This window comes from Bradysia coprophila, unplaced genomic scaffold, assembly GCF_014529535.1.
Source record: "Bradysia coprophila strain Holo2 unplaced genomic scaffold, BU_Bcop_v1 contig_232, whole genome shotgun sequence".
NCBI classification, from domain to species: domain Eukaryota; kingdom Metazoa; phylum Arthropoda; class Insecta; order Diptera; family Sciaridae; genus Bradysia; species Bradysia coprophila.
This window is the reverse complement of record NW_023503493.1, coordinates 16,120,742-16,235,329: the sequence shown is the minus strand read 5'-3', so window position 1 is coordinate 16,235,329 and position 114,588 is coordinate 16,120,742. Positions and strand designations below refer to the sequence as shown.

Below are 114,588 nucleotides of genomic sequence, written 5' to 3'. Positions count from 1 at the left end.
AGTATCTCGTGGCGTCTGCAAATTTTTGAAATTTGCTAAAAATTCGTGCTGAGACTCACTACATTTCAGTGTCCCATCACCAAAATCTCACCCATCTCACCAAAACTTCAATACTTAAATATTTGCTTGAGTTTTGCTATATTGTATTAACGTGGCACAATATGTTTTACATGCTACATGCGTCGAAAACCGTACTTTTCATGTTTCAAGCACTACTTTCGACGTCCTCAGCATGTAAAATCCATTATATAACTAGGGATAAAAATGAAAAGTGTTGTTTTCGTGTGTTTCTCACGAAAATTCTACTTTTCACCTTTTTATCCCTAGTCGTGTAAAATACTGTTACCATCTTTTCAACCATGTACAAAACACAATTAATTTCGAAAGTTTACAAAATTTATTTTCTTAGAGCGGACAAACGAACGGGAATTTCATTTCTAACATATTTACAGCTCAAAGTCCGAACTCAAACGAAAGCTTAACGACTTACAGGCTAATGTTCTTAAATTTACAACTGCAACTGCTTGAGTTTTTGAAAATGCAGGAATGCAAACCAGTCTTGTGCGTTGACCATTTGCACCTTTTAAATGCAAAATAAAACAAAAAATTTGATTTCGATTCGGAAAAGTTTTCTTTCGAAATATTACCTTGGTACAGATCCGTTTTGAATTCGTTCATATTACCAGCAAAATAAACGTGCGGACACTCATCAATTATGAACGGATCTTTCTGGTAGTAGGGATAGCATGGCAACGTATCCGGACTGGTCGGTGCCAAGTGACTCCACACCAATGACACTTTTAGCGCTTCCAAACCATCCTCAATTTTAGAATAGCGTTGAATATCCAAAACATTCTGGCCAGATGTTCCAACGATGGATCGATCAGCAATGTTACAACTGTACGGATTCGTAACACAACGTAAATTCTTACTGCGAAAACTCTTCGGAAACATACAATGGTGCATCGGTTGTTGCGGCAACATAAAATTTGCCGGATCAAATTCACCCGACATTAGATCCACTGGCGATGATTTTACCCAATGCGACAGAATTTCGTCAACGGAATTAACGGCACGTAGGGTTATTTCTGATTCGGGCTGGCGAGTCAAATTCGAACGCTGTTTCACCTCAAACGATGAGCGCACAGAATTACCGGCTACGATGATACGCACAATACTAGCAGCTTCTAAATCATCTGTTTTGTTAAAGCTGTCGATGTTGCCGAACATCCACTGCTGAAACAGTTCTAATGACATGGAGAAATCGTTCGGTGATGACTGGAATGATGACATAATGTCTTAGCATTGCATAACAAGTTGATAGAAGCAATAAGTATTTTACCTGATCCAGTCCAGAAATCAAAACCAATAACGGATCATTAGTTAGATCCGTTAGTGGTTTCTGTGGACCACCTTCGTAGAATAAATACTCTTCTACTGTAAATTTTCCTGCACCGTCTTCATAGCCTAAGGAAATAAATAAAATTAAATTTTATGCCAAAAATTGGATGATGCTACGGTTAGATCAATAGTAAAATGTGTTAAATGAAGTGTTTGTGTGGACGACCTCGCATAATTGTATATGTGTAATTATCCACAAGATAAAGTTCTTCTATGTTTGTTGGTTTGTTTTTCTCTCTATAGGAGCCTAGACCCACAGGCTTGAAACGATTAATTTTTTTTTCATGCGTTACACCCGAAAATTTTAGCTTAGAAACTTTTAATCCCTTTACTTACATACCAAATGGTGAAAAATATTGAAGTGAACGTTCAAAATTTTACAATTCGGCGATTTCTGTAGATAAAGTTTGCGGGCTGGGCATTCTACTTGCGGGCATTGGGCTTTTTTACTCAAATGATGGGCATAGTGGGCATGTGGGCACAAAAATTTGCTATACCCACTCATCTCTATACCATGTACGTACTTCCTATATGTTAATGTTCCGCACATTCGTACTACTGATACTGCTATCTCGCGCGCATAGGTAAATGTGTAATCGATCTATGTTTCAACGTGATTTCGTATGGATTGTATTTGTGGATTGAATAACGTTGAAAACAGAAAAAAAAAATTTTAAGCTAAGCTAAGCTCGAGCCGAAGGCGAGGGATGCAACCACACAATGTAAAAAACATCCACCGGTTCATCATATTAAGAAACAAAGTGTATCATTCAATAATGCTTCATTGTCAGAAGATGAGGTATTTTATCTGCCTAGAACGATAATCTCGATGAACGGTGAACCTTATGCAGACCTCTGCTCGATGTTATCCCTCTAGGGCAAATTTGTTTATCTCTATATATCTGTTCTCGGCAGATAAAAAAGCGTATGCACCTCTGTCATAAATGTTACTTTTGACGAATTGGATTATGTACCACGTCTTCGGCTCGGTGCCAAACTTCCAAATCGTCAAAATAAACATTCTCGACAGAGATGCATAGTCTACCCTTATTACTAAAGTCCGTTTGCTGGAAATTTTATTGAAATAATTTGTCCAAATCGAAAAAATTTACATTTGCCTAACGTGTGACTAAACGGCAGATTTTACTCAATTTATGTAAAGATTGCTAATCTGAGCAGAAGTAGAGGAACAAAATTTCATGTATTTCAATCCTCGAATCCAGTGTTCAAGAGGAAATAAGAAATGGAAGTTGCTTCCATACAAAGAGCTTTTGTCAGGAAATCAGCTGATTATTACAGAGCAAAGACACTACTACTAAAATGGATTTTCGTTTTAATGTCCTGCTAAAACGATACGACAAAATTACTTCGTCACGATATTAACACGCGTTTTAAAGTTCGTTAGCTACCTAGTGCATACACAAGCAATTTCTATTTCATCCAAATATCTGAAAATCTGCTTACGTAAAATAAATATTTACGTTCAGTAATGCGTCAAAGTAAGATCTGATTTCAGCGAAAAACGAATGAGCGCAAGAAATGATTCAGTTGTTCAACGCCCATGTTTTATAACTGCGTAATGAATTGCTACAGAAACACACTACGCCAAAAACAAAAATATTTTGCGCATGATGAAAAATTGTCAACGGAAATAAATAAATAAATATTTCAGCCAGTTTAATCATTAGCCACGTCGAATCGAACTCCGTCAGCAAGCCACATTTTCATAATTTATACATCGTTTCGATTGTTTTTACAGGTGTTGTTTCTACTAGACATGGATGGATTAACGAATTGGTAAAAAAAATTATTTGCGTATGCAGGGTAAATCTGCCGTGTCTCGGACATTCAATTAATTCAAGTCTGACTGACTGTAAAACGATATTAGATGGACAGATGGATCAGATAAACGGATTTTATTTTCTGAATTTCTGAAATTACTCGTTTAAAGCATTGTTCGGCGAAAGAATTTGCTACGAATGAATTTCTGCAAATTAATGGACTCTATGAATTAATTAACTGTACTTATGTATGATCTTCAACCGCTTTGCACATTTGTGTGACCGATCAGTGTCTAGGAACGCATTTCGTAATCCTCCAGGTACCTGAGATTTGTTCATTTGGTTCTACGCTTTTGATTTCTATGGCCTAGTACATATACTCCTTTAGGAGTGTAAATGTGAAATGGAATGGAAGGTAGAGCTGGACATCTAATTTGAAATTAATATATGGCGTGCCACGTGAACCAAAGATAGGCATCTTAAGAGTCAATTCGCCAAAACTTCGAACAACTTAAAAACAAGCCATCAGCGATTTTCGGCGGGTACACAGTAATCGATTCAGGTGATCCTCCTGAGTCATTTGCAACAAAAAAAATCCTCGAAATAATTATGTTTTCACGCCAGAAATCATGAAAAAATGTACTGCGCGAGGGTGACCAAAATAGTTTTTGTTGCATATCACCAAGAATTAGCATTTATAATGCCGAATATGTCGAATTTTTCGTATTCGTATATTTGTGAAAATTTTCCAAATCCTTCCGGTAAGTGACTAAAGTACAAAATATGATTCTAATATGCTAGTAAACACTTGATACAATGCCACACTGGCCATACTAGGAAGTCTGGAGATACCCGAGGAACATATGACACAATTGAATCAGTTGGTTTTGTTTCAAATTTTATAGGCCCTAAACGAAATTTCCCGAAGCGTAAGGTGCCAGTAACTGAAGCCCTGATTTAAAATTGTCACATACGTCAGAAAAATTGAAATAGACGCGAAGAAAAGTGGAATTATAGAGAATTTTTGTGTTAGTATACTTCAATCAAAATTGAAGCTCAACGAAAGTCGTGCCGCGGTAGGTTCATGGTGTCATGGATAGTAGAGGTCACTACCTACCCAACGACACCCATATCTTCGAAGTCTATCGTTGTAACTTTTTGAAAACACTCTGCAAAAGTTGGAATTTTTTTCCCCTAAAATAGCTACTGCACCACATACACGAAAAATTTCGAAATGTTTTATAGGCCAGCTTATGCGGCGTCAACACCTCTACCAATGACCATAATTTCAGATAAATGCGTTACGTATTCTTGGTGATATGCAACAAAAACTATTTTGGTCACCCTCGCGCAGTACATTTTTTCATGATTTCTGGCGTGAAAACATAATTATTTCGAGGATTTTTTGTTGTTGCAAATGACTCAGGAGGATCACCTGAATCGATTACTGTGTACCCGCCGAAAATCGCTGATGGCTTGTTTTCATGTTTCATACAACTTGGTTGAAGTTTTGGCGAATTGACTCTTAAGGAATTAATTACCTAAATTCCTCAATTTTTTAGTCATTCCTTTTACTTATTTACTTCAACATATTGAAAAACTTCTGGATTATTTAGCTGCTTTCGACCATGTGTAAAAGCCAGTCAAACAATTTTAAATAATCATTCTAAAGGAGCATCGGTGCTTAGCTAAAATTGTAGCCTACATTTGTGTGTCTCGTATTTCATTTTTGATGATATCTTTTCATCAGAATCCAGTTCGAAAAATGTAAGTCCTCCAATAACAAGCACGAATGTGTTAGCTTTGAACTAAAAATTAGTTTCGGTTTTAGTCGTTTGACCGGCTCTGAGAAACGTGAGGAGTTTAAAGAAATAACACATCCGTGGTTGTTATAGCAGTCTTACATTTTTGAAAATGATTTCTGCTGTGAAAGTAAATCAGTATTTAGAAAAAGCCCAAATATATGTTTTTCAACAAAGCACCGATGCCTCTAAGATTCACGAACACATAAAATTTGTGAATTTTCGGAAATTTTGAAGAACTTTAAGGAATTTAGGGAGCTTTAATTCCTTAAAATAGGCTCTGAGTGAACCCCTAATGTTAAGAGCGTGGTGGAGGTAATTAGATTAAAAATGCATGACTGTAGTTACTTCTCCTGCTATTCCATGAATAGCCTTGAGTTTTTTTTTACCTTAAATGACAAATTTTTACTGAGGTTAGTTTGCAGTCATTCACATATACATTACTTTTTCCGCCCACTTGCTTCACTGTCAAACAAACTTAGTCCGCATGAATAGAAGTTGGGACGACGGTTAATAGAATTGTCTCAGGGATCGACTCACTAGATGTTGCTTTTATGTTAAAGTCGTTTTTGATTCAGTTCTTTTTGCCCAGTTGTATTTGTAATGTGGCCATGACGTCGTTAATTTAACTATAAAGATTTTTTGAGGGACGCAGTACTATTGGCGTTGAAAATGCCAAGATGACCATGTTCTGTCTAAAAGTTGTACTGAATCTGTTGTCATGTAGACGTTAACATGTAGACGTTAATTTATAGTGAATTTTAAGTGAAATGTGTGAAAATGTTGTGTTGTCATATATTGGTGTGTAATGTGAGCAAGTATTTTACAATTTGTTACAAAAGCCAGTGTTTTGAGTGGTGAGTAAAGTGCACGATTGTATAATTAACACAAAACTCAAATTTCTATATTCACTTACTATCCCGGCCTTTCATAAATCCAGAGAATAAATATTCAGTTCAGGCATCATTAGACAAATTTGGATTTAAAAGAAATATTTAATTCAACAAAATGAGACGGTGTGGTGGAGTGAAACCAATTTACTCACCAAGTACTGCACACACTACACCAGTGACCATGTGATGAACGTCCAATTTACCAACTAAACGAATTCTCTGTAACTCGTCTTCTAAAATCAACATATCTTCCTCATCAACGAAATTGAAACGGGGTGGTTGCGGAGCTAGTTGTGTTTCTTCGGAAATATCTCGGAGAATACTCGGCTTTAATTGCTAAAATATGTAAACAGCAGCTGGTTAGATTGTTGTAGGCATCTCACAGTCTGTGAATCACAGATCAGACGATCTTACCTGATGTTTGAACAGAGTTCCCACTAAGATGCACTTCTCCGTAAAGTCTTCTTTCAACTCGAACATTTTCTTCAAAGGATACTTGTCACCTGCAATGAATGCATCAGGATCACAATATTACGATATTGCAGCAGTTTTTATGGACTTGTGTTAACTTACCCCATTTGTCTTTGGCCTTTGATTCCAATAGTGCTCGCATTTGTCCCAGTCTAGCTGCATAAATATGAGCGAATTGTTTGGAATAATCGTTCTGTGCCGTGAAACGAAATCTACTCGATTCATCACGAAATGGTACATCTAATCGCTTAAATGGTACATCCGCTGTAGGGACACCGTTTGAGAACAGCATATTCGACAAATTCGGAACGATTCAATTTGTTTTTGTACAGAGAAAATTGGCGCAATACCATCCGCAGAAACGACCATCAACAACAATCAAATGTCAAAATAAGTTCAGTGCTGCGAGCTACTATGAAAAATTTTGACATTTGTTTAGTCCAGTAGTTGTAGCAGCAGTAAAGTGAACAATACGATTTGTGGTAAGTGGCTAAGTGGTTTCGGTCCGCTCTAATAAGACTTCCTGACGAAGTGTTTGGTCATTGGGTTGCGTTGTGAACTGTTGATTAGCTTTATTACGATTGATTTGACTTTCTTCTCTGGACCTCTGCTTATACGTTTTGTTTTTATACTAGACGAGTTGTTCTTCTTTTTTCTTTATTTGAATTTTGAATTTCGTAAATGATTTTTGACGACAAGTTTAAGTCCTTTAATTGACTGTGATAACTAGATGTAAACTTTGTGATTTTTTTTATCCTAATTCCTATTTATTTTGTGTTTATATTTCCAATTCCTAGCTTAAGTCTGATTTGTTAACTGTACTGTGATCATGGTCCGTCGGCTGTATTAGCCGACGCAAAATAAAAGTATCTATCTATCTAAATAGATCTGTTCCAAGTAAAGTGCAGGTGCAAAGTACAGGTTACTGTCCAACGTCATCCACAGAGCCATAACCTCAACGCTTTTCCATACATTTTGTTTGGTTACGTCGTCTGTGGTAGACATTTGACATTTCAATGTTGCACTTGGAACGGACCTATATTAGTAGAGCGTTATGATGAAAGAGAAAGAAATATTTTGACAACTTATAATAAACTGGTCTTCGGTCCTCTCGCTCTCAACGAAACATATTGAAAGAGAAGCAAATACTTTGACAAGTACCCCAAGGCAAGTTATAATTAACTAGTCTTCGGTTTTCTCGCTCTGATCATAACTGTCGAGGTTCAGTGAATTAAGTAGGGGATAATTTATAGCCAAAGAAAAACGTTCCCGGTCTTGGACGATCTGAGTAAGTTCCATTGTCATTTGATTGATTCAGTGTATTTTTGTTTAATTTGCCCCATACGGCACGGCGCACACTGCACAGGATTAGAAAATTGTTTCATTTACGACTTTTAATAGTATAGGGGACCATTGTCTCGTGAACTTTTGACATTTTCACATACATTTTATGTCGAAAGTCTACGAAGTAGCCATACTCACGAACTTTATGGTTCGAATGGTTTACTCCCAATATAACAATTATCTCTAATATATCAAAATGTACACCATAAACAAATGAAGTAATATAATTCTTAGACCCGTACGAGGTACTGGGGTCTTATAGCTTTACGCATACGTTTGTAACACGTCGAATTGTACTCACTGAGTGAGGGGAAACCTATTGTGGTTGTCCAGAGATGTCAAATCAGCGAAAAAAAATGTCCGTCCTTCCTTCTGTCCATTCTCTAACTTTAGTAAAACGCATCCGATTTTGAAAATTCTTTTTTCCCCGTTTGGTAATGTCAAAAGAAATGCTAATTTCGAAGATGAGTGATTTTGTATCGACCACTCCCGAGCTGGGGCCCAATTCACGCCATAAGTGCGGTCGAAATTCAAAATGGAGAGTGCGGAGTTCTTTCTAACGTAGCGTCATTTTCATATAGAGAAGCGTTGAAACGTATTTTTCGGTTCACTTTTTCATCGAATCGTTCACTTAAAATTCAAATTTAAGGCACACTTACGGCGTGAATAAGTGCTTTGCGGTTTTTCGAATATATCTCCGGACATTAAAACGCTACATTTGTAAGTGATACGTCAAATAAAAGTTATTTACAATACCGATCGACAAAAAAAAGTTTATAGAAATCAGATGACCGACTCGTGAGTTAGACCCCTTGGTGTGAACAAATTTCGTCTACTTTCGCTTTATTAGATAGGTATTGATTGTACCAATCAGGAAAAAAAAGTTTATGAAATTAGGTTCACCGTAGCGTGAGCTTGTTCTCTTGGAGTGAGCTCTCATCCGGCTACTCGGCCGTACAGTGAACGTGGAGGATTTTGTCAATATCTCGAGTAAACTTTGACCAAATTTCATTAATTTTTTTTTTGTTTGAAAGGTATTCAATATTGAATGTAAAGCGTCAGTACTGCTTCCGGTCTCCTAACAAAATAGCCGTCGGCGGCCATATTGGATTTTAGTAAAAGTGATATAAAGTGAGAAAAATGGTACTTAGAGAGTTTCCATATAGGAACATCGATATAACTATATACAGCTATATTGAGCTATATACAGGCATATAGAGCTATATAATAGCATATTCGTCAGGACATTATATTCGACCGATAGAAAAATCAAATACCACCGATAAAAAATAATAAACTACCGATAAAAGATGTACCGATAATAAAATACCGATAGAAATGAGGTACACATCGCTGGCACCTCTTCCAGCTGGATGTTGGTTGACGACGAAGTAGACGCCAATATACTTTTTTTTTGAAACGTGATGTGAAATATCTTAGAACAACTCAAGATTTTGTTGAGTTGAGTTAAGATTGAGGCTGTAAAGGCGTTTTGCTGGTCCCTATGCAAATCATCCTTTTACGAAATGGAACGTAAATGTGGTTAGCTCATTCCTAGGGAATTCATTCTTTTACGAAATGTAACGTAAAGGAGTTTAGTTCGTCCCTACAGAATTCAACTTTTTACAAAAATAAATACCAATTTTCATTGTACATAAAAAGCGTTTTAACACGCGCCGGGACGGTGTCGGTAACTTAGGAGTTATTTTTTTCTCTCGCACCAGCAAGGAGCATCAGGGATGTTACATTAGCATAGCAAATTCTATCGTTTGTTTTGAAATAGCTCGAAATCCATAAGACTTCGTTCATATAGGACTTTGTCTCATCTCCTAGTGCTACGAATTTAGAAGATACTCTAAGAAAAATCTAACTGACATCGAACTTTTTTGGTTTGAAGTTTCATTAGACACGGGCAACGTCATGAATTGCAACCTTCATAATATTTTCTTAGATATTTAAGTATTTTAATCTTTAAAAGGAGTTTGTTAATCTTCTTAGGAGTTTGGGTCGACGGTAGTACTGTGATGACAAAGAGTGGATAAACTACAATTTTCCGTCGAAGTTAAGTTTACTATAGGTTTCTTCCAAAGAAGTTCAAAATGTCAATCGTCATCCACATGGAAGCCAACCTAACCTCACTTTGAAGTTTTAACGAACAAATTTGTTTAGGTTGCGGTTATGTTTGCTTCTGTGGATGACTGTCGGCTGTTTTCGGTCTGTCAAAATTCGTTTATACCGTACGATGGAAGAAACCTATTATTTAAATTATCAATATTGTTTACGTATCTGTTTTGGACGGTTGATTTTAGGCAATTTCGCGTTGTAGCCCGAACAAAGTGAGGTGACAAGCGAAAGTGTGTAAGATGTACCCTTAACAATAGATACGTATACAACTTTTCATGGAGGTGACATGAAAAGGTAATACTTTGATTCTCTATACTTCACTAAGCCCCGGAACCGGGTCAAATTCTGGTCAAGAATGAACGCTTCAGGTCTGTATGCTAAACGTAAAATATCCAGATAAATCGTACTGTCCAAAGTTAGAACTAATGATGCATCAGGTCACAGGTCAACCTGACCTGCAAAACTATAATGAGCAAAACCAGAATTGTGTAACCTATTTGTAATTGGCTTTCAAATAATAATTGAACCTAAAGGGTCTCAGTTTGACTAACAAAATTGATTTCTAGTGTTACTTCGGAATATTTTGCTCCGAGAAGTAAATTTCTCTGCAACACTTTTTCAAAAAATGCCTCAATTGGCCATTTCTCCATAATTATCAGAAATATTATCGGGACTCACTTATAATGTGCATATGCACAACTTTCCTTTTTTAGTGAATCTTACGTGTATGCATGAAGTATGAGGCCTATAATGTTCAAAATTCAAATTTTTCCGAATTACATTAATATATAGCTCTTCATAGCGTGCATAAAGACGATAAAGAACCTCATCTCATTTCATTTTAAATACCACTTGCATTCAATTTTTGTCTTTCCCCATTCTCTCTTTCCCCATTCTTTCTTTCCCCATTCTATCTTTCCCCGTTGAACCGTTTCTCCTCTTTCTCCATACTTCCCCGCCGAAAACAATACGAAAACTTGGCACGCGTTTCCCATAGAACCCGACACCGACCGACTCACAACATTCATACAACTAAAAACCGAATTGCAACATATAATACGCACGATTCAATTTTCCGAAAATACAGGAAACATCGTGCCCATTGAATCGTGTGTATACTGTGTAGTGCAACGAATATGTGTGTAGGATTCTTTTTTCTGCTTCGTGTTTTGCCTTTTGTCGTCAACTCTGTTATTTTATTTGTGCCAACTATGTGAGTATACCAAAATCCAACATTTAGTTTAGCTCAAGCTGTGTTCCCATATGCACATGTATGTGGTTTTGGTCCAAAGAGAAAAAAAAATAAATAAATTTTGCGGTCGATTTTAATGGTTACACGGAAGTGAAATTTTTCATGAAAAATAAAGTCAAAGGAAATCAATTTAAGTCAAGAGAAGTCTTGTGTGAAATGTTATAAGAATACAGATGACTATCTGAGACTCATGTACAATTAGTGTTAGTCGGTAGAACTGACAAATGATCACAAAAAAAAATAGTATAATTGATTTGAGGCATGCAATTAGAGCAGAAGAAAAATTAACCCTTTGGGTTTTCATAAAAATACTGTAAATGTGGAACGGCGAAAAAAAGTTTAAATGAAATTGTAGAGACGTTGTCGGTTGACTCTTTCCTTGCCAATGCTTGTTTGTATATACACTGCAATCGAAGAATTGTTATCTTGCTTCAGTCGGCGCAATAACAATTTCTTTCTTTTAAAACAATTCCGTATTTACCTTTGCCATTAATTTTCAAAATAAGAAAAGAGGGAAAAGAATAAGTGAAAAAAAGACTTAATAATTTACACATAAAAAGGCACACAAAAATAAATAAATGAAGAAAGGTACCGGGCCACATTATGACGGATATTAAATCACGTGGAAAGAAGTGTTGAAAATAATTCATTTTTTCTTTGGTGTGTATTTGCTTTGTTAGCATTTTGATTAATTGTGATGTTTACGGCGGTGATTTAGTAGCCATCAGTGTTGAGGTTTTATTTACGATTTTAATTCGTGCATTAATGTCGAAACCGACAGTGTTTATGAAGAAATATGTATTAGCCCGCTATGGGGTTGGCTTATGAAAATGAAACTTAATACCGACAATTCCGACAACCACGTTTGAGCATTTCGCATTTGTATACAACAGAAATATATTTGCCATACGATACACCACCACATCGGGTACAATATAATATAACTTGCACGTACATAAATCAACCGTTTTATTAAAACGTAAAACGAGGAAAACTTAATTTTCCAGTACTGTAAACCGAAATCTACGAATACACCGAATACAAAACACTAAATTAATATCAAGTTATTTTGGATTTGAAATACTTTACGCTCTGCTTTGTTGGTGTTTTCGCTTATATAGTTCGTAACACATATCAACGATGAAGAAGTTGCTGCTATACTTCGTGATTTATATCATCCTTGTACAAGGTAAGTGTACGAATATATATGTTTGTCTTTGTGTAATGAGATACATTCTTGGGAATATAGAGGTATAAAGGGGGATGAATGTTTAATTATTAATAATATTAAGTAACTCCGAGGAGATGATAACTAATGTTTAGGATCAAAGATATTATCTTTAACACCGGCTGATGAAATGGGAGCTTCATCGTGCCATATGGAATGAGAGACGGTCTTTGTTTTTCAGCAGATAAACTGTTAATTGACAAAAAATAACATAACGACATCGGTTTAAGGCTCAACCATTTTGATAAAACCTATTTGTCGGAAATGGTTTTCTGTAAGTTCTCAATGAATAGAAAGTCTGCTTTCAGAACTCGTCTTTTGTATGTTCAGATTACAACTAGGTACAAACTCTCGAAATATATTCTACTTGAACGTAGTATAAGTACATTACGATAGAACGGAGCCTTTTTCCTGAAATTATTTGACTGAATTTCTTAGAAAATGGAGCACTAAAGACTTTATTGCTAAACAAGAGATAACCGTAATAGTATTTCAACAACCTATCCACGGTAACAATGATGAATCTTATCTTTACAAACGGCTACTTATCTGTTATCGACAATGACGACGTACGCTTTTATAGCAAAACGTACAGAAAACTAGTGAAGATTTCATATCAAACACTAATCCTCGCCGCCAGCGCCATCTGTTATCATTTCTCTGAGTTAACAGCGTTATCTTTAGAGACTTCATAAATGACTGTGTGACGCTTCGGCAGTAGCGTTCGGAAGGTTCTACAGGTGCTATGTGCTATTGGTGACCAATAGAAGGGAATAGTGTATCTATAGAACGAAATGGTACGTCAATGGAAGTAGGTGGGACATAGTTTGCTTGCATAGTTTCCCCGTCAATTATCCCTTAATTTGTTACCTTTTTCGTATCCCTGCTGTGATGGCTATTACCAAATCTGTTTGTTTCCTCTAACCTTAAATTATGGCTTTGTCAAATACAACTTCTGAACTACAACTTCTGCCTGTAGCAATGTTAAAATATAAAAAAACACTCGCGGATAGGTTCCTCCATAAACTTTAGAGATGGTGGTTTTACTTATAATGACTATGTAACAAATACTCAGCGTGCGTAATGACACACAATATAATTTATCCAATAGAAAAACCGTCTACCTCACCGCAAACCGATAATTCCATAATTCCATAATGTTATTATGTAACATACGTTGTATACGTTATTATATGAAAAGTTATGGTAACCCCCCCGCTTAATCAAATTAAATGTACTGGTCAGAATAGTTTTAACGAACACCTGCCAGAAAATGTAATTTTCATTTTTCTTCTAAATTAAGCCTTAACACAACGTACTACAGACAATTTAAAACTCTCGATATTTTACACACACAAAAAAAAAGAAGCGAAGAAAATTCCCAACATTAACCGTTCCAGAACACCATTGCCTATAATGATTTCCATTAATTTTTTTTCTTTCATAATTAGACACTGATTTATGAAAACCGAAATCTTTCCCCGAAAAATATAAATTAAAATTTTACGTTCAACCAATTTGTTTTTCATGTAATTAAAACCTCGAAATTTAACAAAATTTTCCTTTGTTACGGAAAAGATGAGGGTTTACACGAAATTGTTATTTTCCTTTTTCTATTCTCGTCTACAATAATCAATTATTAATGAAGACATTTTTAGATAATAATGAGTTAGGTTTTATAATTATTCTTATTATTGAAAAAGATTGCTCGGTCGCATTTTATGTTGTCTAATAGGCGAAAATTTAAACGCACGTACCATCCCATCAGTTACATTGTTATTGTGGAATGGCTTTGTCGTCATACTGCTTCCTTCCACTTGATCGATTACATCTTATATCCAGATAACCGAAGACGCAAATATTTGCCTTAATTGTTCAAATTAAAGGTACCCCCGGTACCCGTTTTATTGATTATGTCAAGCACAATTTCTAAAATTAATTCCAATTCACCATAAATGCTTCACATTTAGGTGGTATACGTCGATAATCTTCGTAAGATATGTTCCCCATTCTTTTTTAAAACTGTGTATAACGTGACATCCCTTTTGCAACACCTTTTTTCTTCGTCTCTAATAACTCCATAATGCTTGCCGTGTACTCTTTTCCCCCCATGTTTATATACATTTTCATTCAATTTAAAAATGCCTTGGAGTAAAAATAACGCTTACGAAAGGTCATTTTAATCTTAACCTCAATTTCCATAGAGCAATTGCGTAGGTCAGGTCATTGGCGATGAATTTTATCGGCTAGGTAAATCTCTTGCCGTTTTATTTTGCTATAATTTATCTATCTAATTTATGTGTTTGAATAATGCCGGTGGAGAGAACTTTTTTTTTAATGAAACCTCTGATTGGAAAATACAATAGGAAAGGTTACCCCAGTTCGTTATAATGATTTTAGGTAAGAATCAGGGCGTATTAAATTAAATTGACTTCACGATAAATTTTCTTATTTTAAAATTGAGACTTTAGTAGCTGTACGATTTGGTCGACAGGTTAAAATTTATAGAAACGTAATAGATTCTTGACCTGTATTCAATCGACATGGACATTAAATTTGCAATGAGATCTCCTGTAAAAACAATGAGCATGAGCATGTCCATTGATATAATTACCTAAACATCGACATAATTTAATAACTATAGCGAACCAGGTAAGTATCCCAATTGGATGTGTTTTCACGGTCACGTGAGTGACTTTCATAACATGAATTGGGATAGGTTCATTGATAAAGGATGTGTCAGAAATTATGGCAGCTCACTGTATTTATACTATATATATGCATGTATGTATATGGGTCGGCCTATGATAGGCGGTTAATCGATATCATGTATAATTATTACGGTGTAGCAGCTGCTGTATTTTATAATTATTTAGGGATGTTTCGAACAGAGGACCTATGATGGGCTTTTTTCGTTTTGATGTTGTGATGGTGATGAGTATCTTCGACGAAATCTATGTGTTTTGCTGCAGTGTACACATTGTAGCTATGTTTTAATTAACTTTTTTTTTTGGAGATAAATGTTCATTTATGTTACATGGTTTATCGCTTAATTGATTTTTGTTACATTTTTTTGGCTTAGGTGCTTTAATGGTTATTTTTTGATTTATAGGTGAATGAGAATAGAAGTTTAACATAAAATCTAGCAATTAAATTAATTATTAGTTGTCATAGATGACTATTATTAGAATGTGTTGATTAAAAAGGCACGCGTTTCGCAAGAAAATCAATGAATCTGTTACTTCATTTGTGTTTTATACAGAATCTACTACTTCAATATTTTCATCAAACATTCCGCCATATAATTCAGAAATTATTGCATATTTTTGCAGTTGCTGTCTGTAGCAAGTGACCAGCCGTTTATATATAGTATATTAAATATACTTAATTTACCTATTATAAGAGATAACTGATCCAAAGCTCACCGCTTATTTTTGTCACTGTTATGGATAGCAGATGACGAAGCCGTTATTGAAAGGTTAATTATGCTAACTATTGTCATGTTTCATTGTAATTGCAACAACATTCACTGATAATATGATGATTAAAAGTGTTGATATTATTCTAACCCCTTTCTAAAATGATTTAATTTTGATGGACAAATATTTGCTTTTCTTTCTCGTGCAGCAGCTGTGTTTATATTTGTTTTTATTATCTCTCTTGATAGCCGTAGACTTTCTCGTATTACATACTTTACTAATTTCACTCAATTCATGCTGTTCTCGAATTGACATGAGCTATAAATCTCAATAAATAAATACAAAAAATTGTATAGAAACATCTGGTCACGCTTTGGCTAAACACAAACATACATAGGCATGCGTTCCCTCAACACCTTTAGCAACATTGATCTTAATTATAGATAAGCGACAATACGTTTTACGTTGTTGGTGAAGAAGGATACTTATCTCAAACAGAAGATCAGACTTTTTTTTTAAATAATAATCTACTAGACCTACGCTAAACAGAGCAGATTGCACTGACTGCTGTTGACAGTTTTGGATGGTACTCATTTTTAGATGAAATTAAATTTTTTATGCTAACCTAGATTCCACCAAAGAATGTTGTGTTAGATGACATCTTAACGAATATTATTCGCTTTAAATTCATTATAGCCAATGTCGGTATCAATAAAAGTCATCGCTACGTGCATATGTCTTTACCTCAAGAACATTTTAATAAGAGTATTCTACGAATAATTCAGAGTATGCAACCGAGAAGGCAGGATATGAGAGTTTAGACTGATGATGTCATGTTAACCTTTCACAGACGTCAGGTATACCATTAATGCAGTTATCGTAACAACAACGTGTTTTGATCTATGTATTTTCGACAGCGAATAAAATGTTTTTACATGCTACATGCCGCGAAAACCTTACTTTTCAAGCTATACTTTCGACACCCTCGTAAAATCCATTACATAACTCGGGATAAAAATGAAGTCTCGTTTTCGTGTGTCTATTGACTCGGATCAACAAAATTCACACGAAAACTCTACTTTTCACCTTTTATTTCTAGTCATGTAAAGTACTATTAACGCCAAAATTTAATCCAGCTGGCTAAATAGACTAAGCACAGTTGGCAAATGGTACTCAATTGGCCGCCTTCGTACGTCTTAAAATCGGCACTCTAGTCTGTTGCCTAATGATGGAATGTAAAGCGATCAAAGACTAAACATAAAACTTTGTGATTCAATAATAATCACTCACGTCGGACGTACATTTGTAAGCTTTAAAGCTCGTTAAAAATGCAGCACTCCCACAAAATATAATGTTAAATCAACTAAAATCCCTTCGCAAATGAGTATAACTTACAAATAACCATAATTAGTCCGCACTTCTACATTTGAATGAAGGAACAATCCGACGTTGACGTTTGTATACATAGTAAAAAATATATGGTAAATAGCGAAATGTGTAACAAGAATATCAATGCTAAAGAACTTGTTCAAATATGTCCAATTACAAACACGCAAAGTCTCTAAACTGTGTATTAGGCTCGATACGATAAAATTATACACCAAACTGGGCAAAGTATTTCATTTCATATATTTATCACGTCAAAAACGTAAAAATCGGTCAAATCCTGAATCCTTTCGGTTCGGTAATTTTTATATTTGAACAGATCGGTGTGGAGCGTGTTTGTTGAGAGAGTGACGTAGGGAGCTACACTATTATTTAAATGAACTGGTCGGTATTTCAGTAAAGTGGACGTATACAAGCAACTGGCATTATAATTGGCGTATGCTAATCAATAAAGCCAACAAGTTGTGTATGTGCTTCATTAATTTGTTGATTAAAGTAGTCCAAATTACTCATGAAAAAACGCCGCCTTTTTATATATAATAAGCTTTTCCCCAACAAACTCAATAATTTGTGGTATAATATTGTTCCTGCATGTTCTGTTCACATGGTGCCAGAATGTGTAAAGCTTACAAATGGCAAAACGCTCGCTATGAAGAAAATAATTGAAGTATATTTTGGGGTCTCCGATAGATACTTCGTCGTACAAAAATACTTATAAAAATCACCTGCGAAATTTCACTTAATTCTATCGATTTTATATAAATGTGGAGCAAACATGTCGAAATTAATTATTTTTGATAAAACTCATTAAGCTAAAATTTAGCGACTCTTCTTATTCCAATGTCAAGAGCGAGAAATTTGTATCACGTCCAAACCAAAACAATGCTTCTCCCAAAATAGGTTTACCTTTTCACCTGTTCGAATACAAAAAGGGTTCCTCTTTCAAACATGCTGTTTTTATTTCTTATTTGGTTTTTCTACTACGTATTGGACACATCCTTTATTCCGAAAAGTACAAATGTTGATGTTGTTGTAGTTTTACGAAAGATAATGATGTACAACGTTTCTACCTTTGTTATCCTTTTGCACATTACAATTTATGTTTGATTAGTATCACAAGTCTCATTTTACAGGCAGTGAGGCAACGCAAGGTGATCTGTGTTTAACTATCTATCTATGTACTTTAGGTATCAAATCATCGTCTTAGCAACTAAAGTCCTAAGAATTTTAATCAAAATTTTACAGAATCAACTGCCTTTGACTAAACGATGAATATTAGAATAGGATTGGATTTACCTGAAATGATAAAAGTCTAAATTTTGATCGTTATCATGCAATGCAATCTAATTATTCGGTGAGTTTAATCACATCGAACGGCATATCATACATTATACACACCATTCCATTTAATTATTTATTAAATTCCTATAAACGACCTAGAAAGATATGTACATTAATGTACGTAGAGGAAATGTATTTTATAGCTCACTTATCTCATTGACATAAATTAATAGATTTTACGACCAAAAACTAATTAAATGGAGAATGAGAATATATTCGGTTTAAATATTTCAACGAATTATCCGGAAAAGGCTCTATTGATATATGTATATATATAAACGCCATGCTACTAGGCTAGTTCGTATTCTCAATGAAATTCCAAAGTTTATATATGTGCCAAAGCAAACGATGATAATATATCATTAGTGGTGCTGAGGCTTGCGGAGAATTTTCTTTACGATTATTACCAATATTTGTTATCCTTCTGAGAAAGATAAGCCTCATTTTCAAATACAATTAAAAGCGTCTAGCGTTTCGTTAGCATTTAAGACCACACCGTAGATTGTGTTGGATTCATCTTAAAACCGTTCTTATTCGGGAGCTGGGTACTTCAAAATTTATTAGAATTATATCGATTTTGTGTAGCTATTTTTCGGTTAAATTTATTTTACAGAACCGATCTTGCAGGTCACCGTAATCCTTTTCATTATGCAACGACCAACGCTTCATTAATTGCAGAAATTGCTCAACGTCTTTGAAGTGGTCAAATGTATGTTGAGAAATAGAAGTTAAATGTTCCGTAAATAAATACTTCGTTCAATTCCACAGAATTGTAGCACTTATATGTCTAAAATAATAATGTTGAGAATTTTATGAAACGATGAGATTGTACTGATGGCATTTTCATTAGGGCGAGTCGGTTTGGTAATATTTGCAACAAAAAATAACACCCACCTCCCGTTATAGTTTACAGAGAAGAATTCTTCTGCATTCTCCCTTCCTAGCATTACTTGAATATTTCACAGATATTGGAATAATTGAATGTTGCAACGATGGCCGATGGTTGCTTGTATTTGCATAGTCAGTGTACCTTGATTAGTCTTAAATTAACTCTCTTGAAATGCTGTAAAGCTAAATTGCTGCATATTACTGTCGAAGAGATTTTTGAAACATCATCAATTGAAATTTAAGTTTACAACTGTTCTTCAGAGAGTTACATTTTGTTAGACTAATCTGTGTCCATTGTTTCCGAAATTCAAACCGCCAGTTATTCATTACACTCGATTCATCAAGCTGTCGATATTTTTTACATATTGACACACGACAGGTGCATTTTAAAAGCACTGTGGATGTGGCGTACAAGCTGAAGTAAATTAAATCTTCTTTTGCATGATCTTTTGACGGTTTTTTGGAGTAGCATTCAGAGTTTGAAATACACCAAAAAATCCTTCAGGCACAAGAATTCGTTTGGTGGCTACAATAGATAATTAATGTTGATTTTTCAAATTGTTCCAAAGGCAAAGCCAAATTGATACAACAGACGCATATTATCAGAACGATTTATTAGAAACTGTTATCAACAAAGTAAAATGAAATCTTTTACTTCATTTGTTAAATCTTTATTTCTCAATATATAAAAGACGAAATGAGTTAGAGTAGAGCTATTTTCGCTGTCGCTGCCGATAATATAGTTGTAATGAAAAAGACGTCAGTTTTTTAAATTTCTCCTCTTGTAATTCACTCCTTTACCACTCCAACAAATTCCTGTGTGGAGTACAATGTTCGCTTTGGGGGGTCACACGTCATCATAAGCGGAACGGACACCATTCAGCCTTTTTTTAAGTTTCGGCGAATTCTATGGTTGTAATGGAACATTTTAAGACGACATCTATATCAATTTACCAAGTCATCTCCAACGCAGTTGGAAATGGTACGTGTACGTGTACACCATTAAAGTGTACGAAATTCGTTTCAAATAATCATTTGCGGATATTTACATCGAATATTAAATTTAACCATAATATCGCATACGGTTCAGAATCACAAATATCAAAACAAAATAACTAATAGCACATCTGTTGTTTTAAACCGAATGTCGACCGAATGTAACGCCTTTGCATAAATATTGGGTGACCAGTAAGGTTGAAGGGTCATAGCTTATATACAATACAAACATATGGTGACACTTTAATGTGGGTTTTGTGCAATTTATTTATTTTATAATTTCCATTTATCGTTCAATTTTATATGTTTATTGAATTGTTTCGCTGGCATCCATATAATACGAGTCTGGTGCACACCGCCGCTACACCATTCAATAACAAATTGCATATTATACATACTACTCACATGGCTCTTATTCATATTTATCAGTGTTTTGAATCTGAGATTTTTATATTTTATTGGGTTAGATCAGCACTGCACGTTGTAAACTCAAATTGTATATGCATATGCGGTGCCGATTAACATCTTCGATATGAAATGCATTTTAAATTTACTTTCCAATGCAGAAGAAGAGTCGATAAGAAATTAAGGAACAATGTGAAATCAAGCAAAATTCGACGTATTTACTGTGTATCAGTAGCGATAGCGCTAACTAAATTTACACTTTGTATTCATTAAATGTTCAAATATTATTTTGCTCTTAATTTAATCAGAGTTTCAGTGTGGGACTGAACTCAAATGGAATTTAAATTTAAAAAAAATTAGATCTTTTCTGTCGATTTGCTTTATCTATCAAACAAATATGGGAAATGACAAAACAAACGCACCACTTTTCGCGGTAATTTCATGTAACGATACTATTCTATAATATTGCTTCACTTTACTCAGTAATACGAGAAACACAGATTTCATTTTCTTCTTGGAAAAGTCACCCATTTACACCTAGTACACATCTGTAAATTCAATTACCAACGTGTGGGAAATCGCTTAAAAGTTGAGGTGTAGCATAGTATCAGTGTTATGAGATAGAAGTTTCACATTTGTATACCTTAAAATACAAATATGTTAAATGATAAATTCATAGATAGAGGGTGAGTTATGAATGAATAATTTGCAAATAAACAGTCATCTAACACGAGCTAGTAAATAAAATGAGACGACGACGTTATATATTCGGTTCAGCAACAACAAATTCATTTGGAAATTTTGCGATTGAAAAAAATGCGCGTAAATTATGCTGGTTGTGCAGCCTGCAAAGAGGACTATAGTCTTTTTTACGTACCCAAATATTTTGTGTGCCTTTAATTAAAATTTTAAAGTTTTACGTTCCAAAAAATATAAATAATTATCTGCCCCAGCGAGTTAAATATAATTATGTTCTTCAGCGAAATTCAATTTGAAATTTATCTTTCGCGGTAGTGTATATGCATAGCCTATGTGTATGCAACGTATATATAATACGTAAGTTGATCATTTACTTTTAATTTTATACTTGACAAATTAACTTTAATTACTCATGTTTCTTCGAAACAATTTGTTAATGTTTTTCTTTTGTTCATTACTTTCAATAAAAGAATTTGTTAGTTGTTCTCGAAACATATTTAACGTTCCACACACGATATGTAGAAGTCACGATATGTTCCTGAAAGAAAAAAAATTTGTCGACATATTAATCATGAGACGAAAGTAATGTAAGACAATTTGTTGAGCTGTATGGTAGTAGTAAAAATGTGGCATGTTGCATGAAGAACTGTTGAAACTTTGAACAGCATCAAATTTTGTTTATTTCCTTTGTGTATATAGTTTGGCTCTGAGAAATGTTTACTCAAACTTGCCTAATCAATATTTAATTTGTGATGGTAACAAGAATCAACATTTAATTTGTGTGAAGTGTGAGCTAACGCGAAATTAGATTAGAAGTCATCCATTCAAGGGCACATATTTATCGAATGCAAATTATTTAGTTTCCTTCACGATAAAGTTTAATTTATTTGCACTTTTTATAATACAAAATATGAAAATAAAAATTATTTTTAGACCCAACAGACCGGAAACATGTATGCTTATCAGTCCCCCTCTGCCATTTATTGCGTTACTCTTACTTTTATTAAGCGTTATGAGGGCCTTGAGGACGATCGGCCTGGTGTATAATCCATTCGTCATCATCACTAGATTGAAGGATGAATAAATATCGAACGAAGAGTGGAATTTAAATAGTCTTTTACATAACAAGGAATTAAAACATGAAAATTAGACGTTTCGTGTGAGTTTTGTTGATCCGAGGGCGTAGCCGAGATCAATAAACTCACGAAAAGGGGTTCTTTCATTTTTATCCCTAGTTACATACTGAGGGCGTTGAAAGTTGAGCTTTAAACTTTAAAAATACCGTAATTTCTTTGCAAGCCTTGTCGGGCCAGACAACTTGAAAATTTGGAAGATTAGATTTTCTGAAACACGTACCGACTGTCATAAGCACAGGTGCCGGGATATAATGCTAAAAAACGAACGTCGTAAAGCAAGTGTAACCAAAAATTATCGAAATTTTTCTTGATCGTAGTAATGTTTGGTGGCTGCACGACCAACGATAACCGACGACTACGAGTTTTCTTTTTGCTCATAATATGCTCACATTATGTCCAGCCTACATTAAGGCTAGGTATCATTGAAGCAAGGTTCTGAAAAAATAGGTTAAGACACCCACGAAGGCGACAGTTGACACACTCATTTTGACAAATAGACACATTTTGATGAAACAGACTCATTTTGAAGGTATCGGGTAATCTGGCACACGAAGCAAAAATATAACATTCTTAAAGTCCATTTTTCGCAATCTCGAACACGCAAATTTAATGCTATAAATGTTTGTTAGTTAATTATCCTTTTTACAAAATTTTAGTGAAGCAAATTTACGCAGTTGCAAATTCCATTATTTTTGCATCGTGTGCCAAATTACCCCACGCCATTTTGAAATGTCAACTTGAAGAAATAAGTTCACATTTCAAACAATCTGGTCAATAAAAAGCATCTATTTATCAAAATTTGTGTGTGACCGCCATCGTGATCAACTCAGAGGTGTCCTAACCTGTTCCTTTAGAACCTTGTACCTAACTTTCCTCAGAAAGTACTTGCATACTTCGAGGCGTGGTTCGGAATTCACTTGTTATTGGCCGTAAAAGGATGTTAGTGAGGTCTCTCAGCAAATCAAATCACATCATCAGCAATGAATGGAACATGGAAACATAAAACTTAAGTCGGAGAGATCGGCATCAGACCGCAAACATCTGGGTAGGGCGTCAAAATGACATAGATTTTAAGAGGTGGGACTGACATAGGCACACAGGCTCTCCATCTACAAAATTTATCGAACGTGTCGTTTTGAATTGAAAATTGAATTGTGTGTAAGTATATTTGTAAAATTATTATCACACATAACCTTTCAACATGAAAAATAAATATTAAGTCAACCCGAAACCCTTTCAAGAAAAAAATTGCTTTTAACGTCTTTTATTGAAAGATATTAAAGATTTATTAAATTTCAACGACATCTCTATGCAGCCATGTTCTCAAAATTTTACTAGCACACATTGGAAATATTATGAGAGAAAAAAATGTCAATAAATAATTTGATCAAAGTGTTAACATCATTTTCAATCTTAAAAATCAACATAACATTTTGTTATTCTGGTTGTGTATATTATACATACATCTATACATCTATCTATGTGGGTGGGTGATGACTTCGTATGAATTCAATGTAGTTACATTACATACAAGAAAATAGACATCTTTTATAAATAAAAATGTCAGACCTAATATCCGGCAGAAAAAAAGCCAACCCTATCCGCAGCTTATTCCTTATGCTACCACTTCTTCTCTCCCAGAACACTATATGCTTTCATATTATCGTATAGTCACCAGCGTCATATTAAACATATAAATTGTAATATCGCTCTATAACATATAGGTCTAAACCATCATATTTTATTTATACGGACATGAATTGATCATCTCTCTAACTTTCGGAAAATAATTGGACCTTTTTCGTACCAAAAGAAAAAAAAAAGAGAAGAAGGCAAACAAGATGAAAGAACCATCCCCCATTTAATAATATTTAGAATTCAATATCTCTTTTGTATTCCGGTTGCCTTTTGTGTATTTTGTGTATTTGTCTGCGTGTTGGACAATGTTAAATGTTGAGATGATTATGAAGCTGGTCAAAAAAATACTCCAATTGGCGAGGGTGAAGATTGACTTTATAGCCCCCAGAATGTATTATTATGTACATAAAATAGGGTTTGCCTTCACAGTTTGTTCATAAATTTCATCGATGGAATCGTTTCAATTTAATAAATTACTAAATCACAAATACAAAATTTGGAATCACGAAAAAAAAATGTTTCGTCTAAGCATATTCGGTGTGTGTGTTCGTGGGCGGGAGGATATATGGAACATTTTTCTTATTCAAGAAATTTAAGAAAATAGAATCGTCATTAACTACTATGTGGATTTTTTCCTCGGTTTCGGGATGAATGCCTGGATTCACTTAATCCCGTTATATTTCATTAAAAAAGGCTCTATTCAGTCCAGCTACTTCCGATAAACGAAATGATATTCAAGTGTCGTTTGTGGACTTTATACGAATACCATTAGAGAAACGGCAGACGAATGTAATTACAATTGCTAAAAGTTTATGAAAGTTTGCTTTATTTTAAAATTATTCCTAAATTTGTATCTGTACAAGACACAAATTCCACCCATGGAGTGGCTACTATTCTTAACAAAAATGTCCCAACTCTATTTATCCAGAACCATGGAAACTGGCCTGTTTTAGGAGAATCAGGGGAAAACATAACTTATCGCTTTTTATTCTCATTTGAAAGAAGATATTAAACCACATCCAATGCTTGGGTTGACGGCAATGTTTCGAGCACAGAAGCTGAATTTCCGCGTTGAATGTCTATGGATAGTCTTTGCCGAAGGAAAAGCGTAGCTCTCTTCTCGTTAGTGACATTCGAGATTCTCTTGTCTAATTCGGAAACAAATTCAAAACCTAAAGGAACAAAGAGATATTGGCCAATTAAAGAATTATACAGCGTGATCTTTTTATACTCTGCCAATTTTGCCACCCAACCAACATGTCTTGAACTGTTCATCAAATACGATTTTGCAACTGTGTCTCGGCAAGTTGCAACCCATAGCAAACATTTTCCAGCAGACCATGGTATCAAGGTGAGTCCATCAGGATATTTTCCATCTTCACGTACGACTCCAGGTGGTTCCAAAATTGCTGGAACTCCTGCAGAACTCCTGCTAAAAGTTTCCTATGTGCAGAATAAGCACCAGCTGAATATCACCAGCTGGTGTACAAACAAAAACACTTTGTATTGAAAACAATTCAAAGACAACCTACACTACACATAGTGTATTTCTACGTTAACGGCATCTATGCGCGCACATAACACGTATGAATGAAGTAAACACATTGTGAAGAATGTGTTTTGAGGGCTTATCATACAATAAATGTGTGTTAGTAGATCCAGCTGGTGATATTCAGCTGGTGCTCATTCTGCACATAGGAAACATTTAACAATTGTATATCAAATCTCCTACTTCTTTTGTTTAAAGTGTTGCCTAATGTTTGATAAAAAATCTTTTATTTCAATTGTTTAAACATTGATTTTGCTATATAAAACCAACCACCTGGACACTTCGACAAAAAACATATGTGAATAAAACCACACTACGCAAAGATCATGTTTTTATTAAACTCTCTACTGTTAGATTGATCTTAAATTGTTGATACTTTTTCGTTTCTTCTTAAGAAACAATTGTCCACCAACTTTCCCACGAAAATCTTAGCGAGCTAATCCAAATTAATAATAGCAAATGTAATTCAATTTGTATGCAGTGCAAATATCATCATCATCATCATCAAAACATGAATGTGATGGTAAAATGTACATTTTTATGAAATTGTAAAAGAAATTCCCAACGTAAGGATTAATAAACAAAACATCTTCCACATTTTTTTTTCTATATGATACATCATGAAATATGAGAATATATCGAGTTGAAGTACATGTTCGTTATTATGACAGGAATGTTAACATTTATTCCTTAACTTTATGGTTCATCTGTTCGTCTGTTATATTATTCATGAAAAATAGTTTATACGTCGGCGATAGTAGTAAACTTAAAATCATATAAAATTACGAAAAATGATGAAAAATTCATGAAAATGTATTAGCTTTGGTACATACCAATACACGTCAATGTACTATGGGGAAAATGTATAACAGTTGAAATGAATTTTGTTACGGTTTAACATGGTTTCCATATATAAATATCCATATAATGTCTATCATACTTACATGTGCTCGCAGAGAAGTTATATATAATTATTATTCGTGATGATACTTGAAAATGGTAGCAAAATTTTTGATATGTTCCGTTGAATAAAGTATGAGAATTTGAAAGCATATTCTTATTTATATATGCTTAAAATAGACGACGCTTTTGTATTAATTATTAATTTGTTTTGGTATTATATACACATAGATATCCCATCCACCAGCAACGCAAGTACTTTTTATTTCTTTCCTCGCTGCTATAAATTGTAATTTCATTCCGCAGCACAAAACAAAAATTTCAGTAACACGTGTTTCAGAACATAAACAGAACGGCTCGTTACAAAAATTATTTAGCTATTACGGGCAGTTTATTTCCATTCTCCTCTATACAGACCTATATGCTAGTTAACCATTTCTGATTATATTTTGAGTGCGTGGCTAGACCGAAACAAAGTGGTAGGATGTGCTGAGTGAAAATAAGACTTTAACAAATTGCTGATTTGATTGCACATATGGTGTACATTACATTGATTCTAGCAACAAACAGTACAGTGTGCACTTTCTCAAATATACTGTGACCTTTCCTATTTTTATCGTTTTTTTTATTGTATTCGTTGAGATTGAAGCGCTTTAAATGGAAGCAGTCAATAATACATAAAAATGTCCAACCCGTACATCCTTCTGCAGAATTTAATTGATTTCACTTTTGTGATGAGACATGTCTGCTATAAAGTTAATTAAAACAGTTGTCTCGGTTCTGATTAATTTCATTTAGTGACGGAGACACGTCCACGGTTATGATATACAACAAAGGTCTCGGTATACTGTATTTCATAAAAAAGAAACTATTTAAATGCAATATCATTTTCATCAAAATCAAATTGCACCAGATTTAACGAACTTATGAATATTTATGTTCGATTTGTTTTTCCCGAATTGTTCAGCATTTATATACGGAAACTTTTCGGGATTTAAATATGCATATTGTATATCGCTCTGTTTGCATTCATTTATGTTTTGAGGAAATGGGAAGCATTTTCTGCTGAAGACTTTAAAGTGCATTATATACATACAGATAAATTGCATTACGGTTGTTGTGTTATAATATTTTGTGTTTTCTTTCGAAAACATTACATTAATAATATGCTGCTCTGCTGCTGCTCTCTATATTCCATTTATAATATACACAATATTTTCGAGGTGGTTCAAATGCAACAATCGATAAGCATAGTACTGCAGTTCACAAAGTTTTGTTTGCTCTCACGTTATTATTTTGAAAATTAGTTTGGAAAGTTATTAGCTTGACTGTATAAACGAATTAAATATTTAAATAATTTGTTTAAACAAATGTACATAGTTGCTGGTAACACACATGCAAATCAGTTATCGCAAGTTTTGATTGAAGTATGTATTGAAGTATGCCATTTCTTAACATTAATTAAACGCGACAACAAACGTTCTATTTCCATTTAACTTGCTGAGATACAGTAGGTGTTGCGGTATACTTTAAAATAGATGACAACATTCCAGGCTCAAAACACCGAAATCCGGATTCAGCTGGAGTGATGTCGTTGTAGAACTCGGCTCATATCGCTATGACACATTTGTAACAAGCACCATTACCACAATGGATGGTAATATTCGAGCGTTATTTAGTTTTAGTAGAGCGTATTGGTAACTCGATTTACCAATATTTACCAAGAAGGAATTCCATTGGTAAAGCCTAAAATTCCGTCGCTGGAATATATTTTACCTTACTACAATCCTTTTAGTGACAAAACATTTTTTTAAATTATTCGTGCTCTTGTTAAGTTATTCGCGAAATCTCTTACCTCATTTGTTAGAACATCTATTTTACTATATAAAATAGCACCAATCAGAGCCTACCACTTATTTTTATTGTCGTTAAAGATAACAGATGTCTAGCGGTTTCTAAAAGCAAATAATTTTTACATGCTACATGCGTCAAAAACCGTACTTTTCATGTTTCAAGCACTACTTTCGACGCCCTTAGCATGTAATAGTTATTTAAATCACATGGGTCGAAAAACGATTTTTAAAAATTCGAGGTGTATGTGTGAGCTGAGAGGGTATTGTAACATGAGAATGCGTGTTTGTGAACCGAGGTTTACCGAGAGGGTATTGTAACATGAGAATGCGTGTTTGTGAACCGAGGTTTACCGAGGTTCACAATCGCATTCGAATGTTACAATACCCTCGAGGCTCACACATACACCGAGAATTTTTAAAAATCTTTTTCGACCCGAGTCATTTAATGGCTTTTACATTCGCCTTTCATCGAAAATCACGAAAAACACCAAAAATTATCAATTTAATCGAAAACTAAGCACCAAACATACACAAAATATGTCGATCACTTCAATAGCACACAAAAATATTGCAACAACACGACAACGATTCTTGACAGCATTCGTTTTTGAAGAGAGAGAAGTCTCTCAGTTTGCTATGTCTACTACAATTATGATCGATTTGTATCATATACACGGCGCTTTCCAGTTTGTTAACTCTAGGTTAACAATTTCCAATATTTCATCCCTAGAGATTACAAATTCCAATATTTCATCCCTAGAGATTACAAATTTGTCTATGTGTTAGCGGTGAACATTTTGACATTTTCTAAATATGCGAATTCGATTTAAAGTCGTATTTTCGATGGAAGGCGAATGTAAAATCCATTACATAACTCGGGATAAAAAATGAAAAGTCGGCTTCGCCTCGGATCAACAAAATTCACACGAAAACTCTACTTTTCATCTTTTTATCCCTAGTCATGTAAAATTAATACTATTGATTATTACCATTTATTTATCAAATGGTTACAAAGATGTAACTGACAAAATCATAGTAAATACAAAAGTTTACATCGGAAACATAAAGAAAATTCATGACATAATTCACTTTACTTGTCATGGGAGTTGTTACTGACCGCTTCAAATTGAGATTAAGGCATTGACTTGTTTCCGGAACGAATTTCTGGTAACACATTCCACAAACAGTTGAGCGTTGTTTTAAGGTTTGACTACTGAATTAAGTGGATCCGATGATCTATAATTTGTTCTGTGACGGATTATCCTGAATAACTGTACTATCCAGAACCAATACGTGTGTACGGGAACATTTTTTATGGGATTTATGTTGTCAGCAAGATGCCGTGCGTCGATTGATTTGGTCAATTTATTTCAACAGGTGCTCTAATGATTTGGACTGTAGCTCATGAGTAAAAGTGATTAAGTGATTCCTATTGAGGAAAATCACCTGGGTGTGACGGTATTGGTGTATGTAGTGTTCGACAAGAGTACCATGTGATAGAACATATTCTTCTTGCGTTTTCAAGACCTCCTTCGACTATTTTTGCTCCATTTAGCATATTTCGAACACTCAGAGATAAAACACGCATATGCGAAAAACACTATTGTCCAAGAACGCCCCGATTGCGCTTCCGGTTAATGCATGCGAACCACTGAACCCGTCCAGTTTTGAGACTTAGTAACTCACAACCAAATATTGAAATCAATGATGCTGAATGCTAATTCCAATATTATAATTGAAGAAAAATATTCGTATTGAATAGAGCCTAATTTCTCCAGCCACAGTAAGCAAACGAATTCATTATACAAAATGTTTGTCTTCTTAATGTCTACGTCTACAATAAAATTAGTCAGTTCTTTTCATTCCAGCTCTTCGAAAAAAAAACACTCTTTGAATTTAAGATCATAATTATTTGCCAGCACAAAATAACAAGACAAATGAGCTCTTAACCAGCACAGTCACAACACATCATGAACAAGTCACATCAATATTGTTGAGAAACATATAAAGTCCCTTAATTGAAATTAATTGAAAAGACTTCTCATTTAAAATTTATATATGAGAATGATTGGCTCGCTTTGTTAAGCTATTTGAGTATTTATTTACTATGATAAAATAATATTTTCTGCTTCTTGAAAACGATGATCGAAAGCAATAAATATATCTACACAGACGAACGAAACAAGATATTTTTTTACTCTAAATTAGTCATTAATTTTAATTTGATTGAATTTAATTTCATTTCAGAGTTTTCTTTTGCAATAACATTTCTGTAGCATTAGGCATGTTAAACGATAATACTTGGCGATTACGAATTAAATTGATGTTTTCATTGATATATAAAACGGGAAACGGAACAATAATGGATTCGATACGATAAAATAAAACAAAATTCACCCGGACTAGGTTTTGTACTATTTTTGATATTCAATTATTTTGTAAACTCATAAAGGCAGTTAACGCTAGGAGTGGTAGTAAAGGTTGAATCGGTTTACCATTCGAAAGAATCTATTCGTCTAATTTGCAAATTCCCAAGAAAAGGTGTTCAAGCTAAAAGCCGTCCTTGCTTATTGTATTAAGCTTGACTTGACTTGACTTGAGTAACCAAAACGTGCTCCTGTAAGCGATCCCATGGGACCATTGTACGTGAGGACTTTAGCATGATTGTGAGTCATACCCTAATCCCCCCTTTTCGTTCTCCTTGATACTGTTCAAAGCACACATAACTAAATGTCGTGACTTTAGGGCACATCACTCTGGTCTAGTTTTTTCCTTATATACCACAGACACTCAACTAACTCAACCACCGTCGCACGATCTATGTGGTCGGACTAGCTACTTTATGTAATTTCATCTTTCATCAATTACCTTTTCCACTTGTCTTTACCTTTTCTTATACTGTTACACTCTGTACCTTTTTAGTTCCTGTCATAGTCGTCCTGTCTCATACATCGTTCCTTCATTAATGATTTTTCACTTATGTCCACGGTTGACTTTATTTTTCGCATTGCACTTCGAGTGTGGTAAGAAAATCTTGATAGGTTCCGATTCCAATGTGATTTATCATTAACTTGAAAAATGCACCTGCCCCATTTGGACCTACGAACTTCGCAGGCCCATTAAACCGTTGAAGAACCAAGCTGTCGACAATGAGGGAGGTGAACCCATTGATATTCCTTCTAAATGCCAAGGAATATGACGAATGGCATTAATGTAGCCGTACAAGTTATTGTTGGATCGCTCATTTGTCAGCTATTACTTCGCTGTTCTTCATTCATTCTATAGATACCTGTCCTCACTTCGTTTTACGACTGTTTTTACGACAGAATCGGTTATTGCGTCATTGGCGTGACATCTCCTTTGCCTGGTGCGTCTAAGCCGTCGCAGCGGTGATATGAGCCAACTTCATGAGCTTCACTGCTTGCGCTCAAAATTTTTCTGTCATTGAAATATGAACAAATTTCCTGCACATGGATCAATTCCTAAATTATCCGAAGCGCGATCCCGTAAAACATACTTTCGAAACGTTTTTGATGCGAAAACATAAAAAATCGAAGGAATAAATATACATTTTATTAAAGAATTTACGGAGCAAAAATGTTCACGTCCGTCTTACTCGCACAGCCTAGAAGATGCGGGAAAAGGCAATAAGAACGCATAAGATTCTATTCAGTACAATTAGGCCGTGTGTCACCGCACATTCTTTAAAAGAATTAAAAATTCTCAAATAAGTTGACATTTTTAGTCCGAACATTTCTGACAACAAACTTGATGTAAGCCTACACGCCAAATTTTCCAATTTTCAACAAACTAATCCTCGCCGAGTTAATACTGCAAAATACGAATACGACACACAATTTGTGACTTGGACTTTGCCAAACAAAAACAAATTGACAATATAATAGCATTTCAGTTGATCGCTAACAAAAATCGAATACACACAACATTGTCCTACAAGTTCACCACACTAATTTTAACTGAAAGCCAGACTTCCACTTCCAAGGTCTTTAGGCAATATATACCTTGCGCTTTGCGTATTTGTGGGGAACATGCAAAAGTTCATCACAGTAGGCTATTGAACCCACTAAAATCTAATTTTAAATCGCTAGAATAATTCCATAAATCTAAATGTGATACTAAGAAACCACGTGTTTCAATGAGTCCTGGGAGCGATCCTGAAGACATGGACCTAATCTTTTTGGGCTGAACGGCGTACTTTCGTTCACTTTTCCAAGCCCTCTCAAGAAATATCACTAAATAACTAAAGAAATCCAACATTACATCTACATTACACATTACATTACACATTGCACATTACATTACATTACATTGTAATGTAATGTAATGTAATGTAGCGTTACAAACTGCATCTTTGATTTCTGAAGCCAATCGGCGAGATAAAATTTTTTGGTTTGCGAACTTTTAAAGTACTCACAAAAGTTCACCAAAGTGCGCTGCTGAACCCAGAAAAAGTTGGGTATTAGTAGCTAGATTCGCTCACTGAACCTTGCAATATTACGTAATATTACGTAATATTGCAAGGTTCAGGGAGCGAATCTAGACAGTCGGGCTTAACTTTTTCTGGGTTCAGCAGCGCACTTTGGTGAACTTTTGTGAGTACTTTAAAAGTTCGCAAACCAAAAAATTTTATCTCGCCGATTGGCTTCAGAAATCAAAGATGCAGTTTGTAACGCTACATTACATTACATTACATTACAATGTAATGTAATGTAATGTGCAATGTGTAATGTAATGTGTAATGTAGATGTAATGTTGGATTTCTTTAGTTATTTAGTGATATTTCTTGAGAGGGCTTGGAAAAGTGAACGAAAGTACGCCGTTCAGCCCAAAAAGATTAGGTCCATGTCTTCAGGATCGCTCCCAGGACTCATTGAAACACGTGGTTTCTTAGTATCACATTTCGATTTATGGAATTATTCTAGCGATTTAAAATTAGATTTTAGTGGGTTCAATAGCCTACTGTGATGAACTTTTGCATGTTCCCCACAAATACGCAAAGCGCAAGGTATATATTGCCTAAAGACCTTGGAAGTGGAAGTCTGGCTTTCAGTTAAAATTAGTGTGGTGAACTTGTAGGACAATGTTGTGTGTATTCGACTTTTGTTAGCGATCAACTGAAATGCTATTATATTGTCAATTTGTTTTTGTTTGGCAAAGTCCAAGTCACAAATTGTATGTCGTATTCGTATTTTGCAGTATTAACTCGGCGAGGATTAGTTTGTTGAAAATTGGAAAATTTGGCGTGTAGGCTTACATCAAGTTTGTTGTCAGAAATGTTCGGACTAAAAATGTCAACTTATTTGAGAATTTTTTAATTCTTTTAAAGAATGTGCGGTGACACACGGCCTAATTGTACTGAATAGAATCTTATGCGTTTTTATTGCCTTTTCCCGCATCTTCCTACTCGATGCTTATTGTATTAAGCTCACTCTCATAAGTCGCAATTACTAACAGAGAAAAGGCAACATCCTTTAAAATGACGTCACCACTTCCTTTTATGCATACAATTATCCCTGGTTGGAAATTATCTTTTTTCCATTTTTAGTTTTTCCATTTCGGTGATGAAGTTTTATTTCTCTTCTGTGACGAAGTTCTACTTTTCTTCGTCGGTAAAGTTTTCCGTTGGTGTTAGTTTTGTTAAAAGAAATACATAATTTTCACAGCTAACTTCCGATTCTAACGCAACGATTTTGCTTTATTCAAATTCACTTACACAAGTCCTTCAAATTTTATATTTTCTGTTTCCGTTTTATAAAACTGAACTTTTCTTACAAACTATTGCAATTTTGTGTGTGTGTATGTGTTTGAAAACTTATGAATTGGTCATTTAGACAAGGCGGTTTGCTCGGTGTAAAACTCTAAAACAATTTCTTATTATTTAACTATTTGAAGTTTTATATCGTAAAATGTTAACACACAGTCTTGAAGGCTTCGCTGCTGAAACACAGAAAGAAAAGGCAATACCATAAAATGGGTTTTTAGTTTTCATTTCAGTTCGGATGTGTTTTTCGTTCACAAAATATTTTAAAGATATTTTATATTTTAACCGTAAGCGATGTATGGAAACGTCGAAGAAGTGGAAGAAAAAAAATATTGAACATTGTATGAGAGCATGAGAGCATAGTAAGTATCCTGTAAAATTGTCGAACATATTCACACAAAATACATATATATCGTAAAATTTCCATTATACTAAACAAAACATAAATTTTATATGCTTCACCACCAACATCCAACATATAAACTACGATGTTTCTGCTCGTGGATACAATGTAATAGTAAATGAAGTAGTTTTTATATTGTTCCTTTTTTTTTGGTTGGAAATAAACTCCCCTTTTAATAGTTTCTGCTTAATCGACCGTATTTTATAGATTTCGGTATTCTTAGAAAATAAAATAAAGTAGAGAAAAAAATGAACGAATGAGAAGAAAAAAAAAGTCTTTTTTAAAAAGAAATCTTAATTATTTTTAACGATCCATTTCCAAGATTATTGTGTGTGAATGAATTGAGCTAAAATTGTATAGATTTGGTATTGAACTGGGGCGTTATGCTACTGACAAAAAAACATTGAAATGAACAAAAAATTACAAAAATGTTTAGTGTTCAATAATAATTCGTTCAGACATGAGCAATCTCAGTGCCATGGTTTTTTTTGTAGAGATAAACTGTATCTGGAGAGGAAAACAAAGTTAATTGAACGGGAAACCACTTCCTGTTATTTGGCCACATCATATTTCAATTCACTAATTGAGTTTGATCTTTTTATTAGAAGTTGTCATTGTGCAAACCGTTGCTGACTCACATTTTTTATGATTTATGTTTGGCCTTCATTATTCAAATTTAAAAAAATATTTATATTTTGCTATGAATCTATATCATTGCATCAGATTTTATTTGATTAAATTTTTTAAATTTAAGGATTAAACAATAAATTATTGATGCACCAGCTCCATTATTCAGAGCTTTTAGGTCATTAACTCCGTTTTGTTTAATATTTGGGGGATTGAAAACAAGTCGTATTTTTAAATAGATCAGGCGATAGCAATTTTGAAAATAGTATTTTTCGTCACAAGTGACGAAAAGTAGAATTTTTTACTACTAGTCTGCTTAAGACGTGTCCTGAAAAAATTCTGCTTTCGTCACGAGTCACGAACAACGTTTTCTATGCCGTAAGGATCATAATGAGACGAAAAACAAAACAAAAACATTACAACAATTTCAGCTTTTCTTAGCAATCACTTTTCGATCGTGGGTGCAGTGACCAAATACGTCGAATTATTATTCTAAGGCACAGAAATTTATCTATCGTACTCCCTTGTGGCCTTCATCGATTGAGTTTAAAATGGAAATTTGCCTTACAACTCAACGGAATCTTAAGAGTAACAATACTATTTTCTATAGAATCTACCTGCGATCTCACGTCAAAGCTAATCAAATAAGTTATAATTTTTTAAGTTGAGCCTTCTCCATCAACATGCAAACGAATAGCCACTAAATCTGTCGCTTCTCAAGTATTTCCTAGTGTTTGAAAAAAAATCTTTTACTTCATTTGTTTTAGCACATATTTTGTTCATCACTTCTCTTTATTGTCGTCGGTCCGTTTCTAAAGAATTGGCAAAATTTAAAATAGAAATACAATTGATAAAAGTTTCCTATGTGCAGAATAAGCACCAGCTGAATATCACCAGCTGGTGTACGAACAAAAACACTTTGTATTGTAAACAATTTCAAGAGAACCTACAAACAGTGCATTTCTACGTTATCGTCATCTATGCGCGCAAATAACACATATGACTGAAGTAAACACATTGTGAAGAATCTGTTTTGATTGTTTACCACACAAAAATTGTGTGTTAGTAGATCAGCTGGTGATATTCAGCTGGTGCTCATTCTGCACATTGGAAACTTTTAACAATTGTATGATTTCAAAACTAATTCAATCAGAAAAAACTTTAGATGACAACTGAAGATGGAAGAGTTACTAATGTGCTCACACTATTTCCACTGAGTGGAATCCACTTTGAATGCAACTAATCACAGTTTCCTAGCTTATGCAAATTGCATTCAAGAACTCGCTCTCGGTCCGCATTTAGCTTCATTTGCGTTAGAAAAACTACCATTTCAATTCACTGAAGTAAACATTCTCGCTTCATCGAGGCTGTTTTACACTGACGTGTAACAATATGCGTGCATAACGAATCTTGAATGTTTGCAACTGCCCAGAGCATTCATTTTGGTGCCATTTTTCGCAACAGAAAAACATTTTCAAATGGTTTGCAGTAGATATCTGAGTGACTTTTTGAAAATTAAAAAGTTCCTTTGATTTTGACAAATTTTCATTTACATTTCTTCCACTGCCACGTTATTTAATTCTTTTCCACGTAGTTTATTGTGAGAGTTAAATTAACCATGAAGCCTTAAACTGAAATCCCACTTAATATTTACGAAAACTTCTACAAAACAATTTTATAAAATTTCAACATTTCAAAACGAAAACTTTAGAACAATTAATTAGACGCCAGGCAAGATCCGTCTGCACATTCATTTCACCATCAAAAGTTACTATTGCAACGGGAACATTGAGCATAACTGTAGGGATGACAAAAATGCACCCAATTTTGATGCTGTAAATTCTGTTATGGAATTAAAACTAATTATTTGATGATTCTAAAATGAATGCTGTGCTTTAAAATTTAACTAAACAACGTGAAAATGAATATTGAACACTTACCTTCGTTAAAAATTAATTGGTCTGAGTATTCAACCTTTATTTGCATTATAATCCTCAATTTGTACGAGTTTATTTAGTTAATGAAACTATTTGAGTACGCCAATAAAGCTCGTTTAATTACACATTTCAGCAACGAGATACACTGAAAATTTCCTCTGCATCTGGATTGCAGTTTGTTCAGCATTTGGCAAAGTTGGTTGTAAATATTTACAATTTTAATAAATTAACTGATTTCAAAAATCACACGGAAAGCTGTTATTTAGAAGCGTATACTCTGGCAAAGAATCGTATCGGTTGCGTTGCATTCACGTAGAATTGAATTAAAGTTTTATACTCAGCGCCAAAGAACTATATAAATAACCGAACCTTTGAATTGAATACACTTTTTCATCTAACATTTTCTTATTGATTTTCCATGATACTCGACTTCCTCTGCTTATCTGAGATATTCGTCATATATATGCAATGTGTTGGGGTGAATGTGAAACCATTTACAACACAGAATACTTGATGTACTTTATCCAATGTACGGAATCATATCACGATACCAAAATACCCCTTAACCTAATAAATCTGATTGATTTGATAAAACTATAAGAAGGTCGATGGTCTGGTTTGATTTGGTCTTATGTCACAATCGAGTATTCGGCTGGTGGCCATTGGGGAATTCGGATTAAACTTGCGAGATGTTGTCGTTGTGCGGATTTTGACTTTTAGAAATGAATTTCTTTGGAAAAGGATTGTTCATCACATTTCCAAATGGGAACGGAATCCGTTTCGTTATAAAGTAAATATTGGTGTACAGTATATACGACAAACGAAGCTATTTCGACTCTAAACTGAGTCCTCCTACTTCAATTGCTTTAAACCGTAATAAGATCTGTTACTTCATTTGTTGTAGCGTGTGTTCTTGCTACGTAAGGCAACATTAACCTAACATCATCGCTTGTACTTATCGTTATGTCTATAACAGATGATTAGCCATATCGAGCAAATCGGTCAAATCAAACTCATTGATTGTAATGGTAAAATTAGCTTAAATAAATGACTGAATGTGTCTTCGCTTAATGTTTGTACACGAATTAAAGTGCGAACGATGAAATTGACATAACCAATTTTTCATTTTCCCTTTGATTTGAATGTTTTATCCCACTAACTATGGGTAAAATGCCACCTATAAAATGTTTTAAGCTCAGACCAAATATCCTTTCAAATAATAGCAAGAAAGTGTCATTGAAGATTATGTAGGACTTTTCTACGGTCAATTTTTTTTAAAATTCCCATCCACTTTCATGGTATAAATTTTCCTTTCGTATAAACATGACAAAACCAGAACGAAAATCATTTACAGTCACCCGAACCTTAAATGAGAGCGTAATGAAATTCATTCTATACTTCGAAATTCCGAAACAATTTTCTATATAGCCAAACCCATCTTTACGTGTGTTATGATTATATATGTATTCCATCCATGTATATATACAGAAGACGTAGTGTATTTTAATATAGATTTTCGGAAAACCCTTCTGGAATGAGAAAATCCATCAAGTCACCCTTAGGGTAATAATTAAAATTTTCTTAAGCATAATAGGGAAAAAGTGTTTTCACTTGAACGATTTGTTTCGTTTTCATTTTAATGCTTGTTACAAGTACAAAAATAGTAACTGAGTATACATTTGTGATCAACATAATATAATATACCGTCGTACATACATACGACAACGTTGTTTATGTATAGATTTATAAATGGGACTTCTGTTCTACGGAATCTATTCAAATTTTCATGTTGTTATTTAATTTTCCTATCCATGTTTTTCGGTCGGAATCGCGATAAGAATTGCCCGAGGCAACTAACTCTCTTTCACTCTCTCTCTACCAGTGTATATGTGTGGGTTTGTGTATATTTTTGTTGCGGAAGCACATCAGCCGAAAAGTCTTCGACCGCGTGTCAGAAATGTGGCTTGGAAAATTTAAATTAATGTTTCTATTGTTTTCGGGTGGTTTTTTTTTCTCTCTCTTCTATTCATGTTCCTCGAAACCAGCAAAAAAATTGTTTCTTTGTTTTCGGTTAAATGCGAAAAATTTTTTGTTGGCTTTATAATCTCCAACCTTCACACAGTCTCTAGCCATCTCATATAAATGGTTTGTTATACATGGGAGTTCCTGTTTCGATATATTTGTATATAAATGCAAGATTCGATATTCAATGTACATGACCGTGGAAACTGGTTTCATTTTCCTTGTTAAAGCAAACACGGAACATGTGTTTTAATCTTATGGAACGTTTGAGGTTAGTTGCAAAACTAGAACTCGAATTGTTTCGAAAGTTTCGCTTGCGTAAACTAAACATTATATTAACTCCTTCAAACACTAACACGGATTTACAAAACTATATAGCGCTACTCTATTCAACCATTTTCCCAGCAAAGTTGTGAAAATGTACAATCTGACAAAATAAATGTCAACTGAAATTATGCTGCAAGTAATATTCCGGTTTTGAATGTGAATTGTATGTACATGGTTGACCAGAATGGGTTGCATTTTAGTTGGGTAAAATGCCAAAACTGATGTTAAATTCCATATTTTACGCCATATTGTAGTATAATTATGCAGAAAAAGACACAATTAGAGTATTGTACCATCTCAGTGCGTCGTTATGGTAGCAATGATGAAGTAGCAATTTCACTTGTGAACCCAAAGACATATTAGTGACGACTACAATAATGTCAATTCGTTTAAATTCGCTCTACTTTATAGACACCAGTATTTTTGGCTCTGATTTACGCAATGAGGATAAGAAATTTCTAGCATATATATAACGAAGTGACGTATTTTATGGGTGTTCTGAACATTATTGAGCAGAGAACCACGATTCTGAAAACTAAATTTTTGAAGAAAAAAACCGAAGATCTGGTAAGAACTTATGCTCATCAGGAAGATATAGTAACGCATCTGTAATAGAGTAATAACGGCATTTTACCAAAGAACCGAAGTCGAACTTTAAAGCAAAGTTTTCGCTTAACAAGTAACATCACAAAAACTTATGAAGTTAACCGTCTGAAGCATCTAAACCGTTCTGATAATAACTTCCATTAATCTGTAAAATACGTCTCAGCCAGTGGTTTCTTTAAAAATAAAGTTTGCATCTCAACTATATTTCCAGCTCTTCCCAGCTACATATAATTTATCAAATAAGACAAGCTTTTAGTAGTCCTTTTAATGTGATGTGTTATAATACACAGATATATCGTAGGCTATAGAGCACATTAGAGAGCTCCGTGTACGGTTCATATCACAAACAAGGAGCTTTCAAATGGGAATTGATACACATATAAATGCATTTCTCAAAGTGATTTATGCATTCACGTCAATCTTGTGAAAGTACATAACTAAATCGATTCGATTCGATTTATCCGACAACCACACCGTATTTTCTGAGATCCCCAATTCCCATAATAGTTTTAAATTATAAATTGAAGGCAAGCCAAAACTAACATTTTATCGATTGATTATTCATTTCATTTATATTTACTCCGGTAGCCATGGAATGAAATGATGTATGGGGTGGAGGATTGGCTGCGTAATATCAGCAAAAGCTAATGTTATTTTTGTGTTAAGCTTTAAAATAAAATTCCGCTTATTAAAATACATGTTTTCAAATTACAGTTTAAAATTATCAAAGCATTTTTAACATTCGTGAAAAAATATTTAAAAAAAATAAAAATTTATAAAAAAAACAACAAATTTTGCGAATAAAAACACAAATTTGCAATGTTAATTGAATGTATGCTGTCATCACACGGTTAACCGAACATAAAAACCGTATCTGAATGGGGACATTTTACCAGTAATTGGATTTCATTGCAATTTTCACATTTTTTTTTGTGCTGCGGAAAAAAAACATTTCTCCTTTTTATGCAATAAAAAGGACTGTGTGCTCGTTTCTATGAACCAGATAATTAATTCCAAAGTTCAAAAGGTCTCGTAAGTCGCTTAGTTTTTGTTTCTCTTTGTAGTATCTCTTAATATATTTACCGATTATGAAAACAATTTTCTATCACGCTATGTTTATTCGCTTAAAAACTTTCTGTAAAATGGCTCGGTGGTCATTTGTTGTAACGAAAAGTGTACTTCAGTAAAAATAAACGACAAAAAGCAGGCAAAGGCATAATTTGAAATGAAATAGAAAAAATTTAGTTTACAATTTACAGTAACAATTTGAGTGGAGACAAAAAATTTCTCCAAAAAATACGACTTCATCATCAAATCATCACATTGTTGCTATGCAAAACGTTAACGAGCGATTGATCTACTAATTGTTCGTTAATAATTTTATGTTTTGCTTTACGGTCAATGAATTAATTGACCGAACATGATTATTCTGGAATGAAAAAACAATGGAAATCGGAATTGTAAATTGTCAATAAACAATTCGAGCGTTTAACATTCAATAATATTGTGTGTGCTGGACGCTGAATCAGTTCAACCAGTTCAGCAATCGACAGTCGCTTCGGAAGTTAGAGGAAGTTGGATTAGAAATAGGAAAGTGGAGTCGAATCTAAGCCTCAAATGGACCTCACGAAATGAGATCAAGCTTATTTTTGACTTGAAATCTAGTATAATAATAATTAATAGTTCATAGATTGAGCTGTTAGCGGGCATCCTTTAATTTTATAAAAAAAGTTCCAAGTTGGAACGTTGTTGTTTGAACTTGTTGTCTTTTCGTTACAACTCGTAACGTTTCAAGTATATCTCTATAACGTTAACGTTACAACTCTACTTCCTAACTTTTAAAGTTATATAAGCTAACATAAAGAGTTACTCGATATATCCACGTTGGTAACGTACAGTACGATTTAAAATTTCGAACGTTTCACTCGTATATTTCGACTCTTTTTTCAGTAATCGAAACTCGTAGTATACGTAACCAACACGGATATATCAAGTAACTCTGACAGACTATTAAAAATAAATGTTGAATATCCAACAAAAAGACCAAAAAATGCTTCATACCCCACTTCTATATAGAAAATAGTCCAAATAGTTCAAAATTTGGTTTCCAAGAGTATTTTATCAACGTGGATACATCAAGGAACTCCTTATATTAGTTGATCTCACTCTTATATGCAGTAAATAATTAATAACCACATGAAAAACCTAAAAAAAACGATAAAATTTCGTCGATTTGGGGTGGACTTCCACTAAAGTCGCTCCATCCCTCTGCAGCGAAACTTATCCAAGGATGTTTTTCCATAGCATGGTACAACTAAGGCTAGGCTATTTTACCATACATACCTTGTCACTGCAGGACTTGTGTCACTGCAGGCGGTCAGGGACTCGGGAAAATCACCAATTTTTCACCTAAAATCATTGATATCACCAACAGGTCAACATGGACCTGGTATACTCAATATGTGCGTCTCTACAAGGCCTACAAGGCTAGCAAGAAAATGATTGGCAGAAACTGACTTCATGACCTCGATCGTCGACAACAAAATAAATTTCACCAAACGTAGTACTACGTTTTACTCGCAATAGTTAATAATATCCGTGACCCCTTGTCCCAAAGCTGTTCGATGATTTCGCGATATCACTCTTAACATAAAGTTACAATTACATTAACGTTACTGGTGTCGTACAACCTCAGTACAGTTACTGGCAGTATCTATAAGTTTTTGGTTCTGGTTGTAACGTTACATTTTATAGATTTTCGTATGTAAAGTCATCAGAAGAGGTGTGTTCCCGCCCTACTAATAATATAATCTGCATGACCTCTCCAAAGGTTATAGCCTTGGTCGAATACCTTAATAGAACTAAATAATAGCAGAAGATTTCTACCTTAATATGGTTATGTGTCAATTATTAAATGTCTAATAGCGAATTCGAGTGAAGAAATGGCTCACCAAACCGTGATACTTGGCATATGAGTACAGCGCGCTACCTGGTCTGGTTGTCTCGGGATTTAGTTTTTGAATAAAGAATAACGCTCCGTTCAAGAATTATGTCTCGCAGTGTGGGTGGTCCGACCAAATGTGAGTTCCCGCACAATTTTTTTGAGATCAAAGAATTTTACGTGTTAGGTAGAGCGATCTAAAAAAACGTACTTTTTAGCGTGACATACTTCATGAACGACGCCCTATACATTTTCTGCTTCTTTTTTATTGTGAATTTTAAGTGGATCGAATAACATCTCGAAACATGCAAACATTAGAATCAACAAACAAAATTCTCACATCAAAAGATGATGTGTAGTGGAATATTTACCCCGGTGGTAAGTGGAGGCATGTGTTGATTGTCGCTTATCGCCTATCGCTTTATATGTAAAGTTCAATACAAATAAACTAAGCATTTTGGTCCTGTGCACAGAAAGGACCATTAAATTGCAAAAAAAGAACTGGTTGACTGATTTCGTTCTAATTAATTTTTTACATATTTTCCATTAGGGATTTGTAATTCTTGCTATTTGCAAAACAAATTCATTTCAGATTGTGTTTACATTCCATTCATACACAATTTTAGCACAACAACTGTAACTCTGTTACTTAACTATTCCGTTTATTTATGTTGTTTTTTTTACTCTCGTTTATATTTTCGATGTGTCAACCAGACCATATAAAATCACCATCTGTACCATACTATTATTTTGGAGCTAATGCCATTACCATTTCCCTATATGTTGATTTATGCAGATAGGCACTATAATGCCATCATTGAAACCCATCTATTTTCATAGTCGCTGTCATATATAGTTCTGTTGTTTCATAAATAGATAATCATCAACAACTTCGAAATAAAATATCGGTTTTTTTTTGCTGTTGTCTCGGTCTATATGGTTTGTGTACGTAGTATATCCACACTGTGTCGTATATGTATAATATGTTGTGTGTGAATTTGGTATTTTATTTTAAAATTTTCAGTTGTTCGGTTTGTAAAGTGTAGTACAAATATTGCCATGTAGAAATGAATTCGTTCGTCGAAAACCGACATCACATTTAAATAGTCATATGTGAAAACGTTACGCCTCCAACATTTGTTGAAACAATCTCAAAGCATAACTCCAACTAAACTAAGTTCATAAAATGCATCACAATTTACCCTCTCTCCCTCTCTGTCTCGCTCATATGAATATATATCAAGTACATGAACTAGGATTTGCTTTTAAAATTATGTTTTGAAATGCATTTTGGTGAAGTGCTAAAAGATTTATTTCATTTTCGCACTCTTGTCTGTTTTAGTTATATCTGCGAGTGGTAACACCGAGCAGCTGATAAGACTTAGAACGATGAGAAAATGAAAGTGTTGTGAGGTATTAATATTTATTCGGTTAGGCACCATTATATGATTGTGAAATGGGATCTATTGAATGTGATTAAAGATAGATGGATGATAGCGGATTCGAAACAACCAGCATACAGCAAACCCTTTTCCTTATAAATACATCGCATCTACTTTGAGAGGCATAAATATTATCGGAATTATTTACGAGACGCAATTAAATTGAAACACATTAATCCTAATTCTTTTACTACGAACAAACGAACTAACTAACAACCAAAAAATTAATTATAAAAAGTAACGTTTCAGCTTCTCCATTTCAAATACGAAATTATTTTTTTTTATGACATCATCGTCACGATCTTTAAATAAGCTGTGATAAAATCATAAATTTTTTATTGAGAGTAATACTTTGTCGTTTTTCATTCCTTCTTTGTATACTATAACATCTAAACAGAAGCCTCTCGCTCATTTTCGATATGTATACGCATTTTGGGTCATGAAATTAAATTCGGTTTTTATTTTTTTGGGGAAAGAAATTTATTTTAAATTTAATGACATCGACAGATGTTTGAATCAATAAAACACCAGAAAAAAACGATTATTTTTATTTGTATGTTTTTTGATGGATTTCTCTGAACAATATTATTGAATTCGTCTATCGATATTCAAATTATTTTTTTTATGGAAAACGTAAACATAATTTATCTGTATCCATTCCAGTTATGTATCCTTTTCACTGATCTGGTTTTCTATCTAGACCCCATAATTTTCTTTAATCTCTTCCATTTTGCTGCACTGTTATTTTTCGAAAGAATTGTAGAGAGAACCTGTGTGATGAGTCGTTCAACTAATCATAATTGAATTGTAATCATTCTGCAGAATATTTTTTTTAATTAGTGAGATACAATTTTTCAAGAAAACACTCTTCTTACTCTCTCCTTTGTATAATTATTTTACTTTACTAGTGAGGAAATGTGGCCTTTCCCTCACTAGTGAAGACCCTTTCCCTCGCTTGTAAAGTAGAACGCCATACTTTACACGTGAAATAATTTGATATCTCGTATAACGATGAGTAAAAGTACCTCGGGCAGAAGCGGAAACGAGATATCAAATTACTTCACTGGTATAGTAATGTACTATTATTCAATAGTCATTTACATAACTAGCAAGGTAAAGTGAAAAGTTGGAGGTGCGTGTGAATGTTTGTTGATTCGAGGCGAAGCCGACCATAAATGTGAATTTTCATTTTACTCCGGATTTATGCTAAAATCTTCGAAAGTTCATGGAATTAATAAAATTAAAGATAAACCGTTAGCCTTTCGATAAACTATTTTGAAAATCCTCCTTTTTTATCCCAGTATCACGTGAAGTTTTTTATGTTTAACCGAATCACCCGAGAAAACTCCAGTTTTACTTTTATTCCAGAGATAAACACACAGTTTTTTCACAACAAAGGAAATTTAATCTGAGGTGAGAAAATGGTTTTTTTTCTCAATTGTGCGAAGAAACGGAAAATAGAACAAAACTATAGAAAACTCCAAATAGTCCAGGTGCTTGTGTCAGAAAAAGTGGCTCCGCTCGCCTTGCTACTTTTGAATTTTTTTGATATCGCATGTTGTTTGTGGTGAAAAAGTATAGAACTAAATTTTTTTCCGGAAAATGGAAAAAATTAAAAGTCAAATATCTTCTGAAGGAATAAGTCTTTTTCAAAAATCTTTTTTTTCTGAAGAGGGTTACATTTTGTGGAACAACTTGTGGGTAAGTCCAGATGGCGTTGGTTTCGATACTTTCCCAAAAAGTGTACCGAAAAATTCCTTAACTTTGTGGACTGATAACTTGGCCAATTCTTAGTCCATTTTGATGAGTAAAAATGATTTAAAAAGGTATAAGTAGAATCTGCCCGGCGAAGCTTAAACCGATTTGTGGTTCTCAAGATATGCGTCAGGATTCCCAACTACCTCCAAATTTAAGTTTTCGTTAAATTTGTAACATTTTTTCTTGGTATTATTGCAAATAGCAATTACGTAGGCATCATTTCTCATACCGGTAATTGATAAGTATCCTTCCTGGCTCTAGATTTAACGAGTTTTACTAGACTTTTTTTTTGTTTTCCTATCATCAAATGCAATTATTGAGATCGTCAGAGGTCAGTTCCTATGTGTTGGGCACTCTTCACCCCAGAAATCGATGCCTACATCTTCCAAGTTCTAGAACCTTACCTAGAGATTCAACGAACTTCCATCCAACTTTTTGCTCTATTTAATGAAAAATCGTCATAATGGAGATCGTCAGAGGTCAGTTCCTATGTATTGGGCACTCTTCACCCCAGAAATCCATACCTACATCTTCCAAGTTCTAGAACCTAGAGATTCAACGAACGTCCATTCCACGTTTTGCTCTATTTCATGAAAAATCGTCATAATTAAGGTTGTCAGATGTTGCAAGGCGAGCGGAATGACACATGCAACTGTGCTAAAAAAATCGAGCCTTAGTACCGTCACCAGCTTAATTGAGCAGATGAATCACTTCTTTATTGGTAATAACAGAAGAAATATCAAAATTTATATGAAATATTTGGTTTATAGACAAATTTGTATAAAAGGAAACACTTTGCTGAACAATTGTCATTCATTTGTGTCTACCAAATCTTAATAAAGTTCCCGCGCTCAACATTTGCTCAATTATCATTTGAAACTAATTATAATCAGATGAACAGATTTATAGGAACGTCTATATATACCAAAACATACAAAACTGTTATTATGTTTGTTTACACATAAACCCATCATGAGCCATTTTTCTTTTGTAAAATAAAAACTCTTAGAAAAACATCAAAAAGCATAAAAAATGATGAGATGCATTGACATGAACCAAAAGAATTTTCTTTTTTTTAAATAGAACGATGATCACTCACATACGGCACACGTTGTTACGAAAGACATTATTTTTGATGTGAGAGCGCTGGAAACGTTCTTTTTTGTTTTTTAAATTAGAGTGCAAACCAATTTCCATTCTGCATTAGAAAGGCTTTGCACAGTGAATGGGGAACGAGTGGCAAAGCATAGCGATGTGGCGTTTATTGTTATTGTTCAATATCTGGGAAAATTGAGATCTTTCAGATGTTTTTGTTATTTAGCACTTGTGTAATCGAAATAAATATTTGAAGCAATTTTAGCCGTCGATGTGAGACCTACCAATTTTTTTTTTATTATTTCAGAGTATAAATTTAGGCATCACTCAACAAACAATTTTATTTCACACTTTCGCGCTCAAATGAATGAACTGCCAATAATTTATTTCCGAGTGATTTTCCTTTTAAAAATTTTTAATTGCGATAGATTCACAAAAAAAAATTGTAAAATAAAAAGCCAACCAAAAATTGTTTTTTCAATATTATTTGTTTTCATACCCATTCACATGACATTGTGACCGTGATTATCCTAATTAAAATCGACATAAAGTTTTTGCACAATCATATGCTATGTCTGCAGGAGGCGACCCGTACGTAAGTGGCAAGTGAGCAAATTCTATAAAAATTCTGGGCACAAATCTATAAGTTAGCCCAACAAAAATACTACCTAGGCCATGGGTGGTATGAATAGAAAAGATTGGCTCGTTTGAATGAACGATTTATAAAAGAACATTTGTAGTCGCTGGTAGTTCATTTCCGTTTTATTATATCGATGCTACAGTAACGAACATATTGACACCGAAACCTCTGATCAATTGGTTGGATTCCAGCAGGTCCTCAAGTTGATCTGATTGAAGATTTAGTTTTGAGTACATCCACTACTGTAGCACCGATATATGTGGGGAAAAGTTACGTTAGTTGACTACAAATCATATCACCCGTGATCTATTGTCTAGATCTAGACAAAGCGTTTCCATGGCATGTGTTTGACTCTTTTCCGATTCTCCCATGACTCTTCTCAATAACTACTTCGAAATATTTCGTATCCCTTCTTGATTCAGCGTGCGAGCCAGCATTGTACTCAACTAATAATTTCTAAAATATTTCCGGATGTTACAAATGTGAGAGTTAAGCGCACTAGTCCCGATACCACCTCGGGGTCTATACAAACACTCATTCCGTTGAACTTTGAGTTTATTAATTTAATTGCAATTTTAATTGGAAATAGCCATTAGCAATAATTTAATAGTTATTTCAGTTGAAAATTATATTCGTTTCGACCCATAAATTAATATAGTCGCAGGTTTTGTATACACACATATACATTTACCTGCTCCCCTGCAATCAGCAATTTTAATTCTCCACTCGTTATTTCATTTGTACGCAATACCGAATTAATTTCCGTTCAACATTTTTGATGACACTGCTGTTTCAAGAGGTTTTTTTCTGCATCATAAAGCCACTTTTGTACAACAGTCATTTGTGTTATTTTCCGTCTATATACTCGCTAGACTCGCACGACACAAGTCTCTTTATGCGTCATCAAATAACATTGAAACTTTCTCAGAAGACATATTACATCTCCATGCATTCCTAAGCTCGTTTTTCATTTTAAGAAAATGACAATCTGACCGTAAGATTGATTTGTGCAGTAAAAGCAATTAAATTGTAACGAATGGGGAGAAGGACACACCCGACACACCATTACAACTCTTTTTTTACGTTTTATTAGGTGTGTACAACATACCATTAGAATGTCCCTACAGAAATAGAATATTTAATGGAATAATATCAAAGGGAAAAGTATTAAAGCAAACAGTCATACAAATTCAAAATCACAAGCCCTGCACTTACCTCAGCAGTGTAGTGTAATGTTAACTGTAAAGTGTGTACAGATTTACACGATTTTGATGCTTAACATTTGGATTTTGAAAAAGAGAGTAATGTTCGTGTCACGTAATTACATTTAACGTTGTCATACTGTTAGATTTCATCGGTTTTAACTCGAGTCACTTTAATCGCTTGGTGAAATCAAAATTATCGTCATAATACTGGAAACTCTTCTGCCGTAATGTCGCAAGTGTTGTATCCGTCGAATTTACTATTGAATGCAATTGATGTCATCGTTCGTTAAATCGCATTTCAATAAATAAATTGAATGGTTCACAACATCACCAACCATCAGTCACCTTTGTCGTCGCGTCGTCGTCTTCTTTTAACTTAATTCTCGTCGGTTCCACATTCATGCATATTGCATTTGCGAATATATATGATCGTCAATCATCACTGTGTCGGTGTCACTTTTTTTTTACTTTTCTCCCTTTTCTCACTGCGTTATGTACTTTAATAATGCTTATTCCTTTAAAAAAAATGTATTTCACTCATCCGCATTATAACTGCAGTGATTTTTCTTTTCGTTTTCTTTTTAAAAACATAAATTTAAATATGATTTTCAGTTTCAGTTTTAGCGAATTCTTTTGTATATATTTCCCTTTTAATTATTATGCACTAGTTATTCATGCTTTTAAAAGAAAATTTCACATTTTACATACATAAAGTTGGAACAAAGCTTTTGTCGTCGGTGTGACGAATCAAATAAAATACCATAATAATAAATGTGTAACGACTAAGCGAGGATTACATGAATGGGCTTAGCTGGTTTTGCGATCATGCAGCGCAAACACATCGCAATGAAGTATTCACGCTGAGTTCGCCGCATTTTGAAAATCAAAGACAAGTCGGTATTATTTCTTTAGACGTGTAAAGCGGGCAGTGGGAAGGGAAAATTATACGAAGCGGAAAACGTATGACAGCATTATCTGATTTTGAATGAAACTGGAGGATAAAGATGAGTACACAGTTCGTGAAAAATGACGGAAAAAGATAGATCTTCGCTACAAACCTACAAAGCGACGTTTTTCAACCGTTTGACGGAATCGTGAAAGATGATTTTGTAGTTTTCATAGATTTTCCGTGGAAATTTTTTATTAAAATTAGAAACGTTCCTGCACTGATAGAAAAGTTAACGCGCTGGACGTGTACTGTACGTAGTGGACGTGTAAGTTGGCTGGCAGACAGCTATTTTTGGATCGAACTTCGGGAACGTTTAGTACACGTGCACTGCGTCAATAAACGTCCAGTACGTTTGCTCTGGTATCCGAAATAAAATGAAATTTTGATGTACATTATTTCGTCAAATTTCGTTCTTTTTAATTTTAATTTTATTATTTTTCGTGTTTTTATTCATTTGTATCGTAACTTTTTCTTAGATAAAAATTTTCTCCATGTTTGGTGCTGGGTTTGAACTGGGGACCTCTTAATCTCAAAGCGGCGCTTCAACCAATGTTGCAATTAAGACATACTACATTGATAGTTGTATTGTGAAGCGTTGGTAGAAGTAGGTAAACGTGGAGCACGTTTGCACACAAAGTACTTATACATGCTATACGTTTACTTACATGACACACATATGGAACTTTTAAAATATTTTTTTTTATTCTAATTAGAACTATGGTATATGATAATGACCTAATATCGAGAATCGTAATCGTAATTCCTTCTTCTTCTTTTTGCGTAATATTTCGATATTTCAACAGTATGAGATTGGAACTCAGGGAATAAAACGTTTTGAAATTTAAATGACTGAATTTAATATTTCTGTTTTTAAGTGAATCCTAAAATCCTGATACATATACATTCATCTCATGTACGTAAAGGACTTGACATAGTTGCTACTAATATAAAATGCACAGTGTACGAATGTTAACGCACAACAAGTACGATCTTTTGACATCATACTTACCATGCGTATACAAACATCCTAAACGTGTGCTTTTCTCAAGAGTGTTGGGCGTATGAGGTAATTTTGCGATGAAGTTACACATACCAAAATTTTACACATGTCCTACGTCGACTACACGCGTGAGATGTATGGCACACATATCGTACGTAAACTTACATACGACAGGTTTGCCATACATACCCGACGCATACTATGCATAACAGAAGTATATCATACATATCCGAAGTACACCGCCAAAATCTTTTTTATCAGTGTGTAGTCACAAACAGAACATTTTAAAAGATCGTAATTTGTGTTCGACAGTGTCTGTTAGGAGTCGTGTACAAACCCTTTCCACTCAACATAGGCTGAGAAAAAATTACAGAAAGATTGTGCATTGTGCAACGCACACACCAAATTCCATTGGCGCATCTGTTGGCATAACATCTTTCTACATCGAAATTATTTATTCTTCGTATAGTGCGCCAGACACTTTTTAATTTTGACAGCCATCTGCTTTTTCCAAATGTTTTGCAACCGACTATAAGGCTCGGTTTTCCCGCAACTCTTTAGGTGTATAAATTTAATTTTGTCATTTCATTCTCAATTCTCATGAATAAATTTTTCTTTAACTTAAAGAATAAATTCATATTATACGCGCATTGCGAATATATACAATGTGTATAACACGAAGGGTATGAATTGTAGGAAAATTTTAAATTAGAGTTTTTTTCCCTCTCGATGTGTGTGTAGTGTATAGTGTATACACATAATACTTTAAATTGGATCTTTCACGTAAGAATTTAAATTGGAAGTGCAGAAATGCAGAGGTGTATGAATCTGATTTAATTGCATATTGGTGACTGGTTGCAGATTTCCTCAGAAAATGGATAAATTTCAAATCGTTTTCGGTTTTTCACACATTCCCTTACATATTGTGACATATAAATTCGTTGGAAAAGTAACCATGGTTTCCGTGTATTATGTGAAATGACTCTTTTATCATTCAACCGCATTTCTTCAAGTGAAAATTTTTCGAATTATTGTAATTAGCTTGTGATTTGAGTTACGGAAACTTATTGAAAGCACAACGCTTTTAAGTTGAGTTGTTGAGGTACATCCAAACCAACAAAAACGTTTTTCTATTCGACAAATTATATTCGACTTTGAAAGTGTCAGACGATGTTTAATTCGACTATTATTATCGAATCATGATCGTCTAGACTATAACAACATATAGAGACACACAAAAATTCCTATATAGATACTCCACACTATACCCGACTATAGTCAGTGAATGAAGGATTACTAATTTGATTTGATTATTCATAAATATCACTTCATCGTTTCAATAAAATAACAATGACGTAATCATATCGCTTAGATAGGTTTTGCGTTAGTCTTCTAAAGGTCATAATTCAATGAACTAATGCGTATTTGGAATAGACGAGAAACTCATCAAATCAAAAGTTGACAGTGGAATTTAGATCCATATGGCACCACTCGAAAAATTGTATCCCTCAAACCTGCTGAATTTGCAAATGCTAGCAGGTATTATAAACAGTATCAAATGAGAGTGTCGACTGAGCGACACTGACCTCAAACCAAAGGACATAATTTTTAGCCCCGTACGAAGTACAAAGCGGCTCATAGGATTACGATGCCGTGTCTAATTGATGGAATTCGATGCAGACAGTATGGGCAAAGTCTTTGCCTATGTTCATAGATGACGAATCCGCAATAAAAAAAATTCTGTCTGTCTGTTCGTCTGTCTGTCACGTCGATATCTTGAGTAAATCAAATCCGATTCAAAAAAAAAATCCTGAAAGATAGTCGAAGTAGTGAGGCTAAGTTCGAAGATGGGCATGTTCGGGTCGGCCCTTCGTGAGTTAGGGCCACCTAAGTGATTTAAGGCCTTTTGGTGATATTTATGGCAAAATAAACGATGGAAATGTAAATGACACGGCATTGTCAATACCAATCCAGGAAAAAAAGTTTTTTTTAAATCGGGTGAGTGGACCGTGAGATAGGGCCTTAGAAGTGAAAGGGCCTACGTGTATTTTGCATATAAGTCGAGTAAATTTGATCCGGCTTTCTTAATTTTTGTTCCATTTGAAAGGTAATCGAAGGACGAATAGAATGTTGTTGAAAATTTTTTTAAATTTGGGTCCTTGGACTAAGGCCGCTACTAGGGCCCTATGTGTATTTTACATATAACTCGAGCAAATTTCATCCGTTTTTCGTAATTTTTGTTTCATTTGGAAGGTAATCAAAGGCCAAATAGAATGTTGTTGAAAAAAAACTTAAGTTTGGGTCTTCGGACTGAGGCCGATGCTAGGGCCTATGTGTATTTATACTCAATAAATTAAAATTTTAGGGCTATTTTTTGTTTCATTTGAAAGGAACGTCGTACGGGGCTTCGTAATTGCGCTATGCGCAATTTCTAAGATGTACACATTTCATAATAATTTGACTTTAACTACATTAACGGGCGCAATAGGGTAGGGTCGCAATAGGCTTCCGGTCAAAGTAGGGTGACAGACATACGCACTAGGGTCACGTACGAAATAGATATACGGGTTTGTACGGGTCTCAGTCGCAGCAATCGGCCCGACTGTTATGATGGCTCGCTTTCAACTTAGTTACAGGAAAAGAGTATCAAATTTCAATCCTGTTTTTCAGATGATTCACTCATTCAAACGAAACTGGATGCATGTTTATACGTTTTAATTCTGTAAACCAGCTGGAAACGAGGTGAAGCAAACTTGGACTGACATTTTATTGCCCTTAAAACCATTAGGCCATAATTTGAATTAACAGACTTAGTGCCGTCATCATTACGTGTAATTTAAAAGGGACAACGACGTCACTAAGTCCCTTATGCAAATTAAGGAATCTTTCCTGTAACAAGCTATAAGGAAAAATATTTCTTTTGTTCCGATTCGAAGGCAATGTCAAAATGAGCGAATTTTCTTTTTTTAAACGTTTGACGTTGCCTTCGAACCTCGTTCCGTTGCGTCTACCGGAATTTGTGCATGCTATTTCTGAATGGTCTAAACCATGAAATTATATTTTCAAATATTAAATGCCATTAAAATTAAATCAATGGATAGACACCACATGTTTTCGCTGCTTTAAAATGAAAATTCACCTGAGGTACAGCAAAAAAACAACAACAAACTAACGAACAAACAAATGCATGACAAGTACACTGCAATTAGTTTCCAATCATTTTTATCGCCAGACCGTATCCACATTCATTTAATGTCTTATTACACTAACGAATTCATTCGAACAACACTGGACAATTGTTAACACAACATTTTATACATCATCCACTTTAGTTCCACTCTCAACGATCAAAATGCACACGTTTTCCGATCCGAAATACATCTACAGCCACTATTTTAACAACAACTATAAAAGCACGAAACTTCGGTCACGTTTCTAAATCCTACGAGAAAATGCCATCAGAATAATACCCCGCACATACACTGTCATTTAAAATGTTTTTTTTTTCTGAGTGAAATTGTTTGAAATCCAATCGAAATATATATTCCAACCAATACAATATTGAAACTCATTTGAAAGAGCTATTGTTGAAATGGGTCATTTATGCAATTTAACTCCACAATACATTGATTGCTTTAAAATTGCTAAAATGGGTACTAGTTTTATATGGTCCCAATTCTCCATTCGCAATGAATGATGAATATCCCTCCTCACTCCGCTCACACATACACACTCACACAACTATAAAATATAATATCGAACATAAGTATTACTATCCGTTAAAATGGATACACACAACTGTTGTGTTTAAGGGTTAAAGTGGGCAACATTTGTTAGCAACGTGGATAGGGTAGCAAAAAGCTTTTTTTATACTTTTCTCAATGTTATTTCAACCAAGCGTTAGAGTACCATAAAATACAATTGCCACAAATATATTTTGCAATTTAATAATAGTATGTTGTGTTACAAGTATTGTAATGTTGATTTTTTCAGCACTAGACCCAAGTTTTCCTTACGAGCGGAGCGAGTAAGGAAAATTGGGTCGTGTGCTGAAAAAATCTCATTACAATACGTGTAACACATCATGCTTTGTGCCAACCGAGAATTGAAATAGACAAATGCACAAAAATTCAGAATTTTCATTGTAAACAATCACTCTTCGAATTTGATCGATCACGTTGCTTTGCATTTTTTAAAACGAATGCTGTAATAACTCATACGAATTTCATTTCAACACTGGTTTGAGTGTTGTAATAAGCCATGAAAACGGGTGTTGTAATTTTGGACATTTCAATCTAGTTATCGATATTGAAATCCGTCGTATTTCAATTCTCGGTGGCACAAAATATATTTTTGTTGCACAATTCATTTGTCGTGATGAATCGAGATTATTTGTTGAAATTCGAAATGAAAATAATTTTTAGTGGGTATGTGGTGTGGAGGCCATTTCGTTTATTTTGGGGGCTGAAAGCTATTGCAATTTTTGATCGTAATTAGGGATAAAAGTTGATGAATTGACAATTAATTGGTTAGATTTTACAAGTAATTATACAAATCAATAATAACGTGTACATGTGGCCACATTCAAAACAATCCATCGCTTCGATATGTGATCTTTTAATGTGTCGAACGTAAATTGTTTATATTTTCATTTAGGCCTTACAATAGAGGTACTTGTCCCTGTCTCTCACTCATAACAAGTTGGCCGACCGGATGTCGGGTTATTTGAACAGAAAAATTAGAGTAACCACAGGGCTTACTTTCTTCTCTTCTTCTTTTTCAGCCTGTTTCTGTCCACTGCTGGACGTAGGCCTCCCCAATTCTTTTCCATTCCGAACGATTAGTTGCCACTTGTTGCCAATTTTCGCCTGCAATTCTCTTTATACCATTACTCCATCTCTCTGGTGGTCTACCTCTAGGTCGTGTTTTAGGTGGTCTCCAGTTCATGATCTTTTTGGTCCAACGTTCGTCCGTCCTTCTTGCAATATGTCCCGCCCAGCTCAACTTTAAAGATGCTATTCTTTCCATGACATCAACGACTATTGTTTGTTGTCGAATCCATTGATGCTTACTTTAGAGAATTTTAATTCTGAAAATTCTGAAAAAAATTCCGAAAAAGTTCTGAAAAATTATCTGAGTAACCATAACCAAAACCTGAAGTCAGCCGTTATTCAACCTGAATTGATGTGTAAGTAATTCACTAATAGAGCGTGTGCGATTTTGAGAAAAAAGTTTCATATTTTAATAAAAAGAAGATTTACCATGAAAACCATTGAAAAAAATATTTAATTTTTTTTATAGAAATTATTGAAAAATATTGTTGCCATCCCGATGCCATCCCACTTATTAAAATCTTAGTAAGAATCCAATTAGAATGAATTAGAATGGTTCGGATATCCTTTTATTTTCATTCAAATTACAGCTTTTAAAATCAAGCAGACATTTTTCAGATATTCTGTTTACACTTTTGTTCTACAGAATAATAATCTACATCAATTAAAAATAAATTATTTATACTGTACACGGTCTATTAGGTTAAACTATGTCATTCAGGTTTACGTGAAAAGTGCACTGAAAATTTTGGGATCATGTCAGACATGATTTTTTTTTCCATAAATCTGAGAAACGAAGATTCAGAGTCCGAGGACTCATATCAGCCGTTTTCAGGCTCATCTGAATACGCTCCTCAACATATACAAAGGAAATCAACTGTTGCCGAGTGTAAACCATACCCTGTGCCGTAACAAGATTTTTGGCACCCTTGGGATCAATATGTTGGAAACTCTTTTATTCGTTTTAAACCAATTTTCATTCAAAAATTTCACGCCTACAAATAGAAAATCTTACGCCCCTTCCTTAGATCGCTACGCCCTAGGCAAATGTCTCAAACGTGCAGATGGTGTGGCGGCACTGACCAGACCATCCCACCAACGATTTATTTAAAGCTTTTGACGAGGCAATTAAACTAATGTTGCATGACCTAAATGCGATCTATTTGGCAGTTTTAGTTTTAAGATTTGATTCCAATAGGCACATTATTTTCCGTATTTATCTTGTACATTTAGGTCATTGGCAAAGTGTTTGTCTCTGATACAGCTCTACGCTACTTACATATCCCACGAATCGATTCAAACACTAAAAGCAACCGGAAAACCCAAACTACTGCGCGATAATTTGGTTTCGATCGATGCTTTTAAGAAGATAATTTGAGGTCGATGTATTAAAGTTTCAACTAACTATAATCAAATCTCAGCTTTCAGTTAATTGACTGTGATACTGCCGCAAGCGGTAGCAAAGGAACAATGTTAATGGAGTTGGATAGAACATCTTTGTGCTTAAATGACATTTTTGTTCTAAATATAGCGTATGAAAACGAAGCCGAACCTTGCTACTATTTCTCCGAACTTTGCTTTTAAAATCATTATCTATTTCGTTAACAATTACTACCTTAAACCCTAAATAAATAATAAATTGTTATGCACTCGCCTTTCTAATAATCGTGCCGGAGCGTAGCCTATTCATACCACCTAATTCAATAACATTTTTCTACCATAATCTACGAAAAATATTCTTTCAAAATAAAAATTATTGACAAACCTTATTTTAAAAAGAAGAACGAAAAAGAAGAATCATTTACATTTACATATAATTACGGCATAAATACATGGTTGATTTATTAATGACACACCTGTCACGGTGATTATACTTACCATTATGTAAGTTTAATTTTATTATTTTTCTTCCTTATGCTAGTGTGTACGCTGGTCTATATATGGTGTGTCGTACGGTGTGTTGTTCGTTTAATTTATTTAGTGGAATGTACGACAATAACTTATATCTTTTGAGGGATTAGATTTAATAGATTAAAATTAATGTAACGTGCGCCGGTCGTATGGGGAAGCTAATTTCTTAAAATACACTGAACTTCGGTTGTATCTGGTTGTACATTGAATAAAAGTAACACAAATCAACCGAATGAATTATTTTCTTCCAGTTAATTCATTTGAAAATACTTGACTTGCAGCAATATAATTATTTTCCACACAGAAAAAAAGAGAACTGTAATGTCTGACATTCCCAGTAGCATGTAAATTATGAAAATTACTTTGCAATTACTAAATTAGTTCATTAAATGCATTTATCTACGAGCTGTTCAGATAACATCGCTGACTGTGGGGTAACATTAATAGATTTCACTGAGGGTTTGAGAAAATGTATATATTTCAGTTAACTCTGTTCGGAGCATATTTTGATAAATTGGTTTTCTTTCAGATAAGTAGCGCTATAAATCTTATTGCGCGCTTAATATGAGTAATGGAATTTTATTTTTCAGTTCCTCGTTATTTTGTTTCTATTGAAGGAATGCAGAGCATCAAGTTTAGACCTTTATTATTACCTCTCAATTTTTGGACTTGTAGAACTTGGAGAAAAACGAATGATGTGATACGTTTGTTTCTCTCGACGTATTGAAAATTACTTCTGGTTCGATGTAGAGATAAAATGTTCCATCACATCGTGTTACAGTAACTTTTCAGAAAGACGCTATAAATTTTCCAGGCTCCGGGCATGTCGACTATATTTTAAATTGTAGGTGGTCGGTATGGTGACATTACCAAACAAGATAATAGGAAACTAACTGAATCATTAAATACTGACTAACTTGTTCTGTAATAATTCGGGTTTACCTCGGAATATAATTTTTGTTTGTACTCTTGTGTACATGAAAAGCATTTAGGAGACCAGTTCAATAATCCGCCTGCTTATTTCTAGTTCATATACTTCGTAGAACATTGGACCAAACATATTTCAAATAGTCGGTTTATTTCGATACACTTTTTGTGAGGGATTCTTTCGAAAAACAGCCTACCGAAACCGGGCGTGTTTTCTAGTGGAACTTTTTATAGGTACCTAGAAAGGACTTCGATCCTAGAAGCCAAAACCACTCTCAAAAAAATTCTTCGAAGCTTTTATGGCTGGTGAAAGGTGATCGAAAGCCGAAAATTTGCACTTTTCTTACCAAAATTTCTCCGGGTACACGAGCCGTACATGGTCTTGTGGGGTGTCATTAGAAAGGTAATCACATGTACTATTGAGCCGAATAGAGACTCATTGGTTTTAAAATTAATCCACACTGAAATATGTGCAGTTGAAGTTTTCAACAGAAAACTTGCACTTTTCCTACCAATATTTCTCTAGTTACACGAGCCGTACATGGTGGTGTGGGGTATCATTTGAAAGGTAATTTTATGTGCTTTTGGGCCAAATAGGGTCTTATGGGGTTTGGATGCATATGCATTTCAACTTCTCATATTTCATCGCATATGCATCCAAACCCCATAGGACCCTATTTGGCCCAAAAGCACATAAAATTACCTTTCGAATGATACCCCACACCACCATGTACGGCTCGTACACCCAACAAGACCATGTACGGCTCGTGTACCCGGAGAAATTTTGGTAAGAAAAGTGCAAGTTTTCGGTTTTTGATCACCTTTCACCAGCCACACAAGCTTCGAAGAATTTTTTTGAAAGTGGTTTTGGGTTCTAGGGTCGAAGTCCTTTCTAGGCACATATAAAAAAGTCCACTGGAAAATGCGTCCGATTTCGGTAGGCTGTTTTTCAAAAGAATCCCTCTGTTCGTAAAACAGAGATTACTATCTTCTCAGTTGACATGTTCCGCTTGTCTCATAGAAACTTTTATGGAAGAAGTTTTTTTTTGGAAATCACGTTAACGATTTTTTTGTCGTATAACCAAAACAGGAAAGGTACTGCCTTATGTAAAGTTGTCCTAATGGAAGTGCAAATAAAAGCTAAAAATCGCACAAACACACCATCATTTTCTGGGAAAACGCAGAGAAAAACATTATTTTTGCGTGACTAAATGCAAACATATTTTACTGACGCCTGTTTCATGTTTTCGGAAAACCTACAATATTTATATGCACGACGTATTTGTGCCGTCGTTATTTCGGTGGGAAGCTTCTCCTCGTTGATGGAACTGTTTTATATTCGTCTGGTGGGATATGAAATGGATGTCGAGCTTATAGTCGTATCGATGACCAATTTTGAATTGTTATTATATTTAGAGTTGGTGATGCAATGGGCTTTCTGTAATTTTTAGTTTTATAAATCTAATCATCAGCTGCCACAACTTTAAAGGCAGCGTTGTCCTTTTCAAGACATTATCTTGATATTAATTTGAAATTCAAATCCTAGAAACTGGATGGAAAGACTAATTTTGTTATATACCCATCTCTCGGAATTTATAATTCACATACAATCCGACTGTATGCTCGAAAGATGTACCAACTATACAGACAAAATTCAGCACATCAAAATTTCTTTCGTTTGTATTACCGAAAATGGGCGGACAAAGAAAAGTCATTTGAAATTCCTTTTGAACGGTATATTCAGATGCCTTTTCCTTTATTTGCACAGTTACTTTAACCTAATCGCAATTGTGGGCTGTCTCCACAAATATCCATAATTATTTAAGGTTTGAATATTGACAGAGTATTCTTAAATGTTGTTGAGATGACAATAATGTTGTCTGAAGTTTTGTCATTCTGTTTTTGATTATGTAAATTTTACTTTGTCCTCTCCGTTTTCGCATGGTATTATAGACATGGTACAACCGGTATAAGTGAATCGAAAATGCCTCTGGAATTTAATTTCATACGTTCGAAAGGTACTGGATAAAGAAGGAACCCCTTTTGTATTTTCAATATTGTTGTTTCCAATTCAAGGAATTACAAGATAACGTAATCAAGAACTTATAGAAAGTATAATCGAATTACGGACGAGAAGTTTTCAAACACATTCCACATTTCGCTATTGTATTAATGGCTTGTTCATCGACGACACGTGTACAGAAATCAGGGAGCCGCTTAACGTCTTGCGGTCCCTCCGACCGAACGTCTACATAATATTCAGAACAGAAACCCTAGCAAATACTCGAACAAACAAACATCTGGAATCGTTAAATGTTTGTTAATCCCCGTTGAAAGAAATTGTTAATCGAACTTGAAGGAAACGATTGAAAGTCGTATACGATTGCATTGGAATCACCTCATAATAACCTCTTAACTTACCGATGCTTGAGGGAAGTATAGAAACCAATTAACTTTTGTTTCCAATATATACATACGTATTATCCGTTTCTGAGCGCGACGGAACGGTGTGTGTGTTCGTTTTCATTAAAATATACTACCATTGAATTCCACATTCAATGACTTCAATTTCAACCAATTTACTTCCCTCTTAATTGCACGATAATTAAATTAAATAGGTTTGTTGTGTACGTATTATTATACCTTTTTCGAAAGACTTGCAGACAAACAAAACCTTCACAGAAACAATAAACAAAATGAAAAACCAAACCAAATTATAATTATGTATCTGCTTCCTCGATCTCTTCTCTTTTTCGTCTTTTATTTATATTTATTAGCATTTTCATTTTGGCAAACACAGTCTTAACCTTTCAGCAAATTTTATTAGGCTCCCTCTTCGTCTTCCACTTTCCGAATGTGTACACTCGTTTGTATACAAAGATATCTAGTTATGTATATACACATACTTGTGTACAACATACAATATGTTCGTATAAAACGTTTATAATTGAAATATATTGACTCATAAAAAAGGACTTAGTGTTTCACATATGGTTGCATAACTTACAACATTACCAAATATTGTAAACATGGAATTTAATATGATGATAAATTGTTGAATGAAAATTGTCTATTAAATTGATTTACTCGTAAAATCAACTTAGTAATAATTGAATAAGAAGAGAGGAATAATTAATTTAAGATGCTTCATTCGTCGAATAGCATGGCAAAACATTTACCAGATGCTTTGATATAATAGAGAGACACAACGAAATCTCATCTGGCGTAGACTATACAGACTCATGATTAAGTAATACTTGCCTGTCATCGGCTGACATTTTAGCGAACAAAAAAATCTTTCGTTCCACAGCTGCGAAAATTGTCTCATTTTCGTTTCACGAATGAGAACTAAAGTTCCTATTTTTGCAGATGTTCTATAACATCATAATCCGTAAAATACCCTGGCTTTCAGCGTACCAGCTACACATTTTGAACACTGTCACAGGCAGAACATAACTAAATTCTTGCCAACTTTAACACTTCTGCTTCATAGTGCACATAATGTACAGAGCCACATTTCAATTTAAATTCAAACATTACAACACCGTGAATGCGTCACCGCTACAACATTCAATTTCTTCACAAACATCACAATCAACTGACCACTTTCAATTTGGATTGAGTTGCCTGTTCTCGCCGCACATAGATGCTGTGTTCAACTTCAAAAATATTACGGTCAATTGAAACGGAACATAATATTCCCAAATCTCATTTCGACACTGGCCCAACTTTAAACATTTTCCATTCAATTGAATACCACACTCATGTGCCATTAAACACGAAATTATATAATACTTCCTACCATTCTCCAGAAACTTTCAATGTTTCCATACCTGAAACTGATACTGGAAACTATCTCAAAAGCATACCATTGTAAACTTTTGGTCAGAACGGTGTTTACCGTGTGTTCTGTTCAAATATTGGGTAATTATTTAGAATGAGTGGATTCTGAAATGTTTTAATGTTTTGATGAAATTTTTAAGCGAAATTGGAATTAATCGGAATAGTTTGAATATGCGTCCGATGAGCTATTCCCTTTGTACGGAATTTTAGCTGAACGATTTTTTTCGCTTCATAAAAAACCCCAAGGTGACGCAAGTTTTCTGTCTTCACTTACAAAATATCTGATATCGCTATTTTGCGCCAAAACTTAAAAAGTTTATAAAAAAATGCGTCACAAATGGCAGATGATCCCACTTTCAACTTCAAAAATGTCTTTCCTCAACATCTGGGGAGGAAGTCAAAACTTAAAAAAAAAACACCGAACTGGGAGTCTAATTGTGATTGTGGCCTTGTTTTACATGAGTGGTTAAATAAAATGCAGGCGATGTAATCGCAACTCGCTTTGTAACAACGCACTTCAAACAAAAGTGATAGCATAGTCTACAGAATACTATTTTGTAGGAAAGGGTATTTTGTACTGTTTTACATTCAACTGTTTTACAGTTGCGTGAAACACTGTCAAGATTCAGTTCACTATTTAGAGTATCACCATTATCATCTCTATCAAAAACATCCATTTATTAAGGTGGTAATAGTATGTTGTGTTACAAGTATTGTCGTGTGCTGAAAAAATCAACATTACAATACTTGTAACACATCATGCTTTGTGCCCACCGAGAATTGAAATAGACAAGAGCACAAAAAATCATAATTTTCATTGTAAACAATCACTCTTCAAATTTGATCGATCACATTGCTTTGCATTTTCTCAAACGAATGCTGTAACAACTCATACAAATTCCATATCAACACTGCTTTGAGTGTTGTAATATCACATCAAACGGGTGCTGAAATAAGTCACTTTACAACACTAAAATGAGTGCTGAAAAGAGACGTATTTCAATTCTCGGTGGCACAAAGACATTTGTGAAACTCTGCTACTTGTTCACTTGTGGTTAATGAAGAAGCAGAGTTTCTCAAAATTATTTTACCTTCTAATTCAATTTTTTAAGAGTTTGTTTTCTAGAGAGAGTATTGGTATCACTCATGCTTGAAGTGCGTTTTGATGGTTTTTCAAGAGTTCTCAGTCGCCTGAAACAACTGTAACGTTTCGACTTAATGACTCTTTTCCCATGAAATACCTATCGTAGCGGCATTCTATTGCAACAGTAAATTATCTTTCGATATTCTATCAATATTTGTTAACAATCATAAATTTGTATGGTATGATGTACTGTCACACTGCAATAAGCTTATTAAAAAGAGAACTCCATTCAATTTGATCGAAAAAAAACCCCACAGTTCACAGAAATGACTCCCAATAAATATTAATTGGATATTACCATAAAATTGGTATAATCAATGAATATTATCAATCCAATTTATCAGAATTATGTAATTTCAAATTAATGTTGTTCTAATGGAATGAACGTGCATTTCATGTCACCGCAATTACAATTAGCCCTATAATGGTTATAGCGACTTCGGCATACTTTATGTTACATAGTCAAAGGGTCCAAACTGTATGAATTGTAGCATTTGCTATGTTTACGTAAGTTTTTTTTTCTTTTAAATTGGACACATCCACGTTTTTGTACTGAAACAATTTAAAAGCCCACAATATTTTACCTTCTTTTTTAATTATTGTAATAAATTTCTTGCGGAGCTTTAATATTGCAAAGTTGCACACACATTAAAGTCCATTTAAAACCTGCATAATTTCCAAAACTAATGAATGTTATTTTAATATTGCCATGGAGCAAAAATGGTGGACCACTATTCACGTTGATATATATTTAAAACAATGCAATTTCCATTAGAGTGCTTTTTATGTTTTAAAATTAATGACATTGGACGAATTTGCTTTCACAGAAAACTGCAGGAAATTATAATAAGACTTTCAGTCGTATGTGGTCGGAATATCTATTCGCTGAATGATGAACTGAATTACACCCTTAACTCATATCGTTTCTCCAAGTTTTTCCGAAGTCCGAGATCATGCACAATACGCTAACATTTTTTTTTTTACTAAAGTCCGAGAAGAAAAAAAAAAATCTCTTAGTAATACTGACACTGGATCTGTTGTAACGATATATATTCGCGACATAGCGAAGTACACGATAAAAAAATGACTACCATAGCACCGTTCCAGACTCTGTTCCCCAGAAAGAAGCAAAAAATCTGCATTTTAGTACCAGCTTTTTTCCAAGACGTCTGTAGGCTTTCAACACAAAAGTACTGGGATCATTTATATGTGGAACGATAGTGGGTGAGGCCAGCTACAAAACGCCATACTCAGTTCCGCGGAACATCCCTTGCAGAGAAGGCGGACTCTCGTAACATTTGCTAGATTATTGGTCATAACTCTCGTGGATGTACTCGCACCAGCCAGTGCGTACGCTCTACATGTAGGTCTTTCCAAGGCACAACATAACAATAATTAAAAATAATTATTTCTTGAGTTATTGCCGAAAAACTGTTTTCGGGACCCTCTGACATGCTTTCACTTTTGAACGCTTTACACCGAAAATAAATATTATTCTACAAAATACAAGATACATATTCTCTAGAATTGAAAGACGAATCCGGAATCTAACGAGCTATCACTCATTAAAATCGAAAACCGCCTGTTCCCCTATCACCAGAAGTTTTCGCGATATGACTTACGTATAAATGTAAAAGGATAAGGTCGATTTCTTTCCGAGATGGGGGCACCAATAGTCAGTACAACTCGAACATTTTAAGTAAGCAACGTTGTCCCCATGTCAATTAAATAAAGCACCCCAAAAAGCGCAAGTCTGAACTTACTTGAAGACGATAATAGAAAGCTGAACAGAAGGAGATCAACACTTCGAGACATTTTTGACATTGGGTGAGATAAATCGGTACATGCAATCTGACTACTAAAAGTTGCACGCTTTAGATGTTTTAATATATAGGTAAGATGTGTAATAATCTACTAGAAGCAACGTTTATTGTTCACCACAGATAATAATAATGAAGATTGAGGTTGAAAGTTGAAAGAAGATTGAGGTTTTTTTCAGTGCAAAGGATGGTCCAGTTAAATTAGCATCATTTATTACCACGGATCAATCGAAATCGACTGAAACTATCAATAGTTAAAAATTCCTGCATCGGAGTCATTTGATTAACATTATATTGACATTCAAATCAGATGTTTCAATTTTAAAAGTAGTTTCGTTCAATTTTGATCAAAACTGGACGTCAAATTGAAAATTTGACTGTTCGCTTAAGTGGATGCTATTGGCACAATGGTACAGTTTTCATTAATGGAAATTGACATTAAAAATGGGAATAGGGTTTACACAGTTTATCAATCTAAACGATGAAAAAATCATTCGCATAAAATAGATGAGAGAGATTTTTAATTGAGTACAATAAAATTTCTGTCATAGCGAAGTTAGTCAATATTATAAATAAATGGAATACAGCATTTCTATGTAAAAAGTATCAGTAAAATTTGAAATTTTTTAAGTTTTTAAGCCAATTTCTCAGCCACTTGGAAAACAAGCTCGCGCCGATATTTTTGAGTTATAGCTCATTCGATTCGTCGTTCAATTCTAGCGAGGGGGTGTCTGCCATTTGTTCTAAAAAAAATCCAATTTGGGTGTAATGTGTCTACATGTGATGTGATGTCAGAGGATGGTCAGAACACTTTTGTAGCAATAACTCGAGGAAGGAGTAACACAAAAAGTTGAAACTTTGTAGGATTGTTGGCCTATCCGACCCTTTCAAACATCAGAACAATGATGTTGCAGAGGTACAGTACTATTTGAAAGTTGACCATACTTTGACTCATGACTGGCCATGGGTGGCGCGTGCGGAAATCAGAGTGGGCTCAAACGGTCGGCCGTGGAAAGGCCAACATCCTACAAAGTTTCAACTTTTTGTGTTACTCCTTCCTCAAGTTATTGCTAAAAATGTGTTCTGACCACCCTCAGACATCACATCACATGTAGACACATTACACCCAAACTGGATTTTTTTGAGAAAAAATGGCAGACACCCCCACGCTAGAATTGAACGACGAATCGAATGAGCTATAACTCAATAATATCGGCGATAGCTTGTTTCAGAAATTGAAAATTTGGCTGAACGAATTGGCGAATTGACTCTTAATTCATCTTGGAAACGAATATAAAATAAATATAAAATCGTTGTCAAATTAATCTACGAGAAATTTCAATTTTTTTAATGTAGATAATGCACGAGGTGATGTTTACAAACGTCATTTTAACGCACTAGTGCATCAATAAGAAATTTCATTTTCGCGTAATTCTTATAGCACTCCTATGCGTAATAGTATGTTGTGTTACAAGTATTGTAATGTTGATTTTTTCAGCACTAGACCCAAGTTTTCCTTACGAGCGGAGCGAGTAAGGAAAATTGGGTCGTGTGCTGAAAAAATCTCATTACAATACGTGTAACACATCATGCTTTGTGCCAACCGAGAATTGAAATAGACAAATGCACAAAAATTCAGAATTTTCATTGTAAACAATCACTCTTCGAATTTGATCGATCACGTTGCTTTGCATTTTTTTAAAACGAATGCTGTAATAACTCATACGAATTTCATTTCAACCCTGGTTTGAGTGTTGTAATAAGCCATGAAAACGGGTGTTGTAATTTTGGACATTTCAATCTAGTTATCGATATTGAAATCCGTCGTATTTCAATTCTCGGTGGCACAAAGGTTATTTAAGACTATTAAGCTATATGTAATTATATCACGAGACCGCCGGCGAGCTGTATTATCATAGTAAAATGAAAAGAAGTCACAGATTTGCAGTGACATAAGTGATAATTTTGTTATTTCCAAAAGTTTTTTTGTAACGATGAGTAAGGAAGATATAGGTTCAATTGAACTGTAGAAGATGTGCTTCATATCGAAATAGCAGCATGGAAATAGTAGCATCAACAGATTGATACGAAATCTTCTACTTCGTTTGTTTTAACATGAATATTGCTATAAAACAAACACTAGTCAGAAATCATTGCTTGGACATGTAGTCGCCGCTATCTATAAATAGCCATTAGCAAGCCGTTTAAAGTTTAATTCATCTTTTTATCGATAGTTAACTTCGCCGGATTATACGTTCCCACACAATGCTCATCGGATCAATCAAACTTTTTAAATTGGATTACTTGTTCCAGTCTTACGCTTCGTGAGAATTTCGTATTAAATTGGTAAACGTAATAAGATAAGCCTATTTGCTTCAACAAGTTGAATATAAACGTTAAACGTTGATATGCCTCAGGTAAAAGATTGTGTCGCCACGTTCAAAACAGGAGATGTAAACTATGCTTTTTATGCTTAGCATTCACGCTTGCATCAAACTGATTAACTTCGACAGTTTTTGCTTAATGTTCGTGCTATTTTACTCGTTCCATCTATCTCACTTAAAGTTGAAAAACAATTTAAATAAATAATCATGAAAATCATTCGTCCATTAAAAAGTCTTAGATCAAAAACAAAATCCATCGAAAGTTTATGCTGCTTTCACGGCAAATTTATTTCTTTGATAAGCTGAGAACAGATAAATTATAATTATTTTAATTTTAAGTAGAAACTTAGAGCTAACAACTTTTGATTCGACTTGATGTTTCGTTGTGTTAAATTTTATATGAGTTCAGAAGTTTCATACGAGAATTTACTAATTCTTTCTCTAATTTGAGATTAAAAGTTTGTGGAACAATGTTCTTCTTTCATGATGTTCTTTCTTCCGCATGTTAAGTTGTTGAACAACGTAAACAGACGTATATCCAAGTCTGATCTGATCTTTCAGTGCAGTTGAAGTTATGCTCGTGAATCTAAGTTTTAAAATTGCGGTCATAGTGTACACACATCAGCAGCCGTTCACAAATTGCTTACTCTCTACAGGGGAACGGGTACATTCATTGTTCGTAATTCGTAATTTTTCGCGTGCGTACTTTTTGAATAGCCCCTAAGCTTCAATACTTCAGCGCCAGACACCGAAAAGTTTCTAGTAAAGCCATTTCTTACGAAAAGCAAAATAAGACAAACCATTATGTCTCCAGACGCAATATATAGAAGAAAATGGAAACATAAATCTGACTTGAAAGTTTACTTTATTTGTGGTATCGTCTGACCGACTTTTTATGGTTCATTAAAACTTAATTAGATTTTAATACGCAATATAACCATTTTTGACTGTACACATTCAAACCGCATGACCTCAATCTCTCATTCGTTCTATTTTCTTGTCCATCGGGGAATACACATACTTTAAATAAACGGTAAAGTTTTTCATTTTCTTGTCGTCAAATATTGATGAAACAATGTTCTCGACTCAATTCGTTGCTCCTAGCTGAATCCTTATCGTTGTTAATTAAACTCTATCGCAAACAGTACAATGGCACTAATTTCAACTTTATTTTTGCTTTCAGGTAACCGAGCGCTGTTTCATTTAACACAGTTGTGAATGCAAAACCACGGAGACAAAAAGTATTTATTATGAGAATGTATGGTGTGTTGTTACTTAATTTGATTTATCCTTTATGTTCAACTATTCCTATTGTCCCAACAATCAATACACAATACCATTAGGAGCGATAAAGCCCAGGGATCAACCATAGATCTCGCACAAGTCGATTTAAACGGTGTGATATATTCAAGGCCTGTAAGAACTAAAACTGTAATACTAATTAAACGGCTATAGAGCTCTATAGAGTTCACTGATATCAAATGCAATATGAGGAACATTATATTCATGGAGCCTGTCAGATGGATGATTTTTCAATGTATTGACATAAATTCTCTTCATGCTTCATGTGAAATTAGATATGCATTCCAAAGCATCAAAGGATTTAATCAAACACTGTTTGCACTGTCCTTTTCGATTAATCATTTTTGGTGCGATACTTCTCCGCTTCGTCCGATTAACACTAAATGCTTTTTGTGGCGATTGAAAGGTCAATCATTTGAACATTGGCGGTAATCATCTCTTATCGTCAGTGAACTCTGGATGTTTTTTCCCTTTATAGCAAAAAAAATTCTAAAAATATTGGTGGAACAGATTTTCAACCTACAATAGCGAACAAAAGAAGTAATAGATTCAACGACAATATCGCGATATGCTTGCTGTTTATCAAAGGTTGAAAGTGTCTGTTACACTCAATCAAAAACTAATATTCAAAGATAATTACATAACCGGTTTTAAAATCAAAGTTTCAACTTTCTTAATTATTTAAAACATAGAAATAGGACACCTGAAGCGAATCTCTTAAAGTATTAAATTTTCTCCGGAATATTCAACGAAACATTGGAAGTTGTAAGTAAAAAATCAATCGATCGACTGCAAAATAATTAATCATTTGTAAACTGAGATCTGGAAACAGTCTCTCTATAAAGTAAATGCTTGAACCACATAGAACCAAAATAATTAAGGAAACCCAAACATATGGTCGTCCATTACATACCGAGCAACCCTAAAAGTAATTAAATCCATAAGTGTAGTCATATATTATAAAGTCCCCTTGTTGTAAATGCGTTTGACCCATGCACCTATTTCGTATATTGAAAATACATTTACGTTTCCAGCAAACAAAACACCATCGCACACTCATACGTCAGACAAGGGGGTGTCTGCTTATTACCTAATCCAAATAACAGATGTTCGAGAAAAAAAAACATTTTTTTTTTTCAAATTCCTTTCATAGACTTTTACAATAAACATTTTACATACACAGTTAATGTATCGTTCTACATTATAAAATGTGTTGTTATGGTAGGGGTGTTGTGTTTTTATTTTCTTTTGGCACAGACTTTAATTAATTTTTGCATGGGTGTTAACGTAAGCTGTGAAATTTGAATTCAATCCGGAAATTACTAAAGCAAAACGTTGGGAATTTTTTTTTTAAATGTGAGGTGATGTAGCGGCTGGTGTGTAGATAAAGCTGTGTTCGGTTTCCAGCCATACAGTTTGAAGAATTTATTAAAATAAAATCGCGAAAGCGGTTTATAATGTAGATGTCGTCGTCAGCTAATTTATACGATGTATACTATCTACACTACAACGTTCACATGTATTGTTCACAGGATCTTGATGGCACTCTTCTTGTATCTTGTTACACTGCATTAAGTGGTCTACTATACAATTGATTTTATCTTGAGGAAATACAATGGAAGGACTGCGCCATAGACACAAAGGCCAAAATTGGAATAGAAAGCAATTCATTTTTAAATTTCTATTTCAAGTGATTCCTTTTCTGAATCGAGAATCATATCGGTTACGTGTGGTTTCTTGTAAGGATTAAAGTCAACAATCGGTCGAATCGAAACGCTCGAATTCGGAGTTATTGAGTGAGTATACTCACTGAGTATTGCTCAAACTGAAACGTTAATTAGATTTCGTATATGAAACATCGATAGCAGGCGATTAAAAAATTACGTAAACTCTTTGGGAGGTGCGGGAATTCGGTAAAATTCGAATTTTTTGTGAAATTTTTTTATTCATGGACTTTTAAAAAGAATAATTTATGTTTTACTATTTTTGTTATCAATCAATAGATTTCAGATCAAAAAGAGCCGAAATCCAATTTTAATCATTAATTGAGCAGTTGTCAAAAAATAGATGTACGTTCTTCTGTTGAAATTATGTTCTTCGCCTTACTCCTTCAAAACAAAAATCTAATTTCTCGATCACCACAAAATAATAATTCAAAATTAATTTCGACGAAACTAGTATTCGTCAAATACTAATCAAATACTAATTCTGTTTTGAATTTAAAGTCTAATAGATAATGCGTTTGAGACAAATACTTTGAAATAAACATTCAAAGATTGCACTGGTAGCCAATATGGCCTGTAACATAAATAATCACATTTTTTACATTGAGCGGATTGCGATGATTGAGAGAGAAAAAACCATGTAAACCATGCGAAATTCGAGACGTTTGAAACGTTTCGTTCGTGTTTCTGCCGCGACAACATAATTCAAATTCAGTTTTGCAACGAATAAGGAAATATTTCGAAACATCGCTTTGGATATCGATTACGACTCAAACGTTTCGTCGATTTTCGCATTAAAACTATCAGCGTTCTGTCAGAAATTCAGACAAAGTACTTTTTGAAAACCTTGAATTACTGTCGGAATATTACCTGAATTCAAGGTTTTCAAACATTATTTTGTCTGAATTACTGACACAACGTTAATAATTTTAATCCGAAAATCGACGAAACGTTTGAGTCCTAATCGATATCAGAAGCAATGTTTTGAAATATTTCATGATTCGTTGCAGAACTCAATTTGAATTATTTTGTCATTTCACAGAAACAAAACAAATCCATTTTTGTCAACGTTGCCAACATTGTCGTTTTGTGCATGGTTTACAAATTAGTTTCTGATTTCTCAATATACTCAATTTGTAGAGTTATCAAGGCAAAGGCTACTAGCGCAAAGTTTGAATATTTGCTAAAGACGAAATAGTCTTAGATGAAATAATGTATTCGAGTTTCAATGTAAAATTAAGCATTTGGTAATTCGATTGTGTATAAAAACATAAATCATATTTAATTTTGTCGAAATTAGTTTTCGATCATTGTGTTTGTTCACAAACATTTTGTTTCTGTTCAAAAAAAGACTAAAGAATAGTATTCAAACCGAAGAACTTACATTTATTTTCGGAAAACTAACGATTAAAATTAAATTTTGGATATATTTGATTTGGAAATTATTAATTGATTGTAACAGTGTAAAGAATTAATTTTTCTAATTGAACGTCGGTGAATTCAATAATTTTACGAAAAATTAGAATTTTACCGAATTCCCGCACTTCCTTGGGAGCAGGAATGTGTAGGATACATCTTTAAGGAGAGGTATGCAGTTCGTGTTTCTCGTATATGTACATTGTAATATATCCTAAGATTCAGGCACGTTAGTTGCACTATCAGACTCAGCTAGGTTAGGACTACAAAATCTATCAATTCTTTTATGAAGCATCGACTACTGTCTCCTTCAAAATGATTTTGACAAAATCTTCTACTTCATTTGATTTAACATTGGTTTTGCTAAATACGCGAACACTAGTTAGAGTCGTAGAATCGTGGGTAAAATCAATAGGAAATAGAATTTTACTTCTTATACCTATGATGGTTTCACATACCAAACATGTATAACCAATAATGATAGTAGATTTAGAAAGTTAATGTGATCCAAACAAGCACTCATGAACTTTATTGGATTTAATAAGGTTTGGCTTGACTCAGAATGTAAGAATGTTTCTTCTGTGTGTATACAATTGAATTGGTGTTCCCACCGAAAACTTGAGCTTCCCGTCATTTCCTAAAAGAAACACTTTTTCAACATTAATTTAATTGGATTAACAGTTGAATTACAATGGTAATGGAGCGACATCGATAACAGTACATTCGTCCTACGCATTTATATAGAAATGTTGTTTGTTTATTGTTACTGAATGTCGAACGCATGTACACATAACAGGACTCAATTTTTATCCGAATCAGATATAATCCCCATTCTCGACGGAAAAGGAAAAAAAAATCAAAAATTTGGGCTAAATAATGTTTTGTTTTGGTTTTGTTTCTAAAACAATGTGTGTGCATAGTCGACTAGTATCCAACGCTTTTGCCATCCCGCGCATATAGAAAATATGATTTATTCAAGCAACCGAAAAAAAAATTCCCTGGCGAGAAATAACCATCACATAATAAATATTTATGTGCTTTGCTTACAAAATCTGACTACTTGTATTCCATTCACGCCGGATTATGAGCATGCAGTAAATTTGTTTTTTAATATAAATTACACTTTTTGTATTCAAAGAGCGTACATAAATATTTTTTTTTCTTACTTCGCTTTCGGAAAAGTGATAAATTTTACGGCTGTACTAGCACCTCGCACCGGTTTTTTTTAACAATGTTACAAGAATGAAGCTGCTGGAGGATGTGTTGTATTTTTTGTTATGTGTGTATGCAGTGGAAGATGGTAATGACATTAAAAAAAGGATCTCCATTCACGCTGTGCCGTTGACAGCCGGATAAAAATTATGTGTGTTAAGTTGTAACTTTAATGCAAAGGTAAATAGTAGTGTTGCGGTCTTGGTCATAGAAGTGCAATTTTATCGCCATTATTGCTTGGTACGTACAAATTAGTAAGAGTAAACACTTTCCTGGCTATAAATCATTTTAGCCGGATTGAGAGTAAGGGAAAATCTATGGTTAAGGTTGCTTTTACACTGGTAAATTTTGTCATTACAAGTGGACAGTACACCACATTCGTACGACACTTTTAGCGTATAAAGCTAACATGTAGAAGCGAACGGTCAATCTGTACGTAAATTTAGTAGATTGGTAGAGGGGGATTCTTTTGAAAATCCACCTATTAAAATTGGACCCATTTCGACTGTAGACTTTGCCAGTAGACCTCAAAACAGGCCTCACATAGTCTCGAGCCTCTCCTGGTTGCTGGTGAAAGATGTCCGAATTTGCAAAAATTGTGTTTTTATCCGAATTTTTTGGCCGTTATAAATGATTGTTCCGGGTGATAGTGGGCTCTTTGGAAAGCTGAGCTTAAGTACTTTTGGTCATGCCTAGTTTGATTAGATTCATTGATATATGTTTGCAAAAATTTGCAAGAAAAATTGTCAAAATCTGTGTGAACTTTAGACGGGTCTGGGCTGGTACTGATGACGCTTAATGTGAACCTAACATGCTAGTCGTAACAGATATTGTCTATAGATATATATGCTTTCCGTTGATACCTCATTTGTAGTGCTGGTGATTGCCGAAATAACAGAATATTTTGTTAGTACAACCGCTACTCGTAAAACTCGCCAGCAATCCCCAGCACTGCAAATGAGGTAACAATGGAAAGCTTAGGCAATGCGACTAGCATGTTAGGTCAGTATTACTAACATTAAGCGTCATCAGTATTGGCGTCGCAGACCTGTCTAAAGTGTACACATTTATTTTGAAAAAAATTTCTTGCAAATTTTTGTAAACAAATATAATTGAATCTACTCAAACTAGACATGACCCGAAAGTTTTTAAGCTCTGTTTTCCAACGAGCCCACTCTCACCCGGAACGATCATTTATAACGGCCAAAAAATTCGTATAAAAAACTCTATTTTTCCAACTTAAAAGATCTTCCACCAGCAACCAGGTGTGGCTCAAGACTGTGTGAGGCCTGTTTTGAGGTCTACTGGCAAAGACCTTTCAAACCATGTATATATACATCCCAGAAGAAATGGGTCCGATTTTGATAGGATTTTGAAAAGAATCCCTCAGATTGTGTGGTTCTGTCGTAGTTAATATGTAAGATTGTGATGTAAACAATGTATTCTCCACATGGAATGCAAAAAAAACTCTACCATCAACGTAGATATGACTTAGGTACATATTCTGCAAACGGAGAGCGTATCGTGATATAATTTGTACATCTAGTACTTCCGTTGTGAAAGCTATTTTTGATACAAAATCAATTACTTCATTTGTTTTGACATTCAATTCACTATAAGTTCATCACTTTAACCAGAGGTCATCGCTCATTTTCGTTATTATTGTTCATAACAGATGCCCATCCGTTACTGCTCAGGTTGTTCAGAGACTAAGGCGTCAATTTAGTGAATCTGTACAGTTTTGTGCATCTAATATATTTGATGTCTCTGTGGTGATGTATTTAATTGGTGTTCTGAGCTTGTTATTTCATAGGCGTTTCGTACTTATATGATTTACTCCTTACATTATTTCGATAGGTCTTTGATAGATCATTTAAGTGGTTTCATCTGATTAAATATGGTATTATTTCCACTGATCTAGTTAATATGAAAAACAAACAAAATATCTGCAGGAGGACAGACAAACAAAATTAAATATTTCACAATGGCACTCCAGTTTGTTCTAACCGAACACCATACAGTTCCATTCAGTCTAATTAATTTAATCATAAACTATCAAATTAAATATGCATAAAACTTAATAAACCCGACCACAGTAAAATTTAATTGTACATAGGAATACGGCAAGTGGGTACGGAATGTAATACTCTTATATCAACGGAACGACCGAGAGTATGCAATTTCACATGCCATTGCCGTATACCTTGTTAGTTTCGTATCGAAAACACTAAACAGACTTTCATTCCGTTTTATAATCTAACAAGAACACGACGACCGGTTATACAATTTAAGCGTGCACCACCAGAGAAGAATGATTCTGTATTTATTTGTTTAATTTGTCTTTATTTAAATTAATTGAGGATTTTAAGACTCGAAATTAAAACTGCTTTTACATTTTCGGTATTCCATGGTATTCCAGACCAGAATAAATTCTTAGAAAACAGATCCCAGAATCAATAAATAATGGTGTATCGGGTATGCTATGCGGTGTAACGATTAATTACATTTGTTTGTTTGTCACATTACTACAATCAACTATTCCAATAAAGGTTACTTATACAGTTGTAGAACTGAAGTCCTATACGGAGAAGATTCGAACCGATAACACTATTTGAGAGAAGAGAATTGGTGGTAATCGATTTTAATTGAAAACATAGGTATTATAACACTTACGTAATGGTTTTAACGCTATAATTCTAGTTAATCTTGCGGGCTGACCGGTTTTGTCCTGTTTCGTAAAATTCTTAACGCTTACTAAAAGTCAATCATTTATAATTGGAAAGGATTTTGTTGAAAATTTTGACAGACGTGAAAATTTCTTAATAACACCTTGAACTACTCGGCGACTCGGCTGGTTAATAATTTTGAATTTTTTCAACGAACTACATTTTTAAGCTTCAACTTTGAACAACGCGAGACATATGTTCCGGGGAATTGTAGAAATTGTGCACAAAATTGAAAGAAGGAACTATGAGATACACAAGAAAAAGAATAGAATTAACCAAGCAAGTTAAGGCTCAGATCAGGTCAAGTTCAGGGTATCATATAGGCTTCATTCGGAAGTTAGTATGATTTGTAGTCAACCAAACTAGTTTCCCGTTGAATATATCGGTGCTGCTGTAACATTGCACCCCTTCTCAAAGTTCCCACTTCAACTACCCAAATTAAGAAGATTGAGTTAACCTACGTTACCTATTCGATATAATCGGAAGAAAAGTTCCATGTGAAATTGCCTGACACGATAATACATAACCATCTCTTAAAGCACGTTCAGATCAGATTTTGTTGGACAAAAACTATCCGACCTAAATTTCAAGATAAATCTGGTATTTGATCGCTGTCGACATATTCCCAGCTTTTCAAATTGTAAACAATCCTTTTTGCGTGAAGAACTATGACATACTTTTCCCTAATACAAGCGTGCGTGGGTTACGACCCATCGGAGAAAGTAAATATAGTTCCGTTTTTGAAGTATGAAATAGTCTCGCTTACTTGAACGTGATAATTTCTTTTAAAAAAAATCCATTTTTTAAATTATTACACACAACTAAGCACTGTCACAAACCATTGAATGGTTTGAAAATAGAGTGTCACTTACAGTAATTCTTTTTAATAAATTCCCTTCACTAATTCAAATCTAATTATGCTCTCACACAAACGACTAATACACTTCTGAATTCTGCACATTGAGACATTTATTACAACTTAGATAAACCACACACAGTAACTGGCGTATATATAATCTTATAACGTCGTATAAGGAAGAGGTTTTAATACTTTTCCGCACAACCAACTTCTATATTTAACGGAAAACTTGCACAACACAACTTTAACCATATTTTCCATCCTTCTATTCTATTATTTACCAAATCAATACGTGCTCAAGTTGAGGTTTTCAAAATGAGCTTTTGTTCGTTTCGGCATACGAGGGGTATGAAAGCATGTATCTTTAATTTCTATACCTCATTTATATCCATCTACGATATGTTATAGTTGAATGAGAATGAAAACGTGTGCTGTTATAGAGCAACTGACATCGAATTAATCTATATAGATTCGCTTTTGAGCGATACGTATATAATATAATGTCTGTGTATACTGTTACCGATGATCAGGAATAGCTACATTTCGAATATCAAAAATGTATTTTGTAACATAAACATTTATCTCATCACAAACGACCTTTTTTCACTTTATTTTTCATTTGAAGAGGGGACATCCATATACCTGCTCTGTTATATGGTATGCAGAGGGTACAATAAGCGGCGAAACATACTGCGGCATATAGAACAAATATTTTACAAATCAATCAGATAAATGTATGCCTGCGTATGTGTACAGTTTATATATGTCAAAAACACTTACGTGAAATTGGAGGAGTTCCAGTTGATTCGATCTTTCCAATTGCTTTCGAACATTCATTCGCATTAGATCTACCTACCTTTTTTAAGTAAAAAAAAAACATTTCGCAACATAAGCAGTTTTCCAATTTTCATCATTTTCATGTGTTAGCATGATAAAATGTGTTATGTATGCTACATAATGTGTGTTGTGTTCAATGTACGATCAAAGTAATAAGTCACGCAGCATGTGGGTGAGTAATAGACACACATTGGTTGAAGAAGACCCTGCGTGTATAATTTTAGTATTTTGTAATTTGCTTTATTTGATTTTTGGTGAATATAAATTATTACCTAAGGTTTAACTGCGCTTATTTAATAAACAACAACAACAGCAAAACGGCACGACACAAAGTATAGAACTATTGAGCAAAGTACGAACACCGAATCGAGGCAGGATTTTTTTTTCACGAGGACAGAACGATAGCACGAATAAAGTAACATTTCGGAAAGGTAGGAAAATGTTTTTGAATGGAAAATATTTTCCATCGACAGAATTTTTGGGTTTACCAATGGAGAGTATTTAAGGTCGAAAGTAAACGAGCAATTTTGCGTTGATGGGATCGACAATTATGTTTACTGTTCAGCTTGTGGTGAATATCGAATTACAATGGAAAACGCAGCATAATTGTCGATCCCATCAACGCAAACTTGTTCGTGTGTTTTCGGTCCAAATCACTTTACAAATATTTTCATCAAATTGGTCGCAAATTCGATGAAAATATTGTTAAATCGAGTTAATTATAACGCCCAAAACTAAATAACGCTCAATTAGTACCTTGAATTTCCACTTTTATTTAGAAGCAATAGAAATGGGCCGAATTTAGAACTATCCAATCTTCTCAGTGAGTACTTATTGTACGGATGGATGGTGATTTCAAATTGTGTCAATGCATGAGTAAACCTTCACGCTACCGTTGTTGTTCTTTACCTCAAAAAGTAGGAACAAGAATAGACCGGCTAAAGCATGGTGAGGTCTTTTTTCGTTTTCTCGATTTTTTCTGGAGGCAAGCAGGAAGAATAGTTTCATTAGTCGATATCCAGATGTTGAACAATAAGCAAGCAGCCTAAATAATTTCATCAGTCGGTGTGCAGATCTCAAACAGTAAACATATCTTCTACATCTCTATCAGCATGGTCGTTTGGGTAGTCAACTACCAAAAATTAAACTTTAAATAGGCGAGCATGTAGAATAATTTTGTCAGTCGTCGTGTAGTTCTCGAATAGCACACATCTCTTCTCCAAAAATTACGCTTGGTAGTCAATTATAGCCTTGGTAGTTATCTACCATTGGTAGACTACCAACTACCAAAATTTCGAATTGCAATGTTAACTCTGAGCTATCGGTTATCAGATAACAAAAAAGTATTATTTGCCTGGTGTTGATTTGCTCATGTTAGCTTTGCAATTTGGAATATCAATCCAGTTGCCAAAACTACTGACTTCCAGAACTACCAACTGCCAAATATTCAAGAAGAAAAAAGACCTAAAAATGTAAGTGTGAGGAAAATGTGGAGTTTGTCTCGTGAATTTGTTGAAATCATTCAAAATCGTTCGAAATTCATTTTCGATCGAGCCATGGAGGGAGACAACTCAATATTTGATATTTGATCACTACAGTATTTGCTTTTGTTATTCTCAATCTGTTTTATGTGAAACTATCAGTTACGAATTGGACTGGGACATAATGTACTGCTGCCGGATCTGCTTTTAATCGGCTAAATGATTTATATTTGATTAACATTAGTTTATTTCTGCGAAATTTCTACTATTTTTAGGAATAAAGCCAGTTTTTTTTACCGTTGGCTTTTGGGAACGAATGAATAAATAAACATTTCAACTGTGTTTAACCAGGTGATTCCTATTGAAATGTTCAAAAATGAAGAACGTGAAAAAATGGATAATGTTGATTAGTACAAAATGGTTGGATGTTTGATATTCCACTTCTCACAATGAATGAAACGAGGCGTGACATTTAATTTATTAATTTGTTCGAAGGAATACTCTGAAAAACTGGCTGGGTGCCAGAAAACTAATTTTTTCTATGACCCGGCGAATTCCAGGTAATACAGCGTTGTAATTCAACGTGGAAACCCCGGTTGGTGGGCTTGTTTTAAATTAATATTTTGATTCATAAAAACAATATTGATTTTTGTTATCATCAGTTCGACCATTTCATGATGTTTTATTAAACAAGGAAATCTGTTGAAATTTCAAAGAACTTTTCTGGAAAAAGATCACCTACTGCTACCCACGGTTATCGCATTTCTAATTCATTTTTAGTAGATACGGAAGACGTTCTGAAATATTGTGTATGGTTGCACACAGTTCAAATAAAACTGAATTATGTGAGCATGTGTAGGATTGGGTGTAGCGTAGAATACGGTAAAACACTCAATAAACCACGGTTAATTGATGCAAATTACATCGATTCACATGCATTTAAATTATGTTAAATGAAATGCTAAACCCTCAAGCATTTATTTTAATTAATTGCAGTTAATAAAACAACAACTTTGATGTTTTGCCTTCGACAGAAACTTCAAAGCAGACTATTAAAATTAACCCAAAAATAAAGCGAAATACAGAGGAGGTATTCAGGTTATTCAAATCATCCAACATTAACACCAAATTCACGGTTTAGCTCGTTTAGCTCCACACAAAATAATAATCGTTTGCTGTCAAAAAAACATCGCCACACCGATTAACAACGAAAATATCTTTTCTTTTTTGTTGAAATAAAACAAAAAAGATTTTTAATGAATCTTGGCAGTTGACGAACGAATATACAATGTCGTTCAAATTGTTAGCGTTATACTTCGAATCGTTCCAAGTCATTAAACTAACATCAATAATATAAAACGGAATTAATTGCGTAAAAAATATTTAAAAAAAAGTTCTTCAACTCAATGCAACGATTTTCGAAAATAAAATCTAATAAAAATTTACTATTTGCTGAAGCATAAGAGATTTCCATTTAACGAACTTTGTCTCATAACGACGCGGGAAAGTATAATGAAAATACGTGGACGAGTTCCCTAACATAACTTTTTAATGAACGATTAGCTGCTGCTAGTTGTTTGCTAGTTTTACTTATTGGCTACTTCTCTCACATACACTAATAAATATCTAGGTAAATATTGCTAGACAAAAATCAGACAAACGTTACGATATTGAAAAATGTTGAAGCCAGACCGGCAGCACCTCTATATAATTTGTATAAACATTTGTTGTTGACAGCAAAAATGAGCGATATGAGCTCAAAACATGTATAACGAAGCTAAAGAGGTAGAAGCGCACCAGACAATTTTGACAGAAAGGAAGTAATAGTCGACACATCACAACAGTTGTCGTTTCGAAATGTTTAATACATGCTGATGCAGTTTGCATTACAAATAAGATCACATTGGTGCTGCCTTTCATTTATAAAGAATTTCTTCTTTAATTACGTCAAAATTAGTGAAAAAGTCCAACTAAAGACGCTTTATTTTTAATATTGTACAGGGAGATAAAATAAAATTTGACATGTTTTCTAATTTAGGAGTTGTTGTGGTTTGTAATTGATTCCACAAAAATTTTATTGAACAAATGAAAATCTAGATTTACATTATTCATTGTGTAATAATTGGAATGCGTGGTTTTAGATTTTAATTTTATTTATTTTTCCGAGCTTTCGACTACAATCAGTAGACTTCGTTAGGGAACTCTAAAATAAAAAATCTAGGTTTTCAATTGTTAAACAAATTTTATGTGGAATCATTTACAAACCATAACAACTTCCGAAACAGAAAACATATCGAATTACACTTTTCACTACCTGTATGGTTTTTTTGGTTTTCACAAGTTCAGAGGGCAGATTTTTGGATTTAGACTAATTTTTCGAGATTGTAGTCTATCATAGATTGTCCTATAAGCTATTACGTAGCCTTGGTAATTGTAAGAAGTTTAATTTTGGTTTCCCGCATCCTCGTCAGGAATATGTTTGGATCTATTTTGATGTTACGTTGATGTAGTATGTAGTATTTTGATTGCATTGAAAATAATTCCGGATGCACTCCGAATATTTTGTTTGTAGATACATGCATAATAGGTTAGATTATTAATTATAAAAAAACACAAATTGGCTAAAAATAGCTATGACAAGACGGTCATTTGCGAGGACATAACTTCTCGTTGATTATATACTACATGCACTACATGCACTACATGCATGTATTGAAGTCAATCGGTATGAAGTACCAGAGCGGGTCATACAGTTCAAAACATCACCTTTTTTGCCAATACAGTCATCAAAAGAAATCTCAAACAATGTATGGGTCGACAGAATGTCGTTAAATTGAAAGTAGAAAACTGACAATGAATTTTACCTACCCACTTCTCTTCTTATTGGAAGCATAAATAATTTTCATAAACTAATTAATATCTGACACCCAAGCAAAGGTATCGAAACAAAGGTGTCACTGTGTCAGACACAAACATTTCCATGTCAATTTTACACTTGCCGTCATTTTAAAACATTCCAATTAGTATATGGCAGTCGAATGCTTAAAAATATACCCAATCATAACGCCGTGTGCTATCCGCCAAAAGCACTGGTATGCTGCAATGTACATTGAACAATACACCATATCTTCTCCGGTATACATCATTAAATGGCAACAATATAAAATGTATGTTTTAGTGCTATATATACACAGGCGTATACAACATATTACAACGTTCAGGTATTACTCGCGTGATTGCACGTCGAACAAAAGACTAATTAACGTCTGTCGTTCCTACCTAGCGTGATGTAATTGCATTTAGAAAAGCTGGATATGGTGAAATTGTATATATTTTGTGTGTAAAGGAAAAACAGTAATAATACCAGTATATGGTAGGGATAAGATTACCAATTTTCATATTATCACTAGCGTTAAATGTTATGCCATGAATGAAATAAAAATAGTTAACGTGTTGATAGTAAGAGGGTGAGAGTTTAATTAGTAAGTTGATTTTCCTGTCAAAGCTACACGATCGGTTACATTCTTTTTTCTTTGCTGATACTATTCCGGTCTCCGGTTTAGTAAATCCTCACAGAACAGAAGTACGTTTCATATTTCGGAATAGTTTTCGATATGAGTGGTATACGTGTTCGTTTCGTTTATAAAGTCTGAAAAACATTGATCTATATTAACCTTTTAGCGTAAATCACGCTACATTCATGTGTATTCTGTTACTATTACTTCTTTTGTTTAAATTAACAGCTAGTGTTGTACACAAAATCGTTTATGTCTGTCACTTGTTTGAATGCTATTGGGAAATACTATGGGCAGATTTGTCGCTCATCTCTTGTAGTTATTGTTGTTAACAGATGACTAGGCCTTTCGGAGAGGTAAATGCATCTCTGCGAATCCATCAGGTCCGAAAAGGTTTTTCATTTTTTGTATAAATGAAGGGTAATGAAAGACTTTTTACAAATTGTCTTCTTCTTTTTGGACCAAATAAGTGTGAGATCGGGGATCATAACTTGTATCGCTTAGCGTAGGGGCTATTTTATTCATTAATTGCAAATCATCGGTCGATCAACATGAAGTGTTTCGACAATGATTCGTCTAGCTCTCAATGGAAGACATTCGACATAACACAGCCAGTGTATCCCAACATTTAGCGTCTCGAACGAGGTGTTCACCACAATTCCTATTTAATTTGGAGATCAATTATGTCACATTCATCTCTACTGGCATCGAATTATTTTCAGTGCTAATTTCATTATAATCTACTTTAGAGAATATTGTAATCAACATTGTCGGCTCAACAATTTTTTCATCCAAATTTCCTCAAAATCCCACAAGTCAGTGCAGTGACCTTGAACTACATGGAAATTTCCGTTGTTTAATTCGAAATGAAGGTCAATCATTACGGTAAAAAAGTTTCACAAAAACTTTTTGTAGCTAAAGTGGTCAAATACTACATAGACGCAGGATTAATTTTCCGCCTTTTATAGGTTTGTATACAAAATTGTGCCTGTTTAAAATTGAAATACTATAGTAATTCGACTGTTGTTTTATTGGAAATGTTAAACATACCTTTTGGAATACTGTAATTCCTGTCTCATATGGACATAAACATACTTTAAATTCCAAATTTGTTATCCATACAATTTTTTCCATGAAAACACTGTTCATGTGTTCAACCGTATATGGTGGACATGTGGGCCAGTTTCTTTTTCAGACAATTTTAATAGGCTTTTATTTGTGTAAATTGACCTTTATGTGCTATGTGTCGTTTCTATATCTATTGTAGGTGTTTCATATGATCGAAATCGAAATATTATCTGTCCCCGTCTTTCGTGTAATAGAAAATTAAAGTTCAACAAACAAGGGTTAAGCTTTGTGTATTTATAAAAGCATTGTTTTACAGAAGAAAAAAAAAAACACGTCACTGGAAATAAGTGGAGAGAAAAAAATCCCAACCCTCAAAATAAGTATCAGTTTACATTGAATAAATCCGAAATGTTGTATTAAGTTCGATATTATGTGTTGAAGAGGGTATAAAATGGTGTACGGTTAAAATTCTATAATCTAATTTGGCGAACTCAGGTTCAAGTATAAAGGATATGAGTAGTTGACGGCGTCAGTTTCGTAATGCTATGTCGACATGACAGAAACTGTGCGTTGTTGTAGGTTGTGCTTAAAGTAAAATACGCACACGTGAAGCATTAGTAACTGAAATACACTTATGAACGTTGTGAATTGGAACTGTGCTGAATGAAGATAAGGGGAACACAGTTGCCATTTGGCTACATGGAACCAGTGTACACTGTAGGATTGTTAATTAATTTGCAATAACTTTGCCAATTGATAATTCTGGCATCTTAGTAGTACACAAATCTGGAAGGATTATGTGAATCCAGTACACTCACTACATGTAACTGTTCAGGTCAAAATCCAGTTCACGTAGGTACTATTTTTGGGAAAACATTTTCCATTGTTTTCCTAGGTTTTCCTCAATTTTGGAAAAATTGTGGAATATTCAGGGAGGAAAATGTTCTCCCAAAAATAGTACCAGGGTTCATGTCAAAATCAGGTTCGGGTATTAGGGTGGGTCGTATTTTCATTTTGTTTTTTATTTTAAAAGGCTATACTTAGAATTGACAAGGAATCCGAAACAGCTAAGAAAAATTTAAAAAATAATTTTTCCCCTGTCTCTAGCCTGATTTTGATTTTCGGGGTAGTAGCATGAAATGTCACATATTGTTGACTGATATCTTGGACGTTTGGGACATTCACTCTAAAAAAAAGTTACCAACTTTAGGCTTCGAAAACAAAGCTCCTGTGAGTTTTTTCAACTCGTTTTCAACAAACATCTCTGCAATGTATTCTCAGCTATTACCTATAGTTAGCAGTAATGCCTTCTGTGCCCAAATTTCCGAGATATCAGTCAACAATATGTGCGATTTCATGCTACTACCCCGAAAATCAAAATCAGGCAAGGGAAACATTAAATTTTTAATTTTTTTTTTGCTGTTTCGGATTCCTTGGTCAATTCTAAGTACAGCCTGGGGCCAGGCCTTTCAAAATAAAAACAAAATGAAAATACGACCCACCCTATCGGGTATACCTTAACTACTCAGATAAAACCTGACCTGCTCCGAACATTATTGATGTTTATATGAATGGAACGAAAGAAATGAAAACGTCTTTTTGTGAATTTTCTTTGTCGGATCGTATTGAGACAGTTAATGTTAAAACCGAGACAATTTCTGTAATGTGAACAGAGCATAGAGATTCGACACATTTATACTTACAAAATCAGTAACACTGATACATTTCTGCGCTCCAATTTATCTTTCCATCCATCTGCTTGAAGCATGTGAATGTTACTGCTCACTGCTCACTTTAATTACAGTGTACCTACTACTTCTCTTATTCGGAAAATCTATAAAAAGATTCTGCTCCATTTTGTCACTTAATTTTCTAAACCTTTGGGATAATAAAAAAAAGTGTCAACGAACTTATTAGAATGCTATCCGTTATAATGTATAGTTTCTGGTGCTGGTCACGTTTATTGACATTCATCCGTTTGCTGTCTAGACCATATAGCCATAACTCAAACACTACTTAAAATTGCACAAGAAATAAAAAAAACAGTTTATGATCTCAATTCCCATACTATCATTTTCATCTTTACATTCCATACACTTGAAGATGATAATACACAATAGCGTTACTCATCTGTATGAAATGGCGTTACCACAAGACGCTGCAGCATTACAACAACAGAAATAGAAGAAGCGAAAAAAAAATAAGTTCAAATGTCATCTATATTCCAATTTCATTTAATTTCCTTCAATTATATGGCAAATTGGATTGCATGTACCCATAACCTCGACATCTAAACAATTTCAAACTGAAACAAACTGCGAAAAAAGCACACTCATTCAGCATTGCTACATTAACTTTCTTTTCGTATACATATATTTTCAATGCAATCTACCGAGTATGCTATATATAGACTATACGAAACGGCATTATTGCATCGTAAAGAAGCTTAACCATTTATTGAGTTTATTTTTATTATCTTTGATGTGCTTTTTCTAGAATTACATTTTTTTTTTTTCAATATGTTAGTCTGCACACTGAACGTATACGTATGCACATATGTAACTAATTCAACTTCAATGTAACGGTGGTACGTGAACATACGTTGTAGCTCAATGAATGAATGAATTTATGGATGGATGGAACAAAAAAAAAGACTTCCATACATCATGTGCTTGTTTCTTTATTTCATTCGAATTATAAAAGGAATATTGCTTTGATCGAACATATTGCACGTCTAGGAATAATAAGATAGAAAACTCAATCGGTATCGACAGGATATATTACGCAAATGCACTATATCACTTCAATGCAGGGTCTCCGGAAAGTCAGCGAATACCGAACACTTTATTGTGTGTTATACGCGCAGCAGGGCGTTTTTATTACCATTTTTTCTTTGGAAACTCTAACATCTATGAACGTTTCCACTGAAAGAGACACTAACGCTCAATAATAAGAACTACTGAAACTGAAACTTCGGTCAATAAACTTGATACTTCGAAAAACTATTCTCATTTGAGTCTATTGAGAATATCTTTTGACCAGAGGCAGCGCTTAATACATTTCCGGTACAGGAAGTTTTTAATCATCGTTGATGCTATTCTCCCTTTCACCTTTTCATTACAGTTTATTAATTTATCTCGAATCTAGCCAAAAAAAAAACACTCAGACCGATAATTCCAGTTCAATTTCTCCACGTCAACAGTCTGAAGTGTGATAGTAAGATTAAAATGGTCAAGGGTTGGGCCATGCGACAGAAACAAAGCACGATTATTCGTCGTAAACCTTCCATATCGATCAATATAAGTTTATGTCAAGTAAACAGTCTGACTGTAATGACTCATCGGGGACTACAGCTCCTCTCCACAGCCCAATAAAAAAATATGACATATGAGTTTCTGAATTTAACTTTATTACACATAAATCACATTTCCTTCCATCGACGAACGTGAGCAGAAAAGTTTTATTTATTATGCGCCATCATAAGCGTTTATATAATGCCAGCTAAGTTCGATTCCCTTATTGGTCTTGTGTGTAGTTCAAGGTATGTGAGATTCGTTCTTCAGTTCAGATAACTTATCAATATGCAAAGAGGAAAATATAATTAATTGAATGAATGAAGTCGTTTCACTGTATGTTACGTGAACCGCTCCATGAAAAGCATAACTCAATCGAAGTCTTTTGACATAAAATTTAGGTTAACGCTTCATTCAATTAGAATAATAAAGTTTGACGAACAGGAAAATTATTGCGATAAGGAAGTCAATTCAAAATACGAAACACAAAACAATGGATTGTGAAAATTGGAATTTTAAAACACTTTCCATCCATTCGCAGAGGTAGCACAAGACTGATAAAGTTTATGCTACTAAGGAAAGTCTTGTCGCCATGATTCGTTTTGCTATTTTATGGTCTTTCATTTTAGAAATTCTTGAGATATCTTCGGTTGAAAGTAGTTTTTCCGCCCAATCACACATACTCAAGAGTTAGTTCTAACCAACATTGAAATGGGATTTCTAGTTTCAGCAATATTGTATCTGGGCTTGATACTAGGCAGTCCAAAACTCGTTTTTTCGACTTAAAAACATGAAACATAATAAATTAAGAAGTATCGCATTATGTAGATCATCTGTTGTCGACAACGACGACAAAAATGAGTGATGAGATCTGGGCTAGTGTTCTCTTATTTTAGCAAAATATTTGTTAAATATAGTGAAGTACTGCATTATAGTAATATATTAACAAATAGACTTTTCAATCAAAAGTTTTGATCTTTTTAAACAGCAAAACAATTTTTTGTTTAATAATTATTATCTTCTACAATATTATGAAGGAACAATGACGACTTCCACACTGCCGTAATTTGCATAGGAAACTTAGTGAATTCTTTTGTTTAAAATTTTCACTAAGTTTCTTATGCAAATTACGGCAGCACAGTCCCCACTGAAAGGAAGCCAATCACTCGACAAAGTTGAAAGCTAAATTATTAGACTACCGAAAATTGAATTCAAATCAATTGAAAGAATCATAACTTCTTAACCGAATTCAAACAAACCATATCTAACAAAAGAAATTCATTTTTTTCCAGCATTCACATATGGATTACGACTAACTGAAGTTCGTATACCAAATCACACAGTGCGAGACTCTAGTCCAAAATTAGAGTGTCATTTCAACTTAGACGGCGAATCATTATATTCGGTTAAATGGTACAAGGATGGCAACGAATTCTATCGATACGTCCCCCGTGATATGCCACCGGCTCAAGTGTTTTCATTGCCGGGTGTAACTGTTGATGTAAGTGTTTTTCTTTAATTCTTTTTCGTTCTCTCCGCTTATCGCTTACATTCTCGCATCAGTTTAATTTCTCATCTTTTTCATCACAGTTGCACAATTCAACCGACAGTGTGGTGGTTTTGGAGTACGTGAATTTGTCAACAACTGGACGCTTTCGATGTGAAGTTTCTGGTGAAGCCCCATCATTTCAAACTGTTTCGGATCACGGAGACATGATTGTCGTTGGTAAGTTCAATTTAATTTTGTTTTTGTCGTGTGACTGTTTCGATATATTCTCCATCAATTCGATTCGATTGAAACGACATCACAACATTTACGTGTGCGGGACTAGTGGTGTGAAAATTTCCGTTTTTTATGGACGGTTTTTGACTCTGTAATTCTTTTCTGCTAAATATAAACATTTAGGAATTACTTCATGAGTAGTCTTGTTATCTTTCATATGCAAATTTAACGAAAGGGCGCAATTTTAATTTAATTTTCTTCTACACCAGTCGTTTTAACCATTTTATCTCAGCTTTTTTTAAGCCAGAGATAGTGGTGGTACACTGGAAAGTGCTGTACAAAATGTATTCAGTTTTAACATAGAAAAAGATGAAAAATAAAAGAGGAAAATTAATATGGACAGAAAAAAAGAGAATATGAAAGCACTTAAACATAAATCTTTCGAGGTGGAAAATATTTGAAGTGGTTTTATGTGTTTCGTTTAGTCTACTTCTTAGTGGTAGTGCTGCTGAAAATAATTGATGAGTCGCTTTAATTGGTAAAGTTGAATACTAATACCTTAAATCCTTTAAAGAACGAGACAACAATCTTTTGAACGATTTTTTTCTAAAACGTCGACGTCTGTCTTAGACGGATGTTTTTTTTGTTTTCGAATGATTTAGGATTAAGTCTGGCTTAACGTCTGTAGCCGTGACCTTTTCTCTGTAGCCACAAATATTTTTAAAAAAATCCCAGGTCACTGAACACTGTTCATTTCATCAATGAACCATTTTTCGGTCCCCTTAGCGTGCAAGGAATATGAAAAGTAAATTATGATTGGAGGTCGTAGGCATGTCACAATACAGATCGTGAGCCTAATATACTTTGCACCGAAATTCATACGACTATTTATGAAATAGATGCATCTAAAGTTTCTAAAAATGCTTTTTAAGCGAATGAGAGGCTTCTAGCTCGAGCCGGAGGCGAGTGCAGAAATCGAATTTGCTAAAAAAGACTTTAATCATAAGTTAGGAAAAACGTTTGTTCTAGACGTCGTAGACAAAGTCGCGATATTTCAACACTAGTTAGGAAAATATCTATTTATGCCTTGGGGAAAAATTAGTAACTTTCGCCCGTTAAAGAATATTAATTGACTTTCCCCAACATCGGCATGAAACTTTTGCAAATAATCGGTGAATGTGTCGCCCTTTGTTATGTAAATAACTATTAGCTAAACGTACAAGCACGTATAAAAAATAGTGGGTTGTATGAGATGACCAACTAAATGAAATTACTTCGTTTGGGCTACAACTCGCAAAATTATCTAAAATCAACCCTCCACAACAGATGCGTATCCACAACTTTTCATGCTGAGGGCCTAAATTACGAGAAAAACTCCTAAATTTATGACCAAGACATGAAAATATATTTGTTGCAAACGTTGTTGCTGACGCCAGTCAGATATTAAAAATTTCAGACCGGCAATGTTTTCCCGCACCTCTCTAGTCTAAAAAAATCGGACAAAGAAAAGAAGTCGTTGATTCTGCCGCCGAAAAAGCAGCAGATATTTTTTTGTCTTGTTGTTTATTGAATATAACGACAAAGGATTACTGAATTCAGAATGAGAGACTGATAATTAAAAATCATAAACGTTTTTTAAGCCCAACATTCATAAAACTGATTCAATAAACAGACATTTCTATAAATCAAATCTTATTATCAATTTGACAATGTGATTTCTAATAAGATAATGAACTTTACACAAAAGTCTGTTTGTTCAATTTTTATTCGTCTTTTTCTTTACTAACTTGTCGAGCTATCTAATTGAATGTACTGAAAGGAAAAATATATTTATTTGAATTATTTCGAGACTTATTTTAATAAAAAAAAAATATTTTACCCAGGTAGTATAATACTCTCACCCACACATACAAAAACCTACACACAGGCATCATATTTTCCCATTTTCACAAAAAAAACTCCTTCAGTTCACCCGTCTTCACTAACTGGCAATATCTTTGCTTTCTCGAAACTTTCGTCAGAGTTTCCATTCGTCTTTCGTTTTTTTATATATTCATTGCTTTATAACCTCATTTATATTCTTCCACCCAGCTTACCTTTAACAGTCAAGATAAACCATCCAAACAAAAATTAAATCAAAAACGTTTTTCTTCGAACGGTTAAAAGTAATGTATTTTTTCTAGAGCTTTTCTTTTCGCTCTGGGTACAACGAAATACAGAAAAGACGCAACAATATTCCTTTGAATTGGAATAAACAAGAAAAGTCCCAGGCAACGAGAATGCTTAGAGGAGAGTATGGATGAGGGAAAAAAATGATGTAAAATGTATTAACAGCGAACAGCACTTCGGAATTCATAATTATTTTTTATGGATAAACTCGTATAATTGAAATGATGCGAAACTTTATGTTAATTAACTGGATATATAAATTAATTTACTTTTTGATTAATTGCTTCAGTATACTGGTATAATGGTATATGGATGAATGTGTTGATTTAGTCGAAAATGTTTAAAAAAAAAAATGTTCTTGCAAGAAAACAACTTCAAACTCGGTAAGTATAGGCAGTAAATCGCTTATAGAACATAAGAATAATAATTCTGGGAAGTTTAAAAATCATGTCACCTGTTCAAATACACAATTTTTCCCAGCAGCAAAACTCATATTTCCAAAATGTCGGTCGGACGGAGTTACATGTTTTCCTTTATTTCGTAACAAAAAAAAAATATTTTATTTGCTACTTAAAAACTTTTAAAGAAGAAAGAATTACGTAAAAAAATCGAATATTGGTATGGGCAACACGAGAAAATAAAACAATTTTAAGTGGCTTTTCCCATTGGCATTTTAGCAACACAAAATGTGATTATTCAACCGCCCACCATACATCAACAAATTAGTTAAAAAATAAAAATGAGTTTTTGTCGGTAAACTGAATTTTTTTTTGTACCGGGCTAACATAAAATTTGTTGAACGTTTCTATGACATTGGCTGGAAGCTAGAAACAGTATTATGCCATTAATGAATGTTGAAGCTATGGTATTTGTACAAATTGCAATTTTGGTCGATTTAATTTGTGGTTCAATGGTTCAATAATTCAAATTTTCATACTTAAATTACCTAATGATTAAAAGTATCTAGTTTCAGTACTAAAATAGTTATGTTATGTTGTTTCTACATTACCAATAGAAGTGACTGCTCACAACATTTTCATATCCTAACGATTATTTTAATAATATTTAAAAAAAAATCAAATTTATCAGGTATCACAACTATCAAATTCTAGTGAAATAAAACATTCCCTTGTTCATTTACGCATTTTCCACTTCATTCTATCGGAATATTTTTGAAAAATAATTGATAGGTACAATCAAACTCAACCAAACATCGGGTCAAGCGTCAGGTAAAGTGAACTTTACTTCACTGCGGCTAAACTTTACGTCAAGTTCCGTCAACTCGCGTAACTTTGAACAGCATCAAAACTTTGAACACTATTTCCCTCTTGCAATATGCCGAGAAAGAGGAAAATATTGTGCAAAGTTTTGATGCTGTTCAAAGCTATGCGACCTGTTTGAAAAAAAAAAAAAAGTTGACTATGGGACAAATTATGGAATGGTTTCTTTCACCTGAACCGATTTCACTAAACTTTTTTTTTTGCTGAATGCTATTGACAAGACGCGTAGTTTGACACCAATATGAGGTCATTGGCATAACGTCTCGGGGAGACCAAAAAGTGCTTGTTTGTATTCGACATTCCGAGATATTCTCAATAAATCTCAAATGATTTCTGTAAACTTGTTTCCCTGTAGAAACGAACGCTATAAGTCCATAATTGCACCAAATGACACGAAATTAAATTTTTAGAAGATTTTTGGTTCATTCTTCTTCGAAGTAAGGTGAAATCACCTCGACCCAAACGTTGCCAAAATTACATTTTTTCATATCAAAACTGAAGATCGGTGTCATTCGAAAGCTACATCATATGACTTCACGAGAAAAATAACTTTGGCTCGATCAGGTTACTTTGGTGAGTGAAGTAGGTGAAATCAGCTTCTCAGTGGTGATAAGTGTCATTCTCGAATTTTGCCTCGTCAAGGTTACCTCGAAAACTTTTGTAACCATTTTTTAAACGGTTTTGAGCCAAAGTAACATTTTCTGTGGGGTAACAACCACCAATTGTGAAAACAAAAAATTGCTGGCTATTTATGACCTCCGAAAAATATCACTTTTTTAGACATATCTTCCCCAAATTTTGGGTTACCAACCTCATATTGGGCTTAAACTGTGCGTCTTGACCATAGCTTTCAAAAACCGAAATCAGTTTTTATTTGATGAAAATATTTCGAAAAGTCACAGACGTGTAACGCAACTAACCGCTGACTTTTGCGATCACACAAGTCACACTTCGCAGGCCTAAAATTCCAATTCTTGTTGGCATGAAAGCACTGGGTCTCCTGAGTATTGGAAAATTTATAGACTGATTTGTTACCGCAAAACATAGCCAAAACAGCTCACTTTATGCCTCATAAATGACGAAATTTGTAACGCAACTAACCCTGGAGTTACCCATATGTTTATTGACTTATCGGCTTCGTAAATTTCCACTTCCATTATTTATCTTATTTGTAAGCAATGTATATGTCCTTGTCCAGTCCAACCAAAAAAGTAATCGACGACTGATGTCGTCAGTGATTGAACTTAATACATGTACCCCACAATTAAGCACACTATACTTAACTTTAAATACCATTTTCAATTCAGTTCATCACATTTTTTTATTCGGACATGATTCAATTTGAACCCAATCTCTCATCATCCATCCCACGTTTTGACTCTCAATTAAGTTTGTTTTAATCAAATCAAAACTTTTAAAAAGTAGCAATCTAATAATGTCAAAAATAATTATTGAAGAGGCTACGATTTATGCTTCAATTAAGTCTTATTCACACATTAATTCAAATTTCATAGAAAAATTATACACACCATTCTCAAACTCCCAACAATAAAATCAGCCATAAATACAAAAAACTTAATTTTTCGCCTTACCAAAAACCCATGAATATTAATAAAACCTAACGATAATTAACTTCTTTCTCAGACTTTTTAAAGTTTATAAAAATCAAAACCTCGACGGTACACAGTACACGCTGTAGCAGTATAAGAAAAAGTATGGAAAAAAAATTGTTACCCGAAAAAAAAATCATTCAAAATTGTTTTAACAAGAAGTGTTTTTCGAAATACATAAGAAAAGATATTTCAAAAATTCCAACTTAACATAGAACAGCTCGAAGGCTTATTTTCCAGCATACAGAAAATACACACAGTTGAAGAGCAACGAAAAACGCAAAAATTGTGAGGAAAAAGTTTTTAAAACCGCTTTTTCCTTAACTTTTCCCATTAAAAGGAAATGAAAGCAATCAACCTACCATGAGCTTCTTGTTGTTTTTTTACAGAATTTTTTTTCCTTTTTTTTACATAAAAGAGCATATATTTCATAAAAATCATTAAGTTCAAAATGCGTTAAAATTTTCCGTTTCGGGTGTATGTCAAAAAAAAATCCACCACATACCACTCGAAGACTTCAAATTCAATCGGTGTTTGTTATTGCTTAACTTTTCAATACTTTTTTTATGGTTTAATTGAACTCGTAAATCAGATTTATTTAAATAAAAAGTCATATCGCTTCCTTTATAACAATTTATTCCAACTCTTGCCTTCCAAACATTATTCATTATGCTGTTTGAATTCGTAATTTTATGAATTTAAAACCATGGCGCTTTCGAAAAAGAAAATATGAAAAGTGGCGCATTATATCACAGTTTTCTGTTATATAAGTGAAAGAACAATAATGATGGCGCGCTCCTTCATTATTAGATTATTATAAACATGAACACGGTACCGGAGCTTGAATCATTTATACTTAAGTTGTGTGTGTTTCAAGCGTTCTATTTTTATTGTTCCTTTTCAGTGAAACTACTTGAATTAGATAATGAATTAAGATATTTTTGATATAAGTAGTATAAGTATAGGGTAATTGTAGTAATTGGGGAACGATCACATATTATATAAGCACACCTTCGAAACGCTGGTGTATGTTCCCATACGGAAGCCACCGACTCAAGTTCTTACGTAATACATTTAGGTAGACGCTTCCTTGAAAAATTTGCTTGAACATTAAGAGGCATCGATGCGTTGCTGAAAAGCATACATTTGGACATTTTTTAAATCCTGGATTTTGGTTTTCTTTCGATAATATCTTTCCAACAGAATTCATTTTCAAAAATGTGCGACCACAATAACGACCACGAATGGATTAGCTTTGAAAAGAAACTAGATTTGGTTGCAGCAGTTTGACCTGAGAACACTGAACCGTCTAGGATTTAGTTAAACTGCTCACGTTTCGCAGAACCAGTCTTACGACTACAAACAACACTAATTTTTATTGAAAGCTAACACATTCATGGTCGTTATTGAGGTCATAAATTTTTCCAAAAGGATTCTAACGAAAAGATATCATCAAAAATGAAATTTGAGACCGCAAATGTAGGCTACAATTTTAGGTAAGTACCGATGCCTCTTAAAAGACTACCGACAAAAATTCCAATCAAAATGTTAATTGTAATGAGTTAGTGAGAAGTTAAATCGTTTTGCAGTAAAAATATCAATTTTTTCAGTCGTATACTTACCTTCGGCTCGGGTATACAGACCCCACACTTATCAAAATAATATGATCCAAATGTTGTTGCTTGTGAGTATGTGAGTTCAGTCCATAAGAATTACTTAACACATCAAAGTACGACAGAGCATTTAATCGAAAAATACCATCCGCCAATGTCAACATTTTCACATTTTTTATTTGATAATGTGCCGATAAATTTTTAAAGAAAATGCAATTATTATAAAACATACCAACAATCACGGTAATAGATTCTGAAACAGTCGTAAATGAAAATTAAAAATTCAAATTGAATTGAGAAGGAAGAACTCTCTTTACATTGGATATTATCCAGTAACGACCCTCAGTAGACTCGGTTATTTTCCTGGAAATTTATGACCCCACTAGGTCAAATAAATTTTCCTTTTCTATTTCGAGTAAAAAAAAAACAGTAAAAACCACTCTTCCTCATTTAGCACAGAAAACACACTCAACCGCCTAGTATTCCCCTGCTTCATTAAAACAGGCAGCAGTCGTGGATAAGTTAATTTAAGGTCGTCCCATCAAGAACGCCTACCACAATCTACAAGGAACATCATCTAACTAGTAAAAAAGTCACTGAAAAAAGACCGAAAAAAATTACAAAATAAAACAACCACATCAAAAATCTACCCGTTTTACATGTAAATTACACGAATCCGAAATGACACCATCAACGAAAAAAAAAAATTTAAATTTTTCACACCAACAACAAAAAATCCTTTCAAACAAACATTTACATATTTTTACCTTACACCCAAAGACAAGATAATCCCATCATAGCATCATAATACCAAATAAAACCTTAAATTTTCCGTCAATCCCCCCGAGGACATGCTTACTTTATGTTTATATACACACCACCATCTATATCCGCACATATATATATAAAGCACATTTTTCACCCTTTTTTGTGTTCTGGTGTGCGTGTTGATGAGCATTGCAAAAAAAAGAATCCGCTCATAAATCGAAATGAAAAGCTTTTCCACAAAAAAAGACTGTACACGTTTCTTGAACCAACCCTCTAATGAAATACAAAAAAATGCACTTTGATTGTTCCATCTATATATTCGGGCAGAAAAACAATAGTAATATAACGCACCTGGCTGTGTGCTATACGATACAGCCATACATCTAATTTGAAGTGATAATTAAGTGCGATTTGCCACAAAAAAGGGTGATTCCCAACTTAATTTTATTTTCGAGAAAACAATGGAGCATAATTCGATGAGAATATGAGTCCAAAAAACTAAGGAACGATAACGGCATACCTAGACATGTTTTCGTATCTCATCGTATACTCTCTTTTATCGGATTAGTTATACCAACGACGACGACGACCGCTTTTTTTGTGACAAGAAGAAACGATGACAGAATAAAAATCTAGGTACAAAATTGTCGAAAATTCTTTATCTTTTTTCTTTGGCTTGATAAGTACATCGTTGATACCTGACTGAACATCATATTGCAAAAGTTCTAATTTCAAATTTCGCATTATGAATTTATATCCGATTTGATTTTCATAATACCTGAACTATATTCTACCAATAAAATAGGTAGTTGAAGATATAAATGTCATTGATGAAATTTAATTTAAATTTTTCACTTGATGAAATTTGATAATTTTTCTTGATATTGAACGAAATTATGCATTCAATAAGTCACCATACTTCTGGTATATAATACTTATAGCATTACTTATGTGGATTGCGGATAATAACGTCGTAGTGAAGAAGGAATATGAATTTATTATTAGATTTTCCAATTTTGAAAGTTATATTCATTGATGCAAAATTTGCTGTAGAATTTTATTTGTTAATTTTTTTTTCGTCCCGCACAAAGCACTGGAGGATTTAACTTTAGGTCATTTGTACCACTTGAATGCCGAACTCAAATCGTTTGCCAATGAGTAAAGATACCGAATTCAAAAAAAAGTGTCCGTCAATAAAGAGTCTTCAGTGTTAAGCAACAAAAAAAAAACTCGTAACGCATCGTATGGGTGCTTTAGAGAGCTTTCGAAAGTTTTGAGCTTCTTTGGGATTCCATGGGAAAAGTGGAAGATTTCAGTACAAAAGAAACTCAGAGCCCGTGAAAGCTCTTCAAAAGCACAGACACAAATGCGATGCGTTTTTTTGACTTAACACGGAAGTAAGTTGGGAAAACAAGATCTGTTAAAATCAACAAAACTTTGATTGTCATTCACCAACTTCAATTATCCTTCCAGTCTTACCAGATGAAGGACCGAAAATTACTGGCGGTCGACCGAGGTATCAAATCGGCGACACAGTAAACGTTAACTGTACATCGGGACGTTCAAAACCAGCTACACGCCTAAATTGGTTTATAAACGGTGAACCTGCTGATTCAAACTCGCTGCGTATGCACGATCCAATTATTACAGGCCGTGAAGGGCTCGAAACGTCTACGCTTGGTTTGGAATTCATAGTGAAATCAAAACATTTTCGTCGAGGCGATATGAAACTTAAGGTAAGGCACAGTAATGCAATGTCTTCTAGTTTAATGTGGGGTGGTAAATTGATACGATGAGTCGAAGCACCACATAATTCTAATGTTACATCGTAACGTTTTGCCATTAATCCCACCTTTAAAGTATACATTTTAATAATTCACCGAATTAAATCAAACTCTCAATACACTTTGCATGTAAATTACAGTGCTTGGCTACAATTGCCACAGTTTATTGGCGAAGTAACGAGGAAAGTGTAGAGGGTGATAAACCACAAAAAGCACCTGTACTCGAATCAAGAGAAACTCTATTAGCAAGCAATTCAAGGGCAGACCGTGTTCAAGGTAAGTTTTATGGCTACTTTGAATTTATGTCTGAATAGCATTAAGTGTGATAAATTGAGAGATTTATTTTACCTGATCGTTGACCTTAACGGCAAGGTTAATCACCGATTCGCATAATCTTTTTTCTGTATTGTTTCGCTTTGTCTTACAATTGTTTACGTTATTGTCGTACAAAGGTACAATAGCATGCGAATTCAAGAAGGATACACACGATAAGGTCACCAATTTTAATCGATATATTTCTGACAAAAATAACTTCCTATCTGTTGATTAAGGCGTATCTGAAAACTTAGGTTGGGAGTCACTTTATACTGATATTTGGGTTATTTACCTTGGGGGAAGTGATTGTAGGGACACAAAATTATCTATTTTAGAGGCGAAATATTTGAGGAAAATTTATCTAACATTTTGACAAAATGGATGGATGCAAGAAACCTGGTGCAGTACAGGAAGGAGACACACTGATTGTTAAGCTATTCCCTTTACAAATCATCCGCAATACAAATCACACTTAAAAGTGAACACAGTCAATCAATTTGTACCACGGATATTGTAAGTGCGGCGCTGTGAATCAAGTCTGTATTGTGAGCTCTCATAGCTAACTCAGTGGCAATGCACCCGGCACAAGTTTATTTAGGTTGCGAAATCAATTGGTGACGATTACAGAAACATTGCAAAAATTCAATGGACCAACTATGAAAAGTTAGAAAATATAGTCGAAACTGTACAAATTCTTTACCGACTGAAGTTTCTGCTTCCGTTGATTTTCTGAATTTGAGACTATTTAAGACTGGGAACATCGGGGACTTTTAAAACTCTAAAAAATCTCAAATTATGTTTTCTTACTGTGAATTTACAGCCTTTAACACCTAAGAACCAACAACTGACGAGATTTTTAAATTAATCATATTCCACTGATTGAGGTAGCTGTCAAAACGAATTGGTTGAATACTTTATTAAATTAAAATTAATTCGATTCCGTCAGTGGCTGGTTCTTAGATGTTAAAGACAAGAAGAAGAAAAAATAGTTTAAAAATAAATAATTAATCTCTAACTAATTAATCTTGTCGACAAAACTGTCAGTAATACGCCAAGTTTTATCTATTAAATCAATTTAATTTTCTAGCGACAAGTTCGGCTAAATCATCAACCTTTCATCACTTAATAATTATTTCAACGACAACAGGAACATGCATTTTACTACATTTTCTAACGGTCATGCTGAGGTAGCTAGAAAAGTTCTAAATTCTGTGAAAACACCGTCTCAGTAGTTAAACATTATCTTATCTACTGTTTCATACTTTTTCGTTTTGTTTTCTTCTTTCTTGAGAAATTAAAAAAAAAAGAAATTAGAAAGGATACGATGAACATATATTGTGAAGAGTTTGTATATGATTTAGACGATACATATCGATAAAACTTGCCAAAGAAAATTATAAAACTGATATCTAATATCTAAAGTAAAATTACAATTTATAACATTTAAAAGAAAAAGATTTAGTTTGTTGATTTTCCTTTTGTAATACATTTTCAAAATGGAAATATTTTTTCAATTTATGGACTAAATTTTATATTTTAAGGCCTAAATGTTAAATATAAAAAAAGCAAAAAAAGAAAGAAAATAAAAAAGAAATAAGAAAAAAAATCTATTTAAAAGCCTAGTGTTTATCAAAGAGACCGTGTTGTGAATGTATATTACTTGCATTGTAAACCTAATAGACAGAGAGCCTGTGTATACATCATTTCCTCATAAATCGTTCGACATCTTCCTACCGACATCAATTGGACCATGGTCCAGGGAATATATGACATAGAGTAAAGGAAAAAGACAGTTTTTACCACCCAAAAATACTTGCCTAATTTTTCCGGTGAAGTAAAAGAGAGCTTAATGGTCCAGAGGGCTGAATATGCTAGGTGCTATAAAATGCTTATGAGACCACGTTTTGAAACATATGAAATATTATTACCCCGCCCCATACTGAAAGCATTTATTCATTTAAGAATGCTAAGATGACCGTAACATCACTTAAATCTTCAATAAGTCTTCACTTTGGTAATAACATGACATAGGTTTCAAATAGCAGCCTTATGAGGGACTAATATGCATAAAGGCTCTCTGTTTAACATAAATGTTCAATCAGAACTATAAATATTCATTGTGATGTACAGTTTTCGAAAATTTTAACGGAACGTTTGCAACTCCGAATCTTTCGGATAAATATTTTTCAACCGAAAAAAAAAATGAATTCTACGTTTTTTATTCATTAATCGACGTTTAAATCAACTTAGAATACAAAAAAAAAAGAATTATGTCAAAGGAAACAACGTTACATTCAACCAGACATCATCAATTATGAAACTTATGAAACTTATCATTAAATTTTAATATCAAACCAATCGAATTGAATATCAATCGAATGAAAAACGTAATTTTACAAATTAAAAATTGCTTTCTGATTGTAAATCATGTGTGGGAAATAAACCAATGGATCTTATGTAATAGTTATAATTATTAAGTAATTTAACGAATGAACACACACAGAGAAGAAAAACCATTTTAAAGAAAAGAATGTATCATACAAAAATTAAATATCAAATTAAGACAACAAATTATATTGTATATAAAAATCGCTGTAATTACAAGGTAATGTAAAATAATAAATATTTGTTTGATCAATATTAAATCTGTGGTAGTTTCGAATTGATCGACATAATTTAATGTTACATAAAGAAGTTATCATAAAAAGTTATCAGACACTTTGTGTTTTACATGAAGCGACAATCGATATAGAATAAGTAACGTGTCACACCAATTACACATCGTGCAACAGGGATCGAGGTAAGTTACAGACTTTTTTTTATTACCTACAACAACTACAAAAATCAAAGCACAAGCTAATGCAGAAAAATATGTGCTCTTTGGAAACTAAAACCTCGACTAAAGCCCAAATGTAATAGCTTTTTATGTAATTTGGTTACATTTCTAGTACTTTTCGTTCATAATATTAGTATTGTCAGCGCTTTATTTTTATGGTAACCAACTTCACTGCTATTACTTTTCATTTATATTTACCAGACTAGAGTGAAGGTATTTCACCAAAAAAAATATGCAAAGAATGAAGTACTGAAAAAACTTGTGGCGCCTCTGCAGGCCAACGGAGGTTTTCTATTTGGTGAAAATACTTAAAACAAATGAAGTATCACAACCCAAAATTATATTGGCTGCGAAAGGGGAAAATTACACTGAAAAAAGAGAAATTACTGGTAACAGCTGAGAATTGTCTCCAGCTTTAGTTTAGTTTTGTCAAAAGGTCACCTGTGATAGTAAGTAACTCTCCCAGTCTGTTTTAAAAGTAAAAAAAAAGAATTTTCATGCGAGACGTTAGGCCTATGGTGTGCCGAAGCAATACTTTAGATACTTTAGGAAATTTGATCCAGGAACGAACTAGTGAAAATAGTCCAGGTACTTGTGTAATTCCGTGCGCCTAAAGTTCTTTAAGATTTTTCTTTGTTCCATGTTATTTGCCACGAAAAGTTCAAAATTTTTTTCCAGAAATGGAAAATCGTTTTTCGGCTGGAAAAGCCATTCATATGAAAACCTTCAAAGTCGAATATCTCCGAAAAAATAATGTTTTTTGGAAAAATTTCTTCTGTTCTGGAAAGTATGGCTCATTACCGATATTTCATGGAAGAACTTTTTTTAGAGGAGTTGGAATGGAGTCGTTATTTGGTGTCCCGGCAAATTCATCAACTTTGAAGCCATTTCGAATTTATTTTTCATAAAAGTGGTGTCATTCGAAAGCTACATTCAAGTACTTCTGATTTCAGCCGGCCGGGCATGATCCATGTTCGGGAGCCTGAGATATGACCTGGGAAAGTCATGTATGTCCATATAAGGATTTTTCAAGTTTTTTCTAGATCAATAAAAGATAGGTAGCTATAATTTGGGATACTAATTCCAGTGTTTCTTATACATACAACTCGTCACTACTTCCCCTCTCCTTGATTTCGGTTCAAGGATTATGTGAAGTTCCATATTTGGGATGTTATTGATAGTTTTCCCTATGAAAATATTTATTTACTTTACGAAAGCATTTTCGTGTGTCCCGTTCCAGGATGAAATAATTTTTGTGACTGTTTATGGAGTCCAAAATAATGTCGAATCCTTACGTTTCTAGCTCTTCTTTGTTCTAGACACTAGACATTTCTCACGTTTTTGGCAATTTTTTTGGCTAACATTTGAACTTTTAACAAGTTTGAAGTCACCAGAGGTCAGTTCCTAAAAATAAGTCACGTCTTCATGGTCCACTGTCTTCCCTGGCGACATGGAACAAAGAAAAATCTTAAAAAACTTAAGGCGCACGGAGCCCTTTTTTACGACACAAGGACCTGGACTAAAATAGATCAAAAATGTACCTGAAACAGTGAATAGGTATAGCAATACAACGCACGAACGCTGCCAGAGTTATGGGAACTTTCGGTGAAGATCATAAAGGGTTGGATGAAATATTTTACATTTTACAAAATATTTCAGAATAATGTTGTAAATGGAATTCAATTCAAATAAAGAATCATTATTTTCAGGAATTAAATTCCTAACCATAGGTTCTGCTTCGGACATTACCCGAATGTCCATTGGACCATGCTGGAGTACAATATTTTTATTAAACTTAAGCTCTTAAGTGACATACAAAAGAATTCAGAATATAGTTCCGTTTTTATTCAAAAAACAAATATAGCGAACCACTAAGCTAGAAGGAAATTAATAGAAGGAAAACCGAACAAAGTTTGCGGATTCGATGGAATTTTTCATTATTCTGGGAACAGAGCGAAAGAAAACCAACTAATTTCGCTACAAAATGTTCCGCGAAAACGAGTAAACCAAGCCAGTGAAAGTGGAACATATTTAAAGTTCAGAAGGTTGTTTATAGTTTCATTTTCCGAGAATTTCAGTCTTCATCATTTTCAATTAGCTTCACTTTCCGAAAGTTAATCATGAAGAAGAGTCCTCATCTAGCATTATTCTGTGGTACATTTTAGATCCAATCCAGATTGATTAAACTGCTGTGCAGAGGGTCTGCTAGCAAAAACAAAAAACGTTTAACGTTAGAATTAGGAGAACGTCTTCCTATGAAGGAAGACTAAACACACCGCTACTGGTGGAACCTTGTATTTGCGTCTAACTAACTGTATTATCAGTTTCTGTAACCGTATTGTGCTGAGTGAGAAATGACGACATCACGTCGAAAAACGCAAACACAACTGAACGTTTATGCTCTGTTCTTTAACTTAAAGAGTTGTTGTGATTCTCCGATTAGTTTTTGTTTGTCCCAACATTTAGCCTTGAACCATTTATTTGTTGAGAGCACTTCCAACAAGTCTTACTTTTCCCATCAACAGATGTTTGACGATTCTGTCATTTATTACGATTTGTTTGTTTATTTTTCTGAGAGTTTCATTTCATTCCTCCTATGTCAAGTAAGTGGGTTATTTATATATATATGGCATGTTGTTGTATTTTACTATGTGTATTTCGCTTCAAAACTAAACGAAAATTAATGCCACAAAAATATACATTTCCTTAGATTCTTCCTACATGATACTGTTTTTTGTTGCCCCGAACGCAGTGTGGTATTGAAAGTGTAGGTAGCCACATACATTAATACTACTATAACCCCAAGTCATGCAATAGACCCATTATACCTCAATCTTACATTAGATTTTGTTGACAGTTTTTTTTTGTGTATTTTCCATTGTTGGTCATAATAACGCACAAATTATGAAAAATAATTGTGTTGTTCAACATACATTAAATGTGCAATTAAGATAATCCAACACAGTCCATGTATATAGGCAGCGAAGAAACGTAAAGGCACAAAAGACATTATACATACACATGTGCTGTGTGTGCATTAAGGTAGTTGTAAGGAAATTACCTCGATAAAGGAATGAGATTCGTAAAATTTTGGCAATTAGTACATTTGAGGCGATTAGATTTGGTAGATGTTTGTAGTGTTTCTAACCCTAGAATATTGTTGCTTTTACACAAATAGACATATTGACATAATTGGTAGAATATGTTATCGAAACTATCCAGGAGATCGGTTTTTTTTTATCATGTATACTAGAACCGTCAGCTCAGGGAGAATTAAGGAAGGGAAACTTAAAGAATCACAAAGAGGACATTGCTTCAGTACAAGGCACACGGCACAGTATTATTAGAAAATTCAAACGAGTCGCCACAATGCGTAGCAGTGCCCATATTCGCGAAAATATTTTCACGAAATTTCTCAAATTTTCACAAAAAACTTTTTGGGAAAATTCACGAAAATTTGAACAAATCGAGAAAATTTTAGAAAATTCGTGAAAATATTTCTCAAACTTTCATGAGCCGCACATGTATGTGACGACGGTGATCTGATTAGGATACTATTAAACGACCGATAAATTAATTCAAAACTACCGATAAAAAATAATAAATGACGGTACCGTTAAAAAATAATAAAGTACCGATAGCGAAATTCCCGAGTACCGATAAAAATATTCCAAGCTACCGATAAGTTTTTGCCGATAAAAAGTGCTGAAATACCGATAGATTGTTCATTTTATCGATCATTTTTAACTTTTTATCGGTAATTTATTATTTTCTATCGATCATTCATTATTATTTATCGGTTATTATTCTATTTATGCTGAAGTTGTTAAACCAAAATATGAACCGAACATCATTAAATTGGTTAACATCGAATGCGAAGCATTCATCACATCAACAACGAATCTGTGACATTAGAGAGGCACCAATGACGTACAAATAGTAGACATTTTGACCACTGTTTCGATCTGAGAGAAAATTGGATGCAGTGAAAGTGATTCAGGACATTAGGCAAGAACCTTTAAGCAACAACCTTCGGTAACTGTCTTTCTATGAATGTAGAGTTCGTGGCTTAAAAACAAAGGCTATTTCAACCTTTTCGATGCAGAAGCAAAAAGTTCCTCTATTTCCCAACCTTAACTTATACTTAGAATATTTTTAATAAAATAAATGCCGCTCAGAGCTTGACTGAGACCGTTTGTAGCCACTTGCCACTATAAAAAAAAAAACAAAATGTGAACTGACCGGTTAGAACTGTATGTTTGGCCACATTTTTGATCAATAGAATATGTCAAAATAATGTTTGAAAAGAGTTCGTCATTTTGTAATTTTTTTAAGTCTTTTCGAAACTCAAAACCGTGGAACAACTTTTTTCTCTTTCATGTTTTGCGTAGATTAAAATGACCTTCTGGATTCTATAGCCTAATTTCGTGATAAGATCCTATGTATTGTTGTTTCTTGCCTGCACAATGCCAAAGTTGAATATCATGAAGTAATTTACGTAAAATGAACCGAAAATATTCGTCACATAATGGATCTTTTTCGCACGGGACTCACTGCTTTGTAATGGTCGACTTTCGCATGCGCCAGGCAATAAACTCATTTAATTTGTTACTTCATTTATGTTAAGTATCTACTAGTGTTTGATACGAAATTTCTATCTCCACATATTCATAACATACGTTTCACTATATAAAAGAACATTAGCACACAAACCAACCAAGACAGGTACGTACAAAACTAATTTAATTTTAAAGGTCTTATATTTGTGTCCATTTAGTATTTTAATGAAAATTTCTTGTGAGCTCTCATATAAGAAAAATGTATGACCGAATCATAAGTAATTTATGGTTCCAGGTGAAACACCAGACAAACGATCAATCTATAGGCAATGTTCATTCTCTTTCTGCGAGAATTTTCTTCTTTCATTTGAACCAAGGAAAAAAAAATTCTGAATTTTTTACAATATTTTCTTTTATGAGCCTTTCCGTCTGTATTTTATTTTACGAAAGCCAGCTATTTAACATGTTAATTTTCAATATAGCAGCCATCATCGAGGTTAGCTATCTCAACACCAACTGGAATATATCCATCTCTGTCACTACACTTACCGCAAAAATTAATCAAATTCACACATCATTTTTTTGTTGTTGCTAAAAAAAATAAATAGAAAAAAGTAGAGACGAAAACTGACGGAAAAAGAGAGCATCATCAAAAAATGATACGAATTTTCTTTTTTCGACCATAAAAATTGCCTTTTTGATAGAAAAATATTTTTCATTCCAGCTTATGACTATGTTGTGCAATATGTATTTTGTGAAATGATGAATATATCATAGTTTATACTCGACAAAAGTACTCTGTTACTGCTTCAACAACGATACCAGAGCTAAAGCTCACGGAAAACAAGCGTCAATAAATTACATGTCAGCAAATTAGGCACCAACTATAGTACCTTTAATATTTCATCGTACTTTCGCTACCTCGTTATATTATGTTACTTGCTTGGTGTGTATTACTCCTTCTCTACATGGAATAAGGAAAACATTGTGTAGGCAAATTCTGTACAAAATTTTGATGAATATAATTGTGTGCATGACGTACATGTGTTATTTGAAATTTATTCAAGTTCTCTAAAGAGATTGCAAATTGTTAGCTAGAGAGTTAGGACCGTTTTTCATACAAAATAAACAAATTTAAATTAATGGTCCTAATTTCAGCAAACCGAGACGAGTCAACTGGTTTTGCTTTTAATTAAAAATTCCTGCAGGATGCTTTTCCCTACACGGTACGATTGGAAGCTTAATTTTTAATGTGTAATTTTCACTTGAACGTTCTAGAAGTTTTCTCAGCACGAAATGTAGAAATTTCAGTGCGAAATTGAGTACAATTGTAATGCCAATCTGACGTTATTTCACAAATTTTTCCGCAGTTGGTTTACATCGATAAACCGTAATAAATTCAAAAAAACAGGTTATATAAGATTATGCACCTCTTGCCAAAATTGTTACCGAGACGTGTGGGCATTCTGTTCGAGCCGAAGGCGAGAACCGTAATGACTACACATCAAAATAACAATTTCGGCAAGAGGTGCAAACACTTTTTAGCCCCGTACGAAGTACTGGGGGCTTATAAGATTAATATGCCGTTTGTAACACGTCGAATTGGAAGCAGACAGTAAGGGCAAAGCATTTGGTTATGTTAATAGATGACGAATCCGCAAAATGTCCGTCCGTCCGTCCGTCCGTCCGTCCGTCCGTCTGTGACCCTTCTAGCTTGAGTAAATCACAACCTTTTTTGAAAATTCTTTTTTTTCCCGATTGGTATCGACAAAAGTAAGGTCAAGTTCGAAAATGGGCATGGTAGGGTCGGCCCTTCCAGAACTAGGGCCTTATAGGTGTTTTTCAGTCTTTCGACAATATCTACCGAAATACGCACGCAATAGCTGCTTGTGATATATCAAATCAAAGGTATTGACGAGTAGAACAAAGTTGCTGAACATTGTTTTTGGGTAAGATCCAACGTGGGCTTGTTGGGAGAGCTCAAAGGTCGTTACTAGGCCCTAAGTGTTTTTTGCACATAAATCGAGTAAATCTCATCCGATTTTGCCAGATTTAGTTTTTTATGGAAGGTAATTGAATACCGAAAAGAACGTGGCGAAAAAAGTTTCAAATTTGGGCCCTTGGACTAAGACCGCTACTCGGCCCTAAGAGTTTTTTGCACATAACTCGAGTAAATCTCTTCCGACTTTGCCAGATTTAGTTTTTTATGGAAGGTAATTGAATACCGAAAAGAACGTGGCGAAAAAAGTTTCAAATTTGGGCCCTTGGACTAAGGCCGCTACTCGGCCCTAAGTGTTTTTTGCACATAAATCGAGTAAATCTCATCCGATTTTGCTAGTTTTTGTTTCATTTGAGAGATAATTGAATGTCGAATAGAATGATGGCAAAAAAAGTTTCAAATTTGGGCCCTTGGATTAAGGCCGCTACTCGGCCCTAAGTGTTTTTTGCACATAAATCGAGTAAATCTCATCCGATTTTGCTAGTTTTTGTTTCATTTGAGAGATAATTGAATGTCGAATAGAATGATGGCAAAAAAAGTTTCAAATTTGGGCCCTTGGATTAAGGCCGCTACTCGGCCCTAAGTGTTTTTTGCACATAAATCGAGTAAATCTCATCCGATTTTGCTAGTTTTTGTTTCATTTGAGAGATAATTGAATGTCGAATAGAATGATGGCAAAAAAAGTTTCAAATTTGGGCGCTTGGACTAAGGCCGCTACTCGGCTCTAAGTGTTTTTTGCACATAAATCGAGCAAATCTCATCCGAATTTGCTAGTTTTTGTTTCATTTGAGAGGTAATTGAATACCCAATGGAAAGTTGGCAAAAAATTTTGAGTTTCTAAAATAATGTCGTAAATTGTTGGTTTCATTTGAGAGGTACTTCGTACGGGCTTTCGTAATTGCGCTATGCGCAATTTTAAAAATGAACACTTTCAGTAAATTGGACCGTGCCCAACTTGACTTGCATTTTGGTAACAGACGCATTAGAGGGTTGTAGACGTATTAGGGTTCCGGGCGTATTACGGCTACGGACGTATTATGGTTACGGACGAAATAGGATTACGGGTCGTACGGGGCTAAGTCGCAGCAAACGCTCCGACTGTTCTGATGCCTTGTTTTATCTGATAAGTGGGAAATTATTGTTCGAGGCAGATAACAATAAATAAAAATGCAGAAGACGTCGTTGAGCTAAAAAATACCAAATATCCACGGTGGTTTTGATCAAAATTTAAATAGAGTCGTGAGACCACCTCTGATTTTTCTTCATGTTCTTATTGAGGGACTCGAGTACTATCAGGAGTCAATTTGAATACAGATTGTTATCGCAACGGATTTATGGACTAATTTTAAGCTAATTAGTGTTAAAATGGCTTCCCTCGACAACCTGACCACGTAGCCACAGCCAGCGAAAGTCGAAATTAAACGGTGATATGTCCAAGATGAAGAGAGTTATTACTTGGTTACGTACACTACGTTACCAATGTGAATATATCGAGTAACTCTTTATTTTAGCTTATTTCACTTTAAATAACAATTTTATTGAAAATAAATATTGAAAAGCCACAAAAGAGTCCAAAAATGCTTCATACCATACTATATAGAAAATAGTCCGAATAGATCGAAATTTGGGTTCCAAGGTATGTGACCCACGTGGATGCATCGAGGAACTCCTTATATTAGTTGATCTCACTCTTACATGCAGTAAATAATGAATAACAACATGAAAAACCTCAAAAAAGCGATAAAATTTGGGGTGGACTTCCACTAAAGTCGCTCCAGCCCCTGCAGTGAAACTTATCCAAGGATGTTTTTCCATAGCATGGTACTACTGAGGCTAGGCTATCTGCCATACATATCATGTCATGGACTTGTGTCAGGGACTCGGGAAGATCACCTATTTTTTCACCTAAAATCATTGATATCACCAACAGGTCAACATGGACCTGGTGGTGTGTATACTCAAAATGTGCGTCTCTTCAAGGCCTACAAGGCTAGCTAAAAAAGTTTTTTTTTCAAAATTGTGTCCTCGATTAATCGCGATAAAATGATTTTGGGGCTCTTTTAACAGACCTACTTCATGACAGGGACTATTTTTGAATTTTTTTTTGAGAATTTTTAGAGAAATTGAGAAATATTTCTTTCAATTTCTCAAAATTTTACAAAACATTTTTCCTGTTTTTCTGAATAAAAAGGAAAATTAACTTTGTTAAGTGTCTAACGATGTTGATAACATATTAAACGTTTTTGGAACTGATTTAGACAGCTAGTTTTGATAAATACTTAAAAACTGAATATCAAAGGCTTTAATTACTTCTTTTTGCTCTTTTTCAACTGTACGAATTCTCTGGTTACTTTTATGTCTGTCTGCATATAAAATTACATTGTTAAAACATGTTTTATAGTTTTGATAAATTTGAGAAATTTTCAAGAAATTTAAGAATTTTTTGAGAATTTTGAGAAATTCGATTTTTTTAAAATAGTCCCTGCTTCATGACCTCGACCGTCTGCAACAAATTAAATTTCACCAAACATAGTACTACGTTTTACTCGTAATAGTTCAACGAATCGAATGAGATATAACTCAATAATATCCGTAACCCCTTGTCCCAAAGCTGTTCGAAGTTTCGCGATATCACTCTTAATTCCTTTGTAAGGACTCTGAATTTTGCGTGGAAGATCTGAATAACATAAAATTTTGTGCCGACTGTTTTCAGTTTAATTGATGGAATCTGTAAGGACATTGAATTCTCAATTCTAAATTCAAAAATCGCCAAGTTTCGCGCCAAATAAATGTTCTCTACATTTTAATCAGAAAAAGTCAATAATAGCATGAATAACACAGATGAAGCGTAAATGGTAAGTAACAAATAACTCAACAGTATACTACCATAATAGAAAATGTACAAAGTCATCGTGTTTCAAAGGAAAAATTGGTGAAAATTTTTTTTATTTTGGAGTAAACAAATTTTTTTTTGGATAAACAACAACATCATAAAATATAAAAAGTAAATTCTAGACAATAAAAATGAGCAAATTTTTTTAATTTATTTACATATTAAGCGTATACATAAGATATAGAAGAGTGAAGGAATTTTCACAAACATCTTATTATTTAAGAAAGGAAAATGTTTTTCAAGCGTGGTAATCAACGCTTTTAAGTACTCTAAATAAAACTTGGTGAATAATAATATTATTCTTATTATTGTGTATAATACACCAAGTTTTAGCTGGAGTTCCTCTTTCATTTGATATTTTTTTTCGGTGTGTTTTGAATATACCTTGCATATTACGAGAATTCGCATTAAGATTTTCTTTTTTTGCCTTTTTCTAAATGACATCCATTCAAATCTCGGTCGTTTCAAAGCACAATACATAATTCATGTAGTAAAAGCTTGAGGACTTGCTACGACATAATACGTAGGTCTATCCGCGTTTTTGTACGTAACTATGTATATACTATATATATACACAGTCATTTTTCGAAGAAACATGACCGCCGTAAGACCGTTGAGAATAAACTGGAGTAAATTTTGCGGACAAAACATTCAGCAAAATGTCGTCGACAGTTGTAGCAATAATATATAATTATATTATTATTATAATAATAAAGAAAATGCACAAAAACATTTTTAATGGCATAATTAAAACTTGCCATCATCCTTTTTGGCTTTCATTTATATATGTATAGGTATAATACCCATATCGTAATCTTGATTTCGCATACCCGCCAGTCGTTTTATTATAATCACGTTTTTATGTCTTACATGGCTGTGATAATTTTGTTATTGCCCCTCGTTGTGCAATGTCTTTTATTTTGCTTTGTCACGAAGTCGTACACCGTGGGCTGTTCTTGACGGTTTCTCTGTGTGCTGGAGAATTTTATTAGGTACAGACCAACCGTGAGCCGTGAACCTCTAGGCTTAGAGGTATGATTTTAATGAAGGTCTTATTTTCTGTTCCATTAAGCACATCTATCTGTAAGAGATGCACCAGTTGACATCTGTGCGAGGCTCTCTATATTATTTTACCCTATAATTTCAAAGCTGTTCTCGACACAATCAATTTCTCCGATACGCACTACGGCCTAAACGGCCTGGATTATTTAAAAATGAATTAGGTTGCGGATCATTAATTACCCTATCTTTCAACTGCTTTTTGATGAATCTCACAAACGAGGGACCAATAAAAAACGATAAACCATATACGATCATATTCCGTCAATTAGGGTGATAGCTTCGGAACTGAACGATGGTTATTCTCCGCATTCTATCCATTTATAATACACACCAAAATAATTTCTCTAATGATATCGTGTGCAATTAGTTCATGACATTCTTACCCGTACATTCTGTATAGTTCCACTCCCATAACATAATACTTATAGAAATACACCCAGAAGGCACTTTTTCGTACACTCATGGGGACAATCAACGAGATGTTATGAGATACTTAAGATGCTTAATGGAATGGAATATTATTATATTGTTTGTAATGAAGTTTTTGGAATTTTCTCTTGTATCAGTTGGACGGATTTGTGGGATATGTTTGTAATAAAATTGATATCAGAACGTCGCTTTTAAGCATTATAATTTGGCGGATGAAAAGGTTTCCTTCCGCAAAAGTATGGCACTGTGATTATAGCATACAGATAATAGTTTATTATATGGTTAGTTTCGCAAAACGTTTTACCTGACATTATTAATGATTTAATGAGCTCATTATTGTAATAGGACAATCTGCATGCCGGAAATTCTAGCTATTTATGCCGTTTCATTAATTTATCACCATTTCTGCAGGATTAATGGTCGTTGAAAATTCGTATAATAAAGGAAATTTCAGAATGTGACTTTTAATAAGGACACACTGAAGAAATAACCCCAGAGTTATTTGGCCTTATCGATAAATCGACTTGTCGATAAAATTACGAGCGGCCAGACCGTAGATAATTTTATTTGTTTGATGTAGTGTGATGAACTATGAACGTAAATTATCCGGAAGATGCGGGAAAAGGCAATAAAAACGCATAAGATTCTATTCAGTACAATTATGCCGTGTGTCACCGCACATTCTTTAAAAGAATTAAAAAATTCTCAAATAAGTTGACATTTTTAGTCCGAACATTTCTGACAATAAACTTGATGTAAGCCTACACGCCAAATTTTCCAATTTTCAACAAACTAATCCTCGCCGAGTTAATACTGCAAAATACGAATACGACACACAATTTGTGACTTGGACTTTGCCAAACAAAAACAAATTGACAATATAATAGCATTTCAGTTGATCGCTAACAAAAATCGAATACACACAAAAATCGACATTCCTAGGTCCTTCCTCTTACCGTCTACGGACTTGACTTGAGCAACCAAATATGCTTCTATGAACACTCTCATGAGAACATTGAACGTGAGGACTTTGCCAGAATGTTTAGTCTTACCCTTTTTGCTCTTTTTGGTTTTCATTCGAACTGCACTCTATCGGACACATCGAAATCGAAACCCACACTACAATTCTTGATAAAAGACAAGGCGTTTATTCTGAATGAAATGATTGTGGGGCGTACCTTGTGGGGGTAAACACCATGGTAACTAACTGTTGCTAAGCCCCTATGGTTAGACTAACTACTAAATTTCATATCTGTGACTATCTACTTGTGTGTCTAATGTTACCTTTACGTTCACTAAGATTCTTTACAAGTTTCCTTATTTTCGTCGGGTTTTTTTTTTAGCGAATGAGAGGTTTCCAGCACGAGCCGGAGGCAAGGAATATAGTTTTGTTTATAGTGGGCTGGAAATGAGCTACGAATTCGCGATATTTCAGCACTAGATAAACAAAAAAAACATAGCTAACGCCGACCCGTACGAAACACCTATTCGTATCAAAAGCCTTTAATGTGAAACTCTTCATTTCTCTTACTTCATTTTCTTCTCTGCTGAAAAACTATTCTCCCTTTAAAATCACTTACATTATCCACTCTTTGCCTTGTTATCATATACAACTAAATTGCCGGAGGCAATATAGACAGCCCCGTACGAAGACAAATTTCATAAATTCCTATTTAAACAGCTATATACCGCTATATTTAACTATATTTCACTATAAATAAACATTTCACAGAGGAATATATGCTATTATATAGCTCTATATGCCTGTATATAGCTCAATATAGCTGTATATAGGTATATATAGATGTCCGTATATGGAATCCCTGAAACCCCACACACATAACAAATTATTTCCATGTTAACAGAAACTCTCTAAGTATCATTTTTCCCAAGATATTTCTATTTTACTAAAATCCAATATGGCCGCCGGCAGCCATTTTGTTAGGAGACCGGAAATAGTACCGACGCTTTACATTCGTTAATACCTTTCAAACAAAAAAAAATTCATGAAATT

General features: G+C 34.0%; 2 protein-coding genes and 1 long non-coding RNA gene across 4 annotated transcripts; 2 read left to right on the top strand and 1 right to left on the bottom strand.

Annotated features, from left to right (window-relative positions):
- Positions 1-378: 378 nt before the first annotated feature.
- LOC119076980 (DNA polymerase delta subunit 2) lies at positions 379-6,757 on the bottom strand. Of its 2 annotated transcripts, XM_037184082.1 has the most exons (7): positions 6,451-6,743; positions 6,292-6,380; positions 6,030-6,213; positions 5,901-5,909; positions 1,343-1,467; positions 648-1,278; positions 379-580 (listed from the first exon to the last, which is right to left on the bottom strand). In XM_037184082.1, exons 1-7 carry the CDS (start codon positions 6,638-6,640, stop codon positions 447-449), a joined length of 1,362 nt encoding a protein of 453 aa, XP_037039977.1. In that variant the 5' UTR covers positions 6,641-6,743; the 3' UTR covers positions 379-446. The 2 variants fall into 2 exon arrangements, with proteins under 2 accessions (XP_037039977.1, XP_037039978.1); XM_037184083.1 differs by lacking the exon at positions 5,901-5,909 and having other exon boundaries at positions 6,451-6,757.
- Positions 6,758-10,976: 4,219 nt separating this feature from the next.
- Positions 10,977-101,441, top strand: LOC119076987. The gene is made up of 6 exons (XM_037184092.1): positions 10,977-12,257; positions 88,827-89,035; positions 89,125-89,260; positions 98,171-98,433; positions 98,622-98,757; positions 99,884-101,441. Exons 1-6 carry the CDS (start codon positions 12,209-12,211, stop codon positions 99,985-99,987), a joined length of 897 nt encoding a protein of 298 aa, XP_037039987.1. The 5' UTR covers positions 10,977-12,208; the 3' UTR covers positions 99,988-101,441.
- Positions 25,652-36,426, top strand: LOC119076998. The gene is made up of 2 exons (XR_005087730.1): positions 25,652-25,686; positions 36,190-36,426. It is a non-coding gene; the product is annotated as an uncharacterized LOC119076998 (long non-coding RNA).
- Positions 101,442-114,588: the final 13,147 nt, after the last annotated feature.

What these genes read in the sequence shown, in the direction of transcription:
- LOC119076987 (XM_037184092.1), top strand. Translation starts at nt 12,209, where the DNA reads ATGAAGAAGTTGCTGCTATACTTCGTGATTTATATCATCCTTGTACAA. An exon ending in CGGAGACATGATTGTCGTTG is followed by an intron (nt 89,261 to 98,170) that starts GTAAGTTCAATT and finishes TTATCCTTCCAG; the next exon opens with TCTTACCAGATGAAGGACCG. An exon ending in AAGGGCAGACCGTGTTCAAG is followed by an intron (nt 98,758 to 99,883) that starts GTAAGTTTTATG and finishes TTAATTTTCTAG; the next exon opens with CGACAAGTTCGGCTAAATCA.
- LOC119076980 (XM_037184082.1), bottom strand. Translation starts at nt 6,640, where the DNA reads ATGCTGTTCTCAAACGGTGTCCCTACAGCGGATGTACCATTTAAGCGA. An exon ending in GAACTCTGTTCAAACATCAG is followed by an intron (nt 6,214 to 6,291) that starts GTAAGATCGTCT and finishes TACATATTTTAG; the next exon opens with CAATTAAAGCCGAGTATTCT. An exon ending in TGATTTCTGGACTGGATCAG is followed by an intron (nt 1,279 to 1,342) that starts GTAAAATACTTA and finishes TCATCATTCCAG; the next exon opens with TCATCACCGAACGATTTCTC.